This window comes from Brassica napus, chromosome C3 (genome assembly GCF_020379485.1).
Source record: "Brassica napus cultivar Da-Ae chromosome C3, Da-Ae, whole genome shotgun sequence".
NCBI classification, from domain to species: domain Eukaryota; kingdom Viridiplantae; phylum Streptophyta; class Magnoliopsida; order Brassicales; family Brassicaceae; genus Brassica; species Brassica napus.
Genome location: NC_063446.1, coordinates 25,230,949 through 25,354,377, shown reverse-complemented (window position 1 = coordinate 25,354,377; position 123,429 = coordinate 25,230,949). Strand labels below are relative to the sequence as shown.

The 123,429-nt window shown below is 38.0% G+C and overlaps 20 protein-coding genes and 1 pseudogene across 33 annotated transcripts; 11 read left to right on the top strand and 10 right to left on the bottom strand.

Annotated features, from left to right (window-relative positions):
* Window positions 1-7,415: 7,415 nt before the first annotated feature.
* On the top strand, window positions 7,416-16,432 carry LOC106389089 (exocyst complex component SEC8-like). Its single transcript, XM_048750206.1, has 27 exons — window positions 7,416-7,567; window positions 7,892-8,015; window positions 8,279-8,491; window positions 8,744-8,917; window positions 9,149-9,253; window positions 9,494-9,603; window positions 9,750-9,929; window positions 10,321-10,444; window positions 10,526-10,632; window positions 10,919-11,226; window positions 11,313-11,473; window positions 11,590-11,705; window positions 12,099-12,169; window positions 12,247-12,377; window positions 12,459-12,508; window positions 12,629-12,729; window positions 13,099-13,208; window positions 13,387-13,494; window positions 14,108-14,290; window positions 14,362-14,447; window positions 14,792-14,960; window positions 15,059-15,136; window positions 15,309-15,410; window positions 15,571-15,645; window positions 15,746-15,841; window positions 15,920-15,969; window positions 16,048-16,432. The coding sequence occupies exons 2-27, from the start codon at window positions 7,974-7,976 to the stop codon at window positions 16,133-16,135; spliced, it is 3,138 nt and encodes a 1,045-aa protein (XP_048606163.1). The 5' UTR covers window positions 7,416-7,567; window positions 7,892-7,973; the 3' UTR covers window positions 16,136-16,432.
* Window positions 16,433-16,790: 358 nt separating this feature from the next.
* LOC106353009 (pumilio homolog 4) lies at window positions 16,791-21,525 on the top strand. The gene is made up of 11 exons (XM_013792679.3): window positions 16,791-17,027; window positions 17,100-17,757; window positions 18,141-18,915; window positions 19,001-19,529; window positions 19,608-19,749; window positions 19,846-19,953; window positions 20,076-20,288; window positions 20,381-20,491; window positions 20,575-20,769; window positions 20,851-21,025; window positions 21,108-21,525. Exons 2-11 carry the CDS (start codon window positions 17,113-17,115, stop codon window positions 21,155-21,157), a joined length of 2,943 nt encoding a protein of 980 aa, XP_013648133.2. The 5' UTR covers window positions 16,791-17,027; window positions 17,100-17,112; the 3' UTR covers window positions 21,158-21,525.
* A 168-nt stretch (window positions 21,526-21,693) lies between these two features.
* On the bottom strand, window positions 21,694-23,744 carry LOC106389092 (transcription initiation factor IIB-2). Its single transcript, XM_013829284.3, has 7 exons — window positions 23,258-23,744; window positions 22,860-22,884; window positions 22,643-22,772; window positions 22,433-22,563; window positions 22,266-22,354; window positions 22,090-22,166; window positions 21,694-22,013 (listed from the first exon to the last, which is right to left on the bottom strand). Exons 1-7 carry the CDS (start codon window positions 23,608-23,610, stop codon window positions 21,880-21,882), a joined length of 939 nt encoding a protein of 312 aa, XP_013684738.1. The 5' UTR covers window positions 23,611-23,744; the 3' UTR covers window positions 21,694-21,879.
* Window positions 23,745-32,771: 9,027 nt separating this feature from the next.
* LOC106353007 lies at window positions 32,772-34,237 on the top strand. Its single transcript, XM_013792677.3, has one exon. It carries the CDS (start codon window positions 33,226-33,228, stop codon window positions 34,126-34,128), a length of 903 nt encoding a protein of 300 aa, XP_013648131.1. The 5' UTR covers window positions 32,772-33,225; the 3' UTR covers window positions 34,129-34,237.
* Window positions 34,238-34,474: 237 nt separating this feature from the next.
* On the bottom strand, window positions 34,475-35,945 carry LOC106353008 (NADH dehydrogenase [ubiquinone] 1 alpha subcomplex subunit 1). Of its 5 annotated transcripts, none has more exons than XM_022710298.2 (3): window positions 35,715-35,945; window positions 35,535-35,637; window positions 34,475-34,867 (listed from the first exon to the last, which is right to left on the bottom strand). In XM_022710298.2, the coding sequence occupies exons 1-2, from the start codon at window positions 35,820-35,822 to the stop codon at window positions 35,548-35,550; spliced, it is 198 nt and encodes a 65-aa protein (XP_022566019.1). In that variant the 5' UTR covers window positions 35,823-35,945; the 3' UTR covers window positions 34,475-34,867; window positions 35,535-35,547. The 5 variants fall into 5 exon arrangements, with proteins under 5 accessions (XP_022566019.1, XP_048606161.1, XP_013648132.1 ...); XM_048750204.1 differs by having other exon boundaries at window positions 34,475-34,797; XM_013792678.3 differs by having other exon boundaries at window positions 34,475-34,683.
* Window positions 35,946-42,960: 7,015 nt separating this feature from the next.
* On the bottom strand, window positions 42,961-46,122 carry LOC106353006 (putative zinc transporter At3g08650). 4 transcript variants are annotated; one of them, XM_013792673.3, is made up of 6 exons: window positions 45,898-46,122; window positions 45,015-45,542; window positions 44,663-44,947; window positions 44,448-44,576; window positions 44,272-44,369; window positions 42,961-44,188 (listed from the first exon to the last, which is right to left on the bottom strand). In XM_013792673.3, the coding sequence occupies exons 2-6, from the start codon at window positions 45,471-45,473 to the stop codon at window positions 43,372-43,374; spliced, it is 1,788 nt and encodes a 595-aa protein (XP_013648127.1). In that variant the 5' UTR covers window positions 45,474-45,542; window positions 45,898-46,122; the 3' UTR covers window positions 42,961-43,371. The 4 variants fall into 4 exon arrangements, with proteins under 4 accessions (XP_013648127.1, XP_013648129.1, XP_048606159.1 ...); XM_013792675.3 differs by having other exon boundaries at window positions 45,015-45,496; window positions 45,898-46,098; XM_048750202.1 differs by having other exon boundaries at window positions 45,015-45,589; window positions 45,898-46,084.
* A 2,342-nt stretch (window positions 46,123-48,464) lies between these two features.
* On the top strand, window positions 48,465-51,974 carry LOC106353003 (putative BTB/POZ domain-containing protein At3g08660). The gene is made up of 4 exons (XM_013792670.3): window positions 48,465-48,787; window positions 48,896-48,962; window positions 49,603-50,688; window positions 51,205-51,974. Exons 1-4 carry the CDS (start codon window positions 48,684-48,686, stop codon window positions 51,703-51,705), a joined length of 1,758 nt encoding a protein of 585 aa, XP_013648124.2. The 5' UTR covers window positions 48,465-48,683; the 3' UTR covers window positions 51,706-51,974.
* Window positions 51,975-53,002: 1,028 nt separating this feature from the next.
* Window positions 53,003-55,871, top strand: LOC106353004 (sialidase). The gene is made up of 5 exons (XM_013792671.3): window positions 53,003-53,233; window positions 53,477-53,585; window positions 53,953-54,061; window positions 54,195-55,070; window positions 55,368-55,871. The coding sequence occupies exons 1-5, from the start codon at window positions 53,053-53,055 to the stop codon at window positions 55,722-55,724; spliced, it is 1,632 nt and encodes a 543-aa protein (XP_013648125.2). The 5' UTR covers window positions 53,003-53,052; the 3' UTR covers window positions 55,725-55,871.
* Window positions 55,872-59,326: 3,455 nt separating this feature from the next.
* LOC106353005 (ubiquitin-conjugating enzyme E2 11) lies at window positions 59,327-60,913 on the top strand. The gene is made up of 5 exons (XM_013792672.3): window positions 59,327-59,523; window positions 59,638-59,726; window positions 60,192-60,319; window positions 60,424-60,528; window positions 60,607-60,913. The coding sequence occupies exons 2-5, from the start codon at window positions 59,657-59,659 to the stop codon at window positions 60,748-60,750; spliced, it is 447 nt and encodes a 148-aa protein (XP_013648126.1). The 5' UTR covers window positions 59,327-59,523; window positions 59,638-59,656; the 3' UTR covers window positions 60,751-60,913.
* Window positions 60,914-65,981: 5,068 nt separating this feature from the next.
* Window positions 65,982-67,249, top strand: LOC106353001 (thioredoxin H9-like). The gene is made up of 5 exons (XM_013792668.3): window positions 65,982-66,272; window positions 66,379-66,450; window positions 66,555-66,674; window positions 66,760-66,882; window positions 66,966-67,249. Exons 2-5 carry the CDS (start codon window positions 66,430-66,432, stop codon window positions 67,122-67,124), a joined length of 423 nt encoding a protein of 140 aa, XP_013648122.1. The 5' UTR covers window positions 65,982-66,272; window positions 66,379-66,429; the 3' UTR covers window positions 67,125-67,249.
* A 509-nt stretch (window positions 67,250-67,758) lies between these two features.
* LOC106353002 (non-specific lipid-transfer protein 6-like) lies at window positions 67,759-68,402 on the bottom strand. Its single transcript, XM_013792669.3, has 2 exons — window positions 67,996-68,402; window positions 67,759-67,917 (listed from the first exon to the last, which is right to left on the bottom strand). Exons 1-2 carry the CDS (start codon window positions 68,331-68,333, stop codon window positions 67,908-67,910), a joined length of 348 nt encoding a protein of 115 aa, XP_013648123.1. The 5' UTR covers window positions 68,334-68,402; the 3' UTR covers window positions 67,759-67,907.
* A 552-nt stretch (window positions 68,403-68,954) lies between these two features.
* On the bottom strand, window positions 68,955-75,561 carry LOC106353000. Of its 4 annotated transcripts, none has more exons than XR_001271783.3 (26): window positions 75,094-75,561; window positions 74,664-74,735; window positions 74,517-74,560; window positions 74,324-74,435; window positions 74,182-74,253; window positions 74,035-74,097; window positions 73,841-73,918; window positions 73,642-73,734; window positions 73,401-73,520; window positions 73,204-73,287; window positions 72,783-72,992; window positions 72,640-72,687; window positions 72,078-72,314; window positions 71,843-71,949; window positions 71,379-71,623; window positions 71,023-71,091; window positions 70,855-70,919; window positions 70,580-70,749; window positions 70,422-70,500; window positions 70,101-70,344; window positions 69,981-70,026; window positions 69,797-69,905; window positions 69,674-69,736; window positions 69,470-69,573; window positions 69,292-69,361; window positions 68,955-69,218 (listed from the first exon to the last, which is right to left on the bottom strand). XR_001271783.3 is itself a non-coding variant. In XM_013792667.3 (25 exons), exons 1-24 carry the CDS (start codon window positions 75,412-75,414, stop codon window positions 69,496-69,498), a joined length of 2,829 nt encoding a protein of 942 aa, XP_013648121.1. In that variant the 5' UTR covers window positions 75,415-75,561; the 3' UTR covers window positions 69,224-69,361; window positions 69,470-69,495. The 4 variants fall into 4 exon arrangements, 1 of the variants encoding a protein (XP_013648121.1); XR_007320393.1 differs by having other exon boundaries at window positions 69,297-69,361; XM_013792667.3 differs by lacking the exon at window positions 68,955-69,218 and having other exon boundaries at window positions 69,224-69,361.
* Window positions 75,562-76,371: 810 nt separating this feature from the next.
* LOC106355588 lies at window positions 76,372-77,102 on the bottom strand. The gene is made up of 2 exons (XM_013795507.1): window positions 76,869-77,102; window positions 76,372-76,767 (listed from the first exon to the last, which is right to left on the bottom strand). The coding sequence occupies exons 1-2, from the start codon at window positions 77,100-77,102 to the stop codon at window positions 76,372-76,374; spliced, it is 630 nt and encodes a 209-aa protein (XP_013650961.1).
* A 4,398-nt stretch (window positions 77,103-81,500) lies between these two features.
* LOC125583365 lies at window positions 81,501-84,455 on the bottom strand (annotated as a pseudogene).
* On the top strand, window positions 84,445-88,128 carry LOC125583366. Of its 4 annotated transcripts, XM_048750201.1 has the most exons (3): window positions 84,446-84,486; window positions 84,653-84,946; window positions 85,084-88,128. In XM_048750201.1, exons 2-3 carry the CDS (start codon window positions 84,734-84,736, stop codon window positions 85,321-85,323), a joined length of 453 nt encoding a protein of 150 aa, XP_048606158.1. In that variant the 5' UTR covers window positions 84,446-84,486; window positions 84,653-84,733; the 3' UTR covers window positions 85,324-88,128. The 4 variants fall into 3 exon arrangements, with proteins under 4 accessions (XP_048606156.1, XP_048606158.1, XP_048606155.1 ...); XM_048750198.1 differs by lacking the exon at window positions 84,446-84,486 and having other exon boundaries at window positions 84,498-84,946; XM_048750199.1 differs by lacking the exon at window positions 84,653-84,946 and having other exon boundaries at window positions 84,445-84,486; window positions 86,034-88,128.
* Window positions 88,129-88,166: 38 nt separating this feature from the next.
* Window positions 88,167-96,576, bottom strand: LOC106355583 (regulatory-associated protein of TOR 1). Its single transcript, XM_048750197.1, has 23 exons — window positions 95,864-96,576; window positions 95,397-95,499; window positions 95,230-95,312; window positions 94,990-95,148; window positions 94,784-94,900; window positions 94,514-94,671; window positions 94,163-94,317; window positions 93,919-94,063; window positions 93,756-93,834; window positions 93,569-93,670; window positions 93,284-93,367; window positions 93,082-93,192; window positions 92,394-92,747; window positions 92,139-92,322; window positions 91,165-91,731; window positions 90,750-91,061; window positions 90,537-90,663; window positions 90,151-90,275; window positions 89,907-90,052; window positions 89,703-89,804; window positions 89,318-89,403; window positions 89,130-89,211; window positions 88,167-88,934 (listed from the first exon to the last, which is right to left on the bottom strand). The coding sequence occupies exons 1-23, from the start codon at window positions 96,167-96,169 to the stop codon at window positions 88,596-88,598; spliced, it is 4,026 nt and encodes a 1,341-aa protein (XP_048606154.1). The 5' UTR covers window positions 96,170-96,576; the 3' UTR covers window positions 88,167-88,595.
* Window positions 96,577-104,461: 7,885 nt separating this feature from the next.
* LOC125582985 (glutathione S-transferase T3-like) lies at window positions 104,462-105,903 on the top strand. Its single transcript, XM_048749491.1, has 3 exons — window positions 104,462-104,504; window positions 104,797-105,453; window positions 105,830-105,903. Exons 1-3 carry the CDS (start codon window positions 104,462-104,464, stop codon window positions 105,901-105,903), a joined length of 774 nt encoding a protein of 257 aa, XP_048605448.1.
* Window positions 105,904-110,210: 4,307 nt separating this feature from the next.
* Window positions 110,211-113,436, bottom strand: LOC106352999 (alanine--glyoxylate aminotransferase 2 homolog 3, mitochondrial). The gene is made up of 9 exons (XM_013792664.3): window positions 113,116-113,436; window positions 112,552-112,782; window positions 112,313-112,483; window positions 111,653-111,796; window positions 111,355-111,534; window positions 111,051-111,276; window positions 110,842-110,955; window positions 110,522-110,608; window positions 110,211-110,422 (listed from the first exon to the last, which is right to left on the bottom strand). Exons 1-9 carry the CDS (start codon window positions 113,359-113,361, stop codon window positions 110,379-110,381), a joined length of 1,443 nt encoding a protein of 480 aa, XP_013648118.1. The 5' UTR covers window positions 113,362-113,436; the 3' UTR covers window positions 110,211-110,378.
* Window positions 113,437-116,908: 3,472 nt separating this feature from the next.
* LOC106355580 (kinetochore protein SPC24 homolog) lies at window positions 116,909-118,058 on the top strand (the record flags this gene model as incomplete). Its single annotated transcript, XM_013795500.3, has 5 exons — window positions 116,909-117,065; window positions 117,181-117,325; window positions 117,418-117,519; window positions 117,584-117,663; window positions 117,745-118,058. Coding segments are annotated over 5 exons (591 nt in total), but the record flags the coding sequence as incomplete, so codon positions are not given.
* A 234-nt stretch (window positions 118,059-118,292) lies between these two features.
* On the top strand, window positions 118,293-120,214 carry BNAC03G36320D (uncharacterized protein At5g01610). The gene is made up of 3 exons (XM_013796485.3): window positions 118,293-118,647; window positions 119,512-119,566; window positions 119,637-120,214. The coding sequence occupies exons 1-3, from the start codon at window positions 118,561-118,563 to the stop codon at window positions 120,005-120,007; spliced, it is 513 nt and encodes a 170-aa protein (XP_013651939.1). The 5' UTR covers window positions 118,293-118,560; the 3' UTR covers window positions 120,008-120,214.
* Window positions 120,215-120,393: 179 nt separating this feature from the next.
* On the bottom strand, window positions 120,394-122,119 carry LOC106356761 (UDP-arabinopyranose mutase 3). Its single transcript, XM_022709831.2, has 4 exons — window positions 121,718-122,119; window positions 121,388-121,638; window positions 121,133-121,301; window positions 120,394-120,917 (listed from the first exon to the last, which is right to left on the bottom strand). Exons 1-4 carry the CDS (start codon window positions 122,045-122,047, stop codon window positions 120,576-120,578), a joined length of 1,092 nt encoding a protein of 363 aa, XP_022565552.1. The 5' UTR covers window positions 122,048-122,119; the 3' UTR covers window positions 120,394-120,575.
* Between the last annotated feature and the right edge of the window lie 1,310 nt (window positions 122,120-123,429).

The window sequence follows — 123,429 nt, the reverse complement described above, 5'->3', positions numbered from 1 at the left end:
ATATGTTATTTTGTCAAATGGATTTACTACTAAATTTCATTTCATAATAAATTTCGTAGATATAAAATGAATTATTTGCTAAAGATATAAAAATAATTAAATTATTTAAGAATTTATAAAAAAAATTTAATTAAGTTTTTAACACAAAATTTAGATTCTAATACAAATACTTACAAAGCAACTTCGGTAAATGTTATATTAATAAAATAACAAATTTACTGTACAAGATAAGAAAAACATTTTATAATAATTGCCCTAATATGTATTTTGTTGGTTATTTTACTTTCCCGTATATCTTAATTAAAAAAAATTATATGTATAAACATAAACCTAAAATGTTGAATATTTTTTTTTTACTGCAAATCTATTGTAAGAAGTATGATTTAATCTTCTTTACCTGTGCTTATGGATAATCCGTAAAACATATTACAGTCAGATAGTGGTGTACTTAGGGCTGGGTAAAAAACCCGGATCCGAAGAACCGAACCGAATCCGAACCGAAAAAATAATACCAAATCCGAACCGAAATTGATTAAATATCCGAACGGGTTCAAAATTTTGATATCTAAAGAACCGAAACCGAATCCGATCCGAACCAAAGTATCTTGAGTATCCGAATGTAACATAAATAGATTTATATACCTAAATATATTGCTTATTTTTAGATTTAATATATATTAAAAACATCGAAATGTATAAGATACTTTTAATTTATCTAAAACACTTGAAAATGTACATAAATAATCAAAAGTAAATGTCTAAAATAGCTCAAATATATTCAAAACACCAAAATACTTGAAATATCTATTGATTTTTTTATCCAAATATTCAAATTAAACCAATTTATATGTTAATTTTAAGTATTTTGACATATATTATACAAATTTATATGTAATATATTATTTTGTTTTAGATTTTGAGAAATTTAAGCATATAATGAGTATTAAAAATTTTAAAATAATTTAAATAGGTTATCCGAACCCGAACCGAATCTGCAAAGATCCGAACCGAACCCGAACCAAAATTTAGAAATACCCGAATGAGGTTGAAATCTTTAAACCCGAAAATCCGAAGTCCGAATAGATCCGAACCGAATCCGAATGGGTATCAGAATGCCCGACCCTAGGTGCACTAGTTTACATGTACATTCTTTTTTGATAATTATGTATTTGTTACGAAAGACAAAAGAAAAGATGAGCCGCTTTCGTTGAAAATATAAAAAGATGTGGGGCCCGCTGCACTATTTGCACAGTAAATTTCCTTCTATATATACGAACGTTTGCGTTGTAAACACACCATCCTTCTCCTTCAATAACACATCCTCTCTTCTTATCAGTATTATCTTCTTCGTACGGGTATAAAATTTTGCTTTATTTAAATTCCTGCGATATAATAAAATTCCAGTTCTTTTTATAACACGTTATCAGCACGATCACTCTGCGATTCGGTAAAATTTATTTGTATCATTTATACCCTGTTATAATGGTCGGTATACCGCCTCTACTATTATTTATATTATGTTATAATGGCCGGAATACCGCCTATATTATTTACTAATAATTTAATTTATTTATTGGTCGGCCGAGCCGCCTTATATTCTGTTTATTATTTATTGGTCGGCCGAGCCGCCTTATATCCTGTTTATTATTTATTGGTCGGCCGAGCCGCCTTATATTCTGTTTGTTATTAATTGGTCGGCCGAGCCGCCGTATAATTTATTTATTACTCTGCATTGATCGGCTGAGCCGTCGCATGATTTGTTGTCATAACATAAATATTTCATTGCCATAATTTTTACCTTTATGAAATTTTATAGATTTGATTGACTGTTTAATACGATATTTTCAGACTGATTTTTAGTGCACTCGATTTAACCCCAACGGTCACAAAGAAATTTTTTCAAAAATTTTCCCTTTCTCCAACGGTCATGAACAGTAATTTTCATCTATAAATACAACTCATTTTCACTCTATTTCATCATCCAAAACATTTCATCTTCTCTCAAAAAAAAAAAAAATTCAAATCGCTGTCCTCCGATTTTTCATTTCAAGAAAGATGATTCGCGCACTTTTGTTTTTATGTGCCATTTTTGTTTGTGTTTCTATTTATGGTTTATTCGTTGGAGAATTTACTCCGAGTGAATTTAAGATGAATATCGGTTTAATTTTCTTTACATCACTTCTCCTTGTAATTGCTTGCATGATTAATGTAAACGGTTTTTAAATTATGAAGTTCTAATAAAATTATTATTTTTTGTTTTAGAAATACAAATGACAAACATCGAGAAACTCCAGTTCCCGGCCCTGAAAATAACTGGCGAAAATTACGTCGGGTGGGTCACAAACGTGAAACCATATCTGTGATGAAAAAGATAACCGAAACAATTGTAATCGGTAACAAATCACCACCCAAGCATATAGCCGAAGCGATAATCTTCCTGAAGAAGCATTTAGATGAAAATCTAACGCACGACTATGCAAACGTCGAGGACCCAGCTGAACTGTGGCAAATTTTAAAAGAAAGGTTCGATAACCAGAGACAAATCAACCTCCCTCACGCTCTAGAAGAGTGAAAAAATCTGAGGTTCCAAGATTTTCAAAAGGTTGAGGATTACAATTCCGCTGTCCTGAGGATAGTTGCACTCCTGAAGTATTGTGGTAATCCTGTCTCTGAGGCAGAAATGATGAATAAAACATATATCACTTTCCACAAACAGCTTCACTTCTTGCCCGAAATTTACAGAAAATGCGGGTACACGAGATTTTCTGAACTGATGGTTGCGCTCATGTTAGCTGAAAAGAACAATGAGCTCTTGATCAAAAACCACAATTCCCGACCTATGGGAGCCAAAGCATTCCCTGAAGTGAATGCTACGGCGATAGAAAATTCGGAAAGGAGAAACCAGGCCAATCGAGGTCATGGCCGCCGTTTCAACAACAAACGTGGAAAAACTTACAATCCCAAATGGAGGGGAACTAACAAGTGGGTTAGACCCGGGCAAGTTTCCAAGGGTAAAGAAACTCAAGAGGATACCACCCAGAAGCGTGAGACAGTGTGTTACAGATGTGGTTGTAAAGGACATTGGTCCTGTACCTGTCGTACTCCTTCACATCTCTGTAAGTTATATCAAGAGTCCACGAAAGGCAAAGCTAAAGAAGTGAACCGCACTGAAAACTTTGAAGGGACATCATACCTCGATGCCTCCGACTTCGCTAATGAGCTGGACTAGATTACTCCTGAAGAGAGCCGAAATGCTTATAATAAGAATATTGAATAGTTTTCAATATTGTCATGTATAATTATTACATTTCCTGTTAAACAAATAATGATGTTTTTAACGTCACCTTAATGTATAATTATTGTGTTTTTCTTTATATGAATGAATTTTATGTTTCCTTTTATACTTATGACAATTTCAGAAATGGATCAGAATGCTAATGGAGCAAAATCTAAGAAACGGATTCGTGAAATATGCATACCAGATAGTGGAACGACGCACACTATTCTGAGACAAAAGAGATATTTCTCTGATATAAAACCGACAAGAATTGTCGTCAATACAATATCAGGTCCTGCAGACGTGATTGAAGGAACTGGTAAAGCAAACTTTACTTTACCGAATGGAACAAAATTTTCCATAAATAATGCTCTATATTCTCCAAGTTCTAAAAGGAATTTGTTGAGTTTTAAAGACATATATCTTCACGGATATGATACTCAGTCTGCAACTGAGGATGGAAAGAAATACATGTATGTAACTTCTGAGAAATGTGGCAGAAAACACATATTAGAAAAGTTTCCAGAGCTTCCTTCGGGGTTACATCATACTTATATCGATGAGATCGAATCAAATCTTGTAGTAGAACGGAACCCAGAAGAGTTCACGTTATGGCATGATCGCCTTGGCCACCCAGGAACTACAATGATGCGTAAAATCATAGAAAGTTCACATGGTCATCCACTGAAAATCCAGGAGATTTCTCAAGGGAATAAAATGACATGTGTTGCATGTTCTCTAGGAAAATTGATCGTAAGGCCATCGCCAACCAAAATCGATAAAGAATCACCAAAGTTCCTTGAAAGAATTCAAGGCGATATATGTGGACCTATACACCCACCTTGTGGACCATTCCACTATTTTATGGTATTAATTGACGCATCCAGTAGATGGTCACACGTTTGTCTATTATCATCTCGAAATGTGGCATTTGCGAGATTTCTAACTCAGATAATCAAACTGCGAGCACAGTTTCCTGATTATACTATTAAAAGAGTTAGACTAGACAACGCTGGTGAATTCACATCCCAAGCATTCAATGACTATTGTATGGTAATGGGAATTGAAGTTGAACATTCGGTTGCTCATGTTCATACGCAAAATGGTTTGGCTGAATCTTTAATTAAGCGTCTGCAATTGATTGCAAGACCATTGATCATGAGATCAAAACTTCCAACCTCTGTATGGGGACATGCCATTTTGCATGCAGAAGCACTCATTCGGATCAGACCGAGTGCATACCATAAGTATTCCCCACTACAGTTAGCGTTTGGTCGAGAACCAAACATTTCCCACTTTAGAATCTTTGGTTGTGCGGTATATGTGCCTGTAGCACCACCACAACGTACAAAGATGGGACCACAAAGAAGATTGGGAATATATGTTGGTTTTGATTCCCCATCAATTATTAGATACCTAGAACCACAGACTGGTGACGTCTTTACAGCACGTTTTGCTGATTGTCATTTTGACGAAAATGTATTCCCAGTTCTAGGGGGAGAAAACAAAAATGTTGGAAGTGATATAAAATGGAGTGTACCATCATTGTTATATCTTGATCCTCCCACTAAAGAGTCAGAACTAGAAGTTCGACGAATTATGCATTTACAGAGTATAGCTAACCAGCTACCTGATGCATTTGTAGATACCAAGACGGTAACTAAATCTCATATACCAGCTGCAAATGCTCCTGCTCGTATCAAAATGCCAAATGAACAAGAAAAGGAGGATGACACACGAGAGCCAAAAACACGCCTGAAGCGTGGTAGACCTGTTGGTTCTAAGGATAAGAATCCTAGGAAACAGAAGAAAGCTGAAATATATGATGCACCCAAAATAGCAGAAAATATTTTGGAAGAAATAAATGATAAGGATTCTGATGAATCAGAGCATCATCAATCAGAGCATCATGAATCGAAAGATAATCATGAGATTTCTATTAATTACATCCATAATAAAAGGATATGGAATAGAAATGAACAAAATGACCTTGATGATGCTTTCTCATATATTGTGTCAAGTGAAATAAATGAAGAAATCGATGATCCAGAACCAAAATCTGTCTATGAATGTCAAAAGAGACATGATTGGGAACAATGGAAAAATGCAATACAAGCTGAACTTGATTCGCTTAATAAACGAAAAGTATTTGGATCTATTGTGCTCACACCTGCAGATGTGAGACCAGTTGGGTACAAATGGGTTTTCGTTCGAAAGCGAAATGAGAAAAATGAGATTACGAGATACAAAGCTCGTCTAGTGGCTCAAGGTTTTTCTCAAAGACCTGGAATCGATTATGAAGAAACGTATTCTCCAGTTATGGATGCCATCACATTTAGATTCCTGATGAGTCTAGCAGCTGATAAAAATCTAGAGATGCGTCTCATGGATGTTGTTACAGCTTATCTATATGGATCATTAGATATTGATATCTACATGAAAGTTCCTGATGGATTTAAAATGCCAGAAGCATTAAGTTCCAAACCTAAAGAGTTATGTGCAATAAAATTGCAAAGATCATTATATGGGTTAAAGCAATCTGGACGTATGTGGTATAATCGTCTCAGTGATCATTTAACAAAAGAAGGATATGTGAATGATCCTATATGCCCATGTGTTTTCATCAAGAAAACAATATCCGGATTTGTAATAATCGCGGTATATGTTGATGATCTTAACATTATCGGAACTCAAAAGGAAATACAAAAGGCATCAGACTATCTCAAAGGAGAATTTGAGATGAAAGATCTTGGACAGACACAATATTGTCTTGGCCTACAAATAGAACATTCACAAAATGGTATATTTGTGTATCAATCCACATACACTAAAAGAGTGTTGAAACGATTTAACATGGATAAATCAACTCCTCTTAGCACCCCGATGGTCGTTAGGTCACTTAATATTGAAAGTGATCCATTTCGACCACCTGAGGAGAAAGAAGAGATACTTGGTCCGGAAGTACCATATCTAAGTGCAATTGGAGCGCTGATGTACCTTGCAAATTGTACACGGCCTGATATATCATTTGCTGTGAATCTTTTGGCAAGATTCAGCTCATCTCCAACTCGAAGACATTGGAATGGGATTAAACATGTTTTTCGTTACCTCCAAGGGACCATTGATTTAGGCTTGTTTTATCCTAAAAGTTCAAAAGGTCAAATGGTTGGTTTTGCAGATGCAGGATATCTTTCAGATCCACACAAAGCCCGATCGCAAACAGGATACGTTTTTACGATCGGAGGCACTGCTATATCTTGGCGTTCTCAGAAACAAACGCTTGTGGCTACTTCTTCAAATCATGCTGAGATCATTGCACTCCATGAAGCAAGTAGAGAATGTGTTTGGCTGAGATCAATAAGCCGACACATCTGTTCAAGCAGCGGGATTGACGAAAATACGGAGCCAACTATTCTATATGAAGATAATGCAGCATGTATTGCTCAAACAAAGGACGGATATATTAAAAGCGATAGAACGAAGCATATTCATCCGAAGTTCTTCTCATACACTCAAGAGCTCGTGAAGAAGAAAGAGATTGAAGTAAGATATGTCCAATCATGCGACAATGCAGCTGACCTCTTCACAAAATCACTTCCGACTTCGGTATTCAGAAAACACATCCACAACATTGGAATGCGTCATCAGAAGGATCTATGACTGCTCATTCGAGGGGGAGCTTACGTAGTTGTACTCTTTTTACCTTACTATGGTTTTTCCCATAGGGTTTTCCTAGAAAGGTTTTTAACGAGGCAACAAAGACGTTAAGCGAGAGCGGATAGTGACACCGGCCCCCAAGGGGGAGTGTTACGAAAGACAAAAGAAAAGATGAGCCGCTTTCGTTGAAAATATAAAAAGATGTGGGGCCCGCTGCACTATTTGTACAGTAAATTTTCTTCTATATATACGAACGTTTGCGTTCGTTTGTAAACACACCATCCTTCTCCTTCAATAACACATCCTCTCTTCTTATCAGTATTATCTTTTTCGTACGGTATAAAATTTTGCTTTATTTAAATTCCTGCGATATAATAAAATTCTTTTATAACAGTATTATTAATGTTTGTTTGTGTGACTAAATTTCTCCACAATAAAATTAACATTGGAGAAAACAGAAAACAAGGAAAAAGTGGAAGAGAGAAACAAATTACAGAGAAGAAAAAGTCTGGTAAAAATTAGAAGAACTCGGAACGTAAAGAAGAACACCGCGTTTAGATATATTTCTTCCTTGTTAGCTCTCCTATTTTCTCTTGGTGATCGGGAGTCGCACTCATCAGATTCGTATCCCAGGTAAAGATTCGTAGCTGAAAATCCATTTCGTCTTCTCGATTTTGTCTCTCTAGATCTACTTCAGCACCTATTGTTAGATTGCAATTCTCGATTCTTCTAGCTGGAATTTGAGTGTAATTGGATATTATCTTTTCTCTCTGCGTATCGTTAGATCGTTCGCTATGATTGATCGTTCACCATGTCGTCCTTCTCCTGACGTATCCTCCGTTGCGTTTTTGTATTTTTGATGTTTGGGAATTGAGCTGCGTAGCATCGTGGTGATGCTGTTAACAGCGTCTTCTCTCGCTCATGTATGTGCGTTGGTGCTTGAACTTTTGATTTCAGCTACAGAGAGCTTGATTGGAATGTGCTGAGGAATTACTCATTTAGGCTCGAACAAGCCAAGCGCGATAAAAAGATCGCAAGCATGGGAATTTTCAACGACTTGCCTGTTCCTTCGGATAAAACTGTAAGTCTACACTCTTTCTTCACTCCTCCTAGCAAAGTTAAAAGAACCTTAAGTTTGGCCAATTGGCCTTAGAAGGAGCAATCGTCTGGTTCAACGGTGTTCTTGCACCCCCCTTAGGAGTTTTATTCAGCATGTGATAAATGATATAAGGTCTAGAAAGTGATACAAGGGGTAGAATGGGAAACTATCACTGTTCTTGATTTTTGTTTTTTTGGAGTATATGAGTGTGTGTGCGCGCGTCTGAGTGATGATTGTTATTGCAGTACCTTAGGGAGGAGCTGGCACGGATAGATGAGAGCTGGGCTGTTGCACGTTTTGACTCTTTGCCACATGTGGTCCATATCCTTACTTCAAAAGACCGTGAAGCTGACATTCATATATTAAGGGAACAAAGTGATGTTGTTGAGGAGGTTGTGGATGAAGTTGTGCATGCTTATCATGGTGGTTTCAACAAGGCCATTCAAAACTACTCTCAGGTTTCTAATATCTGTTAGCTCTTCCTTTTTATTGGATGGATAGAGCCTTTTTCTCATCTAAAGCAGCAACCAGACATATCTGTCACATAAACTTATGTTACCGCTTATTGGCATTCAGATTGCGTGTCTAAATTTACAAATCTACTATCCATACTAGTCGAGAGATAATTTTCTTAGTAAAATTTCATTCGTGAAGTAAGTTGATTTTGATTCTCTCGTTTTTTTGCCTGCTTTGAATGTATTCTTCCTCAGATTTTGCGTCTATTCAGAGAGTCCACTGAAAAATTAGGCGACTTGAAGCATGATTTGGCAGATGCAAAGAAGAGCTTGGGTGCACGCAATAAACAATTACACCAGTTGTGGTACCGTTCTGTGACATTGCGGCACATCATCTCAGTGTTGGATCAAATTGAGAGCATTTCTAAGGTTGGTTGGATTAACCGTAACATTTCTTAGTTAATTCTTTTTGACAATGCTTGTTATGTATTTTCGCTGCTCTGAAGTTTTATACTCCATCCATGATAGCACTCTGTATTTCTGATGATACATTTGTTGATATGTTTTCAATCTTTATACTTAATTTCTTTTACTTTGTGCTAAAAGAAACTGCTTTTCTGTTGTGACAATGGTGGCTCTGCCTTTTGAAACATTGAACAGGTTCCATCTCGTATTGAGAAGCTCATTGCCGATAAGCAGTTTTACGCTGCTATTCAAGTGTATCTCCAGTCGTCTCTGATGCTTGAGCGTGAGGGCCTTCAAACGGTAATTTCCTAACTGCCAATGCTATAGCAAATGCTGGAAAAGCAATCTCATGGGAATTATTTTGGGTCTTCTCATTCCATTGTCAATTTATCTCTAGGACTGTGTCTGTTTTATTACTAATCTGTTGAGTGGGATCTGTTAACATCTCATTTCCATCGGGATTTTCCTATTCTTTCTGTTGGAGAGATCTACTGCTCACTTGGATGTTGTACTTATAGATATTCTGGTACGTTCACCTAGGTTGGTGCTCTTCAAGATGTCAGATCTGAGCTATCTAAGCTGCGAGGATCTCTTTTCTTCAAAATTCTAGACGATTTGCATGCACATCTATACAATAGAGGTGAATACAGGTAGGTTTCGTTTCAGCTTCTATACGCAAATTTCAGAAGCTGTGCTAATTTGTATCCTTGGTTACAGGCGCCTCCTTGCTTGATAGTGTGTGTTATCACTTCTTTCATCGCCTAATCTTATGTTCTTGAACTTGTCTATGCTGCAGTTCAATTGCGTCAGGCATATATGAAAGAGATGATGAAGTACCAACAACAACAGCTGTTGCAGCCAGTCGAATGGGCTCACGACCACTTTCTCGTAGAACACGGACACTGAAAGGTGATAGTCAGTTTGGTGTTAGGGGACTCACAAATGGTTCACATAGGTCGGCTTCTATCGAAGAAGGGTATGATTTAGCAATCTTTCACTTCATTTGATTCTTTATCGGATATTAGGAATACTTTTTCGTGTATAAAGATTAATTTTTTCGGAGGGATCAATGTTTATTAACTGTGTTTCGTTTCGGTTCTTTATAGAGGTTCTCTCGGCTTTATTTTCAATATAGAGGTTGAGAATTGCAATATTTATCTGATCATTGTTTAGAGGTCCTCCTTGTAATTTCCTTCATTAAATTTTTTGTCAGTAAAAGAAAATATGCTATAAATTGATTGTGGCAGAAGTTTCTTTGTCAGCCTAAGGTTGTGTACATTTGTTCTGCTTTTATAAAAATATTTTGCTTGTTTGTCATTCCCTGACTTCGCTAATTTGTCTTTCTTTAATCACCTTGTGTTTCTTAGTTCATCATTTGATGGACATGACGAGGAGGACTCTGTAGAGCATGATGAAGCATCCGCTGATAGTAAATTTCTTGCTCACCAACTTCCGCCGTGGCTTTCTGATTCCACTCCTGACGAGTTTATTGTACGTGCTTGTTGCGCTTAAATAGCATATTTTATGCCCATTTTTTTAATTGATGCGACATTACTTTTTCTCCTGTTTCAGGAAGCAGTAAGAAAGAGTGATGACCCATTGCATGTGAAATATCTACAGACCCTTGTTGAGTGTCTCTGTATGCTTGGGAAAGTTGCAGCGGCTGGTGCTATCATATGGTTCGTTTTCTAATATTTATTATTGTTTTTAATTGGTTTTAGGTATGCTAGAAATTCACTCCTTTAATATCTTTTAGTTTTAGATCGCTAGCAGTGGCCCTCATTTTGTTAGTTAACTTGTCATCGATGTCATCACTAAATACAATCTTTATTAAATGTATTCTGTAATTTGGGGGCGGGGGAAGGTTAACACTTACCATTCTTGAAGTTAAAGATGAATGATAACCGATGCAGCCTAACTTTATCTTCAAAATTCACTTCGTGATGTTTTTGTGTTCTCTTGCAGCCAAAAACTTCGACCCACAATACATGAGATCATAATATCCAAGATTAAGGCCCATATGGAGACTAGAAATTTGTCGAAGTCCGGGAGTAGTCAGAGTGATCGAACGGGAGCGGTAGGATTGCATATTATCAAAGGGCAGTCAGAGGCCTACAGATTATCAAAAGAGAAACCTCAAAATGGGATGCCAAATTCAGGATCTCACCTGGCTGTGAGTCCTGTTTCGCCTCTTATGGCTCCTGGAGGCAAAGCGCAAGCTGCAGCAAAAGACCTTCTTGACTCAATTTTAGATACTATTGTCAAGATATTTGGTGAGCAATCCAACTGTTAAAACTCGTCTGAATATTTCATTTTCCATAATGAAAGCTCAAATTTTCTCTTACTGTTACTTTTATAGAGAATCATGTTGTTATTGGAGAGCTTTTGGAGTTGAAGGCTTCACAACATGACATTAACACGCCAAAGTCATTGCCTACTGATGTCAATTGGAACACCGATCCCGAAGCATCCCAAGTTACTGGAGGCTACACTATCAGTTTACCCTTGACAGTCTTACAGGTCCGCCTATAGATTTCAAAATATCTGATTTTTCGTGAAGCTAAATGTTTATAAACTACAATGAACTCTTGGCTTCTCACACGTAAGCTTATTGAAATTTTACGTTAACGGTGAAGAGTGAATGCCAACAACTCATATGTGAAATTCTACGCGCAACTCCAGAAACCGCTTCAGCAGATGCTGCTGCACAAACTGCTAAACTTGCAAAGAAGGCTCCCAAGAAAGATAAAAGGCAAGTGATCCTTAGCATTGGTAGTTCTTACATTCACGGAGATGGGTTTCCCAATATCATGTAGATACATAGACAACGAAACATGTCCCAAAGAATTAGACATTTGAAGATTTTGTTAAGATAGGCGTCATTTCCATGACCAAGCATGTTTTCTTGTCAGTCAACTAATATGTTCATTCGGTAGTTAAGGGATGATTTAGAGCATAGATTTCTTCTGATGACCTAATAAGAAGGTTTTACGACACCCAAGTCTAGAAATTTGTCATGTAGGTTCTTCTCAGCACGCTAGTAAATGGGAGCACTGAAAATATAACACAAATTTGAATGTGAAATTCTGCAGTTTGGTTAGTAGTATTTGATCTTTGACTGATTATTGATGATGGTGGACGGCAGGGGTGCACCTGAAGATGGGCTAACATTCACCTTTCGGTTTACAGATGCAACTGTATCGCTTTCTAATCAGGGTATAAATTAATCATCCTGACTTTTTTGTGATTATAATGCCTTTGATGGATTAAATGATGTTATGTGCTACTGACAGGAGCTGATCTCATTCGTCAAGGCTGGGGAAAGAGGGCTTCAAATGCATCACAGGAAGGTTATGGATCTGCAGCAGTTTTGCCTGAACAGGGAATATATCTAGCTGCATCAATTTACCGGCCTGTCCTTCAGGTTTTGATTCTGGTTCATCTAAGCTTTTCCATTCGATGCCAACTGTTTTTCAGTAGACTTATTATCTTATGAACCTTGCAGTTTACCGATAAAATCACTTCAATGTTGCCCAAAAAGCATTCCCAGCTTGTGTAAGTTCAAAATTTCCGTTTGCCTTTACTGGCTGTCATCCTGACAAAGCTAAACACCTCGCTCACTGTGCTGAGAAGTTGAATGTATGTTCACCATCGATTTTTCAATACATGATGCAGGAATGATGGGTTGCTTACATTCACTGAGAACTTTGTGAAAGATCACCTGTTACCGACAATGTTTGTGGACTATAGGAAAGGCGTACAACAAGCTATATCAAGTTAGTTTCGTAGGCTATATAGATCTGGTCATAGCGTTTTTTGTTCCTACTTTAGGGTAATCATCCTCTTAAGGTATACACAGTATTAAATTTTGAAAGGGGAGCTATTAATTTGGTTTCAAAGGCTTGGAGTTTATCATCGCAAGGTGGTAGTAGAAGCATTTGCTTGCAAAACTAACTGATTTGGTCTGTCAATATAGGGTGTGGCAGTTTTATGAAAAGTTAAAGCGTCTTGGAATTGTTGCATATATTTGGAAAGTTTTCTTGGCTTTTTTTTATAGGAACTGTTGTATTTCAATAGTTTATGAAAATGAAGTACCAGTTGTGTCACTATGAAAATGATTCGAGGTTCCCAAAACCATTTTGCAGGTGCCGCCGCATTTAGACCCCGTGCACATACAAGTACTTACACCTCAACTGTAGAAAAGGGTCGACCTATCTTGCAAGGTCTTTTGGCAATAGATCTCCTTGCAAAAGAGGCAAGTTGTATAGGCTTTTAAACTGGAAGCTTCACTTTATTGCTTTCACATTTTTTTTGATCTGCCTTGAGAAGAATGGATGGATACTTCCCATTCGATGGTATAATCCAATTTTTCGTGTTCTCAGCTTCATGCTATTTTTGTTATAATGAACTTCCTTGCTCTTCGCTTTTTCTAGGTTCTTGGCTGGGCTCAAGCCATGCCTAAATTTGCCACTGACCTTGTGAAGTATGTTCAAACATTTCTTGAGAGAACATTCGAGAGATGTCGAACCTCATACATGGAGGTATGGATCTTCCTTGTTTCTCATTTGTTGTCCTCTTCCTTTGACTCATCTATTTATTTATATGTTTGATATCTTGTTTAGTGTTTGCACCTATGTAACAAAATCATACACTAAAAAGTATTACTGTCAGTGTGATGTGATTTAAAAAAGTTCAATTGGAGTTGCATGAACTAGATGACATGACTGTAGATTTAGAGTCGACCGTGTCTTTAACATCGTGAAGCTAGCTAGAGTTCAGTTTGAGATACGTTAAACTGACGTACTTAATTTTAGTCGCAGTGTTATTCTGTTTTAGGCTTCTGGAATTGTCTTGGGTAGCCTACAGTGTAAATGTAGGTTGTTTACCAGCTTATGATAAACCCTATAGCCGAACTTGGCACTTAATGCTTAGTAACAGTAGTCGTCGTGATAAAGTTTGATTTAAAGAGAGAAAGAGCTGGAAGATTATGGATTTAGCCAATCTTATATGCGCATATGTCCATCTTTGATAATAATCTGCATTTTCCTTCACTATTTTCTTACGATTCTGTCTCAAGTGTCCCAAAATGTAAAGCGATGTATTTCTTCCATTGCCACACTTTCTGAGCATAAGTTTTGATTATTAATATATCAGGCTGTGCTAGAGAAGCTCAGTTATAGGCTCATTGGGAGGCATGATATTGAGAGATTGATGCGACTTGATGCGGCGAGTGCTTGTTTGCCATCTTCACTTGGGCATTCTGTTTCTCACTCTGAGGCTGTTGGCTCCGGAGTAGAACTCGATGATCTATTCTTAAGTTTGCCGTCTATCAAGCAGGTAAATTCATGTGTTGTCTGAAATAATTTTTCATCTGGTGATGATTATTTAACTAACTATAAATCTTACAGGATAATCTAATTCGTGATGACAACAAACTGATTTTGTTAGCCTCTCTTAGTGACTCACTTGAATATGTGGCAGACTCTATTGAGAGGTGAGTTCTTTGGATCAGATTAATTATGCATGCCTCTTCCTATCATGTCTTGTTCCTAAGTACATCTTAGATGTTATCAGGACACAAGGCAAAATGGGAAGTTCTATGATCTTATAACCGAGGAAATAGGGATATGCATAATTAAAAATGATATATGAAAGAGACTAAACTAGATTGATTGCTGTCTTTTCCATCTTAAATTTAAAGAAACTCAGAAACCTCTGCGTTTAGTGTAAAAGAGAAACTTGCATGGTTTGATATGTCTTCCTTTAGCTCTCTCTTCCTTCCCTAAGTAGCAAGTAAATGAAAACTCTTTCTTAAGTTTTAAATTCCCAAAATTTTAGGCTTGGCCAAGCAGTTCCTTGTGCGGCAAGTCAAGATAGTAATAGCAGGAATCAAGCAACTTCTCCTAGGAATCTGGCATCATTTGCTGATGAGTACAGAAAACTTGCGACGGACTGCCTAAAGGTTCTTCGTGTTGAGATGCAATTGGAAACAGTCTTTCATCTGCAGGTATGTGATCGATGCTCCCTTTGTTAGGAAGGTTGCGGGGAAATGAGAAATTCAACTTGTGTCCTGTAAATTTTACGAAATTCTATGGTTTTGAAAAGGAAATGACAAATCGGGAATACTTGGAGGATGAGGATGCCGAAGAGCCAGACGACTTTGTGATTTCTCTTACTTCACAGGTTAGTCATATCACTTTAATGATGGCCTTGATAAGTTTTACAACCATCAAATATTCATATCACTCTCTTCTGCTGCGAGAACCTAGTGAGCCAAATGACGAAGTCATCTCAATTTTATTGCGGTGTATTATATTTCTGCCCCAAGTTTTCTTACAGTTCCTTTTTTGAACAGATAACACGTAGGGACGAGGGAATGGCGCCTTTCATCTCTGGTGAGAAGCGCAATTACGTTTTTGGTGGCATTTGTGGAACTGCAGCAAGTGCGTCCACTAAGGTACACAGTACCTCTTTTTATATACTGTAATGGAATTTACAAGATCTCTGATACTTCTAATTAAAATATCAATATACCATTATCAGTATCACAATTCTATATCTAACATTTGATCATCATCTTCTAAACTGCTCAAGTCTTTAACTACTTATTTTTCTAGGCTTTGTCTGACATGAGATCAATCAACCTCTTTGGAGTTCAACAAATTTGTCGGAACACTATTGCATTGGAACAGGTAATAGATCATCAGTCTTGTTTAGGGATCGAGTTCACTATTTGTAATAATTTCCAACAAGCATTTCACTGTCTACATTTGTGTGTATGATACATGGCAGGCCATGGCAGCTATTCCATATATCGATGGGGAAAGCGTACAACAGAACCTAGATCGTGTCCGTACTTACTTTGAACTACTAAACATGCCATTCGAGGTTAGCCAAAAATAATGTTTCTTCTTGAGCTATTCTCAGCATTCTTATACTCAAATCTTCACCTGGTTTTGTCTGCAGGCGTTGCTTGCATTCATAGCGGAACATGACCAAATGTTTACACCCACAGAGTCTGCTTCTCAGCTTTTATCTTCTTCGATTAATGCTAATAATATGGTTTCTTGACTTAGTGTATATTGGCTTGTCAGGTATTCCAATCTTCTAAAGGTGAATGTTCCTGGAAGAGATACTCCTCCAGATGCTCAACACCGCCTTTCGGAAATTCTTTCTCACTGATATCAAACTCCTCGAGCAGCCATCCGCGGGTTACCCCATGAATAAGCAAAGCTTCTCCAGCAGCCAAGCTCTTGTTACACTATTTTCATAAGCTGCAGAAAAAGCACACTGGTGAAATCCCAGAGGAGAGGCAAGTGACATAAAACAATGTACATCATCATCCTGGTTCCGTTATTCTTTAGTTTGTTTTTCTTCTCTCTTGTCTAGTTTTGTGATGTTGAATACAGAACCCAAGACCTTTCTTTGAGAGTTTTGTTAGACGTTTCGTTTTGAATAAAAGTTTCCAAGGTGAGTTCATTTTCCAAGTGAAAACAAAATTGGAGAGAAAGCCACAGATATCATCTATCTACCATTCATCTTTGATTTGGAACGTTACAAAGACCTGCTCGTTTATAAAAGTCACAATCTTCAAAGGTGAAAATCATAATTTATCTCAAAGGTGTTACTTTCGCTTTGAATCTCACTTCACTCTTACTCTTGTATTGTATTGTATTGTATGCAGCATGAAATAAATTGCAAAATGCTTTCTGTAAGAGATTCTTGGGTTCTTATTGATGTCACAGAAGAGATTCTTTATTTTAATATGAAGTTCAAATCATTAATTAATCAATCATCTTAGAGAATGATATAGACAAGATGAGATCACACGGTCTTAAAATTTAAAGATTAGCTTAGAATAATTAAACAAATAACAAAAAGACAAAAAAGGAGACATATCCGAATCTAATAGAAAGGATGAAGGCGATCTCAGGCTTCCATGCTTCTTCTTCTTCTTCTTCGCCTCTTCGTTCCCTTCCCAGTTTCTCATCGTCCTTCTTTGTGTTAGCGTGAACGAGAGAACGACACGTCGTTCGTCTACGATAAGATCTTACGTACGCATTCAAATCCAGAGGTGATTACTTCGATCGCGATCACAATTTTTTTTTTGAGGAACTCTCTGATTAGGTTTCATATTTGATTTCAGATGAAGGGAAGAGATGTATACTGATAGCTACAGGGACACGAGATCAAACATGAACCGAGGATCCAATGCCGATCTCGAGGATCGATTCCAGAGAGAGCTCGAATCTCTCCACCGCAACCACCAAACATTCGGCTCGCAACGAGGAGAACGAGACGTCGTCGACGACGTGCACAGAAGCGGAAGCGCGCCGCCGACGGTGGAAGGTTTGTTGAGAGCCATGGATAACCAGTACTTAATGAACAACACCACGAGCTCCGATTACATCAGAGACGCTGCGAACGTTGGCGTCGAGCTTTTATCCGACGACGAGTTGCGCTGGCACCCTGCGTACCTCTCGTACTACTACTCGAACGAGCACTCGAACCCGAGGCTGCCTCCTCCGTTGCTGTCTAGAGAGGATTGGAGAGTTGCTCAGAGGTTTCACAACGGTGAGACGGTGTTTGATCCTGTTGGGGAGTGGAGGAAGAAAGGTGAGAATAGCAACAGCAACAACAGCTCCTCGTCGCTATTCTCTGTTCAGCCAGGTGTTGAGCAGGCGGAGAGTGATTTGATGGAGCTGAGGAATGCTGTAGCGCAGGGACGCTCTCAGAAGACCCCTGTGCAGAGGCTAGATCCTGGGCTTGGGCCTAGAAGGAAGAGTTTTGCTGATATACTTCAGGTAAAGTCTATCAGGCGAGATTTAGGGGCCTTATAGGCAATTTATTCAAGATTTCAGCTACGTAACTTTTTTCAAAAAATTTGGGGGCTTGTGGCCAATGTTAGACCGCCCTGATGTCTATACATATACCAGAGGTAGTTAATTCAACTGGAAAAGATCTCTGGCCATTGTCATAGATCCTTGGTCGAGTGAGACGAAATTAATATTATACGTTGCCTGTTTCGGGTGTAGGAGGATTATGGACTTTGGCCCGAACCTTTTGATATTAAAAAAGAATGTCTATACATTTAGTGTTTATATTCATGTTGTTGTGTATATATATTTATATGCTAGCTCTGAGGTGGCTGATAAGTTCTACTTGGTTGATTTGTTAACTTTTATAGGAAGGACTTGACCGAGACGCAGCATTACGCAGCCAACTGTCTCGGCCTGCGAGTTGCAACACTTTCCGCGACATGAACGATCCTGCTGTCTTAACGAATTTTAGTCCGGGTGGATTCGACAGCCCATTAGCATTCCATGAGTCGTTACATTCCGCTGCGCAGAACACTCCAAATGCTATGCTGGGATCTAACATGAGTTCTCCGGTGCCAAGGAATAGAACTCCTGAGTCACATCTAGTGGGGAGAGCTTCGGCCTCTGGTTTGCCCCCTATTGGTACCAGAGTCGGTCCTGTCGAGAAGAAGAATACTTTTGGCTCAGCCATCCACACTGCTGCTGATGTTGCTGACACGCTGTCGAGGTTGAACATGGCAGAGATCAATCAAGTCAAAGATAACCTTATGCAGTCTCAGTTTCAGGTGGAATTGGAGAATCAATCTGATGTCATGCGTTACATACCCAATGGTCATAAGAAGGCTCTGCGTCAACCGAATATAAACGATCAGTTATTTACTGACAATTATGGTGGAATTATGAGTGGCTATGGAACAAGCCTTGGTGCTTCTACGGTGGCTTCCCACGGACAGGTCAACATCCCTAAACGAGCTTCCTCTTCAGCGAGTCTATACTCAACTTCAGACCGCTCTAGATTAGGAAGCCTGGGCTTATCTGATAATATTCAGAATGCAAATGTTAATGGAATGGACTTCTCCACAGCTGGTGGTTATTTGGTAAATAACAAGTTGAATTCACTAGCTGAGCACTATTCCCCTGAAGGTATCTCCCTCGCTCTCTCACTCTCTTACTCTCATAAACGCAAAAAGCTTATCATCTTAGATTTGGTTTTATTCGTTTGTTTCAGGCTCACATTTGACTGGGGAAGGGGGTATACAAAACTTGAATAGATTGATAAACCAGGCTGCTACTGAGCTTCATTCTCCAATTATGGACCCTCATTACAGCCAGTATCGGCATACGGCGTCAGCTACTGGTGCACCAAGTGATCATCCTCTTCTTAGAAACAATCTCGGGACATCAAACGGAGATACAGCTAATGAGTATCTCGCGATGTTACTTGCTCAGCAGAGGCATCAGCTGGGTAATCTCAGTGCTGTAAATTCCAGATTGTTTGAGAATCCTCCGTATGATCTTGGCAGCATGTATCTGGGAAACCATTTACCTTCTCCTTCCAAGAATTCAAGAAATGTCCAGAACATGCGAATGTCACAATCTGCTGCCTCAATGATGAAAATCCCCCTTGGAGGATTACCGGGATCTTCCCATGTAGAAATCGGCAGCACAACGGAAGCATCGTTACTAGAAGGGTTCAAGAACAACAAGACAAGGTCTTTGGAGCTTTCAGAAATAGTTGGGCATGTGATTGAGTTCAGGTATTTAGCTTCCCTTAACTAATATATTTCATCTAAGTTACTAGTTCACTTTTGTTCTTCCTTTCACACAACGTGCAGCATGGATCAGTACGGAAGTCGTTTCATTCAGCAAAAGCTAGAGACTGCAACAGATGAGGAAAAGAATGCAATATTCCCGGAGATACTTCCTTATGGTCGCACTTTGATGACAGATGTCTTTGGAAATTATGTCATTCAAAAGGTAAGAGCTGAAGCATCTAAATAATTTTCTTGCAAATGGCTAATATATATGTCACTATACTCATACGTTATTCTGTTTTTTACTTTTTCTTTTTAGTTTTTTGAGCATGGTACAAACAAACAGAGAAAAGAACTCGCTGAACAAGTTACTGGCCACGTTTTAGCTCTCTCTCTACAAATGTATGGCTGCAGGGTTATCCAAAAGGTACTCAGTACAAACACATTGTTTTGACCTTACTTATTATTATAATGGTAAAGAGTCTTATAGAAAGAGGCTTTTAAATTCTCTGAGCATGTCCCTGTCTTTTTTCTACCATATTGATACAGGCGTTGGAGGTGGTTGATGTGGAGCAGCAAACTCGAATGGTGCAAGAGCTTGATGGGTCTGTCTTGAAATGCGTTTATGATCAGAATGGTAATCATGTGATCCAGAAGTGTATTGAGCGTCTTCCTCAGGAATGCATACAGTTCATTATTTCCTCATTTTATGGGAAAGTCTTAGCTCTTTCAACACACCCTTATGGATGCCGTGTAATCCAGGTCTGATATATACATACATCACACCTTATGCTTTTTCTTTTCTCGTCCGCTATTAACAATACTTGTAATGTTCATCTTTGGACTCACGGCAGAGGGTACTGGAGCATATCGATGACGTCGAAACCCAACGGATCATTATGGAGGAAATCATGAACTCAGTCTGCACTCTAGCTCAAGATCAGTACGGGAACTATGTTATTCAGGTAAGTTTCTCGATGCTTAATTTACATTGTTGATGTATGAAAATAGACACCTTGATAATGGTTGACCTTGCTTCCCTTTGTAGCATATCATACAACACGGTAAACCACACGAACGGACAGAAATTATCAATAAGCTTGCTGGGCAGATTGTGACAATGAGTCAACAGAAGTTCGCTTCAAATGTTGTCGAAAAGTGTTTGACATTTGGCGGGCCAGAGGAGCGTCAGGTTCTAGTGAATGAGATGCTTGGTTATACTGATGAAAACGAGCCTCTTCAGGTATGCAACTTAAAAGAAAAAACAATCTTTGCTCCCTCATGTCTTTGGGAAGTCTCCCACTAACGCCTATTAAATGTGCAGGCGATGATGAAGGATCCGTTCGGGAACTACGTAGTGCAGAAGGTTCTTGAAACATGCGATGATCAAAGCCTTGCCCTCATTATTTCGCGTATCAAAGTCCACTTGAATGCTTTGAAGAGGTACACATATGGGAAACACATCGTTGCCCGGGTTGAGAAACTTATCACCACTGGAGGTAAGTATCTTTTCTCTCTCTGTATAAATTCTAGTAAGACAAAGTCACAGCCCATGTATCATTGTTCTTTTTTTCAATGCAGAGAGAAGAATCGGGCTCTCGTCATCTCTAGCTGCAAATGCTTCTCCTTAGCCATGTAAGTAAACCTCAAGCTCTTAACACAACCAGAGAAAGAGGGGATCATTTGATGAACAGAGAGCTATATATGTACAGCCTAACTAAGCAAAGCACTGGTTCATGTTTATATTTATAATTTTGTAAATAAAAAAGAGGGTTTAATATTTAAGTCAGTAAATAAAATGTATTTTGGATCTCGACTGGCTTAAGTTTAGACCCCCTTTTGGGTGTGTAAAAAGTGAAAGCATTGCTGTTTTATTATGTAAAGCAATGGCTTATCTTAGGTCTCTTATTATTCTCCTTATTCTACACATAAGAACAATGTAAATATCTTGAGGCTTTGCTCCCCAAGAATTGCAATATTTATTGTTTTAAGCACTGAAGTTTTTGAATTGAATAGTTTACACCCACAATTAGTTCAACAGTTTGAAACACATGTAGAGATGGCCGGTTTTTTGTAACAAAAAAAAAAAAAAAGATGGCCGGTTTGGAATTCTTATTTCTATTGACCGAGAATTTCAGATCCGGTTTTCTTTTGTTCTGACACACGCTTTAACCAATACACGAATCCTTGGATTAATTTTTCTCTGGATACAAATATACTTGAGAACTCTGGTTCAGGTCTGGACCAAACAACTCTATAACCCGAGATTCCAATAGAAACTAGACTTGATTTATCAAACAAGAAGGCGTGGTAAGTGGGTAATAACAGGTAAGAGAGAAGAAGATGAGAGCACTCAAGGGCTTTGCAGGTTCTTGAGATCTTCTTCTTTAGCGTACCAAGCTGGTATGATCTTGGGAAGGTGAGGGTAGAGATCTTTGTACGAGTTCCTAATAGTTCCTTCTGCAACTCCAGTTGCCACCGAGATATCTGCAAGGAGTTCAATATCAGCGATTGTTTTAAGTGAGTTGTTTCAGTTCACAAAAAAAATGTGAATGGAAGAGACCTCGAAGAGGCTTCTTCTCATCAGAGAGCTGTGTTATGATGTATATAACCGCTGCTGCAATCGATATGGGACTCCTCCTGCAACCAAAGGTGTTTAAAGCTCCATGTGTGAATACCCGTAAGACCGATAAACCAGGAGAACAGAAGTGATAAGACAATCATGGTTAATGATGTAACCTTATATCGAACTCCTCTGACTTCTTCACAGATTCTTGAGCCGCCTTCACGGTTTGGTTAGTCATACCAAGATTGGAGCAAAAACGTCTCTGGAGATTAACCAATCAGGTTAACGAACACATCAGCTGATAAGAACCGAAAGGCACTTGACTTTAAGAAGAACTCACCATAAAATCTCCGGCATGGATAGTTCCCATTTCTACTGATTGTCCTGTTTCAAGCCCCAACTGTTTGACTATGTACTCTTTTGCACGACCAATCTCCTTCTTAGTAGCTCCATTGGCAACAGAACATATTTCTACACAATGATGGATGATGATTAACGAACATATAAACCAAAATAAAAAAAAAAAAAAACAATAGCTGTTTGGTAGTACCCTTGACAGTTCGTGGCTTGTCCTCTTGACGACAAGCAATGTATAAACAAGCAGCCAAAAGAGCATCCTGATTCCTTCCTCTGCTTGACTTCTGATCCTCTACCCTTTTATATATCTCATTGGCTCGGTCCTTTAATCCAATATCAACAAAGGAATGTAAAACCCCACACAAATATAACCATGTGATAATGAAAGAAACATGTCTAGCTAGAGATACCTTGATGGTCGCCACAAGCCCCAACCTGGAGAAACACAAGGTTCATCAAAACTTGTTAACTACAACTTGTCAAGCAATCTAACTTACAGTGAATGCAATCTAGCCTCATAAATAAACCCCATTGAACCGACTCAATTAACGTATTATTCCCAAATAATAGGAAGCATTGATTGCACCAGATCATTTATAACCCTTCTCAGTGACATACATACAAAGATTCATCAACATGGAGCTTCTAGGATATTAAACATATTATAAGCAAAAATAAAAATAAAACCAAAAGTCTTTCCTTTTCAGTAACATACACTTTCCTTAAATAAACCTTCTAGAAACCACAATTCTCAAACTTTCAGACAACAACCAGACAAAATCAACATCCAAGAAAAGACCCAAACTACCTATCAGCCATAGTAGCGATCGTCTTGAACGCGACGATAAGACCGCGATCAGGGTTCGATCCACGGTTCTGCCAACGACCCAGCGAAGACGAGAGAAAGTCCCCGGACGATCCGTTAGGTTTCGAAATGACGGTGGTGAGACCACCGTCGGCGAGAAGCGGGTTCGTCGGACCGCCGACGCGGACGGGATCGTTATCGCCCGACTCGTTAGCGAAGGTGCGCCACTCTGAGGTTTCGTCGATTGAGTGAGACTCGAGCACGAGGCCGCACTCCGAGCAGACGGTGTCTCCGGCGGAGTGATCGAACACGACCTCCGTGTGTTTCTTGCAGTCCGAGCAAAACGCGTCGCTCATTGCTTCTCTTCTTCTTGGAGTAAACCCTAAAACCCCCTTTTTTACTTGAAATTGGACTTCGATTTGGACTGTAAAAGATTGACACTTTGTTCTTCTTTCTTCAACGATTACTGTGTTCTTTCGAAGATGTGATATCAACTCTCATAGTGTTTTATGATGATCCAACGGCTGAGATGATTTCGTTGATATGAAGATAAATGGGCCGAAAACAAATACGGCCTAACATTTTTTAAGCCCAAATTATTATTCTTTCTTCCGTTCTTTCTTAAGTAATTCACCGAACTCATATAAAAAATTAAAAAAAAATCTTAACTCATATCAATGAACAATGAACAAAGACGAAAGACGAGAACGAAATAACAATTTTATAGAGGTAAAAAATAAAATCATTTATGGAGAGTCAATAGTAAACAAATCCAGAGCAGAAAACTTAATCACCTTTCGTCATTATATACTCGATGTTGCATATTTGGTTTTGGTGATTTATGTCATCCACAAAACTTAATTTCTTTTTGTGTATATGAAGTCTTAAAAATAATTAAAATGAGATGTAATATGTAACTCTTCAACAACGATGATATATTTAAGAGACCAACATTTGTATTAGTCATTTTATAATCGATAAAAATTGTAGTGTTGCAAAATGTTAAAACCATTTAATAAACACATTATTATAAAAACTCACTCTGCGCATGCGGGCGGGTTATCATCTAGTCCAACCTTACAACACATACCAACTAGTAAAAACCAAACCGAAATTTGATTATATACCAGAAAATGTATTTTTTGAATAATATAACAGAAACTGTTGAAAAAAAACTCTTAGCTTAATCTAACCCAATAACACTTACTAACTCCCTTGTGTGATAATATAAGTTCAGGAATGTCTATCAGCCATTAGCTTGTCTAGGTATATATGTTATTGAGCAGACTGGTCGAATGGTACGGATATGGGATCTGCAAAGAAAGTTTTCACTACAAGAAAACATGGGGATTCTGATGGCCGAAATCGTCGGTAATTCGTCGGAATCGGTCTATTCCGACGAATTTCCGACGAACCCGTCCGTCGGTATCGTTTCGTCGGAAAAAAAAAATTCGTCGGAATTTCTGACGAAATTCCGACGACTTTCTGACGAATACCAAGAAACGTCATTCTGACGAACTTCCGACGATATTACGATGCGGCTACACGAGACCAGAGTTCATCGGAAAACTACAATTCCGACGAACGTGGTTCCTCGGTTTATTCCGACGAACTGTATCCGTCGGAATTTACCGACGGACATAGGTCGTCGGAATATACCGACGAACCACGTTCGTCGGTATATTCCGACGGAAATGAGTTTGTCGGTAAATTCCGACGGATATATGTCCGTCGGTATATTCCGACGACCGTTGTCCGTCGGTATATACCCTTTTTTTTTTACAAATTAATTTTGCATTTTTATATATTTTTTGATATTAATAAATTTTAAAAATTGGAAATTTAAAACTAATAATATTATAAAATTTAAATTCATAAAAACCGAAATAGGAAAAAAACATTCATACAAACCGAAATAGAAAAAAAAAACATTCCGAAAGTTTTATAAAGCCGAAATAAACTAAGAAGAACTCGAAGACATCAAACGATCTAGCTTCTGCATAATCTCGGTGTTGAACTTCTTCTGGGATGCCAACTCAGCAAGGATAGTGGCATTCTCCGAAAGGATAGTGGTGTTCTGCTCCTCCAATGCCCCAATCCGTTCATCTTTGTCATGTAGCTCCTCGAGAATCATGGGATCGGCATACGGAGCTTGCGAAGAAGATGCCGGATACGAAGAAGCACGACGGGCCAACCCAACTAAACGGCCTCCTTTCCTTTTAGGAACCGCCTACAAAAATATTTAAAGTAAGTAAATATGGACAAGTAAATAATCGACATTATAAAAAAAAAATATTAATAAAAAAAATTACCTTTTCAACCATCTCATTTATTTGCAATAGAGACAGGTTGGTTGAAGCTCCCGTGGAGTCGCCGTCATCAGAGAGAGGCTGAGATTGAGAAACTATCTCAGCTTCCACCAAATCAACTACACCTCTGATCACGGGGTCCTGAATTTGACCCGTCGTCTTGTTAGTGTGAGCCACCTTAATGAGTTGGAGACGATCAACGGGATTACCGTCATTTGCTTCGATCTAAAAAAACCGCCATTATTAGCCAAAAAATATATAAAATATTTATTTAAAAAATATAAAGATAAATAATAATAAAAAACTTACAAGTTCATCCTCCTTAGTAGACATGGAGCAAGCGCCGAGGTTGTGCACATACATACCTTTCCCGCCACGATCGCTCTTCCGGTTCCTGGAGTTCCTAGAAGACGTCTCTGCAGTGTCTTCCCTCTCCCAATGAGCTATCAACTGCTCCCACACCCCCCGTTGATGAACCGTGGCTTCTTGTTCTTCTGCCAAACTGTCTTCCACGCGTTTATCTGCTTTGTGTAAGAGTCCATGGCCTTTTCGTTGAATTTCTTACGGACTGTTTCCGTAAGATCGGAGTGCCAGTTGAACTCTTGCTACAAAACAAACACAATTTAATAAGTAAATATATGTAAAAAAATGTAAAAACTTAAAAAAAATGAAGGGTTACTATACCGCAAACTGACGAAACCACAACTCTCGTTCGTCGGAAGGGATCACACTCCACTTTGGATATCCAAAACGGAGCATGGAGTACATCATCTGGTTGATGCTCCGGCTAATGCCATTTTTCGACTTGGTGAACCTTTAAAAAAAAATACAAGTTAGCAAGTTAATTAAAGCAAAAAATATAACGGTACAAATAAAAAAAAATACTAACCAAGTGCTATGGCCTCGTCGTGGGTTGAGTTGGAGAAACGGGAGATGCTCTCGACCTGGTTGTTGAACCAATAGATGAACCGGCATGACCCCCGGATCCTGTTGAGCAGCAGCGTGAGGGGCAGCGTGAGGGGCAGAGGGAGCTGGAGCGGGAATATATGCGGGAACCGAGTCATGAGACGATACCGATGCACGGGAACCGCTCACCGAACTACGTCGAAGACGGGCTGCTGGGCGGGCTTCATCCTCGGCCCTAAAAAAAAAAAATTAACCCATCAAACATATTTTCATTTATATATTTACAAAAGGTTTTATAAACGTTTTAAAAAAAACTATTAAACCTTTTATATATATATATATATATATATATATATGTATACAAAATTATAAAAAATTTATAAATATAGAAAAATGTTGTTAAAAATTTATAAATGAAGAAAAATGTTGTTAAATATTTATATTTTAAAAAAAAAATGTTGTTAAATATTTATTAGTGGAAACTTAAAAAAAAATATAAAAAATTTAAAAAATTTAAAAATTTTTACTATACATGATTTACATATATATATATGTATACAAAATTATAAAAAATTTATAAATATAGAAAAATGTTGTTAAAATTTATAAATGAAGAAAAATGGTGTTAAATATTTATATTTTTTTCAAAAAACGTTTTTAAAAATCAAAAAACGTTTTTAAAAATCAAAAAACGTTTTTAAAAATCAAAAAAGTTTTTAAAAATCAAAAAACGTTTTTAAAAATAAAAAAAAACGTTTTAAAAAATCAAAAAACGTTTTTAAAAATAAAAAAATGTTCCAAAAAAAACTAAAACAACAATCCTAACTTATATATCCTAAACTATCCATTCAATCCTAAAATGTTCAATCAAACAACCTAAAATCCGAGATCAACTTCCAAAACCCTAAACAATTGAAAAAAAAAAGGTTTGGGATGATTCTTACATGATTTGGGGTTTGGGGAAGAGATAGGAGGGTGAGGAGAGGATTCGCCGGTGAAGAGAGGCCGGAATCGCCGGAGAGTCGCCGAAATCGCCGAAATCGCCGGAGAGTTTTGAGAGAGAGAGAGGCCGCGGAGATAACGAAGAAGAAAGGAGAAGGATTTTTATTTCCGCGGATTCCGACGGACACGGGTTCGTCGGTATTCCGTCGGTATATTTAAAATATACCAAATGCCGATTCGCGAAAATTTTCAAGCGGTTTGGTTCTCCCGGGCTAATTGAAATTCCGACGGAACGTGTCCGTCAGTATTTTCCGACGGACACATTCCGTCGGTATTTTCCGACGGAATTCCGACGACTTAGTGTTTAGGGTGTTCTTTTCAAGTTTCTAAATGCAAAATCCAAACCTTTGATAATATATATAGTATTTGCATAAAGATTTAACAATAAAAATGTTTTATAACACGATTTTACACAACAATATTTTTTGTAGTGTAAGCTTATATAAATATGATTGTATAAGTACATAATGTTAAGATGAGATGTTATGAAAACAATGATATGCATACATAAATATTTTAATGAGTTGTTATATTTGAACGGTTGCGATCTAATACTATACTAAACACTTATTATGTGTTATTTTCATAGTTTTGGCATCTAAATTTATAGATTTTTATGATTGAAACTTTATAGAAAAACATGTCGTCGGTATTTCGTCGGAAAATACCGACGACCTTTTCAATTTTCAATGTATATATTGACATACCTGATCAGCTTGCGAACCAGCTTGCGAACCAAGAATGAAGGGATCATAATATTAAATATACAAAGTATTAGTTCAATATATAACATTAATTAATTATATTCGTAAAAAATTATGAATATATTGACATACCTGATCAGCTTGCGAACCAAGAATGAAGGGATCATAATATTGAAGTTTCCGCCGCGAATGAACTGATGTAACACCAAACGCATCAATCTTCACTCCTCTATCTGGGGTGGTGTCATACCAATCACAATAGAATACTACACAACGCAATCCAACCATTCCAGGAAATTGGATTTCCAATATTTCTTTTATGTTGCCGTAGTAGACATCGTCACCAGAAGAAGATGAAACACCAGCATCATATGTTGTCTTAGAATGACCTTTCCTTGTGAATGCATATCCTCGCGTACAAAATTTAGGATATGATTTGACCACATAGTTTGGTCCCTGCACAAATTCGCGTACCCAATCATCGAACACAAGACCTCTGGCCAAACCATCATTCACCTATAAAAAAAAACATATATGATTGCAAAATTAATTAGTTTATATATATTAAATTTAAACTAATCATTTGCATAGGGTAATAGGATATATGACTCACATAACTACGAAGCCACGCAGCAAATCCGTTATCTCTAAGTTGTCGAAGCTCATCTTCTGTTGCATGCCTGTGAGTCATACGCAACTCCGCCATATATACACTATATACAAAAATATTATCAATATGAAATAAATTTATTGAATATTAATCTAACAAAAAATGAATAAATAATTTTACCTCTCATATTGTAGAACATCTTCACAGTTGGTGAGCAAATATGTTTGCAAATGAGCGTTCTCAGTGTCCGTAAGTCTCCGCTTCGTGAATTTTCCACTAAGTCGTCCTATTTCCTTGAACATGCTTGGGACAGTAACATGATATGTTGCTTTCTCCCCTCTATCATCATGCCGAGCAGGTCTTCGGTGTTTTGTTTGCACTTCTGGTGGAAAATAATTTTCAGCAAAGATTGCAGTTTCTTCATTGATCACCTGTGCCACTATAGATCCTTCCACCCTGCTTTGATTTTTGACCATCTTCTTCAGATGATGCATATAACGCTCAAAAATATACATCCATCTGTACTGCACAGGACCACCAAGTTCCAATTCTCTTGCGAGATGAATAGCAAGATGTTCCATTACATCAAAGAATGATGGAGGAAATATCTTCTCAAGGTTGCACATGCTGACTGGTGCGTTTGTCTTCAAATTATTAATACCCTCTTCAGTCAATACTCTGCTGCATAAGTCACGGAAAAAAACACTAATCCCTGCAATTGCTTCATGAACATTACGTGGCAATAATGCTGAAAAGGCAAACGGAAGGAGGCGCTGCATAATTACATGACAATCATGACTCTTCAAGCCAGTAAACTTTCCTTCGCTTCTATCAACGCAGTTCCCCAAATTTGATGCATATCCGTCAGGAAATTTCACTTTATCTGTAATCCAATCAAAGAACTCTTCTTTTCTAGCACCATCTAGCCGATAAATGGGAAAAGGGGCCGTACCGTTCTCATCAACGTGAAGTTCAGAACGATCACAAATATCGACTAAATCCAACCTTGACTTCAAATTATCCTTCGTTTTACCTTGGATGTTAAGGACTGTGTTCATCAGATTATCGAAGAAGTTCTTCTCAATATGCATGACATCTAAATTATGCCGCAATAGATGACTCTCCCAATATGGTAGATCCCAGAAAATACTCTTTTTGTGCCAGTTATGTAGCTCTCCAACCGCATTGACTCGAATGTTTTCATGTCCACCTACATCTGGCGTCCTTTCTGCATCAAAATACCTAAACTGCTTCAACAAATCTTTCCCACTAACTTCCTCAGGTGGACCATCAAACACCTGCTTGTTCTTCGTAAACGAAGTCTTACTCCTGCGGTATGGATGATCAGGTGGTAGAAATCGTCTGTGACAGTCAAACCAACACGTTTTCCTTCCGTTCTTTAGTTGGAAAGCATCTGTGTCATCTTGACAATATGGACATGATAGCTTCCCATGTGTTGTCCATCCAGATAACATACCATATGCTGGAAAGTCACTTATTGTCCACATAAGTACTGCCCGCATCTGAAAGTTTTCTTTGCGCGAAACATCGTATGTCTCAAAACCATGCGCCCATAGTTGTTGCAACTCATATATTAGTGGTTGAAGAAACACATCTAGTGATCTTTTAGGATGATCTGGCCCGGGGACTAGAATTGAGAGAAACAAAAACTCTCGTCGCATGCACAAGCTCGGCCGTAAGTTGTACGGTGTCACAATAACTGGCCATAGAGAATACTGCCTTCCATGCTTTCCAAATGGGCTGAAACCATCAGTAGATAATCCAAGATAAACATTTCTTCTCTCTTCCGCAAATTCTGGATATGTTGACTGGAAATGTTTCCAAGCCTTTGCATCTGAAGGATGTCTAATCTCACCATTTGTGGAATGCTCTGCATGCCATCTCATTGCTTTTGCTGTGCGCTCACACTGATACAACCTCTTCAATCTTTCCGTCAAAGGCAAATACCACATTCTTTTGAATGGGATCGGAACTCTTCCCCTCGTCTCCTGATAACGAGGTTTCCCACAAAATTTGCATACATTCCGTGTCTCATCCGCTCTCCAGTAGATCATGCAGTTGTCAATACATACATCTATCACTTCATACGGTAGTTGAAGACCTGCAACAAGTTTCTGAACCTCGTAGTATGAACCCGGTGCAAGGTTATCCTCAGGTAGAATACCTTTGACAAAATCAGTAATCGCATCCATACATTCTTCAGCCAAATTATAGTCTGTCTTAATACCCATTAATCTAGTTGCAGATGATAAGACTGAATGACCATCTCTACAATTTTGATACAAAGGTTGTTTTCCTGCATCCAACATGTCAAAAAATCTCCTAGACTCGGGGTTTGGTTCTTCCCCTCTATAATGATCATGTACCATCTGCTCAGTACCTACACCATAATCTATATCCGTTCTAGATTCTTCTAACCTAATATCAGGCTGAGGTTCACTAACAGGCTGAGGTTCGCTAGTACTACCATATTCATAACCAGTTTCCCCATGAAGGTACCAAACTTTATAATTACGTGAAAACCCTTTCATATACAAATGAGTCCAAACATCAAATTCTTTTATAACCTTATTATTATTGCAAGAAGAGCAGGGACATCTTAACATACCACTTTTTGCATCCGGTTGCTGTTGAACAAGCCTCATGAATTCTCCAATCCCTTGAACGTATTCTTCCGTAAGCAAATTGGTGTTCGGATCCAAATGAGGTTTATCCATCCACGAACGATAATAAACTTCTGAAGACATGATTTTCACGGAATTGTTATGACTAAAGAGAATGAAGAGAGAATGAAGTGTGAATGAGTTGAATGAGGAGGGGTTGTATTTATAGGAAATTGCTTACGGACCTCCGACGACTTTCCGACGAAATTCCGACGGATGTAAAGAAGTCCGTCGGAATTCCGTCGGAATTGTCCAATCCCAAACGGCTATACAACGGTCATATGTATTTGTCGGCAACGGTCACATGGTTCGTCGGAATTCCGTCGGAAAATACCGACGGAATTCCGACGACTTTGCTGTTAATCGGAATGTCGTCGGAATTTCGTCGGAATATACCGACGAACTTCCGACGACTACAACGGTTACATTTTTTATCGGAATGTTGTCGAAAAGTCGTCGGAAAATTCCGACGAACCGTATGTCGTCGGAATTCCGTCGGAAATGGCCGACGGAATTCCGACGACTTCATTTTTTTGGATTTGGTCGGAAATTTGTCAGTATTCCGTCGCAAATGTCCGACGACCTTGGTGTCCGTCGGAAGATCCGTCGGAATTCGGTGTGTTTTCTTGTAGTGTTTGTTATAAAAATCTGAAGGGTCATCATATTCATACAAGTACAATATCAAGTGTGATGTACGATTGCAATGGTGAGCATTTGGCTTCTATCAGTGTCCGTAGGGATCTGATAGTCCACGACTTTGCACCTGGAGGCTCCACGTGGACTATAAAAGCTCTAAAGTTCGCTCAGTGGCTGGAGCAAGAGCTACTGAACTCAAATATCCAAATGGGAAGGTTGTTTGGTTAGTACATCCATGCATACTTTAGAGCTTTTGTTCACCTAATCAAACTATATGGTTCAAAACCAGATATTGAAAGTTCTCGATTTTTTTTGTCACCAAACCCCGTCAAAACGATCACTTTCTTCCGATAAAATGCCTTGATCATAAGGCTTGTATTGGGCTAGTAAATCATAACGCTTGTAATGGGCTAGTAAATGTTTATTATGGGCTGAATCTAACAGCTAAGGCCTCACCTCAATGGGTCCATATCTATGGTTTGAAAAGCCTGAATTTATTTCTCACCGTTAAGATATACAACTCGATTGGTCACAATAGACAATTGGGCCAAGACAACGAATGGTTTAATTGTTCTGTTTGTGCCCACATGAGAATGAAAGTAGATTTATACAGTATATACAAAAAAGTACAGTATACAGATACAGATTACAATTTATAAATACGGAAAACGGATAACTGTTACGGCGACACAATATGATTGGTGCAAAAAGTAAAGTAAAATTAAAAAAGGTTATGAATGTGAGAAGGCATATTTTATGGGAATTATTTATTTTAAATGGTAAAAAGGAGAAAAATCAAGATGAACAGGCTGTCCAGTTCTTGTGAACAAATGTGACTGACGACAACACTCTTTGTCCTTTTGCCTCTCTCTCTCTCTCTCCTCCACCAGCAAACCATTACTCCTCTCTCTCCTCCTTGACTCCGTCCTCCATCGCTGCAACCCCTCATTCCTCGATTCAATTCTTCCCTTTTCGCTCAAAGCTCCAATCTTTACTTGAAACCCAACACAAAGTTCCAATCTTTACCGTTCTTGAAGCTTTCACGGCGAGTTTGTACTGAGTCACACGGCTCTGACTCGCCCTGAGGAGGCGAAGAAGAAGAAGAAGAAGAAACCCAACAATGGGGTTTCTCCAAGTGCTTCTCTTTCTCCATCTCTTTCAGAAACTCTCTGCTCAGTCTCCCTCTCCTCCGACCAATGTGACTTCTTCTTCTCTCGACTCCATTCTTCAAGATTACTCCTTTAGAGCCTTTGTTAACCCCCGCACCGGCATTCTCTACGACGCCGCCTCTCCTTCCAATTTCACCGGGATCAAACTCGCCGCCATGAGACTCAGAAGCGGAAGCTTCAGAAAGTACGGAGTACATTCTCTCAAAGAGTTCTCGATTCCGACAGGAGTCACCGTGAAGCCGTACGTGACAAGGCTCGTTCTTGTCTATCAGAACCTAGCTAACTACTCTCAGTTCTATTACCCTCTTCCCGGCTACGACTACGTAGCTCCCGTGCTGGGTCTCCTCGCCTACGACGCCAAGAATCTCTCCGCCGTTAACTTACCGGAGATGGAGTTAACGGCGTTAAACGGTCCCATTAGGATTAGTTTCGCCGATCTCGAGCGTATCCCGCAAGGTTCTGGCGCTAAGTGCGTTAGTTTTGATTCGCGAGGGAAAGCCACTTTCAAGGACTCGGTTCAGAACACGTGCGAGACTGTGAAGCAAGGGCATTTCTCTGTGGTGGTTAAGTCTGTGGCATCTGCTCCGTCTCCGAAGAAGGAGAAGAGGTCTGAGGATAGTGCCAAGACTTGGATCATTGTTGGATCAGTGGTGGGTGGGTTGATACTATTGGGGCTTTTGGTGTGTCTTGTCATGAGGTGTCGGAGTTACAAGAAGGAGGACAAGATTAGGGAGATGGAGAGAGCTGGAGAGACAGGGGAAGCTCTTAGGATGACTCAGGTCGGAGAGACGAGAGCACCGACAGCTACAACTACTCGTACACAACCGATGCTCGAGACTGAATACGCAGCTTAGAGGAAAACTTTTGATTGTGGTTTTGTGTACATCTTCATTATTGTTAGAGTTCAGCTTTGATCCATCTGTTACTTGTCTTCTGGTAAAGTGTTTTTTTTTTTTCTGATTATTATTATTTTTTAGTTGTGGTTAGCAAGTTGATACGGTACATTCATCTTGATTCTCTACGAGTGATTTAAGGAAAATAAGTGTTATTGTTTGGCCTCTCAAATCACAACTTTGATGGAAGATATGGATTTGTTTCTGGAACACACTCGCATTGTTTGCTTTCTAACTACTTTTTCTGTAAAGCTGTTATCTCTTTTGTAATAATGTTAACATCTTTTGACAGCTTAAGAAGATGATGCACATTCTCAACTTTGAGTTTACCATTCTTCAAATGTTAGTAGTAGTGTCCTTGAGGTTCAAGTATTTTCTTGAGAATATGACTTGCAAGCAGGCCCTATATATACTACAGAAGCTAATTTATGTTACAACATTCATATTTTCATTCAGAATTGTCTCGCCTGGTTGTTCTTCATAAGACTCGTTATGGTTCTCATGCAGCAGCTACCTCTGAGAAACATAGTAGGCAAAAAGTTTCGAGTCAAACGTGGAATAGCCTGGCTTTGTGTCTTCTTGTGCTATGATGCATAGTTTCATGTCAACAATGTTAATTTACTCTGACATCTGTAGATGTATCAGGAGATTCTTAATGTCAGGTTCTTTGTCTCATCATTGCCAGATCTTAGTTCTGGATCTGGAAATGAAGATAAGAGTGCATTGTATTAATTGTGTTCCAAGAACATCCAAAATGATTGCCCAAAAGGAAAACTATTGTTGTAGAATATTCGTCCTTTTTGTTCTCTGTCTGTAACTTTGGTTGAATATAACAGAAACTATCTTCAAAGTCTCCCCGTTACATCGAAAGCCAAAAGGAGAAAACAGAAAGCAGCAGGAAGATCATCTACGTCGAGAAGAACGAAAACTACTGCCCTAGAGCTCAGCTATGACAAAGAAATAAGCACAGCTCCTAACTAACCAAACCATAAAGATGATCGTAGTCATTCCTAGACAAGAGACAGGACAATAACAAACAAACACAATTCACAAGCTTCAAGAACAAATAGCTAAACAGTGCCGATGATAAACTATATAGCAGCAGAATGGCAACCAAGCAAACACGCTGAAGCTTCAAAACGACAACTTGTCCCAAATACGACTGATACAGTAGTTTATTATCCACAAAGTCTGTCTTTTTACCCATTTTCATTGTCAAGAGCCCAAAGAACAAAAGAGCTATTCAGTGACGACTAATCACACCTTTACAAACATTCACTGGCACACTTATAGGCTTGTGAAGCAACAAAAACTAGTGCATAGAGAAGATTGATCCAATAACCACTTGGAGGAAGAGGAACACAGACCTGAGGGATCAGATCATGAGGAAGGAGCTGCGGCTTTCTCGACGACTTTCTTGTCGCGTCTCTCCATAGCGACATCCCATTCATCGTGGCCTATGTGCTTCGGCTGTTTCAATCCCAAATTTGAAATCATCAAAACCACAAACGATGAATGAATTGCTCTAATTCGAGAGAGAATCATACACGGCCATGATAAGCTTTGTGGATGTAGTACTGAGAGTTTCCCATGATGCACAGCATCCCTCCGATGATCCCCAGAGGTAGAGCTGCTTCTAGCCACACCAACGACATCTTCTTCTTCTTCTTCTCTCTACCAAAGATCCAAACTTCACCAGCTAGCTAATCAATCATCTAAGTTTCAGATCACTGTTACAATTAATGAGCTTTGGGCTTTATGGTCCTTTGGGCTTTTTGTTCAGTAAACTTAACTCTTAAAGCGCAATACATCTTTTTGAGGTTGTTTTATCCAAAATTTTAACAAAATTAAACCAAAATCAAAAATTTCAGTAGAATTTTCAAAAACCAAACTAACCAAAAATATTGAACTGAAATTTATTTAGGTTAATTCGATAAGATTTACGTAGAACTAAATTAAATAACTCGAATTAACAGGATATGCATGCCTATAGCCATTTTGTTGTTTTATTCAGAAAAATTCCATAGGATAACCATTTTTAACTTTTTGTCACAAAAATAACACTCGGCGAAGAAAATGACCAAAATAAGTTTTTATTGAAAGGTAAAAATTGTTGTGAAACTTAGGATTTAGAACTGTAAGTTTCTGTATATTATTAATCAAAAGTGTGTTCCTTTATATAAGGATTACAAGATATAGAAATATGGAAAGTATCCAAAACATAAATCAACTAGGATTAGGAAAACTACAAATACATGATATGAAAAGAGTACAAATACAAGGAAAAGGAAATATGGTTTCATTTTCTCCAAGCTACATGGCTGCCTTTCCCTCTCTCTCTCCAAGTCGTGGCCGCCTTTCTTTCTCTAGGGTTGGGTCGTCTCTCTCTCTATAAGTGTATGGGCCGGTTATGGATCGGACCGGTTATGGACATCCATCAATTGATTTATAACACTCTCCCTTGGATGCCATAACCATACAGAGATTGTAATACGCTTAATGTTGCCTCATTAAAACCTTATCAAGAAAACTCAGTGGGACAAAACCACGAAGAAGGGAAAAGAGTACAACACGTACTACTCCCCCTGATGTGAACCTCAGTGGAGGTCTTTCAGTTGACGCATCCCAATCTGATGCGTGAGCTTCCTGAACGTGCAGGTAGGTAGTGCTTTGGTGAATAGGTCTGCTGAATTGTCACTGGATCGTACTTGGACGACCTGGACCTCATCGGCTATCTGAAGCTCGTGAGTGAAGAAGAACTTAGGCAATATGTGCTTCGTCCTATCACCTTTTATGTAACCGTACTTGAGCTGAGCAATGCACGCAGCATTGTCCTCATACATCACGGTTGGCTCTTTGTTCTCGGCCATCCCGCAATCAGCTCGGACGTATTGGGTCATCGACCTCAACCAAACACACTCGCGGCTGGCCTCATGTATGGCCAATATTTCTGAATGACTAGATGATGTGGCCGCGATGGTTTGTTTCATGGAACGCCATGATATGGTCGTACCTCCATGTGTAAAGACATATCCTGTATGTGATCGAGCTTGATGTGGATCTGATAGATAACCTCATGATCGGACATGATATAAACATATACAAGAGATTCATGGCAAAAACACATGTCCAGCCTAGTATAGCTTGCCTATTACATCAAGGCGCCAATGGTACTTGGGTTAAGAACTTTTCCGGACCAAGGACATATCCCTTGTCCTTCTTGGGATCAAAGGATCCGTGTCTAATTCAAAAAATCCTCATGACCATGTCCTTCTTGAGACTTACAATACGTTTGTGTCTGGACCAAAGTACCTTATGGGACAACACAATGGGCAAGCTTTTAGTCCATGTTTAAAATTTGGTTGAATACCTTTCTATAAGCCCTTTGATGCACAAAGATTCCATCTTTTAAGATGTTTTAATTTTATTCCCAAACAAAACCTTGTTTGTCCCAAATTCTCATTTCAATCTCTTTCTTTAGATAATCGTTTGAGAAATCTCTCCAGAGGATATTAACATACACATATATATTTTAGTTCTCGAGAACCTATTTTTTTTGTCAACTCAATATCTTCTGGGACTTATATATATATTCATTATACAGTGGACCATATAAGTAGGCGGTTTCTACATCCTTTAACCGCAAATCTATTTTCTTTTCTCATGGCCAGACTTATTAGGAATCTAAATGTTTGTTATATCCACCACAGGGGAGTATATCTTCTCATAATTGATTCATGTTCTTTGTGTGAATTCTTGTGCATATGGCCGTGCCTTATATCTTGCTATCTCGCCATGTTTCATTTCTTTCACAAAGACTCATTTGTCCAACTGGTTTTACATCTAGAGGTGTCCGAAATGTGGGACCAAAACCTCTATTTTCTTAATTAATTCCACGTCCCCTTTTCCTTTTATCTGATTTGTTGAGTGCACTCATGTATGGACGTGGGTTCATGATCCTTGTTTATATTCATAATTTCAAGTGCTACTAAAATCATCTTATGTCGACATTCTTTATGTGTTCCATAATGTTCCAGACATGATATAATCGATTGAGATTTTATTATTATCAAGGACATTTATTACCTTGCAGCTTGGCGTCCCAAGCTACATTGTTTCGTACCTTAGATGTTTAGCCGGGCGGCTTTATCTCTATGTCTGAGATGGTTTCCTTAGTAATCTCGGATTTGGATCGGTTTATCATTATCTGCACCTTTCTTCTGTTTCTGAGGATTCTAATTTTGTTTTTGCTTTTTTTGTGTGGAACTTATTGGTCTATCTTGCATAGACTCTGTACCAACTTGACTATGTCTCTCTTGGACATCATTTTTGTTGGTGCTTTACAAGCCGGTTTATATATGACTTAGTCATTTTTTTCGGGTCAGCAAATGTGTCTGACATTTGATTAGCTAGCTTTGTAAATGTATAATCTTTGGACGTCTATTTCACATTCGTTAGTCCGAGGATCTTGCCAAGACAATGATGGTCGATGCCATTCTGTTTATTTTACCAGCTTATTATTTTCTCCCCCTAATGTTGGATAGTCGGATTCATTAAACTTGCAATCCGTGTTCTTGGCCACTAAATAGATCACCGATATTTGGCTCAAGGTACTTCATTATCATGGGAGATTCATATCCAACATATATCCTCATCCTCCTTTTGAGGTCCCATCTTAGTTTTTTGTGGTGGAGCAATTGGCACATCTAAATGTCTTTAATGATGGACTATGTCTAGCTCTTGACCCGTTATCTAATCGAGATGGAGAATATCTATGATCACTAAATGGTCTGATGCTTTTAACTTAGATGCATGTAAAATTCGTATGTCCCCAAGCTTTAGATTTGGAGTTTTGACCTTATAAGTAATGGCCAATGCGGTTTATAAAAGGATTCGGCCAAGCCGTTTATAGTATGGAAATGTGCCACGGATTTGTCCACACTGCCCCCTCATGGACATACTATAATTATGGCCTAATGAGTTTCCCTTGTGAGATTCTATGGGTTAACTCTTTCTTTCTTTCAATGTGTGCCCATTTTGCATCATGTTTGAACCAGGATGGCTAATCCGGTTATAAAAAGTTCGCAGGCATTTGCCTCTATCATAGTGATCTTTGCATAGTATAGATTAGTAGAGAATGCAGGTATAGTCTCGACCATTTTTTCTATGATCTTGAGTGAATTCTAAAAGGAAATTTTTATTTCCTTTGCCCATTGTTTCAATATGAAAACCATTCTTATGTATTTTAAACTCAATGGGCTTCTATGGGTGAGTATAAATCATTAGATCTCTTTAGTCTGGTCGTAGCCTTTCATGGGAATGGCTATACCCGCAACTATATTTCTTATCTCTTTGGGCGATGTAAAGGAATTCTTTGTTCCCTATGTTCATGGTTTCAATTTTGAAACCATTTATCCATTATTTAAGAATGAAGAAATTTTAGGTGATTTATTATTATAGATTTTATTATACTTATTTCAGATTTCCAGAGATAGGTTTTTTAAAATAAAAACTTTTATTCATATAATAAATTCAAATAAGTCATAAAGACAAAGAAATCATAAAATCAAAACAAGACATCGAAATCAACTTATTCTTTTAGACAATTAGAAGTCTCATATTCCATAAGATCGTGTGGGCTTCAGGATTCTTCCATTTCAAAATTCTCTTGGTACACATCAACTAGATGCTTGGGAGTCCTACAATTCTTAGCCCAATGATTACTTATTCCACACCTATAACACACTGATCTGGTCGAGTGTTGTGGTTTAGAAACACCACAAATTCTGCCTCGACCACGGCCTGAATGAAATTGATATCCACGGCCTCTTCCATAGCTATTCCTGTGGCCATGTAAGTTGTATTGGCCGCGGCCACGTCCTCTCCATCAACTACGGCAATGGCCGTGTGGTTTATCATGATGGACATGGTTAGATTCATTCATAGCTTCTTCGGCTGCATGTGCTTCAGGTAATGGTGTGGATCCTGGAGGTCTCATCTCACTGTTTCTCATCGATAACTCATTGTTTTGCTCAGCATGCAACAAACATGGAATCAAATCTTCATAACTCTTGAAGCCTTTTTCACGGTACTGGTGTCCTAACACCATATTATTTGTGTGGAAGGTGGACAATGTCTTTTCCAACATATCCTCATCCGTGATCTCCTTACCACACAGCTTCAATGTAGAAACAATTTTGAACATTTTTGAGTTATATTCATCCACAGACTTGAAGTCCTGGATCCTGAGACTCATCCAATCATATCTAGCCTTTGGCAATAACACAAACCTTTGGTAATCATATCTTTGTTTTAACTTGTTCCAAAGTTCTAGAGGATTCTCAATAGTTATGTACTGATCTTTGAGACTCTCTATAAGATGATGGCGAATAATTAATATTGCCTTATATCGATCTTTCTTACTTGCATTATTGTCTTTGGCAATACATTCACCGAGGCCTTTGGATTTCAATATAAACTTAGTATCAAGGACTCATTGCAAGTAATTATCTCCTGAGAGATTTAAGGCAACAAAATCCAAGTTGTTGATTTTCGACATCTGGAAACAATTATTAATACTTTTTAGAAAAATTTTATAGCTTTATAAAAATAGTTTATGTCACACGGACCAGAGAAAAAAAAAATTCTAAGAAGTATCATATGCAAACAAAATGATCAGGTTATAATGCATTATTGGTCTCACGACCAAACGAGATGATTTACTTATCCTAGTAAATGCAAGTCACACAGCTACATGATGATTATAATCAATAAAATCAATCCTAACAATTTTCTAAGTGATCATCATGGATGCAAGACAAGTCACACAGCTAATGGTATGAACAATCTTAATCGGTTTCTATATGATCATAATGCGACCAGTTTTAAACACCTTAGCAATCAGGTTTCTAAGTGATTATGAAAGCATGAAATCTCAAACAATTAATTTAATTCAAACAATCAAATTTCAGTATGAGATCCTAGCAATCGGTTTCTAGGTGATTCATATTCAGAAACAATTCAATCACAAACAATCAGATTTGGGTTTAATTATTTAAGCAATCATGATCAGGTTCGGATTTTAAAACAGTAAGCAATTAATCAATTCTAGCAACAATCCTAATCAGATCAGTTTCAATCTCAATAAACAATCAATCAAATTCGGATTATATCAAGCAAGCAATCAATCAATAGTTTTTGAATTAGGGTTTTAGGATTTTCGAAAATTTGATCTTAGATCAAAGGAATTTGATTTGAGATTCAAAGCCATTAAGGCTTTTATTTTAATTGATCAATAGATCAATCTCGTTTTAGGTTTGGGGATCGAACTTATAGAGCTTCGATTTACTCATTAGGGATTGATCTATTATCCTATGGCTTTAGTTTATAGAGATTAGATTTTAGGTTTCATTCTTTACAATCAACCAAATTCGATTTTCATGTTCTTAGAATTCGAATTACCTTAGGTTAGTAGATTGTTGAAACCGGACCACCAAGAGAATGAACCTCGAGCTGGGAAGGAACGCGAGTTGGGCACGAGCTGGCCTGGACGCGAACGGATTGAGGTTGGAGATGCGAGCAGCTGATCGTCAAACGGGAGCTGTTGCAGTCGGGGTCGCGAGCGGCTCTGATGCGAACGGGAAGCTTTGCTGTCTGGAACGCGAGCTGTCCTGGATCAAGATGGAGCTGAGTTCGTCTAGGATCAGGAACGCCTGGGGGCTGGAGCTGATCAGGTGGATACGAGCTAGAACAGACGCGGGGACGGATTAAAGTTCGTCGGGTTCGGATTAGGGTTCCAAAGCAAATCAGCGCGCACTGTATCTGTGCGTGAGGGCGCATCGGTGGTCAGATCGACAAGCGGTTTGCACTGACTGATTTGTCTCGGCAAGGGCTTCGATTTGATATCTTGATCGTTTTCTGGGTACTCACGGTTTGGGAGAACGGCCTTTTTGAAGTTCCGAGGCAGATTCCTCTTCGTTTAGGGTTTTAGGGTTTTAGCGATTTGGTTTTAGGCTCAGGGTGTTAGAGGCTGACGTGCTGATAACGTGTTGTGAAACTTAGGATTTAGAACTGTAAGTTTCTATATATTATTAATCAAAAGTGTGTTCCTTTATATAAGGATTACAAGATATAGAAATATGGAAAGTATCCAAAACCTAAATCAACTAGGATTAGGAAAACTACTAATACATAATATGGAAAGAGTACAAATACAAATGAAATATGGTTTCATTTTCTCCAAGCTACATGGCCGCCTCTCTCTCTCCAAGTCGTGGCCGCCTTTCTCTCTCTAGGGTTGGGTCGTCTCTCTCTAAGTGTATGGGCTGGTTATGAACCGGGCCAGTTATGGACATCCATCAATTGATTTATAACAAAAAAAATGTATTTTTATCATAGGGTTAACTAATCTACACTTAAAGTTTAGAGTTAAGGGATAGAGTTTTGGAAATAGAATTTCAAATTTAAAAAAATAAAAAATAAAAATTAAAAATTTCAAAATAAAAAAGATTATTTTGGTCATTTTCTTTTTTAAAATCTATTTTTGTGAAAAAGAATTAAAAATGACTATATGAGAAAATTACCCTTTTATTTATCTTCATTACCAAGAAAATAAATCAGTAAAAGGTCTTAAATTACCAATGATGAAAGAAAGTACAAACACTATCAAGTATTTATATAAATAATTGTCAAAAGTATTTGCTGTTATCCTTTTGTTTTTGTTTTTGTTTTTCCAGTAGATTAGAGCTAAACCAAAGCCCCTATCTACTTAATCTCGCACTCAAAAACATATCCTAAAATCCGACAAAGTTTGTATAGACAGACACACGAGTTAAAGGGTCATGAAAGTATATGTAACTATCTTACAACATAGAATCAGAGAGTGCATATGCTCACAAAAGGAGCCTCTTTACTTTCAAGAACTCAATCATCTAACAGCCTCAGGTGCAGAATTGCAGTAAGGCCACGAGTTAAAGGGTCATGAAAGTATATGTAACTATCTTACAACATAGAATCAGAGAGTGCATATTCTCACAAAAGGAGCCTCTTTACTTTCAAGAACTCAATCATCTAACAGCCTCAGGTGCAGAATTGCAGTAAGGCCACGAGTTAAAGGGTCATGAAAGTATATGTAACTATCTTACAACATAGAATCAGAGAGTGCATATGCTCACAAAAGGAGCCTCTTTACTTTCAAGAACTCAATCATCTAACAGCCTCAGGTGCAGAATTGCAGTAAGGCGTGTGCAAACAGACCAGTCTAGTGAAAGTCAGACACACAACAGCACACGCAACTCCCAGCACCATCCCAACACTGCCTTTCTTTCTCTCTAACCTCACCGCTCTCTTAATCACCTGCCAGAAGCTAGGCAGCAATCCACCGCACGCTACCATCATCACGTGGTCCAATCCACTGTAATCTATCCCAGCTAGTATTGATCCTATGGCCGATACAGGTCCCACAAACCCGATCAAAGCGGCAGCCGCAAGAGCTGCGTGCCAACTGTCTGTAGCTCCAAAGACGCAGCTTGCAACCGCTGTCCCTCTTGGGAGCCCGTGTAAGGAAACAGGGAGCACCATGTGTCTGCCGAGACCGTAAGCACTTGGAGCAGCGACTCCAAGAGCAAGCCCCTCGGCTAGCGCGTGGAAACCAACCGCTCCACACGCTAATAGTGACTGGAGTGTTATGGCACTGGTTGGAAAATTTGTTACTGGGGTGATTAAACTACCAGCTCGAGACTTCTTCCGAGAAGTAACATTCAGGATGGTTGAGCTTATGAAATGGCTCAGCACGGCACCAACAGCGAGTAGACTAACAAGAGGGATGAATCCCATTTTTGCAGAGAGCAGCAGTTGAAGCGGACGCCAGAGACCTAGGACAAACGCAATTCCTGAGGCTACTCCCATGAGAAGGGCGTGCTGGAGACGGAAGGTGAGTGCCGATGCAACCAGAAACACTCCCCCAAGCAATGGGCCTAGACCAAAGAGAAGTGAAACGAAGAAGCCAGAAGCATCCTCTGAGCTGCAGGTTGGAGAAAATGAATCCTTTTTAGTTAAATTTAAGAACACCATCAAACGCAAAAAGCTTGGATTCCATTGTATTACTTGTAATCATGCGTGAAGTTTTCGAAAAGAGTGCTGAGAGCTTCCATGGATGCTACTGATATTGTGGCTGAAGATGCCACTTGCGACGGAGACGCTTCCTGTTGTGGTTACGGAGAAGAGAAATTAAGACAAGTCATCTTCCTGAGATAATGAACATCAACAACATGCAAATTCACCTTGAATGCATCAGGAAGCACTTCAGCAATAACCATCCAAATCATACACCCAGCAGCAAACCCAGTGCAGAAAGGCAAAAACTTGCTAAATGCATCAGCACATAAAAAAGCTGGCACTGCAACGATAGGCTGGTAAAAGAATCAAATCAACAAGAATCAGTAATCAGTTATGCAGAAAACGAAACAAGATCACAGACACATCAATGGATTATTACCTGAGGTAAGGATGTGATTATACTCCAGAGCATGGCGTTTTGTGGAGAGACACCTCTTGATGCAAGCACCATGCTAACAGCCAACCCTTCTGGAATATTATGAACTGCTATGGCTAAAGTCACCAGAAGCCCTTGACTAAAACCTTTTGAGCCAGCAAAGGACACACCAACCCCTGATCCTTCTCCGAAAGAATGAAGTGTCATGATGCCTATGACGAGAACAACTTTGGCTGCATCTGCACCTTTAATATCCAGCATGCTCACCTCACCATATTGCTCAAGAAACTGCCAAAGGTAAAGTAAGTTTTCAATATGTTGTTGGAGAGCCTTTAAGAATCAGTTTCAAGTTTACCTGCTTGCAGAGCCAAATGAACAAAGCACCGGCTAGAATCCCAGTAACAACCCAGTTACCAGAACCATGCTCTTGACCCTCCTTCACAAGATCAAAGCTAGCGGCCAACATCACACCAGCCGCCATGCCGTTGCATATCCCAGCCCATTGAGGATCAAGCTCAACAAAGAAGAAAGGCACCGCACCTAACCCAGTGGCAGCGGCCATCGCCAAAGTGAACAACGCAACTGTTGAGACGGAAACTTTGTTGTGACTCCCCCTCTTGTTCTCACCCATTCCAACGTCATGTAACGTTTTCTCTACACCACTTCCATCTATAACATTCCGTCCCATGTCTCCGTGAGGAGCAGTTCTTACTTTATGTGAGATCTCCCATTGAGGGTCTGCGTCAGTGTTCCCAATGAACACAGCAAGAAGTAAGAATAGAAGTAGCATGAGTTTTGTGCAGCCTGAATGCATCGTTTTTGATGCTGCTCACAAATCTAAAAGGAGACCAAATAAACTCTTGAGGCTTTGTAAGAATCAAAACTGCATCAAGAGGAGGTCAAGAACAAATTTTCACTCAGCAACTGTAACTGTGAAAAGAAACGTACATTGATTATGTTCCCTATGTGATAAAAACAACGTCTTTCGGGTGAAATCATTTAAACCAAATAGAAACAACACAAACCCATTAAAACAATTTGCAGATAAAAAAAAAAGAATATCATCATCATCCAGAAACCTAGAACGACAAAGCAGCAAACTTTATCACCCAGAATCGTCAACCAGATCACAATTAGCGAACCCAGTTGCAGAATTTCGCGATTCGAATCCACCATTCTACATGATATAGACTATACAATCAATAGATTCTACGACGAACCCAGCTCGCAGAACTCACCAGCACAGGGTAAAAAATCGGAGCTTTGGAAAATGTTGGATCATGAGCGAAACTCTAGCCGATGAAGAAGGATTGAAAAGCTTTGGACTGCGTTTGATCCCTTCTCGCTTAGGAGACTTTTGGGATCAATCATTCAATCAACTAGTCTAAGAATTAGCCCACAGATTGTTGTAAAATAAAAATAAAAAAAAATTAGCCCACAGATTTATACGGTTTTTAACGAAAATGTTTAATTTCTGAAATTTGATCAAAAAAAAAAAAATTTAATTTCTGACTAAGATAATTGTAAGTAAGGCCCTCAAGTTTGTTAAACTCACAGAAGAGTCGGTAATTCTGTAAAAGGTTGAAATCGACGTCCAGTCCAGAATGTTACGTTCAAAACTTGTGTGTTAGGAGGACACACTGGATATATATATTTTTTATTTATCAAACTGGATATATATTATATTTGTTTGGATATGAGATGGTTGACAAAAAAAAATAGTTTGGATATGAGCTAATCGTGAGTTCACGTCTGCTTTATACATACATACTTCATTGGGCGCCTAATCATGTCCAGACCACTTGATAAACGAGTAACTATACTCTTTTGTATTATTACTTTAACATCTCAATGTTACACTTTAACATCTTAATGAAGTATGTTACCGACAAGAACAGAAAAAGCTAGACATTAGCAACTTTGCCTGATGAAAATGTATAAATGAAAAGCATAATTAAGAAACATACAACAAGAACGTACCAAGCAAATCACATTGATGCATTATGTGATTGATATATTTTTTCACAAAAGTAGATCCTTTAAACTTTGTCCTTTGCTATTTGTTTGTTCTTCTTTAATTTGTGGGTTTTGGTCTGACAACGAGTTTCCTTTCTCAGTTCTTTTTTTTTTTTGTAACACTTCCTTGCTCTGTTCTCAATCCATTTTTGTTTCAACAATACTAGTTGATAGTGATTTTGGACAAAATTCCACAAAACAATTATGGATTTGTTTCGAGGATATAATGGTTTATCATTCATGGTATTTTGTTTTTATAGTTTAGTTAGGCATGAAGATACAAAAATTATAAAATCATACATTGAAATCTCTTGAACTTTGTATTTATTTTGATTATTCTTCCCCAACAGTTAATGTATGCAAGAACTTCATTGGAAACGACGAAATTATGACAATTTCATTTTTTACACGGTTGTAGTCGACACACGACACAAGCATGAAGATGCTACAAACATGTTATGTAGATATTTTAGGCGTTCTTACTAATGTTGTGACTGAAAATCCTTCGTGCTAAATCAAACGCACAAGATTTTTAGACGCATCGACATCGTTCATATAATATGGAAAAAAAGAAAATAATTTGCATCCCAAAATGAAAGTTAATAAAATTTCAGTGAAGCTATAGTGATTGCGCCACCAAACCAATCATGAGCAGACAACTGAATAAATGAGTAAATTCACTCTCTTGTATAATAGACTAGTATTAGATTTTATACCCAAAAAAATAGTTGTGGTTTAGAAAGCTACGCATAATCAACTTTGGCTAATGGACATGCATATAAAATGAAAATCATGGGAAACTACAACAAGAACGTACCAGAAAAAAAAACACAGTGAGTGCATGCATTAAGTGATTGAGAGCTTATGTCTGTCCCAAAAGTAGATTCTTTACGCTCTGTCCTTTGCTATATGTTTGCTCTTCTTTGGTGGTTTTGGTCTGACAACGAATTGCTTTCTCAATTCTCATTCCAATTTGTAAACCTAAAATAGGTAATAAGTATTTTGCTTTAAGAAGTTGGTTGTGTTTTTTGGACAAAATTTTCACCAAATTAAAACAATGAGTTTGAGGAGGTAATGTTTTATCATGTGTGGTTTTAATAAACATGATAAGAGCCGGTTCTTAATTTTTGTATTTAAAAGTTAAGAAATAGTTTCTTATATTCGAGTAAAAACTTGATCCTAAGAACTCCCTATCGATCATGCTCTATTACTTTGAACTTGGTGCAATATAGTAAAAGAAGATGCAGTAAAGGGAATGTGTACGTCTCCAAGATAGACCAGAACAATAATGGAGTCTTTATGGAGTTCCGTGCCGCACTCTCTTTAGCTTTTCTCACGTACCATGTGAATCATACCAATATAGAATATGCATCATTGCATGTTTCTTTCTTTAGACTGAGTACCATTTAGGTCGGTAGTAAAAAGACAAGAAAATAAAGAATTTTTTTTCTTCACCGAGGGGAAGGAGTTCGGACCAGGCCGGGACCAGGCGACTGTTGCTACCTGATGATATTGTGTAAATCATCCTTCTAAAAATTTGAAATATGGCACAATAGATTTAACACCTTGCCCCTAAATCATTAACCCAATGCACAGTTGGTGGAAAAAAATAAAGTTAAAACTTAATTTAAGTAACAATATATATTTGTTTCTGGGTCAGAACCGATTACGGAAACTTTCTAAATTACAAAGACTCGACTTACTTATTTTTTCATTTCGATTAAATTAAAAGACCATAAAGGAAAGTATTTACATTTCAAAATCAAAGATGATCAGAACTATTTCCTTTTATGTCTTTTTCTAAATAAAGGCTTTCTCCTTCGCATCACTCGAGAATCTTTATTCTCTGATACTTTCTTTACTTATCAAGATTGCAACAGCGTCTGTGTCTACAAACAAAGCAAAAATCATAGAGATAAAAGACTTGTCTCTAAACCCCCGAAGACAGTATTGTTTTCGTTGCAACGAGTCTCAACGCGATCTGAAGAACAAGTCAGTGTGGTTCAAGATGGCTGGTATTTCAAACAGACCTTTGTCTCAATCTTCTTCCTCGACAAGCTCTACTTCATGTAACAGTCGTTCCTCTGTTCCTCCTCCCACCTTCTCCACCTGGTTCGTCCCATCTCTACATCCCAAGTCTTGTCGTCTCTCTTTAGCTCTACTCTATTCATTTTGCTCATATCAACGAACAGTTTGATTTTGATTATGTGAAACCTGCAGTATATTCTCTGATGTTGCCGGAGACATCACCGTTGTTGTTGATGGAGAGTCTTTTCTACTCCACAAGGTTAGTGAGTGCACACAAGCTTATTCAACAACATATTTTTCACATTAAAAATGTTAAAAAATATATATATATATATTGATTTAAAAATCCCAAAAGGGCATCAATGTTGATTACAACTTCTGTGTTCAACCAAAATGATCTAAATCAAAATATAACAGAGTTCGCTTCACATCAACCACCTGATCCGGAGCATTCGACTTATTAGCTCATCAGGGTGGTCCTGAGCATATCAAAGTGAAACATTGGCATAAAGCCCCAAACTTTTTAAAAAAAATTACATGGAGAAAAACCCTCAAATTTGTAAAAAACATGTTTTAAAAAAACCTTTACTAAATTGCTTTTGGCTTCCAATATCTCAGGCAGGCCCCTGTCTACCATCCTTAATTACCAATAGCCGTTCTCGTCAACCGTTGGAGGTTTACCACAAAACCATTAAAAATGTCAAAATTAATAGATAGACTATATCCAAGTTCCACATCGGATATTAGAGTAAAGAAAACTAATACACATCTTGTCCAATTCTATTTGGATGAAGTTTTTGGGAAAAAAATATTTAAACAAATATTAGATTCAAAACTAACAATATCATATTTAGCTTCTGGTCAGTCATAATAAATAGTTTTTTTTTCTAATATTGCAGTTTCCACTAGTAGCTCGGTGTGGGAAGATGAGAAAGATAATGAGAGATCTCAAGGACTCTTCTTCCAGTATTGAGCTCAGAGACTTCCCCGGTGGACCTCTAACTTTCGAACTCGCCATGAAGTTCTGCTACGGCATCAACTTAGAGATCACACCCTCCAACGTGGTCGACCTCCGCTGCGCAGCAGGTTACCTAGAGATGACTGAAGACTACAAAGAAGACAATCTCATCTCTCAAACCGAGAGTTACCTCGACAAGACAGCTTTCCGCAACTTAAAGAAATCAGTTCAAGTGTTAACCTCGTGCGAGAGGCAAGAACTGTCCGAAAAGTTCAAGATTCCCGACAGGTGCGTGGAAGCTATCGCCATGAACGCTTGCAGGGAGCAGTTAGTATCGAATTTATCAGAGGAGCTCAAGGGAAGAGACTGTCTCGCGTGGTGGATCGAACAGCTCTCTGCTCTCGGCATTGATTACTACACAAGAGTTGTGTCTGTGATGGCGAGAACAGGTGTCCGGTCCGAGAGCATCGTTGCTTCTCTGATGCATTACTCTCAAGAATCACTAAAAGGTGTTATTGTCGACCGCAACTGTCAGGGGCAGAGGGAGATTGTTGAAGCTATTGTAACCCTTTTTCCGTGTGACGAGAGAGGATCAATCATCCCTCTCAGCTTCCTCCTTGGGATGTTAAAGATTGGAATCACATTAGGTATAGAGATCTCTTACAGGCTTGAGTTAGAACGTAGAATTGGACAGCAGTTAGAGAGCGTGTCTCTCGATGATCTGCTTATACCTTCTGTCGGAAGGGAAGAGTCCATGTATGATGTGGACACTGTGCATAGGATACTCGCGTGTTTTCTTGAGAGGGTTGATGAAGAAGATGAGGAGAGTGGTTGTGATTCAGACTCCACTGGTCATTACCATGGTTCGTTGCTGAAAGTGGGAAGGATCATGGATGCGTACTTGGCTGAGATCGCACCTGATCCGTACCTGAGTCTACAGAAGTTCACAGCTATTATAGAGAGGTTACCTGATTACGCACGGATCGTAGATGATGGGATCTACAGAGCCATTGACGTGTATCTCAAGGTAAGTATCTATATAATACAATAAACAAAATTAATTTGTTTTTTACATATTTAAAACTCATAATAGTTGTAACTGAATAAGAATAACTGCAACTCAAGATACATCAAAATAAATAAATAAATAAATGAAAAATAGATTATGATAGCAATAAAATATCTTCTTATTTTGGTTATAGCACAATGGTAAAAATTCCAAAATAACATCATTTAAAAATTAAAAATACAATTTTACTTTATATTCGAGTTTAATTGGAATTAGGGTAAGAATTTAAAATTTAGAGTAATTTAATCATTTAAATAATGTTATTTTTGAGTTTTTATCTGTTTGTGTTAGATTTGTCATAAATTTTCTCATAAATGAATAGGTCAAAATTTTATACATATACTTAAATGTATAGATAAAAAGTTGTTTTGTAATATATTTATACTGACATGCATGAATACGAATCACTCAATTTTTTATATTATGAAAACATGTGATTATTAGACTAATAATAATCAAATATGATATCATTAGGCTCATCCATTAATGACGGAAGAAGAACGCAAGAGTCTATGCAAGTTCATAGACTGCAACAAGCTTTCACAGGACGCAAGCAACCACATGGCGCAAAACGACCGTCTTCCTGTGCAGATGGTGGTACGTGCTCTCTATTCAGAACAGCTGCGACTGAAGAAAGCTCTGTCGGGAGACTCAGATGAAGGTGTACTAGATTTGTCTTCGGGAGTTCTGAACCGAGCGGTTTCTCCAAGAGACAACTACGCATCGCTGAGGAGAGAGAACAGAGAGTTGAAGCTGGAGATAGCGAGGATGAGAGTGAGAGTTAGCGAGTTGGAGAAGGAGCAAACGTTGATGAAAGAGGGAATGATGGAGAGGTCTGGTAATAACGGTGGAACGTTCTTGACGTCATTGTCTAAAGGGATTGGGAAAATTGGGATATTCGGTGGTGAAAACCGGCAGAAGGTTAACCGGAAATCGAGGTCGGTTTCGGAGAGAAAGACAAGTCGAAAGAGGTAGTAGAAATGATGATGGTGGTGATGATGACAATTGACAAGGCGTTAGTAGTGTGAAACGTCAAGGTTGCTATATCTACAGAGAAAGAGACAGAGTCACATGTAGAGGGTGGTGTACTGGCCCGGATAGAGTGTGGAGTAGACCCATAATAGAACCAATGAGGTATCGTTTTCAGCCTATAGAAAACAGAGGGGTATAACTGTGGGTTGGGTTGGGTCCAGGCCGTCTCTATCATAAAATAAATAAATAAAGTATTAGAGAGAGTTTTTCGATTGGGTATCTCATATATTTATATTATTACTCCTTCTATTTCACAATACATAATGTTATTCCTTGATGCACAAAAATTAAAAAAATTATTTTTTTCTTAAAAATGGTTTAAAAAATATAATTTAAAAATCATTCGACCAATTACAGAAATAATTACAACGTCTAAACATCTAATTGGTTATACAATTTTTAATAAAGTTAAAAAATAACATAAAAATATTAAAACATCATCTATTTTGAAACAACAAAAATCTTCTAAAACATCATCTATTATGAAACGGAGAGAGTATAATTTTATTTTATTATATGACTAAAATCTAGATATATAAAAACAAAACATTTATACATATAAGATATGAGTCTTTCATATGTTTTGTAGAATTCCTATAAGAAAAAAACGATTCTTCACATTTTACTTTTTCCAAATTCTTCACAATTTCATGCCATTAGTTTTTATTAACCCTCCAAATGAGGTAAAGGAAAAATGTACTAGTGCTCTAAAAACATAATCAATAAGATGTGTTGGTTAGTCAGTTATGGGTTACCATATTAGCAACAAATATTTTTAATTGTATTTGTAAGAGAGAAAGAAGAAGAAGAACCAATTATATATTAAAAAAACTGGTTTTGGTTTGTTAATAAATCAAAAGTGATAGGTTAATGAATATTTGGTAAACTGTAATATTCTAATCTAAATGTTAGTTACTGTGAAAACTGAAAACCTTAACTACATGACCTGTAATAACAAATTAGTTGGAAACCCACCTGGTATATTTACTCTAGTTGAGTAGTGATCCAAGAAGAAACACCACGTGGGGGTCTAACTCAATACACATTCATTAGGAAACTTCCTTTCTTTGTCCGCCTCTTAAATTAATTTAAAAAGAATTTTTTTTTTAAAGGAGAGCGCATGATTGATGAAAGATGAACATGCAGCGTGATACCATTAGATATTAGTTCAATCATCTCTCAACAACTTCGAAGTGACACATTCATATTCTCCTACACATTGCCTTTCTTGTCTCTTCAGATCTGAATCTCCTCTTTCCTATCTACAAATGGCGTAGCCTGTAAGCAACAATGAACAGGAATCTCAGAGAGTCTGTTAGCGGTGGGAGGAATACTCCGGCGGCGATCTCACAGTTTCGCAGAGGCAATTCTCAAAACGGTTGCTTCTCTAGAGATTCCGATGAGAATCTTGATCTCTTCTCTAAGATCCGTCGCTCTTTCCCCTTGTCTTCCTCCGACCATTTACCCGATGGTTCGTTTCAGATTCACCTTTCCTTTTTTAGAAACTTCGAATTTCAAAAAATATAATCTCCAAATAAAAACAGAAAACGATGTTAGTTTCGAACTGTCTTCGTCTCCTAGATTCGATCTCTATTACAGTGATTTGAAGAGACAGCCCTGTCTTTTTTTTTTTTTTTAATTACATACTTTCGGACCAATGAGAAACTGTTGGATCTTGTTTAACACTATCTCTGCGTTTTGTTTTTAATTCCAGTTTCTGCGAAACTCGGGAGGCTCTCTGTCGGATCCAAACCAACTCCTAAAGGCAAAGGTGGTGATGATCTCTTGTCTTCAGCTGAAGTAGGCAAAAATGATTATGACTGGTAAGTTTCATCTTCCCAATCTCTAGTCAGTGTCTTCCCAAAATAAAATGATCCAATGATTATTTTATTTGTGGATTTTCCACAGTGTATGCTGATATGTTGGTTACCTGAGTGTTGATTTTTTCCGATGTTGGATAAATCGATAGGCGATAACTAAACGTTTTATAAGGGATTATTGGTTAAGCGGATGACTAGACCGATTTTTTTGACCGTCTAGATCGATTATTTAAAAAATTGGTTAAGAGAAATCGTTTCATTTATGCATGAATTGTGTCGTCTACACCAATTTTTAGAACACTGGTTTTTTCTCTTGTTTTTGCTTTTGTGAGTGTTAAAAATCTTATTGGTACATTCATTTTTTCTCTAGGCTTCTTACTCCTCCTGGAACACCTCTTGGGAACGATTCTCATTCATCTTTGGCACCTCCAAAGGTTACATCTTCCGCTAGAGCTAGTTCTGCTTCAAAGACATCAAGGGTATGAGCCAAGCCCTATAAGTTTTCTTCTAGAACCTCAAAAAGTTTCTTCATGAGTTCTACTTTCTTGAAATAGAAACTACATTACCTTATTCATCATATAAGAGTATACTCTCTCTTTTTTCCTTTTACAGCTTTCGGTTTCACAGTCAGAGACCAGTTACCACCCCTCACGTCCTGCTAGAAGTAGCTCACTGACTCGCCCATCCATTTCTAACTCAGGCCGTTCACCATCATCCATCCTGAACACTAGCTCAGCTTCAGTCTCATCCTACATCAGACCATCATCCCCTAGCTCCCGTTCCTCATCTTCAGCTAGAACTCCCACTCCCACTCGTACTACTTCCCTCTCACGTGCCTCAACTCCATCCAGAATCCGTCCAGTGTCATCCACTTCATCTCTGGACAAGGCCAGACCCTCCCTAGGCTCAAGACCATCTACTCCAACTTCTAGAACACAGTCAAACTCACCAAACATAGTTTCTTCCAGACCAAACTCTCGTCCTTCAACCCCTACGCGTCGAAACACATCCGCCCCAGCAACAAATGGTCGTACCGCACCTTCACTGTCTAGGCCAAGCTCTCCTGGACAACCTAGAGTTCGAACCACCACCACCACCAACACACAACAGCCAATTGTGCTACCAGACTTCTCTCTTGATGCACCACCTAATCTCAGAACAACTCTCCCGGGGAGACCAATATCAGCTGGTAGGTCTAGGCCAGTTGCAGCAAAGGCAAGTCCAGAACCCAAAGGTTCCATGACTAGAAGGAACTCATCTCCTGTTGTGACTAGAGGAAGACTCATAGAGAGCCAAGGAAAAGGCCGTTTGAGTGGTAATGGACAGCAACATAATACAGATGCACCAGAGCCGAGAAGGATTTCAAATGTTTCAGAGGTAACTTCACGGAGAACACTGAAGACTTCTTCAACTGTGATGGACAACAATAACAACGGGCTTGGAAGGTCATTATCAAAAAGTTCACTTGATATGGCCATTAAGCACATGGTACGTCTATGTCTCTGCCCCCAAGATTTGGGGGGGGGGGGGGGAGTATAAACATTTTAGTAAAGTTTAAATAATTTTTTTTTTTTCAAATTTGAGACAACTTTTCAAAAACTTTGGGAAACTATTTAGTAAGGATTTATATAATTTTATTTTCTTACAATTTTTTTTAAAAAATTTGGGAACTATATATAGGCCAATGCTTCATCAGCATATGCTCAACTATGCTCAACTGCTCTTGTGAATTTGAAGTCTTTTATCATGCTGTTAATATCTCCCCATCTTGATGATTGTGTGTAGGACATAAGAAACGGGAAGAGTAACGGTTGCGCAATATCAAGCACGACGTTATTCCCTCAGAGTATCAGACAAGCCTCGTCCAAGATACAGCCAATCCGTTCAGTGAATAGCCACTCGGATTCAATCAGCAGCAACAGCGCAGAGAACGGGAACGAAGCAAACGAGGGAAGAAGACTGATGGGGAAGTTGAGCGACAGGGACATGTATGAGAGCTCAAGGTATGACGCGTTGCTGCTGAAAGAAGACGTCAAGAACACAAACTGGTTGCATAGCATCGATGATAGGTCGTCAGAACATGGACTTATGTTTGATAATGGAGGTTTCGAGCTGCTCCCTGAGCCTTTTGCCCCACTATAACAATACTCGCACACCGCAAGTAAACAACTTATTTTTCTTTCTAAAACCACTTCTCTTATTTTTTCTCCAACACTGCTTGTTTGCTTGTTTAATGATGTGGAAAGAGACTAATATGTTTAGGCTCTAGTGGTTTGTAACTTTGTGGTTCTTGAGTGTTGGGGGTGGGGGGGGGGGGGGGGGGGGGGGGGGGGGGGGGGGGGGTGGGGGTGGGGGCTTCAGTTCTCTCTTCTTGGAACTTATCATGTAAAGGATCCTGATTCTCGAAGAGAACAATTAGCATGTGAAAGAAGAAAGAAAGGTACTTCACACAGGCTAGCGTGAATCAGAGACATAACTAAGTTAATAATCGATAGCAAAGCTCAACCAACAATTCCAGTAGCTTTTATTTTCTTTCTTTTTTTTCTATAAAGTTATAAACTGACTTTCACTAGTGACATATTTGATATAAGAGATTTCAATTGTTGACCAAAAAAAAAGAGATTTCAATTGTTGTTTCAAAAAAAAAGAGAGATTTAAATATGTTGTTTTCAGTGTTACTTCTCTATCATATTCTCATGAATGACATAGACCAAAACTCCTTCCCTTTCAGGTCCCTTATTAAGCAAATATAGTACCATCTTACCCAAATTAAACCTTTTTTTTATGACGCCTATTTTCTAATATCAAGTGGTAGGCGGGTCTGAATCGTTCCGAAGAGACGTTCTATCCGGCTGAGTCTGATCTATATGAGAAAAAAGAGTACTGCTACATCTCCCCTCCTTAGCAAGAGAATCTGCACACAAATTCCTAGTTATGGGTATGCGGGTGATGCTGAGTTCCGAAAAACCGTCTCTTAGAAGTCAGAATGAAACTAGCTCAGAGGCAAAGGCCAGTCAGTCGGAAGGGTTTGCAATCATGTTCACCAGGTCAGAGAAATCCGTCTCCATTTGGACCCCGGTGCATCAATGTAACTCTCGTAAACAAGACATCGTCTATATGAGTCCTTCCATCTCTGCATGGAGGGCTGATAGGCTTTTCCGGCATTCTTGTAATCCAAATCTTTAGACTCCTATTGGATCCTTGTAGAATCACCCTAATACACTGACCGTGCCATCATCGATCCATGACGCATCGATTTGACAGATCAGATGTACTCAAATTAAACTGTACAGTAAAATTTTGAGTAAATGAAATAAGCTTTTTTTTATCGTTCATTTTGCTATAAAATATTAAATGAAATTAAAATGTACTATAAAATATTAAATGAAATTAAACTGTACTATAAAATATCAAGTGAAATACGTTTGAAAAAAAACATGAAGTGAAATAAGCTTATTTTGCAAGATAATTTTTAATAGAGAAAATTGGGAAAAAGAGACACCTTCAACTTTTGTTTGTCTAAATAGGATTTTTGATAGTTTTGGTCATTTTGGACATGTTTTACCCTTCTGTAATGGAAAAAATAGTAAAATAAGTTTTAAAAATATAAAAAAATATGTAAGCCATTGGAAACATTAGTATGACTATTTATATGTTTAAATTTTATTTTTAAAAATAGTGGAATCATGTTTTATTTTATATTCTAGCACAGATCTAATATTCATTCTAGCCATCTACTTAGTCTAGAAATCAGATAGTAAGTATTACACACGGATTTATCCTAGGTAGAGAATACAAACAAAACTTTCTTCAATATTCTATCCTAGCTAGATTTCGTCAGGTAATATTCTAACAAGATATCTTTAGTCTACTTAAAGCTTTATTACAACTTCTAACCTCGACTCTGTGAACTACCTTCTTTTTTATATGTGTCATAACCTTTTCTGTCTTTTACGTTATCAAATGCGTAACGAAGAATAAACCTCCCACCCTCTCTTCAGCGCTCTGATATACGTACATTACATATTATAGGCAAATCACGAAAAATATGGAAACTTCCATATTTCGATAAATATCTTTCCTAAATCTAAACTAAATCTATCCTAAATCTCTCATATCTAAACTATATCTTTCTCCTCCCAGTTATTCGTCTCTCTCTCTTCTTAATGGACCATATATTTCTACTACATCCTTTGGTTCCCATACAACAAAATACGATATGATTAAAGAAGCAATATTGTTCGCCATTAAGCTGACCCAAAATTTTACCAAAATATGATCTGCAAAGAGCCTGTCAGCATTGATACTACGAAGTTGTTGAAGGCTTTGGTACAACATTCTATTGAATTCATAACTCCCCTCTGATTTCAACATAAAAGACTCGTAATGTCTTGTGACCCAGTATATGATTATTATAGTATCTTATAATGAATTTTAGGCTCATACAAAGAAACCAAACAAACACACCAACAATAATAAAAGACACTGACCCGAAGACTATTCATACATCTTATTAAGACAAAACAATAAAAAACTATATGTTCTCCATTACCGTATGTGCTCCATAACCGTGACCCAATCTGTTCCAATTACAGTAGACTCGTTGAGGTATGATGAAATCTCATGTGAGTGAGGAAACCGTCTGTTGGGTGCCATAAGTATATGCTATGAATCAATCAACCTTCCATGATCTGAAGTCCAGATATAGACCTCACTTTTTGACAAATTCCCAAAGTCTTGAATAGATGGAGAAGACCATCTAGCTTGATCTTTATAGTAATCTTTGTTAGTAGCACCATGCCCCCTCTGCTCTACTAATATCCCTCTTTTTGATCCTTTGTTTTGCCCCCATATAAAGGTCTTGTAAACAAAAACAGAGTCCATGTATTCCAAAAACTTCGTTCTTTTACTTAGGTTATCAAGAAGTGTTGGTTTAAAAACAGAATCCATGTATTCGAGGGGTTGCAGAATATATATATATATATCCCTTAAACCATTTGATCCCCAAAAACAATTCCTTAGATCATATTCCAAATCAAATCCTACTTTGCACAAGTAAAAAGACACAAACCTTGACAACCTTGACACAAACCATTATTAACCGTATCCCACTTATACTCCCATAACTCAATCCCCTGCAGATAGCATCCTGAAGATATGCCCTTAGTGGCTTGGATCCCGTTGTGTATATCCCTTTGAAAAAATCGATTGTCCCAATTCTCCGAGTACCAAAATCTCCCCTCAAGAGATTTAGTCTTCTCCTGATATCCATCTCTAAATCGGACCGTTCCTGAACATCTGTGTGATGAGAAATCCATATCAAAACCTCCTTAAACCCTTCTCGATCACCAAAACGAGGTTAGAGACGAAGAAAGGATTGACGGAACACCGATGAAGAACAAAGATTATCTCCAAGAACCCTAAATCTCCATGGATGGAGAGAAGAACAACGACGGCTACGACAAGATAAAAAAAGTATTAGACTAACCCAATACCCTTTAACCGTGTTTTTTTTATCTTTTGTTTTTACTTTTTTTTTAAAAAAAATTAATTAATATTAAATCAATTACGGAAATTATAATTTATAAAGGTATTATGGTAATAACAAGAAATAAAATCCTATTTTCCTAAAAATAAATTCAAAAAGTCATATTGATACAAATCTAAGTTGAAAGGGTCTTTTTTTCTTAATATTCCCTTTTTAATATCCCCACTCGGTTGTGGCATAACTGGGCTGGGCTTTGAAGTTTGGGCCTAATGAACAATCTGAGAAAAGAGATGGGCTTTCTCAACGGTGCTTCTGACCGAATCAGAAGCTTCGAGTATTTATTAATTCGATTTCTCTTTGGACGGTATTAGTAGAAGAAGGAAACACCTCTCGGTTTCAGATCCAATTCTTCAACTTCGACTCCTCTAGGGTTTTCTGATCACTTGTTGTTCGGTTCGTAATCTCTGTCTTCCCTTTTTGCGATCTCGTTCCGTTATAAAAAAAAGTTGGTTTGCTTTAAAGGTTTTGTCCTTAACATCAATCGTGTTGGCTCGTTTCCTTGTGCAGGTTTTAGCGTGTCTGAGCCATGGCGTCGAAGAGGATTCTGAAAGAGCTTAAGGATTTGCAGAAGGATCCTCCTTCTAACTGCAGCGCAGGTAAAGATCGAAGCTTTCTCCTTACTTTTTTTTCACTAAGCTAGATAAAAAAAAAATCAATACTTTGTTTCATCTTATCCAAGTTATGTGCTTTGTTGGCTTTGTTATATGAACTCATCAGTCTCTTATTTGCACTAAAGACTGAAAGCTTTGAAGTTAACCAGTAATAAAAATCTATACTTTGTTTCATCTATCAGAATTATGATTTTTAATTTTGGTGGTAAAGCTTTGGTTTTGTTAGTCTATTTGCTTGATTCTGGTTTGTTGCCTGTTATATGCTCTCAACGTCATCAAAGATTCCTTTGTTTCTCTTATAATCTTAAAGATTGATTATACAAGTGACTTAGATTTTTTTTTTTTTTGTGTCTAGAGATTACTTTGTCTCTGTTGATGTGGTTATGAGGTTTTATTTGATGAAGATATTTGAGTCTTATGCGTAACGTTTTTATTTTTAAATTGTTGTAGGTCCTGTGGCTGAGGACATGTTCCATTGGCAAGCAACTATCATGGGACCTCCTGACAGTCCCTATGCAGGAGGAGTCTTTTTGGTTTCCATTCACTTTCCTCCGGATTATCCCTTCAAGCCACCAAAGGTTTGTTTCTTCTTTTTTTCTTTCAGTATCCAAATCATTTTTTTTTAAGTTTATGGTCATTGGTGTGTATTAGCGATCTTAGGAATGTGTCTCTGATGTTGTAGGTGTCTTTCAAGACAAGGGTTTACCACCCAAACATCAACAGCAACGGAAGCATTTGCCTTGATATCCTGAAAGAACAGTGGAGCCCTGCTCTTACCATCTCCAAGGTTTGAGCTTTTTGCATCTTTAGACTCTTTCAGCTGGTTCTGTTTTGCTAATGTTTGTGATTATTGCTGTGGAATCAGGTTTTGTTGTCGATTTGCTCATTGCTGACTGACCCGAACCCAGACGATCCACTCGTGCCAGAGATTGCTCACATGTACAAGACGGATAAGTCCAAGTACGAGTCAACTGCACGAAGCTGGACACAGAAGTACGCCATGGGATGATGAATAATAAGAGACTCGGAAGTGGTGGGGTCCAAGACAAGGAAAGCATAACGTTATCTCAGCATCCTAAAATATATATATCAAAACATAAAAAATGCATGTCTGTTGGCCTTTACTAAACGCTATTATGTGACACCATAATCCAGCAAAAACTTATATGCTCTTTACTCTTCCCTGCTAATCATCTATTTGGTTTTTTTTTTTAAGTTTAATTATTAATTTTGGGTTTAATCAAGAGAAATTAGGCCTACTAACTAAAAAAAACACAAATTCGCTAGCTATCCAAAATTGGCAGTGAATGTAGGTGATGTACACATATCCCATTTATTTATATCAAAATAGCTGTATAAGTGTTATGCAGAGCCAAAAATCCAGAGCAATACAGCTGCAAAACCAAAAATCCAGAGCAATTTTTTGGAGTTTTCTATAAAATTCTAAAGCAATAAAATCAAAAGCTACAGCAAAAAGTCTACAGATTTTTTTCTACATCAAAATTTTTAGAGCTACAGCCATTACCAATCAGACCTCTATTCTATTAAAACAACAATTTAACCTATTGATATAAGTATAGTCAAACTATTTTAATATAATTATTAAAAAAAATTATTAATTATTTAAAAGAAATATTATAAAAAAATATAAATATAATTAAAAAAACACAAATATAAATATTAAATTGGGCAATTCTCCATAATGACACTTTTGAAGTTTTTGTCTCCAAAATAGCACCAGAAGGAGAAAATCACAAAAATGACATTCATTAATGGGCAAAATGTCTCTAATACCCTTGTTTTAAAATTAACTAAACAAACAAAAAAGAAAAGAAAAAAATCAGAACCGCCTCTCTCTCACGCAACGCGACGGCGATTCTCTTTCTCGATCTCTTCGACGCGACGCGACGGTGGCGACACCCTCTGATTTCGTTTTATCATTTCCTGTGATCATCTCACGAAGATTCGACTCTCCAAGGTATGATTCCTCTTCTTAGGGTTTCCTATTTGGGGATTTCGATTTGTTGTTTGAATATTTGATGTTCCGAGTTCTTTTTGTTGATAATTTGTTCCAATTTGATATTGCTTTAGCTGAGTGGTGTGTGTTGTTCTTCGTTTTGTTATAGTTCTCTTGTTAATCTAAAGTTTTTAGAATTTCATAGTTAAGAACACACACAAAAATTGTAGCTTTTTTCTTATGCTTTAATCGTTATTATCAATGGTTTATGAAGAAAAAGTACAATTTTACTTTGTGTTTTCGACTTGAAATTTACTTAGTGTTTTGAATGTTTTATGTTTCTATTTCTTCTCTTATCAAGCTTTAACTGTTTCATATTCAGATTTTTTTTTATTGAGTCTTATTGTGTCATTTGGTTAGACTAGGTGATATGACACCGTTTCAAACCTCTGTTTTGATGTTTAAATTCTCTTGTTCCTCTAAAATCAGGTTAGCAGCTGTTAGATTATAGTATCTTAAACTGAGTTGTGTAGTGAATTAGTCGTTAGTAGGGATGCGTCTGAAATGAGATTAACTTTGCTCATTAGGAGAATTTTGTACAATTATGTTGATGCCAGCTTAAGTCGAAACTGGTGAAAGTTGTAGCTCTTTCATTATGTCTTGATCTATTACACTACTCTTTCGTTGGTAGGCTCATGATTCCATTCATGACCATGTTCGTTGTTTGTTTATGATGTTTCTTTGATATTTCGAGCTCTTTTTGTTGCTAATTTGATTTCCGGAAGTTTGAAATTGTTTTCAGGATATCTTTCCTGATTGGTTTCCATATGCTATTGTAAGATTTGTTTATGTTCTTTGGGTTTCATTTTTTGTCGTAGCTTGCATCTGGGACTCCAATAAACGGAAAGGGAGTGGTTATCTTCAAGTATCCATCTGATCCAACCTTTGCCTTGGTTTACCTTTCTGCTGCCTTTCTCCTTGCATGCATCGTAGCTGGTCTGTTCTCAAGTCTGTCTTGTTCAAAAAGCACCAGCTTCTTTGTCATCATCATTGGGAACACAAGCTTTTGAGGTAATGTATTATGTTCTTTTCAACATAAAGTTGATTCTGTTGATTATGTTGATTATGTGGGATTTGCTTGTGTTTGTGAGTGTTTTGCTTGTGAAAACTTGTGGAATTTTTTTTTATCTTTCATCTTCTGGAAGGCGTTTCGCAGTTTCAGGATAGTTTTCCAGAAAATCCGATAGTTTTCCAGGAAATGTGTTGAAGACAGATATGCGTAATGGAGTTGAGATGGTAAATGTTGAATACTCAACACTGTTTCAGGACAAAATGAAAAAGACAAAGAGACTTCAGGATGACAGAATCCGTCTTCAACCACCATCTGAGAAACTTAAAGAGACGAAATGTTTGGAACTGATGGATAACGTGGAGGTATACCACAATGACGACTGGTGCAGTGCTAGAATAGTTTGTTTTGTGTTCTTATAGATTATCATTGTTACATTAGCATCGTATAGACTATAAACTATTGTTTTCTTGAGTTTTTTTTAAGTACACACAAGCTAAGCTTCTGCGATGATTCTATTTACTCTCTTTCTCTTATTAGCTGCGCAAAATTAACCTTTTCTATTGATGCTATGCAAAGTGAGACTGTGATGAGTTTGCTTGTGAAAACTTGTCTGTTTTTTTTCTTTAAGTTTCTGGAAGGACTTCCATAGTTTCAGGACAACTTTCCAGAAAATTCAATACTAGAAAATTTGAACTTTTTTTTTTAGCTTGGTGACGCAGGACAGGAACATGATGAGAGATTCAATACCTGAATTACTAGCTCTGCATGTACTCAAGCATCCTATTGGATCAGAGCCAAAGCCAAAAGTGACAATAAACCAATACTCGATCGCTGCTTATATCAAGACAAGTCCGCCTATTATCAAGCCATAAGAGTTTGACAGAATTTGAAGGACGTTTATGGGACCTGTTATCAAGCTGCTGAGAGGACTTTAAAAGATGTTGAATTTTTGGAAGGTTTTGAACATGTTCTGGAATGCCTTTCTGATTGTTTTTGCAGGAGCCATTGGATGGATCACACGCATCTCCACTGTCTCAACAAGTTGAGACTCATGTTTATTCTTGAGTTTGTTTTCCATCGTTTGAAAGGTCCTTGGAATTTGGGTGATATTATACTGTCTGAAAACTATGTGTGTGAGATGAGCTAGAAGAGTTTGTTTTGTGTTCTTATAGATTATCATTGTTACATTAGCATCATATAAACTATAAACTATTGTTTTCTTGAGTTTTTTTAAGTACATACAAGCTAAGCTTCTGCGATGATTCCATTTACTCTCTTTCTCTTATTAGCTGCACAAAATTAACCTTTTCTATTGATGCTATGCAAAGTGAGACTGTGATGAGTTTGCCTGTGAAAATTTGTCTGTTTTTTTTCTTTTAGTTTTTGGAAGGACTTCCATAGTTTCAGGACAGCTTTCCAGAAAATTTGATACTAGAAAATTTGAACTTTTTTTTTAGCTTGGTGACGCAGGACAGGAACATGATGAGAGATTCAATACCTGAATTACTAGCTCTGCCTAAACTCAAGCATCCTATTGGATCAGAGCCAAAGCCAAAAGTGACAATAAACCAATACTCGACCGCTGCTTATATCAAGACAGGTCCGCCTATTATCAAGCCAGAAGAGTTTGACAGAATCTGAAGGACGTTTATGGGACCTGTTATTAAGCTGCTGAGAGGACTTTAAAAGATGTGGAATTTTTGGAAGGTTTTGAACATGTTCTGGAATGCCTTCCTGATGGTTTTTGCAGGAGCCATTGAATGAATCACCTGCATCTCCATTGTCTCAACAGATTGAGACTCAGGTTTATTCTCCTAACTTGGCACAACACGTATGTGCTCAAAGTACTGTTTTAACAGTTTGTGTGTTTAGAAGCAATGTTTGGAAGCTCTTGTACATATTCATGATGGCCTTCCTGATTTTTTGCAGATTGAGAAAGAGCAATTGAATGAGGCACCTGATGCTCATACTCAAGTTTTTTCCCTAAATGTGACACCACAGGTATATGCTCAAATGAACTTTTTTTTAGATTTGGAGTAAACTTTAGTACAATTTAGTTGAAGAAAATCATACAAACCTTAACACACAACCGACATGTTCCATCAAATGCTCTAATCTTGCCGATGAAACTTTTGAGCTGGCGAGTATTTCCTATGGAGATTGGGGGAAAACCTTCAACAATACTCTTCAAGTCCAACGAAATCCCATAACTCAAACTTATTTCTTCCTCTTTAATACTAAAATCTTCGGAGCCAATCTTCATCAAATCTTTGTACTGAAGATCTTCTTCTATGTAAATGAAAAATGCATTCTTATTCGTATCAACATCAAACTCCCACTGGAGAGATTCTTTTGAGCTCCATTGTCTACAGACACAAAAAAACTTCAGCCATAATCTGTTAAAAAAAATCACAAGAAAAACTCAAAAATATGTTAAAAAGTTGTTTATACAACTATTTCAATCAAAGAGAACAACGATAAAATACTATTTCAGATTAATTGCCTCTCAGCAGAAGCTAATAACATCATTACATATCAAACGAAAAGCTTCAAACAATCTGATAATAAAGTTTGCTAATGTCAATGTATCATAGAATAAGGATTTCGTATCTGAGCTAAAATAAAAACAAATCGTCACAAGCTTAAAGCTTAACAGCCCGATTCACAAGAAGACAACTCCAAACATCAAATTGAAAATTGAAAAAATAACATTGATATGAGATACCTTTAATACAATGAAATCAAAAGTATAATTGAGACAGCGGAGCAACGATTGAATCTGAGGAAAACAAACAAAGATGATGACGGCAGAGAAAATGGCGGAGGAAATGACCGACGGCGGAGATAATGGCGATGGATATGAGTTACGCCGAAAATGATGATGTCGGGGATGAAAGACGACGTCGAGGGTCAAAGAGACGATGCCCAGAGTCAGAGACGACGTCGATTTTGAAATTCTAGTTTCAATTTTTTGTTTTAATTTAATTAGTCAGAGAGGAGGAAATGGGCATAAGGGTAAAATGATCTCATTAAATGAAACTCATTTTTGTGATTTTGAACCTTGAGTGCTAGTTTGGAAAGAAAAACTTGGTTTGGATCTATCTAAAGCCATTTCTTTATTAAATTTCTAAAAAAATGTAAAACAAAAATTACACCGCGAGAATCTAGTTAAGACCTTTAAATCTTTATTCATCGATTTTTTAACCACAGAGAAAAAAATGTGGAGAGAAAAGGGTAAAACTGTAATTATGGAGAAGTGTAGGGGGGCATTGGGTCTGACGGGGTCAAATCATAATGGGAGGAGGAGGAAGAGCTTCATCTCCAATCAACGAGTAACGACTCCTCTAATTTGGTAGCGTCCCCGTTACGACGCCGTTCTTCCTTTGATTTTTCATTCTCTCTCTCTCTACGTTTTCTCTGTCAAAAATCTTCAACCTTTAGCCTCTCTGATCGCATCCAAAACTCCAAAAGGTCTCCGTTGTTACCGTTTCAGATTCCCGTGGTACGTTTGGAATCGCTTTACTCTTTACAAATTTTCATTTTTTTTAACGTTTTTTTTCTCCGAAATTCGATGAACTGAAAGTTTCCTCTCTTTCCTTTCATGGTAGGGACTTGCAATAAAACAAAAAAGAAATCGACTTTGTGTTTCAGACAATTCGATGGGAAGCTGTGTCTCTAAGGTACGACATGAAACCCTTTGTTTGTTTTTTTCCTTGCTTCTTGTCGCATGAATAAAATTATTGAATTTTTTTTTCTTTTTGTTGTTTATTATGCCATGGTATAGTGCAAAGAAGACGATGATTCAATCCACAACGTTGATTTTTCCGGTGGCAACGTTCATCTGATCACAACAAAAGAGAGCTGGGACGAGAAACTAGCTGAAGCTGGTCGTGATGGCAAAATTGTAATTTCTTCCCCTTCTTAAATTCTTAATATGGAGTGTTGTTTGTGTGTTTTCTAAATCTCATGAACCTTCTTGTCTTAAACAGGTGATTGCAAACTTCAGCGCGACTTGGTGTGGTCCTTGTAAGGTCGTGGCACCGTTTTACATCGAGCTCTCTGAGAAACATCCTTCTATTATGTTCCTTGTTGTTGATGTTGATGAACTCAGCGTAAGTCCCACCATTGATCATCTTTTTCACATGATCTTCAACTAAACCTCAATTTTTTGTTTTATTTTGTGATATATATGTAGGATTTTAGCTCATCATGGGACATAAAGGCAACACCAACATTCTTTTTTCTAAAGAATGGTCAGCAAATAGGCAAGCTTGTCGGGGCTAACAAGCCTGAGCTACAGAAGAAGGTTACTTCCATCCTTGACTCTGTACCTGAAAATCCACAACGGCCTTGACGACGCACCCTTCTTCGCGGTGGAAAAGTGTTTGAAAGAGTCTTTTGTGTTCTCATCAATGGATGTAAAATATGTGAAAGATGTCATGAATCTTATCCCCCAATATTATATTTTGGAAACGTCTCTATCTAAAGGTCAATGTTTTTTGCTCTGGTTCAATAGTTTACTCTTTTGTTCTCCATTAAAACAATTCTTCCACTCTTTCTAACAAGATCTCACAAAATCAAATATAAAAATAGGTTTCATGTTTTAGACTCTTCCATGTATCCTCCTAACTAGATAACATTTTTGTTAAAAGGTAAGGTAAAAAAACCCAATATATATATGCTGAGAAAGAAGCGACCACAAGGGTTTAACAAGCATGATAAGAAACGACATAGAGTATAAAGTATTGAATTTGTGTCGTTTGAGTTTACTGTATATACGTTTAATTAATGTCCTGATTTTGTACATGCTAGTTCACTTCGCAGTGGATTTTTGGCTAGTAGCAAAACATAACGAATGTTTGCATGTTTGGTCGAAATTATATTCCATTTTGATAATAGTATGTTGGAATGTTTTCATATTTGGTCGAAACTTTAATCCATTTTGATAATAATAGTCTGTTGGAGTTATATATTTTGGTTTGATCTCATAGCATGTTGTAATTTTTATTAGAACCTTGAAGAACATAGAGATGAAGATACATCACTGAACAACGTAGTTACTACTACCAGGCCATGTCCTAAGTTCTTGTAGTAGTGTAGTAGTAGTAGTAGCTTCCTTCAGGATCTTCTGCTTATTTCAGTGGATACTGTAAAAAGGAAGACATAAGTGTTTGAGATTTTTCTTCATGTCCTAATAAATCATTTTAGGGATGTGTTCTTTTTACCTGTTGCAGTTGGTGGAAGGGCTGATACTGAAAGGGAGATTAACACCACACTTAGCAGGCAAAGACAGAGCATTGTTAAGGTTGCTTGAAGAGTAAGAGGCTCCTCCAATAGCATTTTTGATGCAACGACAAACACTCTGACGATCCGCAGTGGTTTGAGCCTGACTGTTGAGCGTTCTGACACCGTTGCAGCAGTTAGTTGATGGAGCGTTTCCGCCTTGCATCACGTAGGAGAGGCAAGGGTAAAGATCACCAACCACGTTGTTGCAAGTCACGGCTGCTTCACCATGGTGAAAAGCAAGAACTAGGAACAAGGCTAGTAAGAAGAGAGATCTCATGTTTACTCTCTGTTTTTTTTTTTCTGGTCTTGTGGGTTTTGTGTTTGTGTACTTTGGTTAGAGAATTGAGAGGTTGTATATATAGATGGGAAGAGTTTGGTCGTTGGTGGTTGAGGAGTGATTGCAAGGTTAAGAATTAGTTGTGGATGAATTTAATGTCTACCTTCAACCCATTAAGAATTTAAGATCTAACCCTCCTGATTCAGTTGCTTTGTATCTAGCAATTTCAAATAAATATATTTTGTGGATATTGTGTTATCACTATACTGCAGTTGTGAAACTCAAGACGGATGGCAGACGGATAGTAACAACAGCAACAAAAAGAACACTTACCGTCTCCAAATCCATGTTTGTAATAAAAATGATTAGCAACAAATCTGTGAAAGAAAATTCATAAGTAACCGATTGCTACATCTTGAATTTAATTCAAACAACATAAAAACAAATTGAGAGCTTCATAATGTTTAGTATGTAATGTTTTTTATCAGCTTGAAATGTTAATATGATCCATCACCGGCACTTAGCATATGTATTCCACCATTTCGCAAAATTTATTCGAAAAAAAATTATCATATGCAATTAATTTTTTCTGCAATTTCATTTTTTCTTTTCACAGCTTGGTTAATTTTTCAGTGATTTTGCGATTAATCAATATTTACCAATCAGAACAGAACGGATCGTGTATAAATTCGGATACAGAGTAGACTTGTCTTAATATGTCAATAAACAACGGAAGTATTGGACTGATATTGGGCGGTGGATTTTGATGGTCTGAGTTAGATCACAGTGCATTAAAACTCCAGAGAAAGAGTGTGGGGATTCGTACGTTGTTGTCGTTAGAAGTAATTAAAGATAGCACAAAGATGATGGTCCTCCTTCCATGAGCTGTGTGGGGCGTGTTAAATGATTTGATAAGGAAAAACCGTTTTGTTTGGTTTACAACAACACTATCTATTACCTTACATTAGTGGTCCCAAAACTCCCAAGGCCCTAGCCATGTTCGATTCAACCGAATCTTTAATCAAAACCTGATTCAGAAGAAATTGTACCATTACATTAATTCTGATTCAGCCTTCTACAAAACTTGTATGCTGTATATATAAATAATCAAGTAGACAAAACAATGTATTTTTTACCTCTATGGAAATTCAAACTGAGTCACTCAAACTCTCTGTGTAGCAAGATGGAGCAATTTGCGAAAGAATTGAGGAGGGTACATTGGTGGCTGCTCTGCTAATGCCTATTAAGTTTCCAATCACAAAACAAAAACGTATCAATGTATCATGAGAGTCTTTATCAAATACAGGCTTGAAGATATGTATTAATGCAAAAAATATCACCTGTTGGATTAATACAGTGGAAGGAGTCATTCCAGGAACTGTGTTCACCTCTATAACCAGCACCTGCACAACTTCATTTGTGAGAAACCAGAAAATTGATATTGGATTGCAATGTTAGAGTACCTCTCCGGTTTCAACGTGCACAAAAGCATCTATACGTGAAAACCCCTCTAGACCAAGAGTTTCCGCAATCAGCTCAATGCCTTGTTTGCACCTTTCCAAAGCGTCCTTACTGAAAATTCACATAACTCGTAAGGTTTAATACACATGTCTTATCTTATAAAAATAGTACAGTTTTGTAAGAAACCTCATGATTGTTGGAGGAGGTGGAGTCAGGTTTATGCCAGTGCCGCCTAATAAAGAGACAAATTAGACTAATACTTTCATAAAAATACATGAAGTAGCAAAAAGAGACGAGTTGGAGTACCCTGGAACTTCTCCTCGAGTGATAATATATCACCACTTTCCTTGACAGTAAGACTCGGATTCAGTGAACGCATTGACCCACGTTTTCCGATTACTCCCACTGTTATCTCTACCCACCGCCTCGTACCTTTCCAAGAGAGCTTCTGCTTGGCCTTGGATGAAACTACGATTTCATCGGTCTCAACAAATGGTTCAAAAATCAAGTACTCAGGAGTAGTATTTGGCATCTCAATCATTCCATGTGTCTACAAACAAGTGGATATAGCGACTATCAGTGAAGAAGGCCTTATGGTTGTACTAGTAGATTGAGTATTTTTTTTACCTTAGACAAAGTGTTTGGAGGAATCCTTGGTAGACAATCTTTTAAAGCTTGTACATATACAGTAAGGTCTTCAGAGGAACTGTATATATACAAATGGTTCAAAATTAAAAAGTAAAATATTGAATATGAATGGCAAAAGGCTTCTGAATATGGATTACCATAATCTTGCAACACCAGTAGAGCATCCATCCCTTGCTGGCTTAACACAGAATGTCAGACACCGAAGCTTGGTGATCAATTCATCCCAAATGTTTGAGATGGTCTCATGCATAATATCCTCTGTTCTCTTCACGTCTTTACTTATGGTATGAACTCCAAACTCTGAAAGCTGTTCATTGCGAGAAACCCAAAAGAAATGTAATTTGTTATACTAAACTGAATACTACTCACGTCTTGAAATATATTGGCTTGAAGAGTATATTGTAAAGCGTACGTGACTAAGAGCCTGAGATGTAATAATCTTGTCCATGCAAGTTCTTGAAGCTCGTACGCCTGGACCTTTTTTTAAGCACGGAGAAGGAATATAAAACAAACAGGTGAACACATTTGATGTGGAAAACTGAAGAGAAACCGTAGTGCTGTACCATAAGTTGCAACGAACCTGTGTAAGCAACTCCTTCATCCTCCAGTAAGGCTTGCAGTGTACCATCTTCCCCAATTCCTCCATGCACTATCACATTGCATTGAAAATTTAATCACAAAAACATTGCATCTAGGATACAGCGAATAAATGTGAGTTGCATACAGAATGGAAGCATTCTCTTAACAAAGAGAAGCGCTTCCGGAGGGTATCAACATTGCCTCAACAAAAATGTATCACCCTCCTGTTTTCGTTCTTGTCATTTGGCCAGTAGGCCTTTTTACTTAATTTGTTGATAGCATTTCTCTCATTAAATCATATTTGCTAATGTTTATACAAAATAAGAAACACTACAGTCTCTCGGTTTTAACACTGACCTGCAATGAAGACAGTTGCTTGAGCTTCACTGGCAAGCTTGATCCACTCTCTCAACGAATATTTAATTGGCAGTTCGTCTATTATATCAAACCCTCCAAACCAGCTCTGATTCTTCAAACCATCCATAAGATCCTCCATCACTTGCTTTTGCAGCCGAGATGTAAACCGAGCCCGATCAGGCTCGATTGCTTCCAAGCACTCCGCAAGAATTTCCTCAGCAGTGTGCCTTAACACAACAGAGTACCTGAGAAGAAATAAAATCACTGGTGATGTGGAAGGATAAGGCATTAACTTGAGGAAAGTTAATATGATTTCATGGAAGCATGTGAATTGCCATTATGTGTTGTTCCACTCCGTAAAATCACATCAATGCAGTATTGTATTTGAGGTCAACGTTGTTGTATTTATCTGTAGACAACAACTGTAAATCTTATTTCCACTTGGAGTCAGAGAATATACTTACGGTAATAACCAGACTTCTCTGTTGTCCAAATCAGATTCGGTTTTGTCGGGAAATTCACTAGATGAGTTGCTAAGTGATGGGGAAAGCAAGCAGGGAGTTACTTTCAGCTGCAAAAAGCAAGATCACCAGTCAGGAAAAATGTTATTGTGCCTGCGGTTTAGCTTATAGATTACAGGTTAACGACACTGCCAACTGGGATTCATAATAACAGAATGGTACATTGTTTTCAACTTACATCAGCAAATCTTTGCAGATTCATCCAGACATTTGTTCCGCTCATGACAGAGACCTGCCGCTCTGAAGTGTCTCCTCCAAACATTACAAACACTTTCTGGACGTCCCCGGAGTTTTCCAGGGTTGTTGAACCTCGAAGCAAATGATTAGACTCATAATTATGCCAAGTAAGATGCGGAAGCCTTGAGCTAGCTCGGTGTAGGATGGTTCGCAAAATGTTTGAATGAGAAAACCCAACCTGAATGTAAGAACTAATTATATAAATAGAATATAGTCATGTACGGTAATACAAACATCTGACCTGAATGCTTGAATAACCTGACCTAGACATGCATGAGAGAAGGAAAGAATAGATAAACAATACGTTACAGCTTAAATTTCTAGGACGATAAAAATGAGGCGAGAATCATGTTGTTGTTTATCAGCCTTTGACTACACTTAGGAGTTGGGAAGAAATAAGGTACAATCACAAACGTTTCACAAAATATGAGAAGACAATAGTAGGGGACGGTTGGAAGCATTTCGTTAACATAATCATCAATGTTACACCTATCTTTGATTACCTTAGAAGCCTGCTGGAAGAGAAAGCTATTTTGCTCCATGCCACTTATCTGTAAACGTATCCGACTGCTACTTATAAGAACAACGCAGGGTACAATAGTGGAACGGGGTACATTCTAAGGTTAAAAAGATGTAACAGGCTAACCAGGTTGATGTCTGTGAAAATAATATCCGCTGACATGCGTCCTCTAGACGTTTCATTTGGAGCTGGTGATATATTTGAAGTGGGAGCCAAATACCATCCATCAATGCGAGCAAAGTCGCGAAGACCTAGTTTTTGAAATAGAAGAGATGCCTCTTCACGGATACTTTTGTTAACATGGATAGGGAAACGAGGTGGAGTGTGATAGGTGACCTGTTTAGTTTCATAAGCACATTGTGAGAGGCAATAAAGCTACTAAAATTTGGAACTCTAACATACTGAGAAACCAATTAACTACAGCTAAGAAAAAGAATGTTTGGCATTTTGAAATAGATAATTCAGAGCACGGAAGAAATCAATGTGTTCCAGACACGCCTCTCATAATGGGCAATGGAAATTGCAAAAACTGTTTTTCTTTCAGTACCTGTTGTGTCGGCAGATACTTCCTCCGATAGTCGAAGATGGCGTCTTCCTCCGGATCACCACTGCCATGGAACTGAAGTTGCACCTGACCAGATAAGCATTTGGATAGGGTAACATGATTCATGCAAAAGGGGTAGAAAAGTCGTCTGGCACAAGCTGAACCTGTGAAATTCAGAAAACAACTAAAAATGTGATTACCTCAGAGGGTAACAGCACAACAGGACGGGAATCAGAACCAGAACCCACATCCAGGACGATGGCAGTGAACTCATGTCCATTTTCAATAAACACCTCAACAACAATCCTATCATCAATTCCCTGTAAGACAGCAGAAGAAAATAGACAAACTTAACGTAAACATAACCCAGAAATAAGATAATTTATTTCTTTCACTTCCAAGTTCTTATCGAGATAGTCCAGGCTTCGAAACAACGGATACCTCTAGAATAAGTTCAACAGCCTTCTTGATTGAATCATTTACGCCAAAAGCAACCTTGACACCAATGCTTGACCCTGCTCTGGCTGGTTTTACCTTAAACACACAGCCGTGTAGAGAAGAAGTAAAAACAAATGAAAAGGAAATGGATTCTCTGGGGAACATTCTCTATGATCGGTCTGAGAAATAGCCGGATGCTTACCACCACTTTTCCCACATCAAGGTCCAGCCGGTTATCTGTAAACCATTGTTCTATTTCACTCTCGTCTACTCCGATTCCCTATTAATAAGAAAGATATCACTAGCAAGAAGAGTGAGTAGAAAATTTAGATCAGAGTTGTCTATGAATGACTATAATAGAAACTGAAAGCAGATAAAGAAACAAATATACGCTACCTGCACCAAGTAGTTTGGTACTGACATGAACCCATGTTCTTTGAGCTCCAAAGAAGCTTCATACTGGAATTAGTTCACTGAAAAGAGTCAGAACTATACTACTCAAGCTGTGGATGAATATCTGTTGCTCAAAATCTTACTATTAACCTTGTCAAAGGCTCGACGGCATTCACTGGATCCAGTCCCAACAAATGGAATGTTGTGACTCTCCAACAGCTCCTGCAATAGTATTAATCAAATTTGCTGTAACATAAGCAATTCCAGCAGAAAATAAACTTGTGCAAAGAACCTGAATGCCCCCATCTTCACCAAATCGACCATGAATAACAGGGAAGACAATGTCCACAGCGGAAACAAGATGCTCAGCCAAGTCTGATAACGAAGAGAATCCCTGTGCAAGACTACACAGCACGAAACAAACATTGTTTGGATACTAATTGTTTTCCCATGACAGAGTCTCAGAATCTTCTTATATACCTCACCTCTCGAGCTTGAAATCAAAATCTGCGGGAGTATTCGAGTACAGCTGAAATTCATTTTACACAAGAAGAAAGGATTAAAGATGGATTACAGCAGCAACATTGTGGAAAATGTTTATACACAAAGATAAGGCAAGGTAGCAGCAAAACCTGAGCGGAGGAAATTGCGAAGGATTTGAGATGAGCATCTATGTAGTAGCAGCTCACGCTTATACCGTTACCCTGTTTGAAGATGTTACAAGGGAGATTAACGCGAAAACATAAGATAAAAGATTTTATATAGAAATTTAAACGTGGCTATGCCAAAAGATATCTAATTAGTGTATTTCAATGTACACATTAAGAGTTAAAAAATCAAATGTTGGATTAACTCAAAAAAAAAAAAAAAAGAATAAAAAAAAACTCTATGTTTAGGGCCAGAAGCATATTCAACAAATGGCTAACATGGCAATTAGACGCGTATAGATAATTAGTACCTATGTATAGATAATATGTACCTATGTAAAAAAAACTCTATGTTTAAAAATATATTTTAGAAAAATTGTTTTGCTTAAAATCGATTGGAGAAAAAGGGATAAACCTGAATGTGATCGAGAACTGATCGAGCTGAATTGAGAGAAATCCCCCGCTCAGCCGACGGTCCTCCGCAGATGAGTCCAACTCTCAGATTCGTCTGGCCCTTCTCCTCCCCCTCTCCGTCTACGAGGACCGACTTCGAGACGGTTCGTCTTGCTCTGGAGGCAAGGCGTCTGTTCATACCCAAAATCATGTTTCTACTCTCACTCTGTGAGTTCTTCTTCTGATTCAGCTTCAGTGCCTTCGCTGATAATCGAGCAACGTCGTCTCTTCTTCCTATGCCGTTACTCATCGACAAGCTCACGCCGATCGCCATGGACGCCATCTCGAAAGAGATATTTCTCTCAAGGAAGCTGAAACAACAGCATTCGTTGCCACACGGGGGCTGGGTTTTTTTAACGAAATTGTAAAGGTTTGAGGGATTTTTTAGATACTTTTAAAAAGTTGAGGGCTATTTACGATAATTTTCTCCATAAACCAATAAGCAAACCGTTGACAAACAATGACGCCTATGAAAAAATATCGTCACTCGTAACGTGGGGAAGGACATGTAAAAATGGGCCTAAAGCCCACGTACATAAACGGGTCTAGTATAAATTGCCAGCCCATGATCTGTTTCTTGTTAATCGGTTTTCCGTTTACTAGTACTACTCTCATTAATTAAAATTATACCCGTTTAAACCTATTTATTGATAAAAACAATTTAAGAAAAATTCTATAAATAAATAATTTGTGAAGATAATTTTAATATATAGCAAATATTATACTACTCCAAATTGAAGATAATTTATAAGATGTTTATAATGTAATAATTTTTATATAATTGATATTTTTTGAAACAAAATATTGGTATTCTAGTTGTGTTTAGGACATATTAGATTTTTTCTAATTTTTATCATGATATGATGATTTAATATTGGAAAATTATTTTCTAATATTAATTTTTTCTTTTATTATGTTTATTATTTTAATTTTCCTAAAACCAAAAATATAATAAAAATAAATAAAGTAGTTATTTTAGAAATAAATGATTCACGTATTTTATTGATCATGGAAAAAAATGAAGCAATTTTAAGTGTGCTTAATTTGGTTCAAGAAAACAAGCTTAACAATAAAAAAAACATCAAAATTGATTTAAAATTAAAAGACAACCAAGTACATTCTTTTTTTTTTGAATGAATGTTAAATTTTTATTCATAAAAAAAACTTGTATACATCAAGTGCGACCCATGTTTAATGAGATAAACTTTTAAACTATGCAACTACTTTCCAAGAAAACTAATCACACTCTAGTAAGGAACCAGAATTGCATAAGTTCCCCCATTCCTTTCACACCATGATTTCTCATCAAAGTAATCTTGTTACGAATCCCTTTATCAATCATTCTCTTCAATGTAGTCAGAGGCAACAACTTATCTCCATGAATGATCTTATTGCGTTCCCTCCAAACCGCATATAAGACCGCTTGAAAAGCATATCTCACACAGAACAGCCGCTTCCTTTCCATGGTCTCATCTCCAATAATGCTTACTATCTCAGACCATACATTGGTGTAAGAACCGCAGAGAATGCCCCTAGCGATATGTTCCCAAATCTGAGAGGAGTAAGCGCACATAAAGAACAAATGGTTTCTTGTCTCTGGAGCACTCTTACATAGGGCACAAGTAGTATCAATCCTCTGATTCCACTTAGAAATCCTATCCAATGTAGACATTCTATCAAGCATCGATAACCAGGTCATGAAAGCGAACTTCGGCGTCGCTTGAGTAAACCAAATACCTCTGGCCCAACTGCAGGAACTTTTGGCATTACACAGCATCCACCATGTCTCAAGTGTAGAGAACTTCTGCATCTTCCCCTCCATAGACTAACGTCTTTCTTTTCTGGTCTCAACTTCTCTGCAATGATATTCAACTCAGCTTCAATATCATTTAACAATCCCATACGATGCCTTCTCCTTCGTCGGCTATACAGAACAGCTTCCTCTACAGTTGCTCCCCTGTTAACCCCCATATCTATTATTCCTCTTGCTCCCAACAGATCAACAAGCACACCTCTATCCAGCCAACAGTCATACCAAAATGACGCATGCCTTTCATTTCCCAACTCTTTTCTATAGAAAGACTTAGCCACTTCTCTCAATTTTAACATTTTTCTCCACATCCAAGACTCCATTTGAGTTTCTGATTTCATTTCCCAAAAAATTTTCCCCTTAAGTAAGTTATTTCTGATCAATTTTCCCTAAAAAGACTCACCAGACAGCATTCTCCAAATGAGTTTAAGATGCATGCATAAACCACCCACGTTCACAAAAGTTCAGTCATCAGTCATCACACAGTAACACCAAGAACCTTCACTACATGACATCCTGCAGGGACCGTAAGCACTGTTAGTATGGATAAGGCTTATCATTAATATTAGTCTTTATCTTGTAAAGATCTAACTATATAAAGATCTATGATTATCTCTAAGATCTATGTTGATCTATAAGATCATTCATAATCTCTCTATATGGTATCAGAGCTATTCTGATCCTATCACAATCCTTCTTCTCTAACTTCTTCAAAACTCCCCTCTTCTCTAAAATTGACAATATGTCGTGTGATACTTCTTCCTCTGCTACATCTGAGACTGCAACAATATTCAACTCTGCAGATCCTAAACTTACTCTTATCTCTCTCAATATGTCAAATGTAACAAAACTCACACCAAGCAATTTCATTACTTGGCGTATACAAGTTCGTGCATTACTTGAGGCACATGAACTTCACTGTTTCATCTCAGAAGATGATCAAACACCACCAGCAACCATCTCAACAACTGAAAATTCTAATGAACCAAACCCTAACTTTGCGGCTTGGAAACGTCAAGACAAGCTTCTCTTCAGCTCACTTCTTGGTTCGCTAGCAGTGGCAGTACAACCTATTGTTGCAAGATCAACAACATCACGTGAGATTTGGGAGACTCTTCATCGTACCTATGGTAAACCAACAAGAGGTCATGTCAAACAGATCAAGCAACAACTCAAGCAAATATCCAAGGGTAACAAGACTATCAATGACTACATGAGGTCTATCATTGACAAATCTGATCAACTAGCTCTTCTTGGTGCTCCTTATGATCATGAAGATCTACTGGATATAATCACTGACGGTCTTGGAGAAGATTACAGAGCTATTACTGAGATGGTAAATGGCAGAGACACTCCTATCTCCATTGATGAGCTACATGAAAAGCTCATTAACAGAGAAAACACCTTAAAAGTGTCTTCTCCCAAAGACTCTGTGGTTCCTGTAACAGCTAATGTGACTCAGACCAGACCTCAACATAACTTCTCTACATCACGCGGAGGTTCGTCAAACAGAGGAGGGTTTCGACCACAACGCCCGTACTTGGGAAAGTGTCAACTATGTGGGGTTCAAGGACATGGTGCTAGAAGATTTCCACATTATCAACCTCAATCTTAAGGACAACAATATGGATCAATCCCGTATACTTCACCACGTCCTACACAACAATGGACAGCTCCTCACTTACCATTACCCACTCCTCAATGGCAAGCTCATCACACAACAACATCATCTCCGCATCCTGACTTCTCTCAATGGATTCTTGACACTTGACAGCGGTGCTTCACATCACATTGCAAGTGACATAAGTAATATGTCGCTTCACTCACCCTACAATGGTGGCGAGAGTGTCATGGTTGGGAATGGATCAAATCTGCCAATAACTCATACTGGTTCCATATCTCTTCCCTCTAATTCTCGAACACTTCATCTCAATAATGTTCTTTGTGTTCCTGAGATAAAGAAAAATCTCATATCTGCCAACAAACTATGTAAAACTAACAATGTGATGATTCAACTGTGCCCTTATGACTTTCAGGTGAAGGATCTTCACACGGGGACAACACTTCTCAACGGCAAGGCCAATAAGGGAGTGTATGAGTGGCCGATATCTTTCTCACCAAACACTTCTCAAAACAAAGTTTCTGCGTTTTCGTGCATCAAAACTTCTTCAACAGATTGGCACTCTAGATTAGGCCATCCAAACTCCTCTACTTTAAGATTTATGCTTTCTCGGTTTTCTTTACCTACTTCTTCTTCATTGTCTTCTACTTTGTTTTGCAACTCTTGTTCTACTAATAAAAGCCATAAATTGATGTTTTCTACTTCAACTTTAAAGTCTACTTGTCCTCTCGATATTATTTTCTCTGATGTCTGGACATCTCCGGTAGTATCAGTAGATAGTTTTAAATACTATGTCATATTTGTTGATCATTTCACTAAATATACGTGGCTTTATCCTCTTAAAACCAAATCTCACGTTGCTCACATCTTTCCAGTCTTTAAAACTCTAGTGGAAAACCGATTCAAAACAAAGATCACAACTCTCTACTCTGACAATGGTGGTGAGTTTCTTGCTCTCAAAGAGTTCCTCTCTAAGTATGGAATCTCACATCACACTTCACCTCCACATACACCGGAGCACAATGGGATGGCTGAAAGGAAGCATCGGCATATAGTCGAAACTGGCTTGTCTCTTCTCACTCACGCCAACATTCCGAACAGCTACTGGACTTACTCATTTGCCACAGCAGTTTACCTCATCAATCGGCTCACAACTCCAAATCTATCCAATCAGTCACCTTTTCACGCACTCTTTCGCAGTGAACCCAACTATACAAAACTGCGAAGCTTTGGATGCCTCTGCTATCCTTGGATAAGACCGTATGGCAACAACAAATTCAGTCCAAGATCAACTGCGTGTGTCTTTGTTGGATATTCTCTAACTCAGAGTGCATATCTCTGTCTTGAGGTTGCCACATCAAGAGCATACGTGTCGAGGCATGTCGACTTTGTTGAATCGGTTTTCCCATTCTCCACTCTTCACAAAAACATCTCTGCTTCTTCTCTTGAAAATTCCACTACATCTAACTCTTCTTCAGCCTCTCTAACTCCTGTTTTTAATCGGTCACTCTACTTTAATACGTCTCAGTGTACAGATCCTTCACCTGCAGATTTAGTGTCCTCCTCAGCGACACAAGAGTCATCAACGGCTTCTCAACAACAACAATCGTCTACAACAACTCACATCTCAGAAGCAGAGCACTCTGTATCCTCCACACCAGCTGATCTATCAACGACAGTTTCAACACCATCTACTGAGCCAAACAATCACTCAATGGTTACTCGAGCCAAGAACAACATTCGCAAGCCTAATCCTAAATATGGATTGACGGCTATTCTTCATGAAGTGGAACCTGCGAATCATGTTCAGGCTCTCAAAGATGAGAAATGGAGACGGTCCATAAGTGAGGAAGCTGATGCATTCATACGTAATGACACCTTTGAACTAGTGGATCGATCACAAGCAAAGAACATAGTTGGGAACATGTGGCTGTTTCGTATTAAGAGAAATCCAGATGGTACGGTTCGTTGCTACAAGTCTCGTCTAGTTGCCAAGGGTAACCATCAGCGTCCAGACATTGACTTCTATGAAACATACAGTCCTGTGGTCAAACATGCTACAATTCGTCTTGTTCTGGCAACAGCAGTTGCTCATGGATGGCCTCTTCTACAACTTGACGTGAATAATGCCTTTTTACAAGGTCCTTTAGATGAGGAAGTATATATGCTACAGCCTCCTGGAATGATTGATAAAGACAAACCAAATCATGTCTGGAAACTTAAAAAGGCTGTGTATGGATTGAAACAAGCTCCAAGAGCTTGGTATCAAGCCCTTAAAGACTTTCTGATCAGCATTGGATTTAAAAATTCACTTGCAGATGCTTCTCTGTTCATTCTACAAACAGGTTCTTCATTCATCTACATCTTAATTTATGTTGATGACATTTTCATCACAGGTTCTCACGTTCAAGAACTTCAGAAAGTCACCACTAAACTTGCTGCTAAATTTTCGCTGAAAGAACTTGGTGAACAGTCTTACTTTCTTGGTATGGAAGCTACAAGAACGGAAAAAGGACTTCATCTCACTCAGACTAAATACATCACGGATCTTCTCAGGAGAGCAAAAATGGCTGATGCAAAACCTGTTGCCACGCCAATGTCTTCATATCAAGTGCTAACCTTGAACTCTGGTGATCTCTTGTCTGATCCATCTGAATACAGAGTCATTGTTGGTAGTCTTCAATACTTAGGTCTCACGAGGCCTGATATTGCATTTCCTGTAAACCGTCTTTCTCAGTTCATGCATCAACCAACATCTACACACTGGGAGGCAGCTAAAAGAGTGCTTCGGTATCTTGCTGGCACTGCTGACAAGGGAATCTTCTTCTCAGCTAACACACCATTCAATCTTCATGCATACTCTGACGCTGACTGGGCTGGAGATCATGATGACTACAACTCGACTGGTGCATACATTGTGTACCTTGGGAGACAACCGATCTCGTGGTCAGCTAAGAAACAGGGTGGTGTGGCCAGATCTTCTACAGAGGCTGAGTATCGTGCTCTAACTGAAGCTGCGGCAGAACTAATGTGGGTTCAATCTGTTATGTCTGAACTAGGAATCAAGTCCACTGACACTCCAGTTCTGTACTGTGATAACATTGGAGCAACATATCTATCAGCAAATCCATTTTTTCATTCAAGAATGAAGCACCTTGCGCTGGACTATCACTTTGTTCGACAACAAGTACAAGCTAAGAAACTTCGAGTAACTCACATAAGCTCTGTGGATCAGCTTGCTGATGCTCTCACCAAACCATTGGCACGCTCACGATTCGAAACACTAACATCCAAGATTGGACTTTGCAAGCGACGTCCATCTTGAGGGGGCATGTTAGTATGGATAAGGCTTATCATTAATATTAGTCTTTATCTTGTAAAGATCTAACTATATAAAGATCTATGATTATCTCTAAGATCTATGTTGATCTATAAGTTAGAGAAGATGTATAAATACTCTACACACAACGTGAATAACATCATCGATTCATAATCTCTCTATAAGCACATGATCAAACCACTCAACTTTTCCCCAAATTTCACAACCACCGTTGCGCCTTTCAAGTGAAATCTCCCCACACCAAATCATCTTCTCATGCGAGAAACGATAATAAAAGACAGGTTTTGGCTCAACAAAACCGCCATCTTTCCTCCATGATCAGCCAATCTAACACTTGATTCACTAGTGAGCTCAGGAAGTCCTACCAAGCCCTCCAACTTTCTCCACCTTCCTATATATCCCTTCGCGTCGTACCATTTGAACTCTCCCCCCCAAGCAGAGTACAAGACGTTGTCTATTTCACAGTAAGCAGATAAATCCATATTACAATCCATCCTTGATCTGGTTCTGACCACTTCCCATCTAACTTTCTTAAGATCGTAAATAACCACCTCTTTGTTACTCGCCACCACGAGGAACTTTCCGTCAATAGATTCGTTGTAGAATCCGTCTTTTAGTCCAATGGTTACAGGATCCCAAGTTTGAGTTTCTGTGTCGAACACGTGTAACGACTTTTTTTTTTTTTTGAAAAAAGGGCTTTTATGTAACGAGTTCTTGCAATCTCTCGAAAAACCTATTACATATATCTTTTCATCAAGGACGCTAGCAGAAAGTGAATAAAGATCATCATGCATGCTTGGAGCCTCGCTCCATGTGTGAGACCGGCAATTTAGTATCGAGACCGGTCCGCTATTAATGTTGTAGATATTAGGACCAACCGACACGAGACCTGTAAAGGACGCACGAGGAGAATTTGGTATTGGGACTTTAGCCAAAACATACCCACTTGATGATGATGACTTGGTTTTGTTGATTAGGGTTTGGTCAGGTTTCCGGCATAGGGTGTACCAGGTAGGACCCAGGTCGGAAAAGAATTGTATGCACACGTAAAGACAACATTCTGTGTGGTCCGCGAGTGAACGGACCTTGTAAAGCTCCGGTGAAGTAAGGAGAGATCGAAAGCTTTTGGAGACGAGGGAGAGAGATGGATAGTACAACGTTGAGATGCGGGCGAAGCAGCTCAATAGAAAATCATCCGGGAGTGACGGATTCGGCGACGGCTCCTTCTTCTTCTTACTAGTTCTCTTTTCCGGGGACGACATTGACGGGATCAAAGAAGAATATAAGCAGCCACTGCGGCTGCGTCAATCTTTCCCGGAAAAGCTTGTTCGTTTCATTGACGCGGGTACATGCGTCTGCGTCTGCGGCCGAACGCAACGTCATGTGTCTGACGCCGTAAAATCCTGAGTCTGCGTCTGTTTTTTGCGTCAACTTAACCTAATTACAATTTTACCCCTAACCTAATTCATTATTTACAGAAATACCTAAAGTCTAATAGCCGCAGACGCAGCCTTTCTCCCCATCGACGCAGCCCTCTTCTCTCGATCTCAGACGCCTCTCAAGCTGTCTCGATCCCGACATCTCAAGCTCTCTCTCTCGAAGCTCTCTCTTCTCCATATCTCTCGATCTCGAACCCAGCTCTCTCTCTCTCGATCTCTCGATCTCGAACCCAGCTCTCTCCCTCTCGATCTCTCGATCTAGAACCCAACTCATCTCATCTCGAAGCTCTCTTCTCCATGGCATCTCATCTCGAAGCTCTCTCTTCTCCATAGCATCTCGAAGCTCTCTTCTCCATAGCATCTCGAGCTCGGCCAAACCCATCTCTTCCTTTTCTCCATGAGGTAATTGTCTCTGTTCTAAAGCATTTTGGTTTCAAGCATCGTTGATTACTCTTTCTTCATTTCAAGAATAAGATTTGCCATTACTTTGATTCTTTGGTTCAACTAGAATGGACCAAACATCGTTGATTAAACGTGTTGTGTGTTTGTTTTTTTCAGCACTTAAGTGTGTTCCGTGTTCAGCCTTGTCTCAAGTTCTCCAAAGCTTCTTCATCTCTCACTCTATCGTAAGGTTCGTCACTCACTCTAGCTATCATCCTCGTATAGAATCTGAAGCTGTGTGTTTGCTTTATATATGGCTCTCTACTTATCTAGTCTCCTTAACGTTTGTGTTCGTACGTTAAGAAAAATATAAATGTGTTGTGTTTGCTTTGTTTTTCTCAGCACATCGATCTCGAGCTCTCCCCAGCTTCGTCTCTCACTCTCAACATCTTCTAAAGCTCTCCAAGCTTCGTCTCTCACTCTCAACATCAGCTGTGTCTGTGTGTCTCAAACTCTCCCAAGCTTCGTCTGACTCTCCGAGCTCTTTCTCTCGATCTCTTCTCCAACGCATCTAGAGCTTAAGGTAATTGTCTCTGGATTACTTGAGTTTTTTTTTTTGATTGGTTGTGAGTTCATATAAACAAGATGATAGCATAGATGATAACTTTATGTTCTCATTGCTTATTCTTTCTGCTTTTTTTTGCAGGTCTCAGGCTCGCAAGCTCAAACCCTCTCTCAGGCTCACTCTCTCGATGGCAAAAGATGTAAGCTCAGACCCTTTCTTGTTTGCATTGTATGGAACTTGAGTTTGTGTATAGAAATATCTTTAGGTGTATTGAACTTGAGTTTGTGTATAGAAATGTCTTTAGGTGTATGGAACTTGAGTTTATGAGTTTATAAATGGAACTTGCTGTATGTGTTTTGCTTTAGACTTGGACACCTGAGGAAACTAGGTATTTTTTCGAACTCTATGCGGAAGAGGGAAGAAAATGAAATAAGGCTGGTATATCAATGAATAAAGTGGGGAAAGCAAACATTATGGAGGCGTTTGAACAGAGGTTTAAGAAGAATTTACCTGATTGGAGGCCCTACAAGAGCAAGTACGACACCAGTAGGAAGAAATACATCAAGATTAAGACGCTGACTCAAAACAGGACAGGGCTTGGGTTTGATGACATGGGAAGGATTGACATGCCAGATGATTGGTGGAGTGAACGCGAAAGGGTCAGTTTCACATTATTCTCTCTTCAGTTTCACATTTTAGTATATAGCATAATGATGATAAGCAGCTTATATTACATTTTTTTTCTCTGTTAATGACATTGCTATCACTAACTTACTCTTTCTTTTTTGCTGTATAGGAGTGTCCAGGGATTAGAAGATTTGTATGCAAAGAGATTAGTAACATGGATATGTTTGAAGCGGAATTTGGTGGTGTAGTAGTAACGGGAGCTGAAGGATGGAGCGCTCAACATGGAGAAGCCAGTTTGAACTCTAGAGTGGGTGAAGATGATGGTGATGATGAAGCTGATTCTCAGCCAGCAGCAGAAACTCAAGCATTGGAGACAGAAACACAGCCACAAGCCCCACGCCAAACTTAGCCATCGACTCAGACTCATTCTGAAAGTTCAAGAGCAAAAAGAAGGCGTAAGGAGAAAGACATGGTTGTAGAAGATTGTGTGAAACGGACTGAAGCTCTTGAGGTGAAGAACAAGATAGCGGAACGGATGTTGGAGCGTCAAGAAGCTTTTAGTATTGAGAATGTGTTGGAGATATTGTATGCTTTGCCAGAAGTGAGAGAGTGGTCTCCACTATATGAAGCAGCAATGGAAATTCTCATAGATAATGAAGGGAAGAGCCTTTGTAACAATGAAGACAGATGAAGCTAAGATTAGGTTTATGGAGCTTAGGACTAAGATAAAACGCGATGATGACTAGTATGGAATCTAGGATTAGTCTTCTTTTGTGATCTTGATGGAACTAGTATGGAGCTTAGGACTAGTCTTCTTTGTGATCTTGCTGGAACTACTATGGAGTTTAGGACTAGTCATCTTGTGTGATCTTGCTGGTTTGATCTTTGTATGAGTCTTTTGTGATCTTGTTGGTTTGATCCTTGTATGAACTCTACCTTTTGTGGCTTTATATATATGGTCTTTTTATGTTTCTTTACTTGCTGTATCCACATATTTATAAATGTGTAAAACAGGTTGGTCTTAGGTTGATTTGTAAATTTATAAATGTCTTGTATTGCTTTAATTGATCTCTACATATTGTTTTGGTGCTGATAATAATCTTATACATTGTTTTGTAGATGCTTGAAAGATGGATATTGCAAGATGAAGATGGAGATTATGATGATGAACTTGGTTTGTTTGATGCGCCTATTACTGAGAGATTGAGTCATAGAACATATCGAGGAGCAGGACGGCGTCATGTTCAACAACTTATGTTTGAAGCGGGATATTGCTGCAAGGTATCAAAGGTCAGTGGATACAGTGCAAAGGAAGCTTGATGATGTCTTGAGTGATATTCTTAAGTTTGCAGTGGATATTAAGACCACAGGAAGGCGAGTTTGGAAGAGTAAGTCCTGTTTTGAGGAATGATGATCGGTATTGGCCTCATTTCAGAGATTGTATCGGAGCACTTGATGGAACGCATGTCCCAGTTCGCCCTCCAAGTCAAAATGCAGAAGCATACAGAGGCAGGAAGCAAGATCCTACAATGAATGTTCTTGCTATATGTAACTTCGATATGAAGTTCATATATGCATATGTCAGTGTACCTGGTAGAGCACATGATACAAAGGTCTTGACTCATTGTGCGAGGAACGAGGCTTCTTTTCCACATCCTCCTCCTGGAAAATATTATCTACTTGACTCCGGATATCCGACCAGGACAGGGTATCTTGGTCCGCATCGTAATATGCGATATCATCTTGGTCAATTTGCTACAGGAGGACCACCAGTTAGTGCACGAGAGTTGTTTAACCGAAAGCATTCAGGTTTGCGATCAGCGATTGAGAGGACATTTGGAGTATGGAAAGCAAAATGGAGGATTTTGGATCGTAAGCATCCAAAGTATGGTCTGGTCAAGTGGATTAAGCTGGTGACAGCGACGATGGCGCTACACAACTTCATACGTGATTCACATCGGGAAGATCATGATTTTGTACAGTGGCAAAGTGGTGATGGTGGAGAAGGAGAAGAAGCTGATAGTGACGGTGATGAAGAAGAAGAAGAAGATGATGATGGTGGTGGTGGTGGACATATTGTATATGAGCCGGCCGGTGATAGAGCGATGGAAGCTTTGCGTGATAACATCACAAATGAATATGTTAGAGGTCGTTTACCGTTTTAAATTTTTTTTTTGCTTATAACTTTGATGATCATTTATATGTGATATTTATTTAAGACTTAATGTTTTTTCTTTTATAATCAACATAATGTATTATTTAGCTTTTGTTTAGTGATAAATATTTTGAAGTATTATTTTTGTTTTAACTTAGCTTATATTTTTATATTCGTATATTTCACCAAAAATTTATATACCAAGTAACCATAATATTTTAATGGATGTAAATATATTTAAATTACATTTTTTTATTTAAAATACAATTTTACAAATGTTTAAAAATAAAATATGAAGAAATAAAAATGGCCGCAGCATCTATCAAACAAATAACCCAAAAATCTGTTTCCAGCGTCTTCTAGACGAACAATATTCTGCGTCGGCGTCGGTGTCGGCGTCTACGAAACGAACAGCAACTATTTTCATTGACTTTGACGCCGACGCCGAAAACTGCGACAACCAAACGAACATGACCTATATCTATTATACTTCTTATCCAAGAAAGAACAAAGATTTATAAAGAGAATAAAACAGACAGGATGTCGGTTTTTGTATTCCCTTCCACTCTTGTTCTCTCCTTTTCGCCAGTTAAAAGTCCTAACGAGATGAAAACCAATGGTTGGTTTGTTTATGAATTTCCATTTTTTTTTTACTTTAGTATCAAAACTTTCCTTTATTTTTACTTTGATATACTGAATTTATTTTGATTTTTACTGTAGTTGAAAAAAAAATCAAAGTACTGTGTTTGCTTGGTTTCAAAGATTTTGATAAACCAAAATGATAATTCAAAATTTTTACATATTGAGCTACCAAAAACTTTTTTTTAAGTGGGTTACCAAAATATCTCTTATTTAGATCATGAATGTGACCAAGAATGAGAGCACCCCATTCCATGGACGGAGTTGCTCTCGTTCCACAATTGATAACAATCTGCTCCATCTACCATATCATGCAGGATAAAGAAAGGAAGATATAGTTGCATTTTGTGGTTAGACCTTTCAATGATCGCTTCAAATAAAATGGACAAATGGCATACACCAAACGTTGATGCAAAGCGTGAAAATGCGAAGTGACTTGCCTATTTCCGAATACCAACTTGATCAAACAAACACACAACTTTCCAATATACTAATCCTTGTCACGAAAGCAAACTTTTTTTCCACAATTACTTTTAACATTTTGAAACAAATTGTGAAACGGAAACGACTTTTAAGATTTTAATAGAAAGGAAAGAAAGCACACACCCAATGAAACATGCTAAATAAAAAAGCAAATTACGAAACAGTGAAACTATTTACAGATACCATTTACTTGAGTTGGCATAGGAAGAGATAGAGAACTTATTTGGCGAAGCCTCCTCCTTCATCAGTTGTTAACTTAGATCTCCTTTCTAAACTTCAACGGAGGCTAACGAATACTATAAACCACTTTACCCCCGACCCGACCCGAACTGGACTTTGTTTTGCTTCTGTTTTTCTTTTTTTATCACAAGACCAATGCAACATTTTGACTTACGGTGTGCGACTCACCTTGCTTGTGAGTTGTCATGGGTGTATACAGAGACGAATGAGTCCGCAGCTCCAGCTGCAAGCAGAACCTGGTACGGATGAAAAGTGAGGCAACTCACTGAGCCAATCTTCTGTGCCATGAAGGATGGGTAGTAGCGGATTATCCCAAGTTGTTCTCCCTGAAGGCTAAACACTTTAATCAGCTGTTTTGCAGATCCGCTCGCGATTATTGGAGCGTGTCTGTGAACAGCTAAGGCCGTGAGGGAGCCCCTGTGTGCATCAATCGTCAGGTATGTGTCCTTTGTTGTTCTGAGGTCAAGGAACTGTATGTCACCGGCCTGTGACGCACTCACCACCTGAAAATAAAAAGAACAGATATTCTAACCCTTCAAAATAGGCGCGGACATGGAAACCAAACCAAGACAAAAATCTTCAACTCAGAGCCGAACCAAGATTTTTATTTTTTAAACCGAACTGTAACAATACTCTATCATAGAGTCTCAAAAAGGGTGTGAAAGCTGAGAGTTCAGAGAAAAGTTTTGGCTTCCAACCTTTGCGAGATCAAGCCCAGGCTGAAAACTGAGTCCAACCACTCTTTCAACTTTCTGATGAGGCCGAGTCGCACAGACAAGCCTTTAATAGGAAAAATTATATCAAATGATGTATTCAGTTATTTTTGTATAATGGAGGAGTTCTTGTGTAAATTTGCAGTTCAGGAATGAACTATAAAGCAACTTACGGTTCAGGTGACCGAATATCATAGAGTCTCAAAGATCCATCAGCGAAACCAGCAGCAAGTTGACCCCCGTGCACTTGAGAAGCCGACTACAAAGACAACATTAAGTAAGCAAAATTCCCACGTTTTATACATATAGACTATCTAGATGTATTGTTAGTTTCTTCCTGCTAATTTTAAGTTTGAACAACCAATGCCATTTGCCAAGAATCAACAAACCCACATAATGTCAGTTTTTAAATAATAATCAAAGATCAGCCAACAAACAATCAACAGGCAACCAATGAACTGTAATTAAATCCGTTTAATCGATCATAACCGACCGGTAGCAAATCATGACACTCTAGAATGTTTCTATGTTATAGATAAGAAGGTCATGTAGACTCACAAGTGCTGTAACTCCGCACTCTGACTCAGAGGGAATAGATCTGAGAAGCTGTTCTTTCTCCAGGTCCCAAAGTGCGACTGTTGACACCTCCCCAGAAGCATACTGTTAAATACCAGAATTCATAAATAACATAAACAGGTTTTCATAACTTCAAGGCTTCAATCAAATGAAACACAGCAAAGCTTGAAAAAAGTAATCACAAACCAGGTAGCCAGACTGTTGTTGCCAGTCCACAACAGCGTTCAAGTCACGTGCACTGGGCTTGTGGCCCTGAACTGAAGAAAACCCCGTAACAAGCTTTTGTTTACCCTTCGTTGCATAGTTTTTCCATATTCGGACCGAGCCATCACCTACCCATATTTCCAGAAGATCGTGTAAACATAAGTACCATTTCTCAGCAGCTATAATCAATCAATTCGCAAACAGTGGCAAGAGTTATGAATATTACATGATGCAACAAGTAGAAAAGAGTCGTCAAGTTCATTGATGAGGCAGAGCTTTGAAATTCCTTTGTCAGGAAAATCATGATTGTCAAAGCCATTGAGAAGAGTTGCTTCCTCATAGTTCCAGACTCTGAGAGGAAAATACAGTAAAGTACTTAGTGGCTTAGATGCATCTCGATAAAATAAACTAAAAAGTCACGAAGAAGATCAAACTTTAAGAACAGTTTTAAAGGGAAGCTTTTCTAAATGATTATGCTAGACAGAGAGATCTAATCAATTAGATCTACCTTCAAAAGCGAACACCTTTTGTTTTGAGGTAACTAGACAGTACTCTGGCTAACAGGTGAACCTGAACGCAAGAAACTGATATAAGATCCAGATTTTAGCTTACCTGATCCGTTCATTTTCATCCGCAGCAACTACAATAGGAGAGAAAGGGTGAAGGAGAGCTGTCTTTGTTCCCGTTTCAAACCTCGTATCCCAGTTGGCAATAGGATTATTGCTGAGCTTGCTAATAGCTGGTCAAGGTAAAAATATTGTAAATAAGTTCAAGTGAGTAGTACAGGTATAGAACAAACCAGAGATAAAAAGACAAACTATTTACAGGAGTGCTGGCATTTTGCAATATGCTCGAGTGCGAATTTTTCTTTCTCTTCTCTTTTGGTAACTATCTCTTGACTAGCATCCGTCCCACCAAGAAGCGGTTTAGAAAAGTGGCCACAGCTCCAGCTGTAGATAGTTGATAATGGGAGCAAACTCTTTTCAGATCCACTGACGCCTAAAGGCGGATCAGCCAATCCTGAGTCTGGTGAACCCAACAGATGAGGTTTGAACTCTAGCGAACAAACCCTCCTCAGTAGATAGTTTGTTCTAGGAGGGCTGACCGGAGGAGTCCTAAAACTTAAGGGCAGATTACCTGTTGTCAACAACAGTGCAAGATCAAATTCACAAACACTCAATAAAGGAAAATTTCCTGAATTAAGCACAACTTTCAGAAATTTCACTCCATGAACAGCTACCTGCATGCATATCAAACCATGAGGATGAACGAGCTAGGCCAGTAAGAGGAGTGTTAGATGTCGTTGCGGCTTCCCCTAGTCGGCCAGTGGGCTTCGAGGGTTTCGCAACAACTTGTTCGATTCCAATGATAGAAAGCACACGCCGCCCGAGACTTGCAATACGTGGAGATGGGTCTCTAGCTAAGGCAAACATAGCTCGAATGCACTGCGAATAAACAGCATTGTCCAATAGTCTTTGGTGATGGCCAGCTCCATTGCTGACAATGTCAAGCATGATTCCAGAATCAGAATGTAACGAAGAATCATCAGATAATGGAGATCCATTCATCAGCCCAGCCGAGCCAAGAGGGCTGCTTGAGATCTTGGCCTCACGAGCCACTGGTTGGCTATCAGTGCTAGCTCTAGTCAGAGGACTCATGTGTAAAGAAACAAGTTTTGCACTCCCAGCATCATGGAGTTTAGCTATTGAAGGGAGCGAAGTAAGCAAAGAACTTGACTGAGGCTTGCAATATGAAGATGCGGCTGACTTTAGGTGCTGTTTGTGGCCGAAGGCAAAACGTGCAAGAGCTGTAGAAACATTAACAAAAGATAAGACTTGGGGATCAAATAGGAAAGAAATAAAAGTAAGCAAGCTCGCTTCAAGATGTACATGCAGAATGAAAAAGACAGACATTGGAAATTGCACAAAATTATATATGAACTCTCTAAGCGAAGAACAATATGGTTTCGAGGTTGTATTGAGTTAGAAACTATCAGGCTCTCTAGCTAACGCAACAAAAAAAATTAGATGCCTATGTAAATTGGAGTTATTCAAATTCAGTAAAAGGTAAATCAATAAATAAAAGGTAGGAGAGACGTATCTAATTTAAAATAATCTCATTAGGTTAGAATATTTTGGCTTTGAAGTTAAATAACTATTTAGGTACCCATAGTCCTAAGATCATGAATGTTCAAGAGTTGCATGCTTTGCGTACCTACAGCAACCTCTGCCCGGACAAGTGGACTCCCATCTGAGACAACATCTAAGAGACTTTTAATGATAGCTTCTTCTGCTCTAATCTTTTCATCATCATCAAATTCATCGTCCACAACACTTTTACTAGAGTCAAACCCAATATCAACTAAGGTACCCAGGGCAAAAACAGCAGCAGCCCTTACCTGCAAGGGATTGTTATGGTCAGCAACTACACTACTAAAAGAAGGATAATATGAAGAAATCTGGGCTTCACCTCAGGTTGGGGCTCGGAAACCAGAGGTGCCAATTTTTGAAAAGCATTTGCCTCCCTGCCCATTATTTGGGCCTCCATAAAATCTTCCCACAACTTTCCAAGACAAAGACAAAGCCATTGTAAAAACAATGGTTCTGGCTGTGGATCACTTGGTATCGATGCTTCAAGGTGCCCCAGACAAACACCAATCAAATTTGCTTCAAGACATGCTTCCTGGCCTCGTCGGTGTCCGTCCACTATGACAGCCAGAACAAAAGCAGCCATAGCTCGTTGTTCTGGAAATGCACCCGAGCTATCTAGAAATCTTATAAAATATGTATGCCCCCCATCCTTCACAAGATCAATTTGACATGACTGAAACAAAGAGAAACCAGTCAATGTTAATAATTCAAAGACTGAGACGAGAAGGCTTAAGCAGCACGAAAGTGCGGTGGCCGGAGATTAATTTGATGTCCATAGATATGATATTAATTATATAATATTCAGAATATATTAGATGGTAGATTTGTGCCATTTAGCATTCATCTCAAAATAACGAGATGGAAAACATAAGAGTTCCATTAAAGTCACTCTCAATAGATGCACAAGAAGATAGCCACCATAGGAACTGGCCCAAATTTGTAAAACAACAAGCAAATGCATGAAAAACCACCATCGTTAGCTCATGGAACGCAAAAGACGAAATTACCTTATCAAGTGCAAGAATTTTTGTCCATATGAAAACAAGGATCTGTCTTAGCTCATTTGTTGTTGTTTGCAGAAGCTTCAGCACATATGGGAATATTCCAACAGACAAAGCCTAGAAGAAAATTCAGTTCACGTGTAAAGACATAACCTAAAGAAACTATGTGTAAGCCAAAGGGAAAGGGAGTTCAAGCTTAAAAGTATACCAGATCCACGGCCCATGAACCCATATCAAGAAATCTTCCAAGAAGTACAAGAGCACGAAACCGATGGCATTGGCTAAGTAACACCTGAAGAAAACCAGAGTCTATAAATACAATATGATAGAAATATGCAAACAGTTCTATGATGGAACCTCCAGAAGGAAGCCAAATAAAATTCCTCAAGTCAAATCCACACAAACCCATTCGAAAATGATAAATAAATATGGTTTTCTCTCCCTCGCAGACGCACAATATACATAGAAATGAATATAGAAATTTAGGTTGCACCTGAAGAACAATAGGCAACTGCTCTGGTGGCTTCTTATGCTCAGATCCATGATCAAGCCACACCTCAAAAGCTGTCAGTTGCTCAGTAAAAAATGGACTTGGCTAGAAAAGGGAAAGAAGCAAGTTTTATCATCAAGATATGCAACATTTTATACAATTAAAAGGAACTAAATAGGACAAGACAAACCTGGAACTCTGCGTTTGGGTCCAAAACAAGTTGGGGAAGGTGAGAAAGGCAGATTTCAGCAGCCATGTCCCATGCATCCCTGAAAAGCATGCAACAACTACCTGAGGGAAATCAAGACACATAACATTTTATCTAACAGAAAAATAAGAATCTTCTTGAATACCACATATGATGTTGATGCGTAGGAGGTAGCATAGGGTGAGATATTGGATTACAATTTGCGGACCGCATTATTCTCTCAGCAAGTAAGAAATTTCGGAAAAGGCTAGCGACCAACAAATCCTGTCTGAATAATCTCTGGAAAAGTTCTGCAGGGTAAAAGTAACATTCATGAAGAACACAGAAATGCAAACAAGTCAGTAAGAGATTTGGCCCTAATACATTATGTGAAAAGTTTGGAGCAATACCATGAGGAAGCACATTCCATGCAATTGTATCCGTCACTGCTGTGAAGATCCAATTTAACTCCCCTAACAATGTCTTACGATCATTTTGGCGGCCAGGAATCCTGTCAATAAGTGATTCATCGATGATTTCTTTTAGAAGAGAACGCCTGCAGAACCTGCAATGGAAAGCTTCTTGTAAGAATTGCAGGTAAACTGAACTACTAGTTCTAGACGGGCATAAATCAAACGCAAAAAAAAAAAAAAACTAACTAAGATTATATAAAGTAGCTTGGTGGAACGACAAGAACGTATTTTAGGAGAACGATGACATCTGAGCACGCAAAAACAATCAGAGGCGAATATAGGATTTACCATTTTAACGCCATTTTAATGGGTGTCGTGAGGCAAGCAGTAAAAACATCAGCTGGAAATTCAACACTTTGAGGAAGTGTCTCATGTACGTCACAAGCAGCAAGTAGAATACAGTCCCTTGTGGATCCAGAGGAACCAGACGAGCCCCAATCATGAAGCTGTCAAAAGGAATAAATGAATTTTATCATTTTATGGAACGCCCGCTGCAGAATCAAGTCTTAAACTTGACAGAAGGATGGGTAACATGAGTGAACTGGTTATTTCCTTTACCTCAGCAAAGGCATTAAGAATCATCCTAGCAGCAGAGCAGTCAAAAACATAGATGGACGGTGTCTTCAACCAGGAATCAAGATCACTGATTGGCAACGGAATGTACTGCGTATAACTCTGCTCAAATACAAGATCAATCATTACGTGGTAACAGACGAAAAGGAAGAAGAACATCGTAGATAACAGAAAAGCTAGCAAGAGCAGACCTTGTTGAATACCCAAATTTCACCATTAGCTGTAGGCTTTGGCACACCATGCCCATTATAATGGAATAGAACTCTCTCCGTCTTTGCATATTTCCGACAAGTCAAGCACAGCTTCCTGACTTCGTCTACCGTCGGATCTAACTGAACCTTATATCGAGCCTGAGAGAGATAACAATATAAAAATGAAAAACGTAAATTGACGAAACAATAACAATAAAATACCGGGAGATAAATAATCACCCTTGGTTGCCATCTCTCATACTGAGTGCTCAAGTTTTGTCCAATAGTCTCGAGAGCTTTTGGCGGGGCCATGGAAAATGGGTCTGCCATCAAATAAAAGAGAAAGAATTGCAGCGACAACGACAAAGTATAGACACACAAAAGAAAGAGTGTAATAGGGGCTCAACCTATCCAAGCCTCGATTCTTGCACAAGGAGATATCTTTATAACATCCGGCGGATCAACAGTAATGTTTAAACACAGAACTAGAGCTACACATCCTGTTTTCATCTGCAAAGACGAAGAATAAAAGTCAGCAAAGAGCATGAGATTTACAAGAATTCACATAGCAAACAGATCCAATAAATGCCTGATTTAGCTAATGCTGGGAAAAATTATATTTTTTTTTTCTAAGGAGACATTGGAAGTGTAGCGAAAACGTGTATCATGGTGCCAATTTTTTTAACTTCTCGTCTCCAAAATAAAAACTTCATCAGTTAACATCACCCAACCTAGTAGGTAAACAAAATAGCAGATTGTATTACAAACATTCTAGAGAATGTAGTTGCCCTATGCTCCTCCTTCATCCTCAACTGCACTACGATCAATCCAAAATCTAGTCTATCAACACAACAAAGTCCAATCACAAACTTACTCGCTCTTTAAGACGCCATTTAGGAGCCAACACAATCCCCTCGGAAGTCCCCAAGAGCGCAGACGCCTCGGACGCGTCGTGCCTAAGCTCGCGGAGGACGATAGTCTGAGGCAAGTACGCCATGCTGGTGGCGGACGCTCTCTCCGCCGTGCCATTTCCGTAGATACTACTCGTAGCGTTGGAATCTTTCATCCGCGAGGAATCACCGTGACTGGAGGAGAGACAGTCCTCGTCGTAGCGGTGACTGGAGGCCAGAGAAACGGAGGATTGCGAGAACCGAGATACCATTAAGTCTCCCAATGCCATCCAAATCGGAGAACACACCAGAGAGAATCAAACACCCCCGCTCGAAATCCCTCAAAATCGAATCGCTCAGCCCTAGAGTTATTGTTACGATTGAGGCGAGAATCGGAGATCGATTAGAATCGAATCAATCAACAAAGCCGCTGAACCAGCGGCGCGAGAGCAGAGGATCCAGGGGGGGGGGGGGGGGGGGGAGGGAAACAAACCAGATGGATGGAGAAGCGGTGGTGGAAACCCTAGGAATCTAGAGGAAGATGTGGAACGATGACGGCGATTGAGACGGAGACGGAGGTGGAGGCGCGTAAACGGTGGTGGTGGTGGCGGCAGAAGAGAGAAAGTGAGGATGCGATTTAGTCAGAGAGAGAGAAGGAACAAAGGGAAAGTCATCAAACACGCATTGCGTTTTTGTTTCCACTTCTCTTTTTTACCCCTCTTGAGATGTGAAAATCTTGTCAGATTAATAACAAAATTATATTCTAATTAATTAATACGAGATCCGAATGTATTAACTACTATGAAACAATTGTAAATTTAATCAGATTCTCTAGTTAAAATCATAAATGCAACCTAAACTGTTATAAATCATAGAGTGTATTGTCATTAACCAAGACAAGAAAAGAAGGCCCATCAACCACGACCAGGCCCAGCCGCGGCAGCGTCTAAGGGAGAAAGAGAGAGTCGGCTAGTCTTGGCCGACTTAGAACTTAGAATGTTTTCTTTTTCTATATTTTAGTAGTTTTCCTATTTCATGTTGGATTATGATATGTACTCTTTTCATTTATCTTTATCTTGTAATCCTTATATAAAGAAACTCTCATAATAAAACACCGAAATATTCAGTCTCTAAACCCTTCTAATTACAACACGTTATCAGCACGATACACTCCCAAAACCCTGAGAAAAGATAAACCCCTAACCCTAACCTAAAATCCGTCACACATAAACCCTAAATCAGGCGCAACTTAAAATCGATCGATCTCTCCAACCCTGAGGAACCAGACGACGATCCACATATCATCTTGAAACTCTTGACGAGACGAATCCATCAGCGCAAATGTTCGTCGATCCGATCTCAGACGCGCCCTCACTCGCAGAAACAAAACGTGGCGCCGTCTTGGTCTTTGGAACCGTAATCCGAACCAACAAGATTTTCTAGTCAAATTCAAATCCTTTGAAAGATAAGTTTATCATACCTTAGTTGTTTGATGATACCTTGTTTAGATTATGGTGTTCATGTCATCTAATACTCCTTGTTTTTTTCATGAGCTATGATGAGTTGGTGCAAAGATCTAATCCCGAAGAACCCGAACTTGTTCTTGCTTCCGTCCTGGCTCGCAAACACCTGATCAGTTAAAGCCCTTAAGCGTTCCTGATCCTAGACATTCGCAGCTTCCTGTTCACAACAGAGCCAGCCCACGTTCGCATCACAGCCAGCTCGCAATTCAGATCAGCCGCTTGCAAAGGCAGCAGCTCGCGAACTAGATAAAAAGAAGACGCGTCTCAATCGCGTCCGACTACCTCAGCACACATCCGTGACCAGACGCAAGACCGTCTCAGCTTGCGACCATCCTTGTGCAACTAGAGGTTCATCTGACTTTGGTGGTCCGGTTCAACACTACAAAATAAAGGTAATTCGAAATCTGAAAACAAGAATCGAATTTGGTTGTTTTGTAAAGATTGAAACCTTAAAATATAATCTCTAAAAACTAAAAGCCATAGGTTAAATAGATCGATCCCCTATGAGTAAATCGAACCTCTATAAGTTCGATGTAAAACCTAAAAACGAGATTGATCCATTGATCAATTAAAATCAGAACCTTAAAGGTTTTTGAATCTCAAATCAAATCCCCTTGATCAAAGATCAAAATTTTCGAAATCCCCTAAAACCCTAATTTTGGAAAATCGGTTTTAATTTTGATTTGAAACTTGAGTGTTTGATTGATCGCCTCGAGCTATGATTAGGATTGTTTTTAAAACTTGAATCTGAATCTCGTTTAAACTAAAACCCTAATCTTGAATTTTAAGATTCCTAAAGGCCTTGAAACCTTAAATCTCTCATTACTTAAATCTTGAAAGATTGATTTAAAGAATTTACATATTGAATGAGAGTTAGGTTGCTAGATTACTTGATTCTAAAATCTAATATTACCAACCTTGAAATTGGTAAAACTTAATAGATATGCAACTAAGAAATAGGATTGAATGCATCTAGATCCCATTTTGTATATGGCCGTGCAGCCTAATGCATTGCTCACACTTGCGGCCTTGTGCCCTTGATTGATTAAAAGCCGTGTAGCTTAGTGCATATCAAAGTGACCGTGTGGCCTAGTATCCGAATGCTTATATAAACCGGATTGCATCATGATCCGATCCTTAAGATCGTTGTATCTTATAATGGCCAAGAGGTATAAGCATCACAATGCAAAGCCGTATGGCCTAAGCATCAAAGATAGACTTATGAAATCATATGCACTGATTATTTAAATTGGTTGCAAGAATTCTAAATCAATGAATTGATTGATAATATGATTTCAGATGCCGAGATTTGAACCCATGGATTATGCCATTCTAAATATCTTTGGAGATGATTATCTAGAATGGGAAATGAACACTTCAATTGCCCTAAGTCTAGAGGACTCGGGAAATGTATCATTGAAAGAAATGATGAAATTGAAAGTGAAAAGTTACGAGCCATAACTATTATGAGCCATCATCTCACTGAGGAACTGAGAAATCAGTATCTACATATTGAGAATCCTCGTGACCTTTGGACAAAATTAAAGTCCAGATACACTATGGTATTATTACCAAAGGTCAAACATGAATGGATGAGTCTCAGATTCCATGACTTTGAGACAGTGGTCGAGTTTCACTTTGCCTTGTCCAGGGTCGTGTACCAACTGAGATTATGTGGTGAAGTGGTAACAGATAATGATTGTCTATTCAAGACATACTCCACATTCCATCCAGAATATTTGTTGTCAAAACGTATCTACATAGAAAGAGGTTCTACCACTTACAATGACCTGATCTCTTGCCTAACGGTGATTGAGAATGACAAGGTACTAAAGAGGAGCAGTGAGATGAGATATCCTGATACAAATAAAACTAATATAGATAAGGATGAATCCAAGGGAGCCGTGTCCAATATAACTCAAGGAGTGGCCGGCATGTCTATTGACTAAGAGGGATCTCGACATTTTATTTTAAAGTCCTTGTTTTGTGATTTGCTTTTAGCCTACTTTATGGTTCACGATTTTATATATACAATGGAATTGGTTTTGAATTCATTATCTTGTCTGATCTTACTTAAACATATAAATGTTTTAAAGAGTTGCCTAAAGAGGCATAAAACCAAGTAAGAAATCATGAATGGGTATAGTAAGCATAGTAAAGAAACAATGGGTAAGGAAGGAAACAAGTTTCTTTAGATTTTAAGAAGTAAAACGCCTAAGACCTTGAAAGAAAGTGGTCGAGACTATACCTATGATCTCTACTGATCAAAACTATGCTACAGATCAGTATGATAAAGAGGCAAGAGATGTGGTAACCATATTGAGATAACACCACGAAATTTTACACTATATGGCATGATAGGATTAGTCATCCTAAAGTCTAAACTTGATGCAAAGATTGAAAAGACACAGAGTTATCTCGTAAAAGATCTCACGTTGTGAAACATGTACACAAAGGGAAACTCATTAGGCTTAATTGTCCCAAGCACCACGACCTTATAGTATGGTCATGAGGGGGAGAGAGGATAAACCCATGATCAATACTACAAGTTCGCATACCACTATGGTCTAAGACACCATGTTATATGGCTCGGTCATTACTCGGCCATAAAGGACCATTCCTCGGCCGTAGAGGCCATGATACAAATGGCCAAGCCAAAGAGACCATTACCCGGCTGAAGAGACCATGAGAATAAACGGCTCAGCCGTGACTTGGTCGTGACTTGGCCGCATAGTGCAGGCTTGGCCGCACACGTTCCATTACCTGTAAAGGTTCGGCCAAGTAAGCTATTACATATAAGTTATCGGTCATGTAAGCTATTACCTATAAGGATAAGACTATAAAGTCTATAAGCTTGGGGACATTATGATAATATGCATCAAGCCATAAGTGAGCATAGATATTCTCATCTCAGATTGAATACGGGTCATAAAACCAGACATACACCATCTTAAGAGATTTTGAATAAACCACCACATACATATATGTGCCGTCTAAGATGGAACCTCAGAAGAGGATTGGGAATATATGTTGGATAGGAGTATTACTTTCTCCCACGATTTATAAAGAAAACTTGAGCCAAACATGGGTGATAAGATTGTGGCCAAGTACACGGATTGCATCCGTCTATCCAAACATTAAAGGAGAAAGATTATAAGCTGGATAAAGAATGATAAGAATGGTTTTAAACCATCATTGTCTTGGCAAGATCCTCGAAATAGAGATTATAATTTAAGACGTCCAAAGAAAGATTATATAAAGCTAGCTAATTGAGAAGCTAATCGAAATGCCAGACACTGACCCGAGAAATGACTAACCAGCTTAGCACCAAATGAATGTCCTAGAAGAGACATAATCAAGTTGCTATAGAGTCTATACAAGATAGACCAATTGGTCCATAAGATAAAGGAATCTCGGATAGAAAAATGGTGCATAGAATACATATCAGAGATTATAAGAGAAACCATACTAGACATTGAGAAAAGGCTGCGCAGCTACACATCTAAGGTACCAAACCATGTAGTCTTGGGACGCCAAGCTACTAGGTAATAAAGGTCCTGGATAATAAGATCTCAAATCCATTGGATCATGTCTGGAACATAATGGAACCACATGAAAGTGTCGACACACACACATATTTGTATAAAGATACATAAAGTTATAGCACTTGAACATAAAGAAATGAACGAGGATCATGAACCCACGAAAGAGTACTCATACAATCATAAAAGATCATAGAGATTAGAAAAGATAAAACGTGGAGGTTCAATGTATCTAAAAGAGAGATGGGCGTATTGGCCATATACATATACAGAAACGCCATCTGATAAACCAGTGAAATAGATGGATCTTGTGAGATAAAGAAACCGTGAGAAAAGGCACATGATCACGAGGTCTAGAGTTTTCATGTTTCCTGATAACAGCATTAGATCATAGCTTGCTACACAAGGTACTCACAGAGATCAAAGGAACAAATTATAAAGAGATGAACTCCTATGTGGTGGTTGCTGCTACAAAATTTCGAAACTAACAAAAGGTCTGGTCATAAGAAAATAGATACAGTGATGTAGTAAAGCAGCACATGGATCACTGGATAAGATGAAAGAACAGCTTCGTTCCTAAGCTGATTCATGGACTGAAACATAAAGCAGTTGCATATAGTATGTAAAAGAAATTGATCACGCATGATCATTAATCTTGGAGTTGTATAAAAGACAATCCAATACAGTCCATACATTTGAAATTCCTTGTGATTATACTAAACCTAAAAGAGGTTAGTAGGCATAGAATCTATGTGGGTGTCCGACCAAAAGAGTCCGGCCCCGGCCCTTCAAACTAAAGATGTCCGACTCTGTCCGTCTAAGGGTGTCCGACTCTTAAGCAAAGAACATCTGGCCCTTCTACTAGACGCGTCCGGCTTTTAAGACTAAAAGACGTCTGGCCCTTCTTCTTGATCACGGGCTAGTATAGACAAAAGATCAACCGGATACAAATGTATTGTAGTCCATAAGCTTGTGAGAGCCGAGATCTATGACCTAATAATATATATTTTTCAGTGTGTGATATAATCCACAGCAACAGAGGTCATGAGACACCATCAAGAGATGGATAAAGGACTACAATATCTGAGATAGATATGGTACTGCCTAAGGCAAAGAAATCGATGTCCACAACCATGAGAGTGTTCGGCCGCAGAGCCATAATAAGAGATTATAAACTCACAGCAATGATCATTGATCTTGAACAATCATGAGACAAGTAGTGGACATGTATAAGACGAGCTCTATGACCCAGACATGGATCAGCTAGATCGAGACATAGGTTCATGATAACCATGTCTAGTACATTATCCATAAGTACTTATTTTGTCCGATCAAAGTAAAGAGTTAACAGTAGATGATCACGTCTAGACTATGGACACATGCAAACACGATTTGCAAAGACCCAATAAGTGATCTCCGAGGACAATGTGATTCACATTGCTTTGCACATATGTTTTACCGGGACACTCGATGTCAAAGGACATGAGAAACGACCTAAGAAGTCGAAGTGGTCTAATTACGGTTCAGTAATGAAACTGCCCGATTACTCCCATCCTATACATACAAGAAATATCACGCACCAAGATGCGTAGAATGTAGATTCTACACCGAGGTTCACATCAGGGGGAGTAGTGCGTGTTGTACTCTTTTTCCTTCATCATGGTTTTGTCCCACTGGGTTTTCCTGATAAGGTTTTAATGAGGCAACATGAAGCGTACTACAAATCATGTATGGTTATGGCATACAAGGGAGAGTGTTATAAATCATGGAGTGGATTGCCATTAACCAAGACAAGAAGAGAAGGCCCATCAGCCACGACCAGGCCCAGCCGCGGCCGCGTCCAAGGGAGAGAGAGAGAGAGTCTGCTAGTCTAGGACGACTTAGTATTAAGTCGTCTAGTCTTGGCCGACTTAGAACTTAGGATGTTTTTCTTTTCTATGTTTTAATAGTTTTCCTATTTCCTATTGGATTATGATATGTACTCTTTCCATTTATCTTTATCTTGTAATCCTTATATAAAGGAACCTCCATTGATCATTAATAAAACACCGAAATATTTAGTCTCTAAACCCTTCTAATTACAACATAAACTTAGTTTTTCTCAATTAGGATCTATATCCAAAAATAAATTTAAAAAAAAAAGAAATTTACGGTTTACTAGAGTTTCTATTGTGACTTGCATCAAGTTACAGAAAAGAAAGAGTAACAGAGGATAAAACGTGTGTATATTTTCATGAGCTCTGTGTAAGACATTATGTGAGCTGTCTTCTCTTAATTAATCTATTTGAACCTTGGCTTTTTGACTGTTGTGTGTTTTCTTTTACCGTAACAGCATCGGCCAACTACCTATAAGTTGTAGCTTTGGAAAATTACCAAAAAGGCTAAGAGACTTTATAGCATGATTATTAGGGATTCTTAAGGTGAGATTCTTAGCGAAATATAAGAACATGTCTCTTAACTTTTAACTAAGACCACAATTAACGGAGTTGCTTAATGGGGGGTGCTTAGTGAAATTAGCATTTAAAAAAAAAAAAAAAGGGCCAATTAAGAAGAATCGCTTCTTAATCAAGGCCAACAAAACCCGGCTCTTGTTGGACACGTGTTGTATTTTGAGCCTATCTCTGTTTCATTCTCGACAAAATCACACCGCGTCTCTCTCTCCTTCTCGTTTGCGAAACGGCGAGTCTCTCCATCTCCTCGTCAAATCCGCCTTGTTTCTCCATCTCTCAACGATCGGATGGAGGCGTCGGCGTCTCTCTCGGTCTCGGTGGAAACCTCGTCTCCGTCGGTGGACTCATCGTTTCTCGCGTTGTGATCGAGGACTCTCCTCGACGACTCCGCCTCTGTTTCTTCATCTCTTCTCGGCGAATAGTCGTGGCGTCTCTCTCGGTGGCTCGACGGATCTCCTCGACGGTGGAGAACCTATATCTCTCTCTCCACGGCTCACCTCGACGAAGCGAAAGGTAAAGCAGAGTATTTTTGTTATCTATGAAACTTTGAATTGATGCATGTGTTTGATTGTGGGCTTTATTTGTGATTTTGATCTTTTTCGTACATATGATCTGTCTCTTGTGTCTGGTTATGTATCGTGAGTATTAAATCGTTCACCTCTGATCCATTTTTATTTTGTGTTCTTCTTTCTGTGTTGAGATGGTTCGGATCAAGAGAGAGTCCCATCAATGTTCGTCAAACGGATCAAGAGACATCAAGTTCGTCTGAGATGGTTCGGAAGAAGAGGGTTCGGCTCAAGAGACATCAATGCTCGACTTCAAGTTCAATATAGGTAAAGCAGCGTTTATCTTTGACAAATTAGATATATAGAAAGTTTGATAAATTAGGCTCATATTGATGTAGATTGTGCTTTTGGTGTGAACTGAATTGATTGTGCTTTTGCTGTTAGTTGAACCCGTGGTAATTAATCTCCTGCTTAGTGATAGAGTTAACTCTGATTTGGGTAATAAATAGATGTAAGAGGTTAGTTAGAAATCAAAGCTGATGCGGTTAATGTGTTAGATAAATGTCATCTCCATCTGGTTGGGTGTTGAACGCATTGATCAATGGTGATCAATGCGTATTTCCTTCTTCTCTTCTATTAAAAAGTCCTTCTTCTCTTCCATCTATCAACGCCTCTTTCCTTCTTCTCTCCAACAAAAAATTCCTTATGTTCTTTCTCTTTTGACACATTATGGTATGGATTCCAATTCATATTGGCCTATGTCAAACTTTGTTGACCTTCTAAATAGTCAGCAAGACACTGTCTTTGGTTATGTTCAAGACAATATCGAAGTGTCTTCCTCCCAAGTCCATCTTTTTAGTAGTCAGCCAATGGAAGTGTCTTTGGTTATGTTCAAGACAATGTCGAAGTGTCTTCCTCCCAAGTCCCTCTTTTTAGTAGTCAGCCAACGGAAGAAGAGACTCTTGCAGAGCGTAAGGATAGGAGGACATGGACGCCTATTGATGATGTCGCCCTCATTAGCGCTTGGTTAAACACAAGCAAAGACGCGATCGTTGGCAATGAGCAGAGAGCTGGTGCGTTCTGGAAAAGGATTGCTGCATACTTTGCGGCAAGTCCCAAGGTGAAAGGGTCTGAAGTGAGAGAGTCTTCTCATTGTAAGCAGCGTTGGCAGAAGATCAACGACCAAGTGAACAAGTTTTGTGGGGCGTATGAAGCGGCCTGTAGAGAGAAGAGTAGCAGCCAAAATGAAACTGATGTTCTGAAACATACGCATGAGATCTTCTACAACAACCACAAAAAGAGGTTCACTTTTGAGCATGCATGGAAGGAGTTGCGAAATGATGAGAAATGGTGTGAACTGTCTAGTGGTAAAACCCAAGGAAATGCTAAAAGGAGGAAGTGTGATGAGAGTGCACAATCATCTAACTCTCACGCCTTTGAAACCAGCACTGGTGAAGATGAGAAAGCAACCATTCGTCCACCGGGTGTTAAGGCATCAAAGGGCCATGGTAAGAAAAAGATGGCAGAGGGTAAGGCGGTGGATGAGTTTCATGGTATGTGGAGTATCAAAAAAATGAGTTGGCTGCGAAAGAGAGGCTGTAAAAGATGAGGCTACTTGACTCACTAATCGCTAAACAAGAACTAACTGACTATGAAGAAGAATTGAAGAAGAAGCTCATTACTGAGTTCCTGTCTAATTATTTCTAGTTTAAGGTCTAGTCATGTGCTTCTGTTGTTTGTTGTTTGTTGTTTTTAAGTTTATGTCTTTGGTTGTTGATGTTCTGTATCTTGTCTGCTGGTTATAATTGCTTCGGTTGTTGATGTTTTGTATCTTGTCTGCTGATTAAGTTGAATAAAATGTTTCTAGTCTTTCAATAATTAAAAGAAACACTTATTGATGTTCTGTATCTTGTCTTTCTATACTTTCAGGTCAAACAAGTGTGAGAGCAGTGGAAGATACACGGAGTGAGAGCAGTGACAGTGCTTGTCTATTCACGGAGTGAGAGCAGTAGTGTTGTCTGTAGTCCTTGTGTTGCTTTGAATTTTTGAATTTTTGTGTCACGGGTAAGTTATGTGGGGCGTTTTGTGTTTGTATTTTTGTGTTTGAATTTTTGTGTCATGTGTTTTGTCAAGTATTGTCTTGTGTCATGTGTTTGTATTTAACAAACTCATTGTTCTCTCAATTTCACGTAGCCATCTAGTGTCAAGTATCATCTCCACCATCTTCTCTTACTTCTCAAACATCTCCACCAGCTTCTCTTACTTCTCAAACCTCGCCACCATCTTCTTATTATTCTCAAACCTCGCCACCATCTTCTCATTCTTCTCAATCTCCATTCTTCTCATTCTCTATTCTTCTCATTCACTAAAACAATAAGTTCCACTAAAAAAAATTGAACTTATTTATGGCATCCTCTTCTCATAATATGTTTGATGAATTAGAAGATGAAACATTTGATCAACACTTTGATCAATATTTTGATCAATATTTTGATGAAACTTTCGAAAATGTTTTCACTAATCATGATGACCAACAAGAAGAAAGAAGAAGAAGGAAAAAACGAGTTTATATCGAAAGAAACCATGAAGCAGGCAATCTTCGTCCGTGGAATGATTATTTCAGTGAAACTCCAACATATCCGGATAATCTATTCTGCCGTCGATTTCGCATGAGGAAGCCGTTGTTCATGAAAATTGTTGATCGACTTTCCAATGAAATGGAATTCTTTCAACAAAGACCAGATGGTCTCGGAAGGCTTGGGCTGTCTACACTTCAAAAATGTACAGCTGCTATTCGTGTCTTGGCATATGGCACTGGGCTGACGCGGTTGATGAATACCTCCGGCTCGATTCAACAACTACTCGGTCATGCTTGGAAAATTTTGTAGAAGGAATAATAAATTTCTTCGGCGATGAGTACCTAAGAAGATCAACAGCGGCTGATCTTCAACGTCTACTTGATATTGGAGAGCATCGTGGATTTTCCGGGATGATAGGAAGCATCAATTGTGTGCATTGGGAGTGGAAGAATTGTCCCACCGCTTGGAAAGATCAATATTCGCGTGGTTTGGGAAAATCGACAATCGTTTTAGAGGTGGTTGCTTCATACGATCTATGGATATGGCACGCGTTTTTTGGCCCTCGAGGTACTTTAAATGATATAAATGTTCTTGATCGCTCACCTGTTTTTGATGACATAATAAACGGTCAAGCTCCGCAAGTTACTTTCTCTGTTAATGGAAGAGAGTATCGTATGGCTTACTATCTCACCGATAGCATTTATCCGAAATGGGCAACTTTTATCCAATCTATTTCAATACCACAAGGACCGAAAGCGGTTTTATTTGCTCAACATCAAGAAGCTGTCCGAAAAGATGTCGAGCGTGCTTTTGGAGTCTTGCAAACTCGCTTTGCCATTGTTAAAAATCCAGCATTTTTTTGGGATAAAGTCAAGATTTGGAAGATTATGAGAGCATGTATCATACTCCATAATCTGATCGTAGAAGACGAACGAGATAGATATACTCAATATGATGTTTCAGAGTTCCAACAACCGGAAGACAACAGAAGTTCACATGTGGATCTCACGTATTCTACAGACATCCCTACAAATATCGCCAACCAGATGGGTGTTCGAACTAAAATTCGTGATAAAAAATGCATCAACAACTGAAAGCTGATTTGGTTGAACATATATGGTGTAAATTCGGACGTGATGAATACAACAACTGAGTTCGGAAGCTTCTTTCAAATTATTCTCGTTTATTTTACTAATCTTTGTTTTAATATTTTTATTTAAATCAATGTTTAAAATGTTATCTTCTAATATGTTTTATTTAATAAATAAATTTTATCTTTAAAAAAAAAATTTAAAGATAAATTTTAAGAACCTCGTTTATGTTTTAAATTTTTTTTCCCCTTAAGAACTCCTAAATAAGAACCTACTATTGGAGCTATTAAAATGAGGGGTTTCTTAACGTAAGTTCTTAACCTAAATCTATTGATTAAAAATTAATTAAGAACCCATTAGGGGTTCCATGGTTAATCTTAATCTAAAAAATGTAAGAACTAGTTCTTAAATATCTTTTAGACTAGGTCAGGTCCACACCAGAGTACAAGCAAATGAATATCTCATCTAAAACATCACAATTTTATGCGATAATTTTTGCTATATTTATGAAAAATAAGAACACAAACTTTTATTTACGCGTAAAACATTATGATTTTTTTTTTAAAATGTATACTGCATAAGACTGTATTAGATTATACAAATCAAAGTGAGAAAAGAAGTATTGGGATGATGAGGAAGACACTGAGCATACTTGAAGAGCTCATCTTCACGCTGACAAGTCTAGCCTTAACGATCATAACAGCTCTCCGGACGTACTTCTCCTTCCTTCTCCACCGCAACTTCCAACACCTCGCTTTTGATGACCACCCGTTTCACCTTTGCCCCACAGCTTTCAGATTCTAATCATGTGGGTGATTGGTTGGGCTTTATCTTTATACTTCAGTTTTATTTAATTTTAAATCAATAATTTTACCAATCATGTTGTAGTTTTATTTTTAAAAATTAAAACTTACATCAAGTTTCTATTAATTTTTATCAATCATGTTGTAACTTTATTTTTAAAAGTTAAAACCTACATCAAATTTTTATTAATTTTTACCAATCATGCTTTACTTTTATTTTAAAAGTTACAACAAAAAAGTAAAGCAATTTTTTTTTAATGTATTTTGGTTAAAATACCTACATCTTTTTTTATAGGCTATAGAATTTGTAAAATGAAAAAAATTGTTTAAAATATAAAATAAATTAGATAATCATAATAAAAAACATCTATAAATATTTTAATTTTATTTTGGGTGTTTTTAAAATTATTAAAATAGTTTAGATAACATAAATATTATATAAATATCACATTTTAAATAACAGTAAAATTTAATAATTTATAAAAAAAAATACATTATTTTAATTGATAAAAATAATTATTTTATATATACATCACATAGTTTATTTTAAAATATCTACAGCCTATAGCTTACAACTATAAAAAAATCTAACTACAACAAAAGTCTCTCCAAACAAGTCTACAGTAACAAATTTACCGCTACAACCGACTTACCTACAACTAAACTTATACATCTAAATTTTTATAGACACAGACACAGTCGAACCCATCATCACCAATATCCCTTATATATTAAATAAGAAACATTGTAATAAATGCATTCACACTGTAATAGACACATGACAACCTCACAATGATTTGATAATAAATATGCTAACGCGTTCACACTATATTCATAAATGTGTTTACACTATATATTTTCGGTTCGAATCAAAACAAATAATGAATCAAAAGGTAAACTATATATATATATATATATTATTTTTATTGTTTACGGATAAAGTTGGGTAAAATATTTATAAATTTTGATTTGATTCGTTATCCGTTTTGATTTGAACCAAAAAATATGGATATCTGTAACTCTACGAACCAAATCAAATACTAAAATACAATTAAAAAAAAACAAATCACAAATACCTATATTTTTAGGAACAGATATCTAATTCGATCTGTTATATGCATATATATACATATATGTACAGAATTTTATATATATATATATATATATGTTATATATATTATAGTTTTACAATATTTTTATGAATTAAATTTATTATATTAGGTATTAAAATTTAAAAAATTAAATATTATTTTATTTTTGTAATAAAATGTTATTTAAAAAACATTAATTATTTTTAAAATTTTATTTTATCTACGGATCAAATCGGATATTCTTTAAAATTCTAAATCATTTCGGATATTAGAGTCACCAACTATCCAGGTGGCTAAAGACTGAATCGACGTGAATGCCTCCAAATACCCGAATATTCTTTAATGTTTCTTTCACTACTGACCAAATTGTAGTAAAATGATTTGTCTTAATAATTTTCTTTTCTTTTTCTTGAACTATTATCCGTTTACAAACTATGATATGAAATCATTGGTTTGACCTGACGACTATCTAAAATTCATAACATGAAAATAAAAAAATAATAGTAATTTTTGGTTTTTATCGAAAAAAACTAAAAAATCAAACATTCTAACCGAATAAACCAAAATAAATATTAATTTAAAATAATAGTTATATTTTAGGAGATTAAAAACCAAAAAATAACTTAAAACTGAACCAATATCCAAATTAAACAGATTTAATGTGTTTCTATTAAAATAACGAAACTAATAATCACATCCTACGCAAGGGGCGGATTATTACCTAGTGTGCATATCATACCACTGGAGAAACAAAACAACGAGACTTTATTATTTATATGCTCCGTGATACATCTGGGTACTAAAAACCAACAAAAGATCATAATTTCACTTTTTGTATTGTGTCATTTATATATGTGTACACACACAACTACACAAGGTGAATGATCTTGAAAGATATTAGAAAGGAGAGTAAATCACATCTTGGACAATGCGTGATCCATCACATCCACAAGGAAATCTACAAAATAAAAGATTTGAGAAAACACTAGTTATATATGAATAACAAATAAGTGATTTTGAAGAAACTAATCTGAACAGAAAAGTCTATGGAGCTAACCAGCGTCATTCAGGGTGAAGCAGAGAGGAGGAGTGATTCTGAAGACGTTCCCGTAGAACCCACCTTTACCCACCAACACTCCCATCTCTTTATATCAAAATATACATATTACAATGCAAGTATATCAAAGTATAGGATGAGAGGATGAATGATCATTTGGTTTATCAGACCATCTCCAGTGTAAATATTTAATATGGGAAGGAATTTACATTAGGTTCCAGTTATGTTTTTTTCTTCGATATCAAAAAAGCATTATGATCAGACTTATTTCTTCTTCCCTTTTATTATCGGAGTTGCTTTGTTTATTAAATGTGTCTAACCTTTCATTTGATCCATTAGATGAAGAGTCTCTAATTTAGCCGGAGTTTTTAAGTCACGGTCTGTCACAAACTCAACTCCTAGCATCAATCCTCTTCCTCTCACGTCTCCGATGACTAAACGCATAAAATTAAAAATATAAAAAATCAACAAACAAACAAAACAAATTATTTTAAAATATCTATGTCTTTATTTGGACAATATAACTCACGTTCGTATTTGTCTTTGAGCTGTGTAAGTCTACGTTTGAGATGAGAGCCAACGAGGAAAGCGTTCTCTTGGAGCTTCTCTTCCTGAATGACTCTAAGGACCGCGTGTCCCGCGGCAGTGCACATTGGGTTTCCACCGAAAGTATTAAAATAAAACCGTCGGCTTAGAACGCCAGCGATCTCCGGTGTTGTCACCACCGCTCCAAGCGGGATGCCGTTCCCGATCCCCTGTAAATGCAGTCAACTTGAATTATAATTGATAATGAATCAAAGCATGACATTTAATCAAGATGGATGATGGTGAACCTTAGCCATGGTGACGATGTCGGGGATAACATCATGGGACTGGAATCCCCAGAAATGGGTTCCTGTACGAGCGAAACCGGACTGAACTTCATCGGCGATGCAAACTCCTCCGGCTCTCCTCACGATGTCGTATGCCGCCGGTAAGTATCCGGGAGCCAGCTCCACGATTCCTCCAACTCCCTGTTTCACCATTCCATGCACAAACATAGATTGATATACACACACGTATACGTCGTAAACGTGCTTCATGCATGTATGCTATATGCATGTACAAAAAAAAACTAGGAATTAAACTCGCCTGGATAGATTCGCCGATGAAACCGGCGACTTGACCGGAAGTTCCGAATTGGATCAGGTCATGTACGTCCCTAGCGTACTTTTCACCGTCTGATCCGAATATTCCCCGGTAAGGATCTGGATTTATCGCGTGATGTACACCACTCTGTTACAAAGTTGATACCCAGGTTTAAATATGTGTGTAGTTTATTTTATAAATGTACTCAATCCTAATAAGATTCAAACATCCATAGGTACCACTACCAGTAAACTATGATCATTTAATGTTTTGTATACCCTGATAAAAGTTGAAACTAAAACCAAACCCACACCAAAAGGTTGACCAAAATATATAAAGACTTACATCAAACCAAAAATAAATCTACTGATCTACATCAAAACTCTTACTAAACCGATGCAAATGGATGTTCAAAAAGAATTTACAGATTTTAAAATATTTTTGTCTATGAATAAGTACCACATTCAAAGTGTAATTAATTTATCTTTCTTTTAAAAGCAAAAAAAAAACATTCATTAAAGTTTTATAATATTTTTCGATTCAGATTCCGCTATATTTTTTAATTTTAATACCTACAAATGAAAAAAAAAATAGTGAAACCAAACTACAATGAAATAGTTATCATATTGTTTAAGCAGAAATGATAAAAAAAAAAAACAAAACCTGAACGACGTTAAATTTCCAGTTGGACTGAGCAGTGGCTCCCATAGTGGCAGCTGCGTTTCCATGGTAAGAGTTCCTAAGTGAAACCACATCGTTACATCCAGTGTTCAGCCTAGCCATCATCATCGCCAGCTCATTCGCCTCCGTACCAGAGTTTGTAAAAAACACAACCTACATAGTCATCGACCACAAAACCTTTTATTTCACAGCTCGAAAAAGTTTATGTTTTTATTATTAACCTTGAGATCTCCGGGGAGAGTGGAGACAAGAGCTTCAGCGAAATCAGAGATGGTGTGATTAAGGTAAAGGGTGGTGGAATGTTGAATAAGCTTTAGCTGTTTGATGACAGATTCAACTACTTCCGGGTGGCTATGGCCACACGAAACCGTCGCTATTCCACCGAAGGCATCTAAGTATCGCCGTCCCGTCTCGTCGAATACGTACTGCTTCTTTCCCTCCACAATGTTTAACTGTCCATCATCAAACATATATACAAATTAGCATGGTCCGGCTCGTCCTAATTAAAACATTTACGGACCTACCGACTCATAAGTTAGTCACTCAAGAAAAATAATATATACTTCGTTTAGTTCTAAAATGTATTTTTATTTTTACACATATTATTTAACATACATTGTTTTCTCTGAATAAGTATTTCTTACGGCTATAAACCAATAGAAATTTAATAAATGAGATTTTTTTTGAAAACATTTTTTGTTTTAGAAACGTATAGTATGTATATATAAGCATATAAACAAACGGCGTCGTTTTAAAGGAAACGAGAAAGGGCCTTTATTTTGTACTGGAGTATTGTAGAAGTGGAACAGAGCGGGGCTGAGGAACTCTCGCCGCTTGGCGATGATCTCTCCGGTGGAAGGACCGTCGTAAGGCGGCGGAGAATAACTGAACGGGGGTATTTTCGGAACTTTTGTTTCGGTCTGGTGAACGGAGTTTGTTCTTTGAGCTACTACATGTGCGAAGCCATGACGTTGGAGAAGGGAGTTTTCCCGTTTCAGTAATGTATTTACCGCCGTCGTCAACATCCGCATCTTTTCACCGCCGTTAAAACGTCTCCGGATATTTTATGAAGAGAGAAGAGATAGAGTATGAGTTTTGGCGGAGTTGTTCATATATAGGCGTAAATAATCTATTTAATTATTAGTAAATTCGTAAAATTGCTATCAGCTGAAACGTATCCGTTTGTCTCACACACTGTTCTAAGAAATGTGTCCACTAATGTTAATCATCCTAGTTTGATATTATAATGACGTACTTATCTTGTATAAGTATAATCTAAACTAAATTGAAACTCACTATAGTACACGAAAAATAATAGTATACTTTAAAACTCGAGGAATTAATTTAAGTAGTTGTTCCAACTTCTAATCATGGATAAGACGAGCAAGTAAAGACATTACTCTCAACCATACACGTGAAGTCACGCGTTATATTTCTTTGGTTTGATTGGCGTGACCTAGTGATAGTCTAATCTGATACATGGTTCTATACAACGAATCTCACGTACGTCTGAAACAAGATGCACAATATATATACTTGACACATAAAATTTTAATGATATTAACAAACATAACTAAATTAGCATTGTATTGGTAGTCACTAATATAAGGAGTTGGTTTTCTTGTGTTCCGAGTTCAAACATTTTTTGGTACGAAGAGTCGTTGTTTAAAACGAAAATTTCTGAATGCTCTCTAGAACCGAGATTAATCATAATATTCTACTTTTAACAAACATAATTAAATCATAATATATATCAACATGTGCTGTTATGAAATTCTGTAATGTTCGTAACGTAATCATTGTTTATAAACTCTAGCAAAATGCCAAGATTCTACGACTCTTATTCTTTCTATACACGTTCCCTAGTCAAATTACAGGCAGGCCATCATGAACCTGGACATAAACCTAGGCATAGATTCGTACTTCACTTGTGTTGTGCTATGAAAGTGAAACAACCAACCTACCAAGCGCACGCCATAAACGCTGGTTCAAATAATTGTACGTACAACAGAAGAAGATTTATATATTCATTGTCACTTCGATTACTTTAAAATGATCCAATCAAAGTGTTGCGCATGGGAAGGAGCTTGACTGGACCTAAATGTTAAAATTACCTTTTGTCAATGTCGAATTCTGTATCTTCTCATCGCATCCAAGTATAACTCCTTTCATTTTGTAAGATGTTGGTTTAGTCTAATGGTTAACTAATTTTATTTTGAGTTAGCATACACCCTGGTTCTATCCCCCTTGATCTTACCCAAAATATTATATATTTTAACTATATTCAATGATTGGATATATTTTTTGTAAATTTTTGTATGTGAATTTATTTCAAAATTAAATGGCAAAGTGATACAAGGAAATTCTTGGATAAGCTGCGTACTAACAATATCTAAGAACCTTCCCCCCCCCCCCCCCCCCCCTTATATATTTTTAACTATATTCAATGATTGTATAGATTTTTTTTGTAAATTTTTGTATGTAAATTTATTTCAAAATTAAATAGCAAAGTGATACAAGAAAATATTTTGATAAACTGCATAATAACAAATTATTTCTAAGAACCCCCCCCCCCCCCCCCCCCCCCCCCCCCCAATGTCATATATTTTAACTATATTCAATGATGTATAGATTTTTTAATAAATTTTTGTATGTGAATTTATTTCAAAATTAAATAACAAAGTGATACAAGAAAAACTTTCAATAAGCTGCATAGTAACAAATTCTATCTAAGAACCCCCCCCCCCCCCCAACACGAGCGGATCCAAAGCATGAGAGGGTGTGGCATGTGCTCCACCTTTTTTCATTAATATTTAGTGTTAAGTTTTTTTTGTAAATATAATAGATTAGGTTTTATCATAAGTATAAAAAATATATTTAAATTGTACGTGCTTTAGGCCCGTCTAAGCTATGGGACGAGACTGGCACTTTTTTTTCTCAATTGTTTTGCTCTTATTGAACAAAGGACCAAGGCACAAAAGTACAAGAAAAAAGAAAAGATATCAAACAAAGCCCACAAACTAAAGGGTTGATTGGCAAGTGCTTTAGAAGTGCTGTAAGATCTCTCTGCAGCCTAAATTATTTATACAGACCAAAATTTTGTCAATCATGCTTTGTAAAGGCTTTTTAAATCGTTTACCAAAAAAAAAAAAAAAAAAAAAAAAAAAAATTTAAAGCTACATATTTTTCTTTCTTTTTTATTTATTTTTAGCTATGGAAAACCATAAATATAGAACACTTATTTTTTGCTTTAGAAAATTTATATTTAAGTCTTTGAATCTTTTTAAACCTACAGCTCCTTCCAATCATCCTCTAAGCCTATCAAAAGCGAGGCAAACAACCAAAAAAGAGTCCAACCGAAGTCGGAACCGACTTGAGATGCACGTGTTGCTACTAGCGAGTCAGGCCACGTGCCCGCGAAACAAGCCACCACCGCACTTCAGTGACAAGGACATCTCCGGCGAAGATCTAATCAGAAAGCCCACCAGAAACAACCGGAAAAAGGGCCCAATCAAAACGCCTCACCGTTGACGACATTAGAAGTTGAAGACACTACTATCTACAACACCACCGGTTGTAACTTCGGAGCTCTATCAACGAGGAGAGTCAATCTACTGTAACGGAGAATCTACTCTGAACAGAGCCACCAATCGAGCCAAAACCGAAGCTATATTTTCTTCACTTCAAATAACTTCAATCGAACCACCAACGACCACAAACATCGATTTACTTTGAATGAAACAAGTTGAGATCGGGTTCAAAGGAAGCAAGGAGAACATGGAAGCGAAGATCAACCAGAACCGGAAGATAATCGGTAGTAAGCCAGCAACGTCGCAAGGATAAGGCGATACAACCGGAGCCAAGAGCCAGGAGCTCTGTCAAAGAGAACGCGAGCAACCGGAGCCAAAGCCAGCCGTCCACCGTGAAGAAGGTGCGACGCCGGAAGAGAGACCCAACCATGGGCAGAGGCGGACCCACGTGTTAGGAAGGGGTTGCACCTGCAACAGGTTAAATATACATATTAAAGAGTTTTTTTCATTGGGCAAGAAGAAATCGTAGCTCAGTTGGTGAAAAGCCCCCCCTCTTAACCCCCCGTTGGTGTTACCTTTTTTTACTTATTTTAGTATATTTGACACCCTTAAAAAATGGGGCTGGGTCCGCCACTGACCATGGGCAGAGTTTCGCCGGAAAACACCGGCCAGAGATTTCTCTCTACGCTTCCTCTGTGTAATATTAATGAGAGGGAACAGAGGAGAAGGAGAGAAAAAGCTTCTTTCTTTTGAGCCTCTTTTGGGACGGGACTGGCTCTTTACATTCCGAAATTGTAAGAGGAATAAGAAAAAAAAGGTTAAAATTGAAGGTCTTTTGGACCATTTGTGTAGCCTGCTATTTGGAACCAGCTGTGTGGAAGAGTTAGAAGACCTCCAAAACAATTATGACAATGGAGTCACTAAAGAACGTGCACAAAATGAAATTACTTAGACAAAAATAAACGGAAGTCATACTGAACGCACAAATTTGATTAGCCCATTACGAGAATTTGGGCTAGCCCATTATATAAGTTGATCTGGGCCCACATTTGATATTCAAAATCTAATCTCCTTCGGAGACGATTTGATCAACTTACTGAACTCCAAGAACGGGTTCGACGTCGTATCGCAAAGCTTCGACCACTCAGAAGCTCTCCACTTCGCTTGCGACGAGGATCTCAATCGGATTCAGGAATCTATCAAAGGTAAATTTCTAGAATTGGGTCTCTAGAAATCTTCGAAAGACTGATACTTTACAAGACTTAACCATATAAAAGTCTTCGATTTGTTTGTTTGTTTTTTTTTTTTTTCCAAATGCAGATTGTAAGAAGAAGCTAGAAGCTTATAAGAAGAAAGCAGATGAAGCTTATTCAGATGTTTCAGCTCGAGATGACGAGATTGAGCGTCTTCAGAGAGAGCTTGATGAAGATATGGAGCTAGAACGCAAGATAAATGCCGAGCGTAGATAAGTGTATAGTATACTTTAGCTTCAGTTAAATTATTGTTATTACTCCGTTTGGTTTCAGTGACATGAAGAGTCTTTTGTTCTGTCAAAACAGTCGTCGCTGATGAACTCAAAGACCTGAAGGCCCAATGGGCTTCCATTGATGAAAAGAGGCAGTCTTTAAAGAGAAAAGAGCGTGACGACTTAAGAGCTGAGTAAGATTCGCAAACCATATTGATTGGTAGATATTGGTTTCTCAGACCCTCTTTTCATCTGCAGGAAGAAGCTTTCTATGTATGCGTGTGTCACAAAGGTTATACCAGAAGCAGACGTTAATGATCCATTCAAGATCTCAGGCTGTATCCTTTTTTTCATTTTTCATCGTCTCTTTACATCACGAGTCTCATTCCTTTGAATCCTTGATTTAAAGTATTCATTAGATATGGTAGATCGCGAGAAAAGAGTTGAGAAGTTCCAATTAGAGACAAATAAAATGACGGCCCATGAGTCATGTAACAGTATGTGGAGCATCATTAACAAGCAATAGACAGAGCACTGAGTTCATTTGTTTGATGTGTTTGTCTGAACAGTCTTGGTTTTTAGCTTAGCAACCAAAAGCTCTTTAACCATCTCTACGGTTCCTTAGATGTTGTAGAAACCTTCCTGCTTAGTTAGTAATTTGATCACGAATCTTCTTCTCATGTAATATATCATCATTCATCTATGAAAAATGTACATTAATGTTTCAGTGGTATTCTCTCTTTGGTGCAGTGTAACCTGTAAAATCCAAAATCATCAGCTGCTATTTGCTATTTTCTTGATAAATCTTTTTGTACAGACTGATGCAAGTTCCGATTTAGTTTGTACAGTCTCAAAAGGAAGTGTTGTAGTATACATACATTCTAGCTGGCTATTATCTAGCTTCTCCATTAAACTATGGAACCTGCTAGTGATGTCTCCACTGAACCTGTTCATGCAAAGCTTCTTTTGAGTGGAAAAGATGTTCACTGGTATACATGATGCTCTTATTAGTAGTCTATGGACCTTCATTTCATTAGATTAGTCATAAAGAAAGTTGGCTGTTAGTTATTATGGTGTTGGGAAAGAAAAGGGACGAGATGAAATGAATGAGATCATATTGCTACGTGTAAATAATTTAGTGGATGCTATAGTGTTCCAAAAATAAGAGACGAGATGAAATGAATCAGTGATAGAAAAGCTTGCTTCCTCCGATCTCGGCAAGAGAGAGAGAGAGAATGGATCAGATCTTGAACAAGGTGGGATCTTACTGGTTAGGTCAGAAGGCGAACAAGCAGCTCGGTTCCGTTGGTGACGATATCAACGTACGTTTCGTCCGTCACTCTACTCCTTTCACTTACTACTACTACTACTACTTGCTTTTGATCCCTCGTCGTGAATCATTTCACCAACATCGTATTTCGATCTCTGACCTCGAATGTTTTGCTTCATCTTTCGTACCGTGGCTTGATCGATCTAGGGTATATGTAGATTCTCAATTGATCTGTGTCGCTTAAATGATGGTGTAGCTCGTTGAATCTTCACCTGCATTTTATGTCGTACGTTCATAGGATCCGTTGTGATTTTCATGCTCATTTTGTTGTTTCTTGCGAGCCAAGCTCTCTGAATCTCTCCAGAACCTGATCTGTTAGTAGTTCAATAAATGAAATGTTGATCTCGATCAGATGCTCTTGAGAATGTTGATTCATCTTTTATACCGTGTTTTGATCGATCTCAGGGTTATGTGGATTTTCAATTGATCTGTGTCGCTTAGTCTGGTAAATGGTGGTTTAATCATATCACATTGCGCTTCATTTTCTGCATTTTCTATCGTATGTTCATAGGATTGCGTTACTGCAATTCTCCAAAACTTTTTCAGTTTTCAGATTTGATATTCCTTTCTGTGATAGTATCATGTTAATGATAGCGATTCTCATTGGAGATCCGTTGTGATTCTCGTCTTCATGCTCATTTTGTGATTTCTTGCAAGTCAAGCTCTTTGAATCTCTCCAGATCATGATCTGTATTAGCGCAAAAGATGTAGTCTAGCGATTCTCGTTAGGGTTCCCTTGTGATTCTCATTTTATGATTGCTTGCAAGTCAAGCTCCTTAAATCTCTCCAGAACATGCTCTGTTTAATGATATGTTGATCTTGCGTTTTCTACAACATTTTTTTTTTTCCCTTCCAGTCTCTGTCTAACAGCATCCAAGGAGGAACAAAATGGTTGGTGAACAAAATCAAAGGTCAGTTTTTCTTCTTCTCCCACGATCAATCTCTGTTTCCATTTGACACTCAAGGAAAAGAGCTCAACAGGGAAAATGCAGAAGCCATTACCCGAGTTACTCACAGAGTTTGGTTTGCCTATTGGGATCTTTCCACGCGATGCAACCAACTACGAGTTCAATGAACAGACAAAGAAACTCACCGTCTTCATTCCAACAATCTGCGAAGTCGGCTACAAAGATTCATCAGTCTTGAGGTTCACCACAACGGTTACAGGGTTTCTCGAGAAAGGAAAGCTAGCTGATGTTGAAGGGATCAAAACTAAAGTAATGATATGGGTTAAAGTCACAAGCATCTCAGCAGACTCGTCGAAGATCCATTTCAACGCGGGGGTGAAGAAAAGCAGAAGCCGTGATGCTTATGAGGTTTTGAGAGATGGCGTTGAGATTGACAAGTTCTAGCTCTGTTTTTGCAGAAACCAATTCTTTTATTCTCTTTATCTCTTATGTCCTATATTTCAATCTTCTTATCTTTCAAGCTCTGTCTTTGTAGATGCAATCAACTTTTTTGGTGTTCATGAATCTAATGAATTGAATTGGTTTTACTATACATGGAACCAAATCGAAAAATAAGGTTTAGTTCGGGTTGGGATACTATGAATTATCCGAACGGATCATATATCTCTAGAACCGAGAACCTGAACGGTGATATATTTCAAGCTCTATGTCTTTTAATTCGGTCTTTGTAGATGCAATCAACTTTGGTGTTCTTGAATCTGATGAACTGAATTGGTTTTACCTTGAAAGATAAAAACCTATCTTTCAACACACTATTGGCACATTTGAAGGAAACACAGAAATGATAGATAATTCATAAATAGAAACAAAAGCTACATAGAACAATGAAATGACAACACAAATACAAATGCAAAATAATAGCAACTGCAACAACAATTAAAAGAGGATGTGACTAACAAGCCCTCATCTTCTAGTAACAATACCATTTTGCCTTATTCATTGACCTTCACTTTTACTCATCTTTGCCCTTTGGTGCCTTGGCCTCAGCTCCATCTGGAGAGTTAAGCTCATCCCAAGCCTCAATCCAAGTGTTCATTCCATCCGCAAGCTTGGTGAAGTAAGGATCCACCTTCCCCAATTTCTCTTTCACCAGCTTAGCCAGCTCCATGTAGCATTGCTGCACCGAAGTGCATTCTTTAGGAAGAGTCACAGATTGAAAGAAAGGTATCGCCTCTTCTTGCCAGAAGATTCCATTGTATTCCTTTCTCAGGTTCACAAACGGGTTGCTGGCTTTGCTGTGCCATATGTAAGGCAAACCCGTCTTCACTCCCCATCCCATGTGGTCACATATCACCTACATTTGTTGTTTAACCATTGCACAAAACCAATGAATAAGAGTTGCATTTGACCAACCTAGCTAGAGAATTGTTTTTTTGAATATCAGGAGGTTCGGGCACAACAACATGTAATATTAGTTTCGTTCTGACGGTCACTCAAGAGATCTTTGACACAATGGTCATAGTCCTTTCCAGTTGAGCTAATGACCTCGGATCTAGCTAGTGCATTTACCTTGACACACCAACCAGCCCACATATCGTCGTAGCGGCCTATTGGCTGCCCATCACCCATAAGTCCAAAATACATAGCCGGACCAATCAGCTCCCTATCAAAAGCGAGGTTCATACCACACATAGGGAAGAGAGTTCCTTTGGGAATGGTCATGACCGCATCAACATACCTGCACATAACCAAAAACACTAAACCAATAAGCAAAACAGAAGCACTACTTCATTGTTTAAGCTTTTCAGTGGAAGATAAAATTTCCTGGAGTTTCTTTCAAGAGGCTTCACAAGCTGAGTAGGAGCATCATAGTCAGGGATGTTGAGCCAAAGACCATGAGAGACAGCGGTTATAGCACCTTCACGCATACTAAAAGGGTATCCACGAACAAAGTCTGCTCCATCACCATAAGGATCATAGAGTGTGTTAAAGAAATCCGGTGTTGATGGAGTCAAGAGGTTCTTGATATGCTGCTCAAGCGCATTGATCTCTTTTCCAGATGGATCCTTTGCAACCTACATTGCATAGTTATTGTCAACGTTTGAGATCATAATCGTTTGATATAGTGAGAGAGAGAGAGAGAGGGGTGTTTACAAAGCAATCATCATCAATGGTGTAGATGTACTTCTTCTTGGAGACCATGTAACCAAAGCAACGACAAGCGGAGTCTTTGAATGAAATGCAAGAAGACTTGGGACCCAAGATACGATTGATGTCGTTCCTGTTGTAGAGCTCGTAGTCGAATCCTTTAGGAATGTTGATGGTTCTTGAAGGATCACCATCCTGGACGATGATCAGATGGTATTTTTCAAAGAAGGGTCGCCACATCTCGAGGAAATCTAGGTTTCGGATGGTTGGTATCACGATGTCTAGCTCATCTTTCAGCATTGGCGTGGGTTTCATTGAAGAATACAGTTGCGCCATGTGAAATGAATGGGATACAAATGAGTAAGCTTAAGATGCAAAGAGAGATGTACGATGTTGAGGATGACTTCTTTGGTATTTGTAATGACATGAGATGAGCATGAGAATCATTCCTACTGTTAACGGAAGTGTGAATAGTAATACTCTCGTGTACTTTGACAAAACATGCTTTGATGTTTCTTCTTTTCGGTTGTTACATTACAATAATATTTTTTTTTCTAAAAATTGATATTATATGTTTTGTAGAAGCAAGAGGGGATGTTACTCATGTGTTATCACAAATCCATTCACGAGTCTCACCCACTTTAACTCTCTAAACCCTAGTCATGTGACCATGGACTGGTTTTATCCATCTCTTAAAGGAACGTTACAAAGAGAAACATGTGGAAGATTGTTAGAACAACCAACCATATAAAGGTTGTACTTAAACGTTTTTATCAATACTATTTTTAAGATCTTTTAATTGAGGTCTAAAGAACGGTTTGAACAAAAAAAAAGAACAGTTTATAAAGCTCTAATCAAAACTTTTAAAAACTAAGAATCTTTAACTAGTTTTTTTATTCAATCTATACTATATAAAAGTTGAGGCTATAAGCCATCGAGAGCGTCCACATAGGATTTAAACGACCAATCGTAGTATGACAAATTATTATTTAAGTTTACTATTTTTAAAAATGTTAATATTACCAAAAAAATGTTTATTTCAAACTAAAATATAAATCAATATCGAATAAGGTAAATTTACAAAAATATAAATACTATATTAAGTTAACATAATGTTTAATATTTTTCACAAATTAAAAAATAAATAACGAAAAGAATAATTAATTTAAAAATACAAGACTTTCTAACAAGTATAACTATATAAATCTAAATTTAAACTCATGATTTTCAAAGTTTAGGTTATATACTATTGAAAATATTCAAACTAACATATACTATATATAAGTTGATATTATAAATCATTGAGAATGTTCACATATTATTTTAAAGCACCAAAAATATACCAAATCATTTTTCAATTTGGTATTTCTAAAAATGTTAATATTACGAAATTTTTTATTTCAAAATAAAATGTAAATAATTATCAAATAAGTTAAACTTACAAAGTTAAAAACATCATGTACAAATATATACTATATAAAATAAAGTTTCGAAAATTAACATAAAAATAACAAACAAATATAATAGTTAATTTAAAAATGCAATACTTTCAAACAATTATAACTATATAAATCTAAAACACATGATTTACAAAATTTAGGTTATATACTGCTGAAAATATTCAACAAAAATATGTACTATATGTAATTTTATGCAATAAATCATTGAGAATATCCACATATTATTTTAAAGCACCAAAATATGTCAAATTACCATTT

Coding starts and splice junctions, on each gene's coding strand:
- LOC106389092 (XM_013829284.3), bottom strand. CDS start 23,610: ATGAGCGACGCGTTTTGCTCGGACTGCAAGAAACACACGGAGGTCGTG. Junction 22,564..22,642: donor CAAGCCACGAACTGTCAAGG/GTACTACCAAAC, acceptor ATCATTGTGTAG/AAATATGTTCTGTTGCCAAT. Junction 22,014..22,089: donor TGAGAAGAAGCCTCTTCGAG/GTCTCTTCCATT, acceptor AACTCCTTGCAG/ATATCTCGGTGGCAACTGGA.
- LOC125582985 (XM_048749491.1), top strand. CDS start 104,462: ATGTCATCTCCATCTGGTTGGGTGTTGAACGCATTGATCAATG. Junction 104,505..104,796: donor GTTGAACGCATTGATCAATG/GTGATCAATGCG, acceptor GTTATGTTCAAG/ACAATGTCGAAGTGTCTTCC. Junction 105,454..105,829: donor GGCGGTGGATGAGTTTCATG/GTATGTGGAGTA, acceptor CTATACTTTCAG/GTCAAACAAGTGTGAGAGCA.
- LOC106353008 (XM_022710298.2), bottom strand. CDS start 35,822: ATGTCGTTGGTGTGGCTAGAAGCAGCTCTACCTCTGGGGATCATCGGA. Junction 35,638..35,714: donor ACAAAGCTTATCATGGCCGT/GTATGATTCTCT, acceptor GGATTGAAACAG/CCGAAGCACATAGGCCACGA.
- LOC106353007 (XM_013792677.3), top strand. CDS start 33,226: ATGGGGTTTCTCCAAGTGCTTCTCTTTCTCCATCTCTTTCAGAAACTC.
- LOC106355588 (XM_013795507.1), bottom strand. CDS start 77,102: ATGGGGGTTAACAGGGGAGCAACTGTAGAGGAAGCTGTTCTGTATAGC. Junction 76,768..76,868: donor TTCCTGCAGTTGGGCCAGAG/GTATTTGGTTTA, acceptor AAGTGGAATCAG/AGGATTGATACTACTTGTGC.
- LOC106353003 (XM_013792670.3), top strand. CDS start 48,684: ATGGCTGGTATTTCAAACAGACCTTTGTCTCAATCTTCTTCCTCGACA. Junction 48,788..48,895: donor CCTCCCACCTTCTCCACCTG/GTTCGTCCCATC, acceptor TGAAACCTGCAG/TATATTCTCTGATGTTGCCG. Junction 48,963..49,602: donor AGTCTTTTCTACTCCACAAG/GTTAGTGAGTGC, acceptor CTAATATTGCAG/TTTCCACTAGTAGCTCGGTG.
- LOC106353009 (XM_013792679.3), top strand. CDS start 17,113: ATGTATACTGATAGCTACAGGGACACGAGATCAAACATGAACCGAGGA. Junction 17,758..18,140: donor GTTTTGCTGATATACTTCAG/GTAAAGTCTATC, acceptor TAACTTTTATAG/GAAGGACTTGACCGAGACGC. Junction 19,750..19,845: donor GAAATTATGTCATTCAAAAG/GTAAGAGCTGAA, acceptor TTTTCTTTTTAG/TTTTTTGAGCATGGTACAAA.
- LOC106353004 (XM_013792671.3), top strand. CDS start 53,053: ATGAACAGGAATCTCAGAGAGTCTGTTAGCGGTGGGAGGAATACTCCG. Junction 53,586..53,952: donor GGCAAAAATGATTATGACTG/GTAAGTTTCATC, acceptor TTTTTTCTCTAG/GCTTCTTACTCCTCCTGGAA. Junction 55,071..55,367: donor ATATGGCCATTAAGCACATG/GTACGTCTATGT, acceptor GATTGTGTGTAG/GACATAAGAAACGGGAAGAG.
- LOC125583366 (XM_048750199.1), top strand. CDS start 86,444: ATGAATGTTCTTGCTATATGTAACTTCGATATGAAGTTCATATATGCA.
- LOC106355583 (XM_048750197.1), bottom strand. CDS start 96,169: ATGGCATTGGGAGACTTAATGGTATCTCGGTTCTCGCAATCCTCCGTT. Junction 93,368..93,568: donor AGTTGCCTATTGTTCTTCAG/GTGCAACCTAAA, acceptor GGTTTTCTTCAG/GTGTTACTTAGCCAATGCCA. Junction 91,062..91,164: donor ATGGTTTGATATGCATGCAG/GTAGCTGTTCAT, acceptor TGTTGACAACAG/GTAATCTGCCCTTAAGTTTT.
- LOC106356761 (XM_022709831.2), bottom strand. CDS start 122,047: ATGGCGCAACTGTATTCTTCAATGAAACCCACGCCAATGCTGAAAGAT. Junction 121,639..121,717: donor CCATTGATGATGATTGCTTT/GTAAACACCCCT, acceptor TATGCAATGTAG/GTTGCAAAGGATCCATCTGG. Junction 121,302..121,387: donor CCTCTTGAAAGAAACTCCAG/GAAATTTTATCT, acceptor GGTTATGTGCAG/GTATGTTGATGCGGTCATGA.
- LOC106352999 (XM_013792664.3), bottom strand. CDS start 113,361: ATGCGGATGTTGACGACGGCGGTAAATACATTACTGAAACGGGAAAAC. Junction 112,783..113,115: donor TCCACTTCTACAATACTCCA/GTACAAAATAAA, acceptor GATGATGGACAG/TTAAACATTGTGGAGGGAAA. Junction 112,484..112,551: donor CTCTCCCCGGAGATCTCAAG/GTTAATAATAAA, acceptor ATGACTATGTAG/GTTGTGTTTTTTACAAACTC.
- LOC106353001 (XM_013792668.3), top strand. CDS start 66,430: ATGGGAAGCTGTGTCTCTAAG. Junction 66,451..66,554: donor TGGGAAGCTGTGTCTCTAAG/GTACGACATGAA, acceptor GCCATGGTATAG/TGCAAAGAAGACGATGATTC. Junction 66,675..66,759: donor CTGGTCGTGATGGCAAAATT/GTAATTTCTTCC, acceptor TGTCTTAAACAG/GTGATTGCAAACTTCAGCGC.
- LOC106353005 (XM_013792672.3), top strand. CDS start 59,657: ATGGCGTCGAAGAGGATTCTGAAAGAGCTTAAGGATTTGCAGAAGGAT. Junction 60,320..60,423: donor ATCCCTTCAAGCCACCAAAG/GTTTGTTTCTTC, acceptor CTGATGTTGTAG/GTGTCTTTCAAGACAAGGGT. Junction 60,529..60,606: donor CTGCTCTTACCATCTCCAAG/GTTTGAGCTTTT, acceptor CTGTGGAATCAG/GTTTTGTTGTCGATTTGCTC.
- BNAC03G36320D (XM_013796485.3), top strand. CDS start 118,561: ATGGATCAGATCTTGAACAAGGTGGGATCTTACTGGTTAGGTCAGAAG. Junction 118,648..119,511: donor CCGTTGGTGACGATATCAAC/GTACGTTTCGTC, acceptor TTTCCCTTCCAG/TCTCTGTCTAACAGCATCCA. Junction 119,567..119,636: donor GTTGGTGAACAAAATCAAAG/GTCAGTTTTTCT, acceptor AGAGCTCAACAG/GGAAAATGCAGAAGCCATTA.
- LOC106353000 (XM_013792667.3), bottom strand. CDS start 75,414: ATGGCGTCCATGGCGATCGGCGTGAGCTTGTCGATGAGTAACGGCATA. Junction 73,919..74,034: donor TACCAAACTACTTGGTGCAG/GTAGCGTATATT, acceptor TCTTATTAATAG/GGAATCGGAGTAGACGAGAG. Junction 72,315..72,639: donor TCTTCCAGCAGGCTTCTAAG/GTAATCAAAGAT, acceptor TCTTACATTCAG/GTTGGGTTTTCTCATTCAAA.
- LOC106389089 (XM_048750206.1), top strand. CDS start 7,974: ATGGGAATTTTCAACGACTTGCCTGTTCCTTCGGATAAAACT. Junction 9,930..10,320: donor TCGGCTTCTATCGAAGAAGG/GTATGATTTAGC, acceptor TGTGTTTCTTAG/TTCATCATTTGATGGACATG. Junction 15,411..15,570: donor CAGCAAGTGCGTCCACTAAG/GTACACAGTACC, acceptor TTATTTTTCTAG/GCTTTGTCTGACATGAGATC.
- LOC106353006 (XM_013792673.3), bottom strand. CDS start 45,473: ATGCATTCAGGCTGCACAAAACTCATGCTACTTCTATTCTTACTTCTT. Junction 44,948..45,014: donor TCATTTGGCTCTGCAAGCAG/GTAAACTTGAAA, acceptor TACCTTTGGCAG/TTTCTTGAGCAATATGGTGA. Junction 44,370..44,447: donor TGCTTCCTGATGCATTCAAG/GTGAATTTGCAT, acceptor TAACCACAACAG/GAAGCGTCTCCGTCGCAAGT.
- LOC106353002 (XM_013792669.3), bottom strand. CDS start 68,333: ATGAGATCTCTCTTCTTACTAGCCTTGTTCCTAGTTCTTGCTTTTCAC.